The 119,072-nt window shown below is 25.8% G+C and overlaps 1 protein-coding gene across 1 annotated transcript; it reads right to left on the bottom strand.

Moving 5' to 3' along the window:
* Positions 1-6,307: 6,307 nt before the first annotated feature.
* LOC145831356 (uncharacterized) lies at positions 6,308-108,500 on the bottom strand. Its single transcript, XM_082938587.1, has 37 exons — positions 108,289-108,500; positions 107,522-107,665; positions 106,097-106,173; positions 105,649-105,688; positions 105,246-105,375; positions 96,745-96,869; positions 92,139-92,297; positions 75,572-75,869; positions 69,237-70,121; positions 27,074-27,267; positions 24,688-24,957; positions 24,120-24,353; positions 23,218-23,447; positions 22,745-22,964; positions 21,646-22,587; positions 21,168-21,305; positions 20,678-20,857; positions 19,960-20,355; positions 19,673-19,792; positions 19,147-19,394; positions 18,565-18,659; positions 18,228-18,312; positions 17,350-17,464; positions 16,909-17,068; positions 14,050-14,191; positions 13,487-13,618; positions 13,074-13,267; positions 12,064-12,112; positions 11,015-11,181; positions 9,771-9,931; positions 9,223-9,359; positions 8,738-8,924; positions 8,396-8,504; positions 8,205-8,308; positions 7,807-7,929; positions 7,376-7,591; positions 6,308-7,084 (listed from the first exon to the last, which is right to left on the bottom strand). The coding sequence occupies exons 1-37, from the start codon at positions 108,490-108,492 to the stop codon at positions 6,884-6,886; spliced, it is 7,611 nt and encodes a 2,536-aa protein (XP_082794713.1). The 5' UTR covers positions 108,493-108,500; the 3' UTR covers positions 6,308-6,883.
* Between the last annotated feature and the right edge of the window lie 10,572 nt (positions 108,501-119,072).

The following is a 119,072-nucleotide window of genomic DNA, read 5'->3' on the forward strand; positions in this document are numbered from 1 at the left end:
TTGGAAATTTTTCGATAATACACTTTAAATTATAGTTATTTAGAACTCTGTATTATATAAAACACGTGTTTAAAAACTTAATTGAAAAATTTAAAGTAAACAAGCATTAGGTCGTAGAAAATTCAAATTTAACTTACAACTTAGTTTTGGCAATATTAAATAATTTTTAAATTGTAGTACTAAATTTTTTTGACAACGGTGTAAAAGTGTGTATAACGAAGTTTATTAAACAAATATTATCAAAAAGATTAAGCAAACACTAAATACTTGATTTTTTTGTATAATGTAATTAATTTTTTAAATATTTAAATGATCTTAATTTAACTCATAAGAGCATTCACAAAGCGACAAAATTTCTGGTAAGATAGAAAAATACAAACAAAAACACAATATATGTTAAATTAAATAATATTAAGTACAAAAGGTAAACTCACTACTTGCACTTATTTAGTTGATAGATAATGTAAACTATAAAAATTCTAAATATTTAATATTTTATTTACATGAAAAATTAAATCACGATAAAAGGCGTAAAATCCTAATATACAAACAATTGTTATATAAACGTGAGTAGAAAGTAGTTAAAATTTTAAAAAATGTTGTGATATCAGTAAAAAACTATAAATTTATAAAAACAGCTTGTATGTTTTAAATTTAATTAAGTATAGTTTAACTTTTTTAATTAGTTTTATGATGCATATATAAAAATGTTTTTAGAAAAAAAAAACTTGTTGAAATTTTTAATTTTTGTTAAAATTTTACTTATTCTACTGCAATTTTAGATTAAAGTGGTACAAAAATAAGAAAAATATTTTTGATATTATTCAAAACATATATCAAAGCTTTTATAAAACTTTTATGATATCTTATCCTTATAACAAAAATTAACATTTTTAATTAACGAAGTTTTTTACATAAAAAATTATCTAGAATAGCTTAATTTTGTCTTCATACATAAACTAAGGATTTTAATTATAAAAACTACGAAGTTAATTTTGAAAACATATAGTAAATATAACCTATAATTATAAAACAGTTAATTTATCATGAAGCTAATATTTGAGATTAATATTACCTTATAGAAACTAATATGACAAATAAGCAATTTAAAGCAAAAAATCATATGTTGTGTTAAAACAAAATTTTCAAATCGCAAAATTAAAAAGTAAAACAAATATTACAACCGATGCTCACTCCATCAACGTTGTAATTAAAGTATGGTGTTATTTCTGTGGTTACGAACTTGTTTGTGATACTGTGTAATACTTCTCAACTCGAAGTATTATATCTACCAATATTAAACATTTTATTACCCATACTAACTGCAGCATAATTACTAAGTAAGTCCATTTCTTAGTTTTGATGTCATAACACATACCAGAATCTTTAGAAAATTAATATTTCCCAATAATATCGAACAATACCTATAAATAGCATAAATCTTCTGCATGAAAGCAAAACACAAAGCCTAAACCAGGGTGCCCTGATTAGTTAAGAGGCCATGAGGCCATAACTTGAAATTTACACTAGATATTCTAGAGTTGATGATAACAGAAAAAAATCTTGGGTATATTAAATGGTAATTTTGAAACTTGTACAGATATTACAGTAAAATTTCGAATATAAACTAGATATTACTGAAAAATTTTGAAAATTACACTAAATTATCTGGAGTTAATGATGATTAGCAAAAAAAATTGTCTAGTCTTTTTAGAAATTTATTTTAATTGTACATAAAGTAAGCCAAATTATTTATTTATATAGAGTCAGAATATATAAGATTTTAATTTCTTCAAAGAGGACCTTATGAAAACATTCGGGAAACTCTGGCAAAAACGCTTATACAATGTGTGAGGCAAAACTTACATATACTTACTTTCGTGTTGGTCTTGTTTTAACTGGATTCAGAATGCTTTTCAAAAGATATAAGTTTACCTATTTTTGCTTAAAACAAATACATTAGATTGTAAAATACCAAATAGAAAAATATAATTAAAATAAAGTTACATAAAACAAATTTATCAGAAGTATCAAGAGCGTGTTGTTATTTATAATCAAAGTGAACTTAAGGTTTAAAAATGTATAGTTAACCTAACTATAACAAACTATCTATTTTAAATATAATAGTTAAATAATTACTGTCAGTATTTAACCATAGTTAAATAAAAACTTTGTTATTCCACAAGTCATAAAATATACTTACATTCAAATCTACTTGTATAGAATAGTTATTTTTTATATTTAATTAAGTAAAAAAATTTAAACATAATTCACTCATTTAAAAAAGGTTTATTAGTTGATTTCGTTTAGCGCATCCTCAGAATAATCTTGCTAAAAACTGATAAAGTTATAGTGTAAATATAGTTATAAACAATAACTTTGAAATTTTTAGCTAAAAATAGTTACGTTGTAAAGTATAAAAGTCTGTTTAAAAGGTTTTATTTAGAATTGAGTTATACTTGGTCGATTTAAAGTAATTTATAAGATAAAATTTCTAAAACAAAATTATTTAAAATAGTAGAATTTTTTTTTACCTAAAACTAAACTAAATAAAAAGCACATTACAAAATACAACAAAAAACGACAACAATAATACTAAAAACACGCTATTTATAAATTTTTAATATGTAAAAATCTCTTTGTTTGCAAATTTGTGGGTCGCGAGTTCTAATAAACAAAGATTCTAGAACTGAGAGATGGTAAGTGTTTCTCGCTCGAGATAGAATTTTGAACCTACTATCTAGGTAGTTCTAAGCACAAACAGGGTTGTTGAGGAGGTGCTCATGAATAGATGACTGTTCACCTTTAGGCTTCACGTCGTCATTAAAAATAAACCTTTTTAGCTTTTTAGTGACATGCAGCTCTCGCCTGACGTGGAAACGTTGAGATGTTCGACCTTCGTAGTCATTTCCGTAAAGACATTTAAATATGTATACTACATTACTCAAATCATGGGTAGGTTTGGCATCTTTCCCAATTCCGTTAAGCGGGCGGTTGGTGTTGTACACAACACGTACCGAAACGCTACTAAAGGTGGATTTTATAGCTAATGAAGCTTGCTTAGCCAATCTTATTGAGTTTTCACCCATATAAGGAAGGCGGAGGTAGACTGGGCAAGGATGTGGGCCGAAAGAGGGTAAGTGGTTCATTTTGGACTGAGTTGCCTTAGTTGTCTTCTTAATAACTGTTTCGGGGTAACCTAATGAGAGAAAAAATTTGTAACTGTTCTCAAATTCTAGATCCAAACAGCCGGCCGTGCAATCTAGAATTTGACAACATTTACAAAATTTTTCAATTCAATTTTCAAAATATTCAATACTTTAAATCAACATTTAATCATACCTTTAGATGTTTGCTATAGTTTAATTATTTTTAATTACGAAAAAAACTCAACACCCGTCAACCCTATAATGAAGTTATTCCATTATATCCGTCACCATTGTCAATAATTAAGGAAGCAACAGCCGTCACCACTATCATAAGAATACTAAACACTTTTAACCCCTATCATAAATTACTAAACACCCTTCACCTTTATTATAAAAAAAACTAAGCTCCTTTCGCCCTTACATAAACATATTAAACACGCGTCACCCAAATCAAAAAAATTTTACCATTAGCCTTCAACCATATCACAAAATACTCTTCACCCCTATGATAAAAGTGTTAGAAATTCCGTCACAAAAATCGTAAATATACTAAACACTACCCATAATCAAAAAGCACTAAACTTCCACCAACCCTATTAAAAAATACTAAATACTCTTCACCCCAATTTTAAAACTACTTTACACCTACCGTTACATAAAATACTAAGTAAAAATCAATCGTCAATCTTATCACAAAATACTAAATACCACTCACCAGTATCACAGAAAAAGTAATCACTTGTTATTTCTGTCTTATGTATACCTAACACCCGTCACCCCTATAATAAAAATATTAAACATACATCAACGCTATAATAAAAATTTTGAACGTTCATCAACGCTATCAAAGTAATACTAAACATCCGTCAACCTTTTTATAAAAATAGTAGACACCCTATCATAAAAAACTCTACCCTATCATAAAAAACTTAACACATTTTACCCCTATGTAAAAACAAAACACCTTTTAAACCCAATTATAAAAAAATAAACATCCGTCACCTCCATCATAAAAGTACTAATCACCAGCCTCTACTTTCATATATGTATAAAATAATAGTGACTCCTATAAAAAAAATACTAAAAACCCTACGAGTATATCATAAAATTACTAAAAAAACCTCGAACCTACCAAAAAATACTAAAACCCCTCACTCGATCATTAAAATACTAAACACTTTTCAATACTATTATAAAAACTAGTAAACATTCGTCACCCATATCATAAAAACGGTCCGTCACCGCTATGATAAAAATACCAAACAACCTTTACTCTTTTCATAAAAATACTAAGGCACCCTTATCATAAAAATACTAAAAACCCTTCATCCCTATTTAAAAATACTTACCATTCGTTACGCCTTTAATAAAAAGTCTAAACACCAATCAAACCTATCGTAAAAAGTACTAAAACCCTTCACCACTATCATTGAAATACTTAGCACGCGTCACTTCTATCTTAAAATTACTTAACACCCGTCACACCTGTAATAAAAAAAACTATACATCCTTCTGCCTTATCATAAATTAAAAAACACCCTTTACCCCAATCAAAAAAGTACTAAACATCCGTCACTGCTATCACAAAAGTAGTAAACAGCATTAACCCCATGTCATAAAAATACTAAACTTTTGTCACTCCTTTTATAAAAATACTTAATACCCGTCACACCGATCATAAAGTTACTTAACACTCGTCAAACCTAAAAAAATCTATACATCAAAATAGTACAAACTACCTATCACTCCTATCATAGAAATACTTATCCGTAACGCCTAAAATATAAACACAAAACGCCCTTCAACCCGAATCAAAAAGTACTAACATCCCGTCACTCCTACCACAAAGAGACTAAAAATCAGTTACCCCTATCATAAAAGTACTAAACACTTTTCATAAAAATCATGAAAATAAAAAACACCCTTCAATACTGTTATAAAAATACTAAACATCTGTAATCCCTATCAGAAAAATACTAAATATCAGTCACCCTAATCATAAAAACCCTTCAACCTTTATCATAACAATACTAAAAATCCGTCACAATTATCATAAAGTTATTTAATATGCGTCACCTTTATCATTAAAATACTAGCATCCATCACCCTTATCATAAAAGTACTAAGCTCCTTTAACTACTATCATATAAATGCTAAACATTCGTCACTCATATCAGAAAAATACGAAACACCCGTCATCCCCATTATTAAAAATACTAAACACCAATCACCCCTATCATAAAAATACAGAAATCTGTCACCCCTATCAAAAATGTTCTATACATCCATCACATCTAACATAAAAATACTAACCATCCTTTATCGTTATCATAGACACACAAAAAAAACCTTCATAAAAATAGTGAACACCTTTCACCCCCTATAATGAAAACACCCGTTTCCATTATCAATACTAAACTTTACCCGTCATTCCTACATTATACAGTTAATACCACCTTTCTCTTTTTTGTATTAGTATTTAACATTACCTAACATTTCTTACTTGAAAAATATTTCCTATGACCCGTCACTTTTTGGTTTAACATACCCATCAAAAATATAAAAATACAGGCTTCTTTTAGTAATTTTTGTTCAAGCTTTTATGTATTTTTTTCTCAAATTCCAGATATTTATACCTAAATTTTCAAATTCCATGTTTTTTGGCAACCCTTATACTGAACATCACTTTTCCTTAAATTTTTTAAATTACCCTTCACCTGATTATTGATACGCTTTGATTAAGCCTTAAGTTAACTTGAACTTGTCTCACGGCATACGAAAGTCTAGGCTTAAGTTCTGTAGAATTTCAGCGATGTTTTGTTTAAAATAGATTTCAAGTTGTAATAACTTCCGAGCTTGGTTACTTGGTCAGTAAAATCAAATTTGTTATCATATCTACTTTATCAGATATATCAAAAGCGTGTTTCTATTCATAAAAAAAGTTTAAAAAAAAGTTTTTAAGAGAATTAATTAACTTAGTTTTAACAAACCAAGTAGTTTAAAAGTTACTACCAGTTATTGAAATATATAAAATCATACTTGAATTGAAACTTTTTTATTCAAAAAGTCATAAAAAATATTTAACATTAAAGTCTTATTATATAACGTAGTTTGTTTTTATGATTATTTTAAACAAAGTACAAACATTCTTTTTTTTCTTTAATACTGGCGATAAAGAAAAACACAATAAAAAAGTATAACAGCAAAAGTTTTTTTATCAGCAACTTTAAACGAAAATTTAAAAAACAAAAATAACTGTAAGCTTGAAAAGCGTTGGTATCGAAAATTCTTTATAACTTTCAAAAAATATTCGAGGGTAAAACACTCAACAGTTTCAAAAAACTCTATAAATACCGAACAACTTTGAGGGTTATTTTTTTCAATTTTCAAAAAAATTCAAGTGCCTCAAACTCTACTATTCTAAAGTTTTTATTTTGCAAAAACTTTTCAAAGGAACAAAACTTTTTTTTTTCAAATTTCGAGGACCAAAAACTCTCTAAATGTTCAAGGTCAAAAACTTTTACTTAAAAAATCTAATCACAAGTAATTTTATTTTTATATAATATCTGATCGAATTGGGGGCTGTCAAAACTTTTCAAGTTTTCAAAAAAAACTAGCATCAAAAAATTTTAAAAGTCACCTATTTCAATTAACATATAATCACAAATGATAGCGGTTTTTTTTTTCAATTTTAAAATTCAAAACCTTTTAACTTTTCTATTAACTTTATTAATTCACAACTGATGGTGGTTGTGGCAATGCAGCAGATTCTTCACCGTGTGAAACAAGATGTTGTTCAGCTGCAATTTGTCCTGGTGGTTCTGGTGGGTCTTGGGCAGGTGGGAGAACTGCCTCGTCAGCTGCAGACACACGTCCACGTTCTGGGGAGAAACGAAATCGGAAGCAACTTTCACACACCCGTGGATGTTCAGTACCTGTGATTATTCATTTATACAATTTCATTATTATTGATTATTTCTTATTAAACGCACGTTCAACACCAATAATTAATGTTTATATAGATGTTCTGCATCTACATGAATATTAACTTAATTTTTTTTTTAAACTTTCATTTCTATGTATGTTGAACACCTTTATTATGTACGTTTAATGAAGTGTTTCACTTCACATACCTCCATTAAAAAATACTAAACACATTACTTCATTGTAAATAATTTACATCATTTCATTAACTTAATATATTTAATTTTTTAATTTTTACAGACCTGGTGCGCTGCGCCGGCCGGAATGAAGACGGAATCTCCCTCGAACTGCAAAACGGGAAGTCCCCTGACTCCGAACTCTTCGAACAACCTCTTCCTCTTGTCCAGGTCCAAGTAGTATATCTGGTCGTGGATGGGCCACTTCACTTCTTGGGGGGATTTCTTGTCGCTCTGCGGGGGTTTCTTGTCGGCTTTCTTTTTGCCTTCTTCGCGCAAGAGCTGGGGGAAAAAATAAAAATAATTAAACTGTTTAAGTATATATATAAAAAATATTATTATTATTGTTATTTTTAATCTTCAAAAAGGAAAAAAAAGTTTGTTATGTTTTGGAACTTAAAATATAATAAAAAAACATTTTTTTTAAATTAGCTTTGAGAAATATATTTTATTGGAAATATGATTAAACATTTAAAACTTTTTAATTAACAACTAACTTTTGACATGAAAATTCTAATTTTATCGGTGTCTTGGGGCCTGTACACGTGCCACAAAGCTCCCGCTTTTTCTTTTTTGACTCTTTTTATTTGTTCTTCATCAACGCCCCCTTCGACTAAAATCTGAAATAAATTTTTAAAATATAGTTTATTCTAGTTTAAACTGCTTGTTCAAATTTCAAGTATTAAATAAAGCAAAACATTGCTTAAATTGTAAACAACAAAACTTTTTTTTTTTTTAATTATTTATCCTTTTTTAAACCTTGTTCAAATAACTTTATAAATGATAAATCTTTTTTTTTAAATTTTATTGATTTATATTAAAGTTTTTAAACCTTGTTCAATCGTGTTTATTATTTTTTAATTTAGTTTTTCATATACTAAATTAAAATTCAAACCTTGTTCAAATTGTGTTTATACTGTCGAGGATTATCATCAGGAATGGAAACATGCACAAGCGTATTGACTGCATCACTAATGTCAACGTGCAGATTGGTGGTTCCTTTAACAAATAATATTTATTTATTTTATCATCATTTATTTACTTTTTTTTAAATTTTATTATTTATTAATATAATTATATTATTACCTTTGTAGTAATCATCCCCTGCTGTCGACCAACCGTACGCGATGTAAGCCTTCGGACCCAGGTCGGGTCTGACGAAGAACGAGGGCAGGTGACGGGCTATGTTGAGTTCCTGTGAGAATGTATACATGTTAGTAACGTTCCTGTAAAAAAACTTTATTGTTTTTCAGAATTTTGGAAACATATAATCCTGGAAATAAAAATTTCATGAGAAGAAGAAAGGAAGGTGACCCCTGAATGTATCATTTTTCAAATCTTACCTAATCTTTATTCAAATGGATTTCTTATATAACAGGCTTAATTTTTTTAATATATTGTATCAAAACATGTAAATAATAAACAGACCCCGTCTCTGGAAGTGTACTGTTTCATGGGCAGCGCCTTCATGATGTCCCGGAACCTCTCGGGCATCTTGTCCAGAAAGTCCTCCGTGGTGGGCCAGTCCTTCAGTTTCAAAATCATCGGTCTTCCTTCAGCGTCCTTCAATCGCTTGCCAATGCACTCGAACCCCTTCCAGAAATCAGATATTTTCCTGTGAAAAAGTATTTATTAATCAAAATTCTCTTTAGAAATCTGAGATCTTATTGTGATAACTAATTAGTATTTTAAACACACCTCAGTAATTCCTAAAAAATTAAAATAATTATTTGAACATTTTTTTTTAAATTAGTTAAATTTATTTATTTTTATTTATTGAAAACTAGTTAACTTTCAAAAATCTCAATTTAATTGACTATTTAAACTATTACATTCCATTTACGACCGTTTTATCGAAACAATTGATCAGAGCTTCTAAATAAATAAACATAATAAATTTAATATTTTCTTACCTTCCCCTTACAACGGTGTTGTCGAAACAGTTGATCAACGCTTCGCCGGCGTCTTCCGATCCGTGATCTTCATTCATGCGTGAAGGTTTCCAAATTTCGGTGTTCAGCTTGTTCTGCGCTCCGCTCACCAGTATTGGCTGCAATATTACATTTGTTGTGGAATTTGAAAAAAAAAACTGAGTTTATTAGGATTTTGTATTGATGGTTGTACTAAAATACAGTACATTTGTTGTTGAATATATTTGATTTATAAGCTAACTGCTGTTTTATATTGAATGCTTTTGTTGCTTACCTTTATTGTTTTTATATACACATATTCATTAGAGCAATTAAATTTTGATTAATTAGACATAAGCCTTTTAAAAAATGAATAAAAATAGGCAACAAAACAAACTATATATACTTTTTAAAATGTTTCATTAATAGTATAAAAATAAACACTGTTTAACAAAAGTTCAAATTTAATTTTTGAACATAAATTAAACGTATTTTAAACAAATGAACTTAAAACGAGTAATTATATATATGTATAATTAAAACAAACTAACGGAACCGTAGTTCCACGCGTTCTGGAACAAATTGAACGCCCCAGGAACATCCGGGTCGACAATGTTCAACAGGTTGCCATGGCAGAACCACCTGCGCGGACATTTCGTGACGTCATCGTTATTGGGTGACGTTGTGCAATCCGGTGACGTGCAGCTGGATGCTGTTACGTCATAACACGAAATGATTAAAACTAGCAGGTGTTTAAAAAATGATGTATTGTATGTATAATTGTTTAATGATCAAGGAGACTAATTGTTACGTCATAACCGTTATGATTTTAGTGTGATGTACAAATGTTAAAACGAAAAAAGTCAGCAAACTCATCTTTGGCTCATTCTTTCTTAGAATTAAATAAATTATTTTTTTTTTAAATTAAGTATGAGATCTAAATACAAATTACGATTTATATAGGTGTTTGACTATTTTATGAGTTTTTACTGTGAGTTTAATTTTAGGTTCAAATAATTGTTTTTATCATAGCAGTTTCAAGTTTAGTAAACTAAGTTTCAAAAAACTATTTTAACCACATGAAAAACTAAAGTTTTTAAAAGTCAAACTGACTATAACTAAATCGCTCAAAGCAAAATAAAACTGTTTTTATTCAAGATATTTAAATTTTATTCTTGTAAAAATATTTACACTTAAAATAAGTAACCGCATAGAAAATTCAAAAATAACTTGTAGTTTGTTTAAATGATAAACATCAAATAAAATTAAGCATGAAAACTCAAAGCAAATAATTGGTTTTACACCAAGTTAATTTAATTTTTAATTTGTTTTTAAGAAAGCTACCTGTTTTTTTCATTTGCTTTCTTAACTTTTAATATTTGAAATGTTGTCAATTTGTGGTAAAAAATTATAAAAAAAAGTTTTCGAGCAATAAATAACTTTTGTCTATGGTACGGAACATGACGAATGTTTTTGTCTAAATGAGTTTTAAAAGTATTTTTGTTTTATTGGAAAATTTGAAATAGGAATGTATTTTTATCTATCTTATACCAACAGCTTGTTATATTTGACTGAAACATGTAAAAACAAAACTAGGAAAAGTTGCTTATAATTAATTATATTTTTTTCTGTTAAATTTATGCTTTAATTAACTGTTTGATTAGATTTATTAAAGAATGTTTAGCATTCAAGTTTCTTATCAATATATCAATTGAAAAATAAAATAGTATATTTATTCAAAGCTATAATTATTATACATATTTATACATCTTAGTAACAATAAATAATAACAAACATTTGTTGGAACTGGTCGAATCATCATCGTCATCATTGGAATTTTCCTCTGATATTTTATCGGAATCATTATTAGTAGATTGTTCCTGAGCTCTTCTCTCGTGAGAAGCGATCGATGCAAGCCAGTCGAGCGCTGTGTAATCCTCGTGTTGCTTCACTTGCTTCACACTGATGAAATTATTAATCATTAGAAATATTTATTTATATTATGTTTGATCTTGTACTTATTTGACACTTTTAAAAAAAATGTACTACATAAAACACTTACATAAAGATTAATGCTTTCACACTGATAATTACAAATACTTATTTTTGTGCTGTTGTATTTATAAATTTGTTTATTTATTTACAGTATTTTAAAATATAATTTTCATTTGAACTTATACTTGTTTGACACTAATAAAATAGCTACAAATCAGAAACATTCACATTAAATTTAGTTTAGTTATTTGAATTTCATTCTAATTGAGATATATTCACATTTACTAAAATCATGCTTAAACACTTTTTATTTAAACATAGTGAAAAATTTATAAAGATTGTTGTTTTAGAGTTTAACAAAAATTTTAAGTCATACTTGTAAAAACACTTCCATTTGGTTAATTAGAACATAAATTTACAGTCTAAATAAAAACTTCACTTTTTAATTATTTTAATGATCTAATTAATCGAATTAACTTGTTTGCTTACATGTACGTACAAACATGAACATCAAAATAAATTTCAATCTTATTATTAATTAGGCGTGACTGAAGAATATATAAATAGAATGTTTTTATGTAAATTGATATAAATTAATTTTAAATCAACAAAATGTTTGTTATTATAACAAATTTAGCCTATTTTTAGTCACAAGATATTGGAAGTATTAAATACCTAAATTTAATTTGATATACCTTCATTTTTTTAAATCTTTGGTAAATTAAATACATTTAAGATAAAAAACTTATTCATACCATAAAAAGTACTAAAAAGTGACTACAAGTTTTTTAAATAAATAAACAAAATATATGTAAAAATTTTAATAAATTAAAAACAATAATAACTCACACTTCTCTAGTCAGGTTAACTTTGCTGCATTCTTGTGAGTCGAATCCAACTAAAAACAAATTACAAAAATAATTAAGTTTTGTTTTCTAATATTGAAATCTTATACTTACACTTTTATCTAAATTTAATTTGAACATACTAATACTTTGTAAAATTTGTTAATATTTCTTGTAATGCTTAAAGTAAAAAAAAATTGTAAAAAATTGTAAAAAATAAATGTTATAACAAATAATATAGTATGTTATAAAGCTCAATTAAATAAACAACTAATAACATTTGTACAACGCTCCATAACATATTACGTAAAAATTCCGCGTGCAAAAAATCAATTGTTTTGTTTGGATAAATTTCAGTTCAGTTCAACCGAGTATACTTAAATTCTGGTCACATTTCGCCAGTCTGCAGTTTTCGTTACAAAACAACATTTATTTTTGTTCTATTTGTTTAAATGTCAGCATGTTTTTGTCTGTGTTTTTAGTGCAAATAAAAAGTTGAAAAATAAAATGTGTTTGAACTCGGGAAATGTTTTTTGTGTTGTTTTTATTTCTTGTTATGTAAAGTCAGAAAAATAATTTTTAGTCAGTTTGGTCTTAAAAATTTTCATTTTGTGAAAAAAAGGAAACAAATGAACTTTTATTAAATTTCAACTAATATGAATTGTGTGTGTGCGAAACGTCTATTATTGTATTTTAACAAACTTACTGAATGCTGTTATTTATATTAAAATAATTTTACAATTTATAGTACTTAAGTTAAATTAGTTTTTATTAAACACTTCAGTCTAATAGAATAATTTTGAATTTAAATAAACTTACTATTTATTTGTCTTATTACATTTTAAAACTCAACAGCTCATTACTAATTTAAATCATATCTGAAAACGAAAGTTTTTTTTTTAATTTTTCAACTTTTTGTTATTTTATTATTCTAAAACTAACAGTAGTTTTGTAAAATATTACCTAATCTTAAATAAAATTATTGTAAAAAATAAATATTATTCAAAAACTCACATGAATTTTTCAGCAGCGGTGTGGGGTCGTCCTTGCTTGATTGTGACGTCATACTTTCGATGAAGCTCTTCAGGTTGTTGTTGGGGCGCATCGTTGAGGGGTCTTTCGAAAGGTCGTGACAGTGGCACTGGTTGCTTAGCAACCACTTGTTGCTAACCTCGTGCACCATATCGGACATGTCGAATAACACAGTGCTGAAAAATATTTAATTTATATTTGTTTTGTTATTTATTTAAATTATCTGATATAAGATAGTACAGTGCCTATTAAAATGTATTTAATTATTGTCAATTAATTGTTTAAAAAACAGTAAATTAACACAGCCTAGTAATAAAATAGAAAAAAAAACTTTGTGGATAATTAAGTTGATTCATTTTTACTCAAACAAATAATATTAAAACAAATAAAAAAACCTTGGAATCAGTTGAGTTGGCATCAAGTTTTGCGGATCGTGAAATTTATTTTTCTGGCATCTGATCCACCGGTCCTGGTTCCTGGGATTGCTGTCGTACTGGTGCATTTCTTCTAACGTCATCACTGATGTCCTGTTATAATAAAGTAAAGGAAATATAACAAAATTAAAACGTGTATCTCATGTGAAGTTGTACATTTAGTTACAAACATTTATAAATCGAACACGACTGCAATTTTTTTTTAACGTGCTAGTATGTCATAAGTTAATGAAAAACAAATTAATACAAAATTAATGATTTAAAAGTGTCATTAAGATGCTGAGATATGATTAAACATATATCATGTCTCAACATCTAATACTCTGATAACTATGATTCGTTGTAAGTTTATCATCTTAATAAATAAATTTCATACATTTTTAACCATTACAATCTTTATTAATTGGATCCTCTCTGTTAGATTGGTCATAATTTTCAGTCTTAAATTGACTTTTAAGACATGTCTCCTTTTAAAATCTTGAATTGCCACTTAAAACTTAACATTTAAAAAGCACAACACATACCTGGCGAGGTAACATTCGCAACAAACGAGGAATCCGCACAGTGAGCAGGTGAAGTGGAGGTTGAACACGGTTGTCTCGCACGCGTCACACATCTCTCTCACCCCCGTCACCGGCCGTTTCCAGTATATTTGCTTGCATACGTCTGTAATAAGATGTATATGTTTTAAAAAAATGTATATATATAAGTATTTGTAAGATATAAATAAATATTATTTGCATACAACTGTATAAGTTAGGTTTTTTGAACACATTTGTAGAAATATGTTTGAACTAAATAAGTGTGTAAATATAAACATGTATCTTTTTTTATCTGTTAAAAATGTATGTAATCGCTTGAGTACGTCTAACTAAGTATATATTTTTTAAATTAACAGTACCTGTAAAAATAATTATATGTCCTTACTTGCACACGTCTGTTTAATATTAGTGTTTAAATTAAGTATATATTATTAAATCTTATACATTTGCTTGCATATGTCTGTAGATAATGATATGTAATAACTAATATGCATTTGTAGAGCATAAATAAGCATATTTGCTTACAGATGTATTTGTGTTATACGTCTGTAAAAGTATTTACTTCCTTGCATAAGTCTGTAGAAATATATCATTAAATAATATGCATTTGTAAGATATAAATACAAATATTTGCTTGCAAAAAAAGTTATAACTAAAATAAAGCTGAGGTAATTTTATAATTATAAACTTTTATAACTAGTTTGAAATAGTTAATATTCTTCAATTAAGCTTTTTAGAATAATTTTAAAATGTTTTAAATGCTTCAAAGGAATTGTAAGAAATGAATAATATGAGTGGGCGGTAAACTCTTTGTTGTAGATTTAGTTATATCACAAGTCAATTATTAATATGAAATCCTACACAGTTGATTAATACCTTTTTTATTTAACTTTACACAATATAACAAAACTTACGAGTCAAACTTATTTACCTTTTATTCAACTCAAAACGTTTAACACAAATAGAAATAAATTTGACGATCTTTTATAAGAGCTTTTTTATAGTTTAATAAAATAATTAAGAAATGACTTTTTAGTCTATTTATATCAGATAAAAATATAATAAAATATGAATTTAAGTTTTTTTAATACTATGTACTTGCATAAATGAAAAATAATTAAATTAAAAGAATAAAACGCTTTTGACGAACCGATATATTTATTTCCTTGTATAAAATCTAAACAAAAAGGCTAAAAACTAATTTATTTTCATTTAATTTTCTCCTAAAAATCTTATTTTATTTAACTTTAAGTGACTTTGATTTTTACTTTATGTTGGAGATATAAAACCGACATATTTTCAATATATAAAAAGGGAAGTACAACAAAGAAGTTTTTTAACGTAATGCATACCGCCCAAATATAAATGTTTGTTTAAAACAACGTTTAAATTTTTATCCTTGGAAATAATTTGCGCCCCTTTATGCAAATTTGCACAGCAAACAATGGTCTAGTGTTTTGAAAATCAAATAAAATTTTTATTAACATGTAGTTTTTATTGCTTTGTAAAACTCCGCTTTCGTCGAGTGGAAACTTTTCAGTTAGTTTTTTTATTTGTAATTTTAGATTTATTTCAATGCATGGTTGCCACTGATCAAGCTGAGAAAAATTTCCTGACTTTTCCTGACTTTTTCCTGACTTTTTATCAAAATTTTCCTGACTTTTCTAAATCAGTTTTAATTATATAAATTATTCACTAAGTTTAATAAAATACTACCTAAACTATTTAATATAAAATCCTTAAATTAAAAATCACTTAAAAAAGAATATACTTAAGTAACTGTAATAAAAGACATAAAAAAGTAAACTATATACCTGTTGTATAAAATTTTTCCTCTTATCATTTAGTATAAAATTTGTAACAAATAAATATACTCTTATTTACTTTAAAAACTTAAGTAACTCTAAAAAAAATACAAACAATAAGTAAACTTAATCTTGGCGTATACCTCTCTTATAACTTAATTTATAATTTTAAACAACTTTGAAAAAATTATAAAGAGGTGAAGTATACACATTAACCTGTTACATAAAATACTAAACTAACTGCTTAGTTATAAAGAACTCAATTATTTTAACAAAAAACACTTTGATTCTAAAATTATGCTAGATAAACTTTCGTGTATATATCACAGTTTCACCATGGAAGTGTCCTTGCTACAGATCATCAATACTAAAAAGTTTATAAAATCTGCTTGTTCAAGTAGGGTACTTGTTCAATATGCTAATAGAAAATTTTTGCAATTTTATAAAGAATATTTTACTAATGTATACCAGGTAAAGGCATTGGAAATAAAAGTAAATATTTTTGTAAATTTCTTGGAAAATTTTGGAATTTTTTTTTGACTTTAAAGGACTTTTAATTAGTTTAATTTAGTTTTATGAAGGCTTTGGAAAACAAGGAATTTTGTAAATTGAAACTGACAAAATCTGAATTTTTTTTCAAATTTTATCAAATTTCCTGACTTTTCCTGACTTTTTTTCAAAACCCCCCATTTTTTCCTGACTTTTCCTGACTTTTGTCATTTTTTTAATTTTTTCCTGACTTTTCCTGATTTCCTGACTTTTCCTGACCGAGTGGCAACCCTGTCAATGTATTATGTGAACTGAAAAACTAAAACAAGGTTTTTTAAATATGTTTCACTAAAACTCGTTTTAAAACATTATTTTGTTTCTTTTTCTTTTTGTTGTTGTTATTCAGCAAATTTTTATATTCTATTTACAAAAAATAACTTTTTAAATTACTTAACGATTCAAATAAAAGTAAATAAGCAGTCATACAACTTTTTTTTCTATTGAAAAACCTACATGTGTTTATTACAAATATTCAAAACAAACAAACTTTTGTTCAACAGCTTCATGACTTTCCTTTCCTCTTCAACCAGCCTGCAAAAGGTGGGTTTTATGCACTGGAGGACGAACTTGGCCGACTTGAGCGACATCTTGGGCCGGTCCTCAACCGGAACCAGGTCCTTGCGTTGCTCTGATGTTAGACCTTGCGCCTGGTAGTTTAAAATATTAAGTTAAATTAAAATCTGTTAGAATAAATCTGTTAGATCACTTATTTTGAAAAGCTTGCAACTGAAATTTTAGTTGTCCTTAAACTAATTTATGAAATATGTTACACCATCCTATAATTGAATTAAAAAACAGATGTCTACAGAAAGTATGGAATTTTATTCTAATTCTACATTCTTAAAAACTAAGGCTCTTAGATTTAAAAATTTGCGACCAAACAGTCAAACGAATGTGAAACAATAACAAAAACATTTAAATTTTTCACCTTTTTCTTGATGCTGTGGTACATTTTAGGGAGCCACAAGGCCAAGTCCCTGGGAGTGGCGTCTTCAGGTTTCCAGAAACCAGCAGACTGGAGATTGTTGTTCAGTAGGGAGATCCTGCAATTTGATTGGTTTAAAACCAAAATGAACTTATTTGATTGGTTTAGAGTAAAAATGAAGTATTTTGATTGGTATAAAATAAATGTTTCTTTCTTTTTTGTATTCGTCTTTATGAAATATTTATAAGTTTTAAAAACCAATCTAAAACTTTTTATACTGTAAACTTATTGAAATATGAATGACTAAGCTTATTTTAAAATGTTCGGGGAAACTTAACTTTCAAAACAAACTATCAGTTAAAATTTATCAATCTTCCAACAAACAAATTTAAATTTGATATATTTGTTTTGAGAAATAATTTGATAGCTTAGTAGAGAAACATATTAAAATATTAATTTGATTGATCAGCTCTATATAGTTCTTCAAACGAAAGAACATTTTATACAAAATAAGGAATATTTGTAATTTTATATCTAGAAACTTTATATTGTTATATTATTTTATTTCATATTAAGAAAAGAACTTAAACCTTCAAAAATCTCTGGTAGAATAGTATTTGTGGTAATTTAATATTATTCATATAGTATTTATAGAGCAATATTTTTTAATACTATTATAGCATGTACAAAACAACAAAACAGTCTTTCCTTTTATTTTGCAATAACTTTGTGAAAAAACTACGAAGAAGTTAAAAAAAATCATAAAGGTTTTGCTAAACTATTCATTTGAAAGTTTCAAGACAACCAACCTTCTAAACCAGTAGAATGTAATGAAGTATATGAAAAAAATCTAAAAAAAACTTAACAATTAAAATACAAACTTTCTGAACCAGTAGAACCTGCAGAATCCAGTTTCCTCACTTCTCTTGTTGGCCCTGCACTCTCTGCATCTAGGAAGCGAACTTCCTGTTAAATTTATGAATTGTATATCATATTAACTGTTTCACTAACTACTACTACTATTTCATCAACTATTATTTTTTATTCTTTGCAACCTATAAAATACATATATATGTATTACCTGTAAATGATATCATTTCTATACTATTTGATCAGTTTTTAACATGACTATTGTTCCACTACTTAAAATTTGGAAGCGTAATGTAAATTATATCATTGTTACCTACTTATTATATATTCGTTATAAACATTAGTTACCTGAAGTGTTCTTGCCGATGCCTAGTTCGGAGCAGGGTGCGTCCTGAATAAAAGCCTCACCCGATTTACGCAGCTTGATCAGGTCTTTCTTGCATCTGTCAGTGTATGTTACATTGTCAAGTTCAGTTTATTGAAACTAGTTTATTCAGTTCAAACGTTTCCGCGTTCAACAGACGTTTTTGCAAGTTTAAATTAGTATTTAAAATTTTCTTTGTATTCAAAATTAACATCGACACAAGTTTAACTGTTACTGAGCCGACAACGTTTCACCTACAAGGTTCCTCAAAAATAACAATAAACAGCATGAAACACACAAGTGTCAACATTAAAAACATTCAAACAACTATAAAATAAACAATGAATTTATTCTTTCGAAAATTCATTTTACAAACCAACTAACTCCTCCAGCAGTTAAGATCTCTCTGTTTGTTTTCTTAAAACCAAAACATATAATAAAATAAACAATAATAAAAACCTGGGCACTGAGCAAGAAAGACCTTGTATTTTTTAGCACTGAGCAAACACTACTATCCAATATATCATCCTTGATTAATTTAAAAATAGTTAATTTTAATTTCAAACCTCAACACGGAGCAAGGGAGTCCGTTCTGACCGATGGGCCGCTTCTTGGGGTCGACGTCCGGCGGGAACATGCAGTCCACCCTGGCGCGCTTCCTCCCGCCACAGGGGTTTCCCCTTCCTTCGAACGAGGGGCTCTCGCCCTCGTGGTCGCTGAACTCGTCGTCGGTTTCGCTCGAGGGATTTTCCCCCGACTGGGAGTGGAGTTGGTGCTCGTTTTGGGAGAACAAGCCCTGAATGTACATCTGAGACTGCAGGAAGAAAAAAAAATGTTTTATTAATACTTTTTTTAATTTATCAATATTTTTTTTTAAAGTGATTTTCTTATTTACAAGATACTTGTCGATATATACAATAACACTTTAGAATTTATTTAAAAATATATTTACAAATCTTTTAATACATATTATAAGAAAACTTTTGTAGTAAACAAAAAATAAAGTCAATTAAAACTTGAAAAAGTAATTTAAATACAACACAAATTAATTTTACCAGAACTATTTATTATCATTAATAAAACATAATCAACCTTGCTCATCTGTTCCTGGTTGATCTTGTCTTTCGCAGCCCTCCTAAAAGGCTGCCTCGTCGATTTCTTTTCAGGGGATTCACCTAAATCGTTCCTTCTCTGCCGCCTCTTTTTCGCTTGCTGTTAATTAATTATGCTATTGTTAAGATATACTATTTTTTTTAAATTAATTCTAAATCAAATAATTTAACTGAAAACTTATGTAACTGTTAAACACACTAAAAAGAATAAGCACATCATAAACAATAACTCTTTTTATTTTATTTTTATTTGAAACTCCTACCAACCTGCTGTAAACTTTGCTGGGGTTTTCTGCTCCTCTTCTTTCCCTTTTTCTCTGCTTCCCTGGTAACAGCTTCTCCCTCGCAACTGTCGTCGCTCATCATCTCGGTGGTGATGTCATCACCGCACACGTCACCTGACGGCTCGGGTTGCTTGGCAACTTGCTGCTGGTGCATGACCATGGGCGCTACTATGGCAACCGACCTCGACTCGTTGTTGTACTTCTCCAGCATCTTCTTCTTCATGTTGTACTTCATGTTGGTTGCCACTAGCGACTCACCAGATGATGGCTCCCCCTGCTGGTGGCTCGATGGTGTTGTCTTGGCAACCTGCGGAGGGACGTTGGTTGATGAAGTTGTTTCCATGGCAACCGACTCGGTGGTTTTTGTTGTGGGCGCCACCTTAAGTTATGACTTTTTTATTTCAAACAATGAGTACCATTGTTAAAAACCATTATCAGATTTTTCTTAATTGATTAACTTGCAGCTAAATTAATGTTCTAATAAAATAAATCACACATATTGAGTTAAACTTAAAAGTTAATCAAGCTTAGAAATCAAACCTAACTACTTTTTCTTTAATATACAACTGTTTAGTTCAAAATAATATTTTATTTAATCAACATGAAGTTTATTATAATAATAGTTCAAACGAAACAAGTCAGATAACAACTACTTTTTTGCATTACAGAATCAATATTCAAAAAAATCATAAGAAATCAACCGTAGCGACGACGTTTTCCTCGCTTTTGATTGGCTGCCTCAACTTGATCTCGGGCACTTTCTCCTCGTCCAACTCTTCCTTCTTCACTTGGTTCTTGTTGTCTTCTTCCATTTTGCTTTGTTGTTGGAACTGCGCTCCTTGTAGCGGCCTGTCCAACTTGCCGAGCAACGCTTCTTTGACCTTAAAAAACGATTGGATTAATTTTTTAACTAAGTAGAATATCAGACGAATAAAATTAAATCGCAGTAGGGCTAAGAAACAACATGAGGAGTAATCTTCTTTTATTTTACAAATAATGAAACGTTCTATGTATGTACTTATTTTCAATTTTTTTTAGAAAAACCAAAAAAAAAAAGCAACTGAAAAATACTCAAATCTTTATTCTCTTCTCCTTCACCTTGTATAGGGCGTGTAAGGAAATAGAACAGTTTCAAATAATTGCAGGAAACAAGAAACTCAAATGTTTGGAATGAAATTCAAAAACTCTCACCTTTCCCTTGGAAGGGCAGTAGGGATTGGCGGACTTCATCGGGTCGCTCCACCGCGCGTTTCTCAAATGCATTATCCCGTGCGCGGCCATCATCATCGTGCTTGAGTCGCTCGCGGCGCTGCGGAGCTGTTCGGCTACCTTTTGTTACATTATTTTTGATACATATATATATATATATGTTTGTATATTATTTTGCTATCTAGACATGTGTTAACTTAATTGTCTTTTACTTGATTGAGGTATTGTGTTATCGTGGTAATATGTGCCACATAAAATTTCAAGGATTTTATATAGTTTTTTATTGATATTAAACATGTAATTTAGCTTGTGAATCATATGTTCCAACTTAACTTTTTTATCAAGCACGAAATCGGTAATATTGGGACATAATACATGCTTTATTATTGTGCTTATCAACTAAATTATTTAATATTTTTAATTAAGCAAATATTTTATTTATTAACCAAATAAATCAGACCTGCAAGTTTTGTGGTTGTTGTGAGAAATGGCTCAACACTCCTTCCTCGACTCTGCAGTTCTTTTCCTGTTTGGGAGAAACCACCTTTTCTGCAACAACAACGGGGGGTTTCTCCTCCACTCGTTTCTTCTTCACCGTCAGATCGGTAGGGGCCTCATCGTCAATCACCTGGTTGCTAGGCGACGCTTTCGGGGCGCTGTTGTCAGGCACGCCAAAGCTGTACAGCTTGTCCGACTCTGACGGGGTGAGGTACCTGGCGCGAGCCCCGTCAGGGAGAAGTGGGCCTAAGTTGTTGCTAGGCGACGGTTCCTGCTTAGGGGATTTTTTGTTTTGGGATTGCTGGGGAGATGTGTTGGGGGTGTACTTTAAATTGGTGATGTTGTAAACCTCTGAGCTTTTGTTTCCGCCACTTGAGGGGGTTTTAATTTCTTGTTGCTGGGATCTCCCCTTTTGCTGCTTTTCGTAGATTCCCGCCACCGGCGGCTGCCATATCTTGGTGGAGCTCTGCACGTGGGTGCCACCTTGCGGTTGCTGGGTGATACTGCTGCTCGTTGCCACGTAACCGGACGAGTCACCTGACGACGAGGACATCTTGGAACCGCTGGAGCCCATCGACGCGCTCCGCTGCTCACCAAACTTCCCCGACGACGCGGCTGGTTGCGGGGGGTGGTTGCCGTTGTGATGCGGGTGCCGCAAACCCATCATGGGGGTCATGAACATGGACGCCATGGCAGTTGCGGGGTCCAGATGTTTCATGGACAAGTTGCTCTGCTGCATGCCACTGGACGAAATTGGGTCCTTCTTTATTGGCTGGTAGGGCAACTTGTGCTGGTTGCTAGGTGTGAGGTTGCTAGGTTGTGGTTTCTGCGGGGTTTGAGGCTTGCTGCTAGCTGGTTGTTGGGGTTTGTAGGTTGGTGTTTGGCTGGGGTGGCTCCTGTAGCTCTGTGGGTGAAAGTATTAAAATTATTTTCAGTTTTTAAACATCTAATATTAATAAGAAGTACACGGTTTTTTTTTTCATCCACAAACATTTTCTCTTTATTATGATATAAAAACAAAGTCTTATAACTCAATTCGAAAACTTATCAAAATTTCTCACAAGCTCTTGTTTTTGCTTGGAATCTTTCATATTTTGGGGTGAGGGTCTCTGCGGCTGTTGCTGCGGGTTTCCCCTACCCTGAGAAGGCTTCACGTCTTGCTGAGGGGTCCTCACTCCCTGTTGCTGTGCTCTTTGCTGGTGCGGGTTGCCATGAGCAGGGTTGCTATGGTAATCGTGGGGCGAGTACTGGTTCGGGTATTTCCCACGAGCCTGCTGCTTACTGTGAAAAATTAAATTTGTTTAACGTAATATTTGAAACATTTGTGTTCATTTAATCAATGCAAGTATTGTAGTAGGGTGTTAAAAAAACATCATTGACTTCAATATATCTAAAAACTGCTTTTTTAAAATGATATCTGAGAGAGATTGCTAAAAAGAAAAATAATTTTTTGTAATATATTAAATTAACTTCGTCTATTTCCAACATACATACATTCCAACAAAACTAAATTAAATACTCAAATAATTCAAACCTGTGCTGTTGAGGGGTGCCGGAAGCTTCTTGTCTGGAAGGGACCCTCGAACCGCCCTGTTGCTGGGTAGCCACCACCGGTGGCGTTGCAGAGCTGTTGCTAGACGGCCTGAACAGTTGTTGCCTTGACAACTGTTGCTGTTGTTGTTGTAAAGCTTGCTGGTATTCCTGTTGTTGCGTGGCAACCAGCCTCTGTTGGTATGCCATCACGTCTGCTTGTTGCTGGGCAGTCTATTACAAGGAGGTTAATTAAAATGTATACATGTTTGTCTATTTGCTAAAAATACTTATATTTAGTATGCAGTTACTCTATTTGTAAAATGTCTTACTTTCATGATGTCACAACACAGAGTGTGTAAACTAAAAGTTTAAAAAGCATCACTATTAGAAATAAATAAAAAAAACAAGGAAATTTAAAAGTAGATTCATTAAAACTAGTTAAAACTTTTTACATTGTTATAAATAAGTTTAGTTTTAAGCTTGATACTATAACCAGATGATAAACTTTAAAGAAAGCATCAAGGTTGAAGTTTAAATAATATTTTTTATAGAAAACTTTTGTGAACAATAAAACACTATTAAAAGTTTTAATTTGTAATGTTAAAGTAAAATGTTATCACTACTCTGAAAAAAAGCTGGAAGAAAATCTGTTGTACAAATTTAATCTAAGAAACTTTCTAAGATGCGATACATAATAAAATAAATGACAATAACTTTAAAAAATCTAAATTAAAACTACAAAGCTTTGTTAATTTTGAATTGAAATTAGCAGCACTTAAAAAGTAAATCTTCATTAAAAAATTCTGTATAAATTGAAACTATTATGTAAATAACTCTAAACTTTAAAATTTATATTAAATTTAAAAAATCTTCAACCACGAAGTACATTTTAAAAACACCAACCGCTTGCTGGCGCAGTCGAGCGGCCAGATCCTCTCTGGTTTGGGGGAAACCCGTCATGTTGGGCCACGGGGTGCTCACGCTGGGCGGCAGCATTGCGGCGAGTGCGGGGTTCTGCAACAGCTGGTTGGGGTGGAGAATGGATTGATTTGATTGGACGAGGTTCTGCTGGGTCTGCTGCAGGTTTGCCATGACCTGAGCGTACTGCTGTGCGTAATACTGCAGGATTAGGTTGTTCTGTTGAGGAAAAAAAAATCAGTTAGTGCCTTACTTATATTAATTACTGCTGAGAGTTATACTGCAGTATTAAATGGTTCTGTAACAAAAGTTTTTTCTTATAGTATAATAAGCTAAAAACTACAAGCTTATTAATGTATTATAAGCTAAACCAACAATTTACTAAACATTACTAAGATAATTTAACACATACTATATAGGTTAAGCTTAAAATTTTTATCAAAAAAAGCACACAAGCAAACAAAAAAAGTAAAAAGTTAGCTTGTTTCAGACTAAGATAAAAATAATGTGTAAAATAATCAAAAAAATGTATTAAAAAAAAATAAAAACAAACATCAGTAATATTTGGCAAGTTGGGGCTCAAAGCAGCAACAGCAGTGGGGGGAATCCCAGGAAAAATTGGGTTACTGTGGTTACCGCCTTGTTGCTGTGACAACAGGGCCTGCAGCATGGCAGGGCTGGCACCCTGGAAAAAGTTGGGGTTGCCAGCCAGTTGCTGGGGCGTTGGGGTTGCTTGGGCAGGGTTTTGCTGCTGGGGATTACCCGAGTTTGAAGGCGGGTTTCCCCCATTTTGAGAATTGTTCTGCTGCAGCAGGTGGAGGCTCTGAAAAAAAAATGTATTATACATAAACATATTAAGAATAATAATTAAATGATAATAATACTAATAACACTAACTAAAACTGAATTTAATAAATTTAGTTTGAATAACAATATCAACAGGAACAGGTTGCGACTATAATAAAAAAAGATCATGGACCATAAAACAATTTAAACTAAAAAATATGTTTCGCCAGACAATTGCTTCAAGTTGAATTTTAGATATTACTTTTTATGACTCTTTTTATGCTTGGTAAGAAGTTTATTAAAACTAATACTCAATCAGTTTTTGTTTACACCATAATATATTATTTGGACGATAGACTTTTCTAATTTTCTAATTATTAAAAGTATTTATAAGTTTGTTGCTATACTGAAAAAATAAAACTGAACTTTTAGAACATTACTAACAAATTTAGTGTTATTTAGAACAAAAATAATAAGCTTAAGTGTAAACTTAACTGAAAAGTTTTAGCTTTTTGTGTTTTTAGTTGATAAAGTACTTTCGAACTGTTTCAAAAAAATATTCTACAAAATCAACTTAGTTTTTGTGCAGTGGTTTAATAACTTAATAATAATAGGTAAACTTTAATACATACTTCTTTATAGTTTATACACAGGCCTAAATGTTTTATTATCCAATCGTAAAGACACCACTTTATTCTTACCAAAATAAAAAGGACAATTTTTAAGTAAAGCACAAATTAAAGTTGAAACATAAAAAATAAATTCCCCACAGAAATACAATTGTAATAAACAGTTTTGCTAATTTAATAAGGAAACAAAAAATATCGATTTTATTTATTCTCATGTGGTGTTGTGTAGATTAATAAAAACAAGAGATAAATCATTTTGACATTTTGGCTTGAGAGTAATGAATCAATAAATAAATAGATGACTCATAAGATTAATTTTTATTGAAGTCCTATTATTGACTTTTATAGCAGTAGAATACTGATTATTAAGCAATAAATTATGAAGCTAGTTATTGGTACCAATAAAATTTCAGTATTAGCTAAAAAATATTGTATGACAAAAACTGTTTTGTACACTTTTCTTATTCAAACATTTTAACTAAAATACATTTCATTACAAAGTTTTATTTTATAACACTACCATAAATTGTCTGTTTATGTACATATATATTAAAATACCAAGTATTATTTTTTGAATATACTTATACAAAAAAACTAAAAAATAAATAAATTAACTAAATTAATATTTAGAACTTGAAGTTGATAAACAGATAACTACAGTTGCTTAAACCGTATAGTATTAAAAGTATTTTGTTATGATACTTTTAACCATTTTTATTAACTTTAATTACCTATTATGTGAAGTTTGTAACAATCAAATCTGAAATTATACAAAAGACATTAAAGGTAGTTTATTATTACTTTTAATAACTTGATGTTTGAGTACAATGGCAGTTTTATTAATAAACAAACTCATTTTAGTTTTGGTTTAAAACTTTAACAAAGTTATTAAGCTTTTTATTTTCTTAGGATGTAGTTACACTTTTTTTAAAATAAACATTTTTTTAATTTTTGTAATAAATACCTATGGCAATTCAATTATATAATTTAATCTTCAACTATTTATTTACTTATAAGTTGGTTAATTGTTTTTGATAACATTTGCAAAGAAACTGAACTATTTTATTTCAAAATATTTTACCTGCCCTATCAAACTTGAACTCTTTAATTGAGCATGTCGAAAAACAAAATTCTATAACACATTAAACTTTTTCAATAACTTATTTTATCTACTGACTATCATTTGTACCTGAGCTTTCGATTATAAGTAGATAGTTCAAATTCCGGACTCCCTATGGCTTTGAAATTAAAAATAATAACTAACTTTTTTGTTCTGTTGAACACATATGTTTTTCAAACTATACTTTTTACCTGCTGACTTCAATGTTTTATTTTTTGTAAATTTTTATCCCACTTTGTTTTACTGCTGTTTATTAAATTGTATATTTTGTTTAATCACTATATTTATTATAACAGTGCCATAGGATTGAGCTTAGAATAAAAACATCCTTTTTTATTTTTCACTTTGTTATTGAGTGTTTTTTAATAACTACATTATTTTTTTAATATATATTTATTTCTTACCTGCTGACTTAGAGCCATAGCATTTAGCTTGGCGGCTGCATTCTGATGCATGTCTCCTTCCTTGGAAGATTTTTTATCCGAAGAAGATTTCTTGTCTTCTTTGGAAACTTTGTTGTTAGTGCTCGTTGCTGTGACCACGTACAGTGAGGTTGCAGATGACGTATTCAACTTTGTAATTACGTTGCTTAAATCACCTTTAAAATATAAAATAAATTGGTTATTAGTTAATATTGTATTATATAGATTTGTTGTTCAAAAAAAAGTTAATGAAGCTGTTTGTAAGTAACTTTCTGATGTTCAAGGCATTTATAAATTCAAAATAAAAATAAGTTGTGTTTTCTTTTTTTTTATTAAACCTATATATTTTTTTGATGTATATTTAACATTGTAATTGTTTCAAACTTTATAAACAACCAGCAAAACTTTGTTCTAAACTTATTTTTAAGAAGACATTATTTTTGTTTTGCTAACTTTGAAAATACATTACTATAATGCTTTATTTAATTGAAATCTTAAAAACAAGAAGGAAAACTGAATAAAAAAACTAATTCAACTTCAAAATCTGTTGCAGCAATTTATTGTAAACTGAAGAATATTTCTATTATTATTCTTGGTACAAATACTAGTTATACAAAACATATAAAATTTTATTTAACATTGTTTCGTTCAGACTAAAAGCCAAACAAAATATAAACTTCAAATAGTATTAAAAAACAATAATAAAATAAACTTATTTCAACCAAATGCTCAATCCTGATTGTTTAAAAAAATAGTTTTTTATGAAAAAAATCTTAAATAAAACTTATTCAAGTTAGTTTAAAACTAAACATATAACTATATTTTTTAAATACATCTCAAACTCAAACAAACACTTCTTACATGCAAATATAAATTATTTTGGCAAGCAGCAAAGCTCACTGAGGAAATGAAGTTTATGCAAATATTATTAATGCTGCTGGTTTTAGCTGCACTTATTTTGGTATTCAGTGGGTCAAAGTGGAATTCATGATGTGAGAGTAATATCTCAAAATAAGTACATATATAAAGGAAATAAGTGTGATGTTTCACAATATACATTTATATAAAGAAAATTATATTTCAAACAAGCACGATATTTCAAAAAAAAAAATATATATATAAAGAGAGGATGTAGAGTTGTATTTCAAAAGGTAAATAAAAAGGTAACTGTTGAATTTCAAACTTATTGAAAATAAGTAATCCACTGAAAGTATAACTTTAAACAACAGATGTTTAAAAGAGTAAGGAAACTTTGAAATAAATTTTTAGAATAAAACTTCTACTTAAAAAGTCTGTTTAAAATAGTTATTTCAATTCAAGCCAATCTATGGGGGTGGTGTATGGTTTATTGTAATGCTTAAGAACAAATAAACTTTTAAGTACAAAAGAACTGAATAAGTTTCAAAGGAAATATAAACTTTCAAAGCCTTAATGAATATAATCATTTAAGATCAGATTAAAAACTAATTCAAATTAATTTCAAGACAGCAAATCAAAAACAATTATCTAAACCAAAAGCTCTTAAAGTATTTTTTTGACAACTTATTAGTAAGATAATAACTCAGTATTATACAAGTTTAAAAATGAGTACAAAAGCATAACTGAATTTTGAATTATCCAATAAATTCAAATAAATTTCAAAATAAATTTCAAATATTTGAACTAAATATCCACGTTATGTGTTTTATTTACTGATGTTTATTTCAAATGTCTAGATAGTTAATTATAATTGATAGTTTGGCTTTAAGATTTATCATTCATATTCAGTTTTTAAGTCAACCTAAGTTCAAAAAAGATTTATTATTATCAAAACAATAAACATTGGTTGGCTACTTTAATAAATGAACTTGTGTAAAACAATTTATCTATTTTTATCTCAACTTAATAAACTGATAATTATCTAAAACTATTGCAAGATTATGTGCAATAAATTCTTGATCTCAGATAACTTTTATCGGTTTATTACAAGTTTTAAAACATTAATAAATTAATTCAAAGATAAAGATATTTCATCGGCATTGATGCAAAATGTTGAACCAGTTAAACATTAAAATTTTAACTTGTTTGTATAAAACTTATTTTTGTTCTTTTAAACATTGCAATTGTATTTTATCTCATGAGAATACTCAAGTAATTTAAAATTTTACAGACTGTTATTTTACTGTTTCAAACATTTAAATTTGACCTAAAATATGTAAAAAAAATTAAAATATTTGAAAAATTCAATTGTTAGTCATAATTATGTTAAAGTTTAAACTTCTGTTTTATCTAAAATGGATTTTTAAGTTGGGAAATTACCAGAATAAAAACATATTTACAAAGACTACATATAACTCATCATAAACGAATAAGTTTGTAAACAAACTAAAAAGATTTTTTCAAAGTATTGCATTAGTATTCTCTTATTTAGAAATAGAGCAAACTTTTTTTAACTAATGTGGTTAAGTTAGTGACAACAGTGTTTACAGTGCTGGTGTAAGTTGAAAATTTGTAAATAAAATCATTTTTTAGAAGCTTTGAAATTTATATGTTTTTAAATGGCATAATAAAGTTATAATATATTCTGTTACAATAAACTTAAAATTTTCACGTCACGGTAAATCGCTTACGTCACAATCGAACTTTGACGGTTCTGAGAAAGTGACCTCTGAGGTATAAAAACTTAAAGTTACGTCAATAAAAGCTCCGAGCTTAAAAAATATAATTTTTCTGTTTAAACAAAAGTAATTTCTTGAAACTTGTCAAACTTGAGACTACAAAAGATGGAATAAGTTCTGACTCAAAAAATAGTCTATGTTATTTCGAACTGGAACTTATTTTAAAAATAATACAAAAAATCTACTTGTACAGCTTTGAAAGTTTTCAAAAACTGAAAATTTCTCTACTTTTTTTTTAAAAAAGCACAACTTTTACACAACTCCTGCGATTCCACAAAACTTCCAAAAACAAAACAATATTTGCATAACACGTTATTTCAAGTGCGCAAACTGCTTCCAATCAACAGATACTTGCTCCCTAACACCATAAACAAAATCTTAAACAAACAAAGTTACGCAACGTTTTCAACTGGCAAACCCGTCATTATGATGAGCATATGCCGATATTGAATTATTAATAACGGGTAATTCGAAATGCGATAAATCTTGTTACTTAACATTGTGCGGGGGGGGGGGGGGGGGGGGGGGAGTTTTACATGCGGAGGTTTTTATGGGGAGTTAAGTCGAATTGGAAAATAAAGTTTTGCGGAGAAAGTTTTGTGCGTAACGCGTCTGCTATGTCGATATTTTATTCATGTGCTTTTTTTTAATGCTTTGATTCTTAGCTACTAAAGTTGTCTTTTAAAGAAATTTTGGAATATGAGATTCAATGGAAGGTGATTTTGGTGCTTCTAGTTTTTTAAGAATAAGAAACCTTTGAAAAAATATGCAAACTGTAAAAATGAATTGATAGTCTTAAAGTAATTTTACAGTGAGTTTAAACTATAAGCTTAACTAGTTTCATAACTTTATTTTGAATTATAATTTAGTAAGTATCACTTTCTACTACTTGCTACACCAGCACACTTTTTTACAAATTAAAAAAAAAATTAACAGCTAAACAAATTTATTAGGTTTGTCTATTAAAACTAATCTGTTTTTAATTTTTTTTTACTTCAAAAAACTAGTTTTGTGGTTTAGGTTACTAAAAATCTAAAATAGATTAAACTCAATTTTAAAAAAACAACTAGTTTAAATGAAAAAACACTTTTTAGTGATGAACAAAAAAATAACGAAATAAAACTGATTAGCTCCTCTCACACATTCAAGCTAATTTTTTTTGGCAGGAGATAAGAGAAGATCAACTGCAAGTTTGAAAAAATTATCTCTCTTCAAAAAACAGACCTCGAAAAGTGTTATAACGAAAATAAAACGTTCGTTTTTCTCAGTATGTGAGCTCGGGGCGGTTTTGAAACGCAGAAAAAGTCTTACTTTTTTTTATGTTTTCTCTGAACCGCATTAAAAATCAATTAGCCACGCGGTTAACGTGCAACTTTTTTGAAAGTGAAAGTTTGCGCGGATGACCAAAAAAAAAATTACATAAAGTAAAAGAACACTCAGTATAGGGAGTTTATTTTTTTAAACATAAAGTTTGAACGTTGCTTCGTTGTTTAATAAAAACATTTTTTTTTAAGTTTGTTTATTTAAATTTAATGTTAATTTGTTCACTGTTGCATAAAATGTTCGTTTGATAAAAGTTTTCTACAAAAAAAAACTTTTCTTTACTTGTTTAATAAAAAATTATTATTATGAGCAACAAAAGAGTTTATACAGTTTTATTTCAAACAAACTTAATCTGTTTAAGCTCATAACTGCAAGATTGCTGACGTAAAAAAGAGAAAGTAAACTTTTGTTGAATAATTGAAGAGGCTTTGTGTGACTAACAGAAAGCAGGGATCAAATTTAAAGATGACCTCTGACCCTTGCGAGAGGTCAGCAACCGAAACTTTTGTGAAAGTTGTTGAGAAGTTGAAAAAGGAACTTTTGATAAACGTTAAAAAGTTAGTTAAAACTTTTAAAGAAATTGATGCTTTATGTTTTATTAGCTGCTTTCAAAGTATTAGTTTTTTAAAAAAACCTTTATCGCTAAAAACAAAAAAACAAGTTTAAAGTTTTACTTTAATGAACCGTAAAACTTTTAAGTACATAATTTCTGATTTAAAGTAAAAAAAAAGAGAAAAATGTAGATTTAGCTGTTTAACGATTCTCGACATAATTTTTCACAAACTTAAAAAACACGCTTTTTACGGTGAAAAGCAAAGAATTGAAACTTTTAAAAAGGAAAACGTTTAAAAGGCTCTCAAGTGCTTTTCCATTGAAAGCACTTTGAATTATTCACACAAACGCTCGGTAGTTTATCAAAGTTGAACTTTTTTAAAAGTCAGTATTCGGTAGCATAGTGAAAAGAGCTTAAACTGATTATGACCTACAACAATTGCTAGTTAGTTACTTTTCAATACTTGCTGGTATGCAGCTCAATTTGTCTGTTCTACTATGGTTTAAAACAAACAACCATTTTAACGCAAATTTATTTTGAATAAAAATCATAGGTTATTTAACTTTTATTTAAAAAGCTTGTATAAACCTACTGATAAGCTCATTAAGTTTGAAGTACATTTAACTGTTTTTTAACAGACGGTATGTCAACCACCGGTTATTTTTCTAACATTTAGCTAGTTAATAAACTTAACGATTGTTTCCAACATGTAAACTTTCATCATGAAACGTACTACAGAAAAAATCATATTTTAAACAAAAGAACAGTTTCAAACACTTGTGAGTGCTGTTCAAACACCCTTGACTGTTTCAATTGTTGCATTGGTTTTTATATTCAAATCAAAACGAGTTAGTATCATTACAAGTTCTAGTAAGCTATGGGCTCAACTTGTTTGAAAAATATTTAAATTTTGAACGAACTCAATAAAAAGCTTGTAAAGTGGAGAAAAATAAGCTTATTTTTATACTTTTGTTTTCAAAACAGAGAATTCAAGTTAAGCGCTCAAACACTTTTCAATCTCTTACATCTCAAGTGTTTTATACAAGCAACCACTTCAATTTAAAACCGTTTTTTAAATTTTATCTTGAAAAATACCTTAAACTATTCATCATTACAAAGTCAAGTTTACATACTTCTACTTGAACCAGTTTAGAAATTTAGTAGGTTAAAAAATGCTCTTAAAAACATTAGTGTTTTAATAAACCTAACTTATTCAAACACACACACCAGCAGTAAGAACTCAAACATAAGATTTAATTAAAACAATTAAAAACTATTTTGGCACATAAATAAACGCTGGAAAAAAACACTTCTCTAAACCTCACAAGCAAATTGAAATAAGCCACCAAGACTAATTGCTTCTAATCCCACTCGAGCACTCAGCTTATGCAGACAAACCATACTGAACCCACACGCACAAGTTAATTTGCTGTCAGCAATAAATTAATGACATGCTGGCAATTTGAATTTACTTGTTTGAACTCATACGTGTACTTTGTGTGCGATTAGTTTAAAGTTTATTATTATATATGATTTTGTAAAAGCCGTTTAATCGGTTTGTAATTATTTAGTAAACATTCATTTTTTGTTCGACTTTAAAGTATGACATTTTATTTGTTGGTGGATTAATATTAATTGTTTTACTTTTAAAATTAACAAAAAAATTCCTATAATACTAATTCCTATTTAGTAAAAATCTACTAACTAAGTCGTTTGAAAATTCTTTAAACTGAGGTCTATACTGATTTAAAAAACTTTAACTTACATAGTTGCATGACTATGCTTAAAAAGCAAACTCAAACACCAACTAGATTTATTCAAACACAAGTTTAAAAATCACGAGAGCTTAAACCAACAAAAATAAACTCCAACAAAAATAACAACCGTCTACCCTTTATGCAACATTGTTAACATCTAATCTGCAGCTGCCTTGAACAAAAATATTTCAGATGAGAAAAACTCAAACTAATTTCACATCGAAACAAATGCAGCCAACAGCGTATAAGACTGAAAAATTATTCGCTTGAATGAGCGCTCGATGTGAAACCTAAAACGCGCTTTTTTTCCACTTCTCTCGTTTCACTTCTTCCCTTCTCTCACATTTGAAATAAAGTTGAAACGCGACACTCGGCCCACACAAAAGCGTTTAAAGTTTCAAGAGAACTTTTTAAACTGCTAAACTTCTTGACTTTGTTTGTAAACTTTGGCTGAGCTGTTTGGATTTTTAATCTGCTCGGTTTTTGGTTTAATCTTTATATACTCGGTTTTGTGTAATGCCACGGCTTAGTGGTTTTGAGCAGAGCCTTAATTTATTGATTAATTGGGAAAAAAGCGGTTCGACCCGGTTTAACTGAAAGTTTATTTTTGTAAACTAAATTAAGCAGCTTCAATGTTCTGAGTTAACAGGGTTATTTACAAAAATAAACAATTTCAAAGCAATCTTCATGTACTTTCTGAGAGAATATTTTAAGTTCAGCAATTGAAAAAACACAAAGAATAAAAAAAACTTGCTTAATTCAAATCATTCCAGTAAAAAGGCTGCTGTTCAACAGCACAATGGAGACTTTTAAATCGCAAAGTTTACAATGGAAACACCGACCTCTTGAAATATTTACGCGAAAAGCACTCGACAAAAAGTTCAATGCGCCGCTGTTACGTCACAAAGCATCTCCGAATGTTGCGTCATAAAGGTTTAGAGAAGCTGCAATTTTTTTGAACTTTTTCGTGAACTGTTTGCACACTCAATGGTTTGCCTTTTAATTTTTGTGACTAAAAACGAGATTTGATCGCTTTGGTAAATAAAAAGTTTCAAAATGTAAATATTTGCTTGAATAGAGAAGAGTGTAATGGGTTTCGTACCTTAATAACAAGATAATTTATGAAAAAGATTTTAAATAGTTGTAAAAAAAACTTAAAAAATATTTATTTAGTTATAAACATATGTTAAACACTTGTTTTTTACAATCTTATTTTGTAATTAAAATTTAAGACACAGTAACGATTGTGTGTAACAATTACATTAAGCACAAACTGTTTGACATTTAATATCTGAGCTGACAAAATGTTAAATACGTTATTTTTCAATTTTGACATTTACAACAAAACATGTTCTTATTTTAATTACTTTTTAACGAGCTGTTTTTGCTACTTCTTACCTCTTTTTTTAAACATTAAGCTGCTAATAACAAGGTGGTTTTTAACTGCAGTATTCTTAAGTAAAATACTAGTTACATTTTCTCGTAATTCATCAATAAAAAAATACATTTAAACAGTAAGCTAGACTGATTAAAAGTTTAATTACTAAAAACATTACTTGAGTAATTGTTTATTTATTAATTTATAATCAGCCATAAATAAAAAAAATATGATGCAGCCATTTATTTAAAATTTACTATGTACTAAAAAAAGTTAGACTAACTTTGCTTTCTTGACTAAGGTTGAACAGCTAAAAAAGTAAAGCCAAAAAAAAACTAAATAAAAAATTACTAACTTTTAAGTTTTTATAAAGCTTTAAACTTAAAACAACATTGATCAAGCTTAATAAGCTTCCAAGTGCCGCAAATACAATTACACAAGTTTTATAATATTTGATGGAAAACAGTTTATTGAGGGGTTACTCGGTTTATTCCGCTTAATTTCCTCCTTATGAAAGCGAGCGCCTGCCAACTTTCCACTTTAAAATTCCCTAATTCTTGCTGTTATCATTACCCGTTTGGCATGGGAGACCGCCACATGAAAAATTAAACTTGTAATTTGAATTTAGTGAGATTTTAACTGTTTGTCGCAATGTGACTTTGAGATGTTTTTTGTCTCTTTGTAAATTCAAATTAGGTGGTTTGGTTGAGTTTAAATTAGCAGATTGGTTTCTGTTATAAAACTTTGTTTTAATGTATATGGTGTTAGGTGTTTTTTTAATGGTTATATAAAATCCCTTGTAACTTCATTAAATAAAATCAACTTGTTAAGCAAAAAAATCTGCACCACAATTCTTTTTTTATAAATAAGTTTTAAATACAACATGGTTAAAAAATGATATTATTTTTTGTTTCTTTAGATTTCATGTGTAAGCTATTCAAGTGATTAACAGTAAGCTAATCAAAGTGTTTGTTTTAGCAGTTTTCAAAAACTGAACCTATAAAAACAGCACTTAAAAAATGATTTAGTGAACACAGCGTTTGCTTTCTATTTTTAGACAAACATTTTAAACTTTTGCCAATACATTTTTACTACCAACTAAAAATTATTTTTGTAATGGCAAAAAACAAAAGTTAACTTGAATGGATTCTTCTCACTAAAATCTCTGTTACTGACTGCAGTTTCTGAAAAACTTATTTATCAAACTTATTCTGTAAAAAAAAAAAAACTTTTTTATCTGAAAATATTTGTTCTTGACAAATTTTTTTAGTTGAAAACAAAACAAATCTAGTGAAAAACTTTAAATTGTTTCATTTACTTGCTTGAAAAAAAATAAATGATTTTTTTTCAATAAAATAAAGTTCATATCTGACACAAGTTATATAAAGTTGAAATGTAAACATTGTTCAAAAGAATTATTTTATTAAAATAAAATAAATTTCAAGCAGTTTGTAGGCAATCAGTAATGTGCAGTGCAACATATATATATATATAAATGTGGGAAAACATACTTATCAACAAACGTATGCAATATATATTTATATGTTCGCTATATAATCTGGCTATGCAATTCCAGTCAAGCATAAAAATTTCAAGCTTTTGCAAATGAAAAGAACATGTTGTGTTATATAATATTATGTTATAGAATATATTGTGAATAAATTGCAAGGCAGGAAGAAAAGAAATAAAATTAATAAATAAACTGCTATAAATTAATATAATCTTCATATGATAAGATTTAAAACCACATTCACTATCACATATTTTTACCAAAAGCTGTTGTTGACTATTTTCAATAAAAAAACCTAAAAGAATAAAAAAAGTCAAAATACTCAAAGAATCAAAAAAAAAATTGAACAGAATAACTCAATTCTATTTAGCTGTAATATAAACTTTTTGCTGAAAGAAAATAATTGCATGAATAATTTTACGATTCAATTTTTCAACAGCACTGTTTGATCGCGTTATGCAAAAACTATCCGACCGTGAACATTTGGTTTCATGCTGAAAGAAAAGTTTTTACATTACACAACTTTTTTGTGGTTTTTAATTATGCTTCTTGGTATTAAGACAAGTTTGTTGTTTTTTAAATATTTTTCTCATTTAAAAAAGGTTTAGAAATTCAAGCATATCATTATTAAAATAGTTGAGAAAAAACTGCTTTATAAAATACCATTTTTAAGCAGTTGCCATTAAAACTACCGTTTTTAAAGTCAAAAGTCATTTTAAATAACCATTTAATGAACTCTTTTCGCATAAACTTGACACTTAGAGACATTATCTCAAGAGTATTTGATAAAAATTGTAATAAAAAACTACCTTTTTGATAGATTAATGACATATAAACTACCATTTGATAAAGTGCTACCTCATAAATAAAACAGATTAAATAGATTAAGTTCGAGTATCATTCTCACACAAGCGCTAATGCAATTGATTTAATCTCAGGTAATTTGCAACTTGAAAATAAAACAAGTTTAAGTGATTATATGTATGTACAGGTTTTATTTTTAAACTTTTAAACTAATTCAAAATAGCAAATATTCGAGCATGTGGTAAAAAGTTCTGTAAGTTTAAGCAATTTTATCAAAAACTTCAAAAACTTTACATAAACAAACAAGATACTTGCTGTGATAATCTCGGTAATTTTTAAACTACTCTCACGAAATTCGAAGATCAATTTTTTTTTGTAAACAAGATATCCATCAATGTAAATAAAAGTCAATGCAGTTGCAGCTGAAAATATTGTTGGGTTTCGCAAGAAAGTAAAAGTGTTGCTTTTGAATTTACACAGCTAGATTGTTTATAACTTCATAAAGAAATACTGGTTTTAAACCCGAAACCTTTAAAGTAAAAATATCAAAGCAGTTCATGTAAAAACTTTATGAAGATAAATAAAGATAAGTCATAAAAAACACAAAAACGGCTAATTTTTTTATTCTTTTAATGAGAGCCCAATATTAAATAAAACATAATTAGAACAAAGATGTAAACATAGATATTCATCAACTAACTTTATCTAGTAATCAAAATATAATTTACCAACATAAACAACTTCAAACTAGTTTTATTAATTTTGCCCCAGGGTATTGCATTTGATGTTTTTATAATGGTTATTAATTACATTCCAAATAAAACTATTTATTTTGTAAACAAATTAAATGTGTCTAGGTTTGAGAAAAAGAAAATAACTAAAGCAGGTTGATAAAAACATTAGTTGAGCTTGTTTTCATAATAAATACTTTCAAATCAAAGCTAATTAATTAACTCTCAATAAAACAAGGTGTCTATGTGTCTGGTTTGAAATAAAATGCAAGCTAGACTCTGCTGCACGAATAAAAAGGCGAACTAATCAATTCAGTTCTCATTAAAACAAGGATTTTTCATTTTTTGACTGTTTGTTTACATTAAAGGCTCAAGTTTGTGTAAGCTGAACTACAACCATAACAAAGTTAGTTGTTGAAGAAATACACGTACACAGTATAAATAGTCAGATCTTTTAAGTTGACTATTGTTAATCAGTTTAAGAGTTAGCCTAAACAAATCCGAGTAAAACCGAAACGGAACAATTTCAAAGCTATCAATTTGCTAGAAAAAATCAACTTTAAACGCAACTTTTAAAAATAAATCATTCAAACAACATCTAGCTAAACTACGAGCAAAAAAGTATTTTTATTTCTTTGTTATTTACTTTTCAAAAATTTGACATTAGAAAAGTTCAAGAGCACAACAAACATATTTTTGTGACGCTCCAAACCGTCTGGTTCATTATGAGAGAAGCCTCGTTGTTCATAAATAAACAACAAATTCAATTGAATTAGTTGCGTGGCTTGTTAAACTCTACTGGTGCGCCTTTTTTTTCGACTTGCGCTGCATTTTTGGTAGTTTAAAGTTCGAATGTTTCAGTGTGTTTGCGTAAACAAGCAAAGCTGTTTGTTATGACTGGTTTTAATTTGCAATTGATACGCTTTTTAAATTTATTTTTTGAAGCTTTGATATGTACCAGCTTCATTTTTGTAAATTATAAACAGCTTTCTTTTTTTTATAGAAATGTAATACGTTTGATTTGAAATCTTTGAATTGAATACTATGTCAGTAATAATCTGGCTTAATAAAAGCTTTTTAAAACTTTAGCTCAATTCTTTTTAATACTCTAAGCTTTTATTACAACTCTTTTTGTTTTATTTTTTTTTTCCAATTATAAACCTGTGTTTAAGTTTTTGCAGAACTAAAACTCAACTGAAGGTGAATATGCAAATAAAAACTAAACTTTTAACTAACAATAGATCAACACGTAGTTATATACGTGTCAATTTAAAATGCTTTCGTATAAAAAAAAAGCAGCTTCTTATATGAAAATATAAACTGCATAATTATGTTAAGCTGTCTTAATTATTTCCATTAAAATACTTCCTCAAATTTATTCCAATTACACAATGGTTAAGTATGCGATGGAATAGAAATCAGCTAATTGTTTTTTGTTGTAATTAGCTTAAGTGTGCTGATAATTTTGAAACTAATTAAGCGTGTGTGTTTTCAAACAAATTATGCACGCATCATGTAGAAAATTATGCAATTATCGGTTGCGCTTGCCAAAATTAAATAAGCAAAATGATAAAAAAATAAATCCTACTGCCAACTGGGTACCATTGTTTTGTGAAAGTTTTACAACTTGAAAAAAATTATACGCTTCAAAGTTATTAAATTTGTTGTAAATAAGTGTTAATTAAAAGATTTGTATACTTGATAATTTTAAGCTTCCCCTCATTAAATACACTTATAAAAAAAAAACTGTGGAAAAGTGCTTTTATTTTAGGAATATAAAGCTGATTATAACAAAATCTTTTTTTATCTTATATTCATATTGAAACATGAAAAAAAAATATTTTCAGCTTTTATCTTATAAATTTACTTGAGAAAAAATTGTATAAAGTGCTGTTATTTGATGCTGAACTTAATAAAACTTTGTTTTTACCTCATGTTCATGTTGAACCAAGAAATTGAAAATACTTTCACCCTTCTACTCATATTGAACTGTGGAAGTAAATGTTTCTAACAAGAGAAAGTAGAAGTTTTCCCTTGAGACAGATCGATAAACACAACGTTAGAGAATAACTTACAACGCTTGTCTATACAAAACTTATTAACTGCATACTTACTTTCATAACAACATTTTTGTTTTTCGCATAAAAGCTGTTACGATGACTATGTGTTGAAAAACAACATGCTAAAACGTTTTTCTGTTATGAAGGCAATTAAAAGCTGTGTAGAATTTGTTGTTTCGTTTTAATTGTCGCAAAAACATTTTGTTTTTACACAAATGAAGCTGAAAATTTGAACAAATACAACCTCACATTGACCCTGTGTATTTTATTTATAGATATTTTATTGTTGTTTGATCTGAAAGTTTTATTGCATATAGTTCAAAAATAACCCTCATTAAAGCCTAAATTACATTTAATCATTCTTTTGTGTTTTTAATGCTTTTAATTCAATTTGTTTTTCGTGTATATTTATCTTTTTCCTAAAATTATATCATTAGACTTTCTATTTCTACTTTAAAACAATTATTTAAAAATTTTTATGCCTAATCATCAATTACTTTTTATTTCTAATAAAATAAGATTAAGCACTGAATTATTTCAAACTAGTTGATTAAAAAATAAATATGTTATACATCACTTCTTTGACACATTAAATTTCAAAACCTTTTCGAATAAACACAACTTTAACCAAAAAATTATTTATTAGTTACTAACCACAAACAGTTGTATATGAATTAACCACAACAAGTATTTTAAAACTAATAACATTTTGTTTATTTTTGTTTCAAACCACAACAAAGACACGCACATTTATTTTCAAAGCATTTTTGTTTATTCTGCACAACAATTTAAATAAAATGAAAGTTGGCATTTTATGAGTAATAACTGCCAGTCATGCTTCGTTTGACTTATATATAAATTTCTTGAGAGAAAAAAAACTTTAAGCTGCAACAAGATCGCTTTATCATGTATTAGGTGGTTTTTTATCATGTCATATATTTATTTCTAAATTATATATATTAAAATTATACAATGTGTTTTAAGCCTTTACTTTGGTTTAACTCCATGTTGAAATACTTTTTTTTTGTAAAGTAAAGTTTTTTTAACTTGGTTTAATATGAAATTGAAGTAAAAAATACTTTGTAGGACTGTGAAGTTTTTTGTATACTATACCACTTATTTTCAATATTTTTATTTTAATGAATATTTAAGCGGTGTGCAGAGTTTATTAGCTGAATATTCTTTCAGAAGACGGACTTGTTTTTTACATTCTAGAGACTAAAAACATACTCTCATTAAAAAAGGCTTTGATTTAAAATAATATTAAGTTATTTAAAAAAAATACTGGATGAAAAACTAGAATTTTTGTAAAAATAAGATGTGAGAACGTATTTTGGTACCAAGAGGAAAAATGATGGAAATTTAATATTGTTTAAAGAGAGAGAGAGAAAATTACAGGCTACTGTTTAAACTATCAATTTACTGTGTAACGTTTTTCCAGTAAGTTCTTTAAAATTTTAGTTTTTTTGTTCATAGTTTTTTTTTCCTGTTTTATTTAACTTATTTTAGAGGCGAAATAATAAAAAAATGAGTATTTTATGTTTCCGTTAATATCTTTGTAATAATAATAATAATGATAATAATAATAATAATGACAATAATACTAAAATTTTTTCAAATAACTTTACTCATAATCAGAAATAAATTCAATTAAAAATTACGCAATGGCAAACAATGTTGTTTTATGTACCCTTATACAGATACGTAAAATAATGAACTTGAACAGAAAACCTTGTGAGAAGCAACAAAAATAACTTGTGAGAGAATTTGTTACAAAGTTCACATATAAATCGATTTCATCATTTGAGAGAATTGAACTTTTTTGCACAAGTTGACCAAATATTTCTATACTTTTTGTTCTTCAAACTTTTTTGATCTTTATTTAATCAAACTTTATGAAATGCATACAAAAGTTTAATCATAGGAATATAAATTTAATAAAAGAAAATTTGTTTTTCAGTTTCATATAGAAACAAAAAATACTCTGCTGTAATGCAGAATAAAAACAAAAAGTTTCAATCATACTTTTTTAATTTCAATTTTATGCTGTTTCAACAAAACTAAATTTTTTGCAACGCTTGTCATTTTGTTCAAACGTTTGAAAAAAAAAATTGCAACTCAGAAAACTTATCAACCGCAAACTTAGTTAAGCTGATTATAATTACCAAGTGAACTTTTAAAAGCTTGGCTGATTGCTTTTTGCTCGCTTAACTGGTTGAGCATGAATAAAAGTTTGTTTTTATTATTACTTAAAACATGATGAGTTAACCGAAACTCAAAATTTTTTCATGACAAATTTCAAAACTTCAATTGAGTTTAGCAACAATTGCTGTCAGTTGGAAGAATAAATAGATACTTCCGGTTCTATTTTTTAAGTGGAATTTCAAAGTTTAACTTATATTAAAATTAAAACCTCTTTTGTTCTAAAAAGGCTGTAAAAATAATTATCAAGCCACTTTTGTTAAAAATACATTCCAACTTTGTTTTAGAAAACATTTAGTTTGAAATATTTTTAGATTAAAACTATTTTATCTTTTTTAGAAGAAAATCAAAAGTAGTTTTGTTTTATTAAGAATAAATTACAAAATATATTTATTTAAAACATACTCAACAAAATTTTCAAACAATCTACTTCCGCATACCGATGTCAAAAAACATACTTTTAAATACTTGTGATAAGATTTAAAACCTTATCTCAATCTAAAGTCCAAAGTCGCATAAAACAAGTTAATAAAAATATTATTATTAAACATAAATAACAACACTTTAAAAATTTTCCAAAAAATAAACTAATCATACATTTCACTAAATTAACTCAAAATCTTTTATAACCTAAACCTAAACCCAAAAAGAATAATTACATTAACAAGATATTTTTAACCATTTAGTTAAACTCTGACCTCAAATAATTGCTTAAAAACAACAAAACCTAGCTATCTAGTAAACTCAACATTCAAATAAAAAAATTTGCGTGGAGTACCAGCAACTAACGCCCGCACATCCAGGCTCAAATGCTCGGCGAAAAACTGGCGACCGTGAACATATAACGCGAAATTAGCAAGCACATAGAACAGAAAGAAAAAAAAACGAAATGAAAACTGCAAGATACAAAGGCAGAGCGTTTCTAAGCGAGAGAGCAGAAAAAGTTTTGGAAAAACGAGAGATTTAAAACGAGAGAATAGAAAAAGTTTTGAACGCCGACAAAGCAAAAACGAGAGAAGCGATCGTTGAGCAGCTGGTTTTTTGCAAATGAAGTTTTTTTTGTTCTTTTTATTTTCATTATGCGTGCTTTTTGGTGTGTATTGTGCGTTGGGATTTTAGCAGAAAAAGGAAAATTGTTGTTTCAATGCGAAATTCAAAGTTTATCAGGGTTGCTTGTTTTAATGTGGTAAATAAAATCTCGCTTAAAAGGAAATTTTTAACATTATCTGTGTTAAAAAAATTACTTAACTTGGTTTTTATACACACATTTTTGAAGTTCTTAGAAAGTAAGTAAAACAGAAAATTCACAAGTTAAAAAATTATGCATTCTAATAAAAGAATACAATTTTTTTTTTGAAATAACATTCGTACCAGTATACATAAGCAATAAACTACATAATCTATGAGGTGAAATTCAACTAATTAATTACAAAAATTAAAATAAAAGTTATACAACTTTCACACAAAAGCAATTAAACTTTTTTGGTTTGTGAAAACCCAGTCAGCCGAGTACGCTTTAAATGAGTAATAAAAACTAACTATGAGTAAAAAAAAGTGGGGAAAATTCAGCCAGAAAGCTACTAAGGGCTTCAAAACATTTTCGCTTTTAATTAGTCAACCATTGCTGTTACTTAACTCAGCTTAATGTTGCTAAGTGTAAAGACTTTTAAAAATTCTTCATTTTTCTAACTACTACACTTTTCCCATGTTCACATTACTTGGTTAAATAACAGACCACTGAAAACCATAATGAGCAAAACAAATTCCAAACACTCATTTTAGTCCATCTGAACTTTATTCACACTTTGCAAACTTCACCCTTTATTTTTGACAATAAGTTCCGTTAAAAATTGAGAAGCAAAAAGAAAATGATAAAAACAGTATTTCATTCCGCCAATGAAAATGAACGTTCAGCAATATAAAAAGGTGAAAAACCCATTAAACAAATATCGTCATTAAACAAATATTGTCACAAAACAAACATTGTCACTACACGTAGTAGTCAATGTCAGGGAATTGAGTATGACCACTTTAAAAATGAGAAGAAAAAAAAATAACAATCACAACAAAAAAAAAATGAATAAAGTTTCTAAAGAGCTAAAAACACAGAGTTTTAATGTTTCGTTCCAACCAATGAGCGTTCAAACAACGAAAAATTAGACAAATATTGTCGTTAAACACATAAATGTTTGCTCACAAAAGTAATTGATACGGTCAAACGATCGTGATATGTCTTGTGACGTCACACTTTTTTATGACGCAACGATCGACATAATGTTAAATGTCGCGAGTTTAACAGGGTTTGTTGCGAAACATGTTTTGTTGTTTTTGTTGATGTCGTAAAACGTGTATTTTCTCTCAGCAAGGAGGGAGTTGGTTTTTGTTGCGAAAATAGGATTGTTGTTACAAAGCGTTTGAATTTTTTGTTTATACTTTATTTTGATGAAAACACACTAACAGGAAAATTATTACCAAACATGGATAATTAAATGCGAAATGTAGTTTGAAATTTTTCAGAAAAATATAGGTATAATATTAAATATTTATCATCAAAAGTCCGAAATAAAAACGTTTTCGTCCTTAAAACTACAAAAACATTTACTAGAACGCACAGCACAAATATTTTTCTAAAAAAACTGATACTTTTCTGAACTTAAAACCATGTAAATAAAGCACTTAAGCAATTTTTTTTCATAGAAAACCTTTAAATTTGAACTTTGCGTTGAGATCTTCCGATAAAAAACTGCTCAAGTGTTAAATTGAGTGCTTTTTAAGTTCGAAGAAAGTTTGAACAAATTGTGCACTTAAGTTTTTAAGTTTAAGAACCATAATCGGTTGATTTTTTCCAGTTTTACATAAATTAAACATCATATAATCATTGTTAATTCAAAATATTTTTGCGCAAAACTTACAAAGTCAAAAATAATAAAATATTAACTGAATTAAATCTAAGTGCGCCTAAGTGGTTCTCTTAAGTTTAAAATTATTTTAAAGACATAAAAACATCTGAACAAAATTAGGCCAAAATCCAAGTCTAAGTGTGTTTTTTTCGATTTAGGTCTTTATGATGCAATAATGATTTATAGACCTGAAGCGAATTTCCACAAGTTAAATTGGAATGTTTTCAAATTGTAATTTTAAAATTTGCTTAAAACTCAACTTGCGAAGTTTAAATTTGTTGCTTTAAATAAAATATGAAATGTTCTTTAGAACATATTTGAATATCTAATATGTAAAGTTTGTTTTATCTTTTCCTACATTAAAGTACTAAAAACTTTAAAAAGTAAAATCGATGATAAATACCGATTATTGTTAAACTTTTTCATGTAAAATAGTCATAAGATTGTTAAAGGGTACTGAAAGAATTAAAAGGATAAAAAGCTAAAATAAACTCTGTAACAGTTAAGTTTAAAAACTTAAACTTTCATAAACCCGATGTGATATTAAAAACTTTTTTTTTTGTGGCTTTTAAAAAGAATTCTGAGAAGAAAGCCTTTTTTCAAATTTGAACCGTAAATATTTATTGTAAACAGCAATTTTATTTCAAACAAAAAGATTATTCACGACCTCAGCTTTTTTTATTCAAGCTTTTTAATTAATCAATTGAACTTTTGTAGATAAAATAGATTGTTGATAATCTTATTATAAGCAATTAAAAACAAGAAGACAGCTTTTAACTTGCTTAAAATGCTTAAACATAAATAACGTCATAAATCTTTTAAAGTTAGTTGCTATATATATTAAGCATAAAAAAAGCTATTTTTGGTGTTTAAAAACTGAAATTGACGACCTGGGATTTCAAATACTTAAAAAAAAATATAAATACAAAGTCTTTTTTTAAATAAGCTTATACATCTTCAACAAATGTTATCATTTTTGATGCACTGTAAAAAATCTCTCTGGTAGAAAGTTTTTAAACAAATATAAATGAAGAGAATTGAACTTTCACTTTAATGCTTAGAGCTTGTTTAAACCGTCTGAATTTATTAACAAACTGATACATGTGATGTTACATGCGACATTAACAATTCAACTGGGATTTATATATACAATTTTCTCCTAGTGTATTTATTTTAGATTGCAGTTAATAATTTTATAGATGTATATATATATATATATATATTATAAAAACATTAATTTTTCTTTTTTATAGTTCCATCAAGAACTCTTACTTAGAGTTTTATTTTTTCAGCCAATCAGAGTTGTTGCTATCAAACAGAATATAGTTTAACTTTTGGATAATAAATACAATAATATTTAATCATCTAATACATCACTTAAGTAATTAAAATTGTTTTCTACAAAATGCATAAACATTTTTTTATCTAACCAAAAGTATCAACTGTATACTTCTTCTAAATTAGACTTACAATATTAATAGTTTTAACAAACTTGTAATTACAATTTAATTATGGCATTTTGGTAATTCACTTGGGAAAAGTCGTAATAAACACTATATTTTCTCCTAAAATAAATATGTTGTGCTGTTGGCAAAAGATTAATTAAGTCATAGGTTAACACAAGAAGGATTAATACTTTGTTAAATAACTAGTGTTTTTAATTCAGTGTTATATATTTACACTTTTTTTACTACTTAGACACATTATTAGCAAATGTAGCAGTTAGTGACGACGCAATTTAAAACAAACAATCAGTTCGAATTTAATTATCGATAATAAACGGTAGTTTTCATAGTATAGTAACGTTTACTTTTTGAAGTAAGTTTTAACAAGAAATACTTTTAAAACTAACTTTTGCTTCTAGTTTTATTAAAAAATCACTTTTCATTTGTGTTTAAGTAGATTTTTTTAATTTCCAGCTACAATTTTTTTATAAAAATATTATTACTTTATGAAAACTCTAGAGAAGTATTTTATTAAAATTGGTATGTTAAAAAATTATTTTTTTTATTTGCACCAATATTTTACTAGGTCAAAACAACTTTTTTATGATAAAAAGTTAATTTCTAAAGAGTTAATAGAAAAAATCTGGGATTTACATACTAATTTTTATTTAAATTAAAATGGCAAATAAATTTAAACTAACATTAAACAACAGTATTTTATTTCTACTGAGTCATTATAAACTAAATTAAATTGTTTTGTTTACCAAAAGTTTTTGTAATTTTAAACAAAAAGACCTTTTAGTAATACAGTAGCTGTAAATTGAAATTAATCCGTTTAAAATTGGAATTTTATTGCTCAACACAAGAATGCAAAATACTGAATAAAAGCAATTAAATTCCAATTAATCATCGGATGGTATTTAAAGTTTTTAAGGCTTTTTAATCAGTAAATTAATACTTGCTAAAGGTTAAGGTTAAATTCCCACCTAATAGTTTTATTCACTTCTTTTTAAAGAACAATATTTTCGGTTTTTAACTCTTTCAAATGTTTGTGTAAAATTCGCTGTTTTATCAATTTCCCCAAAACTTAATATATTTTTTATAAATTGATTTATCATTATTAAGTAAGACATATTTTTCTACTTCCTGCACAAAAAACAAAGTTTATATCATCTTTTTTTCATACAAATCCTGTTACCATCATTTTGTAGAAATATATGCTTCTACTTTTAAGTTTACAGTAAAAATGTAACATCCATCTTTTGATGGATATTGATATTTCTACTTCTAACTTCCTAGTGAAAGTAAATTTTCTACCATCTAGTCTTATAAAGACTTTATAGTTAAAACATTTTAAATAAGGAAGTTGTCATTAGAGTTCAGTGTAAAAAAAACAGACATCCTGTGATAAAATGAGGAGTTTTGTCATTAATGAATTTAAAATAAATAGAATAATTTTGAAACAAAATGAAAATCTTTCTAACATCACTTTTTGTGCCTGATACAAGTAAAATCAAAAAAGTTCGATCTACAAGACAAAACACAGCTTTCTTTTTTGAAAAACATTAGTCTGCATAAACGTCAAAGTTTCAGATAAATCGATGAAATGACGCGTTCTGCGTAGCAACCGAATCCATGACAACACACGAGTTTGCATGGCAACGTTGCCTAACGAGGCGTGAAATTGAAAGTTTTGTAAACAAATCTCTTTTTGAATATAATCAATTGTGCTTTTCAAAAGAACTCTTTTGTATATGAGGTTTATTTTCTTTTTTTTTAGGCTTCCTGCCATTGGACGCACTTACTTTTTTTTCATACTTTGTTTACTTTTTTTTGATATTACATAAAAAAGTGCATCTATTTTAATGACGCGTTCTGCGTAGCAACCGAAATTGTGGAAGATAAAGAACTTGACCAATTTTCTGGCCAATGAAAGAAAAAAAAATTATAATTTTTCTTCTTAGCAATAAAATATCAAAACCATTATATTAGATTCTCAAATATCTATTGGAAAAAAAAATGTTTTAGTTTGTTTTTTTAATCAGCCCAAAAAAATTTTTATAGAGCTATAAAAAATATAGCATTAGCTTGCAATAAATAAAAACTTGGTTTTTGATATAGATTTTTTTTCTTTCCTGAATCAGCTTGTAAGCAAAGTATTACAAACTCAGAACTAATCTCAAAAACAAATTGCTAAAAAATAATATATATATGTATATATAAATTTATATACATATGTGATTCATATCTACTAATAATTTCTCTTTACAGCTCATATGGAATTTTTATAAATAATTTAACATTTAGCTTCGTCTAAAAAAAAATAATGTTAAATTTGAATATACCTATTCATAATAAACCTTTTCTGTTTACATCTAACATGCTGAATGACATTTTCAAAACAAAGTTTGAATAAAACGACTGCTCAATGTTTTTAATGGCATTTGAATATACTGAAAACAACAACAAACTAAAAAACAACCGAAAAGCAACTGCTGTGGGCAAAATTTAATTTCATAGTTTGAAATAGAAAACATCGCATTAAAAACAAACGCGAAAAAACATGTAAACAATGTGAAGCTCGAAAAACATTGAAAACAAACAATAGTCGTCGACCTTTGAATGCAGAAAAATTTGTTTTGTTGCAGGTAGAGAAATAATTCTCGACGTGAACAAAAATAACACATGGAAGCACGAGTTTAATGCTGATTCTTTTGTGGTGGAGTTTTAATCATTGTTACAAGTATAGACCGACGGTAGGTACCAAGGTTTTCATTTGTCATTGTGTTTATTTTTAAGAAGCCTCAGAGGCTGTTGTTACGAGCTTTAACATTTTGTTGTTGGTTTTTTATTCAAATCTTCAAAGTCTGAATAATCTGGATTTGGTTTTAAGGGCTTGGTATAGTTGTTTATTAAAAATTTCTTAAAAACTTCAGTTGGTAAGCTACAAACAACATAATAGGAATAATGAGTGTTCACATAAGTTTATATGTTACTTTAATTGGTGAAGTTATTTTGTATTAGAACGAATACACTGAACAAACGTATGTTTTATTAACATAAATTTAAAACTTGTTTTTCATTTAAATATTAGCGTAGTTTTAGCATAGTAGTTTTGTTCAACAGGTATGAATTAATTGATTGTTTGCTTTTTATACAAAAAAATATCATTTAAAACTTAATCACTCAACAGAATAAAAACTGAAAAGTTATCTTTATTAACTTACACACTTGATTTATATTTTAACAAATATTTTTTTGTTTCAACCATTTAAAGAACTTGAAACACCAGTAAGTCAGCCTGTCGAAGAATTAATTTAAAAACTGAAAATAGCTTTTATTAATTGCGTTTTATTTTTCAGCCATCAAAAACCGTCACGCTCTGTTGCGCACACAAACAGATTAAAAGTTCGCAATTTGTAATAATCCGTCAGAAAATCTCACCTGCTGTTTACATTATGTACGAGCATTAGCTTTAAATAAATAAACACATCAGCATTTATATTGACTAAATATGTTTTTATTTAAAACCCGACATTAAACTTCAACTTTTATCTAATCTGTGTTGATTAAGATTTAAAGAACATTATGAGTTTAGACCATTTGAACAACTTTAAGATTATCGGGTGATTTTACAAGTTATACAAACAATAAAGTTTGAAAAGTTTTGAAAATGCAAACACCTGTTGACGAACATGAAGTTTAAAAATTGTTGTTTTTCAACTTTAAGCTCCACATTTGTGACAGTTAGTTTTTTTAATTTTAGCTTTGTGTCCAAAAAATAGATTTTCAGAAACTCCTTTTCAGAGATATTAAAAATCGTTTCAAAACTTATTAATTCATTCATTTTAGAAATGAAAAATGAAGTTGTGCCACGGAAGTTTATTTTTGTTTGTTCTATGTTATGTGTGTTTGTGAAGTTTTGTTTTATTTTGCACCGAGTTAATTAAATGATTAAGAACTGATTATATAATATTGATCAACCAAAAAGCTTTTTTTGTCTTATTTGTCTCCAACGTAACATTAAACTTTTATGTCTTTAAAAATAGTCTTATAAAAATATTTGCTTATGCTATTTTTATTAGTACAATTAACTGAAGTATTCTTGTAAAATATATTTATTTGACCTTGAGCAACTTCTATACCACGGTAGGGCATAAAAAGTTTTTGTTGTTTGTTAATGTTTCACAGTTTAAAGTAACATCTCATTGAAGTTTGTAAACTTTTGAAATTAGCTTTTAATTACAAAGTAAACAAATAAACTCTATTTATTGTTTATTTTGTTACAACATATCGTAAAATCAATCAAATGCTCTTATGAGTTTTTTTTTTGCATCTAATATTATGTAATAACATGTAACTCGATAATATAATTTAATTTTTTATAATCAATAAATTTGAAATTTTTGCTAGGAAATTTTAAAAAACTTAATTTTCTTTGAAAGCATCAGATGTTAATGCGTTATAATAATGACATTTCTAGACAAAATTTTCAAATTAATTTTTATAATCGAATTTATGAGAAAATTTTACAATTATTACTACAACGTTAGTATTGAGTTCGAACTAACTTGAAAATTAACTTTGTTGAAATTTCACATTCAACTTAAAATAATTGCATAAACTAATTGCCATTTTATTTTATTTTTATCATCACCACCTAAATCAAAACATTTATATTAAAATGTTTTTCTTTTAGTTTTGTCCATAGGTGACGTATGTGCTGAACCTATGAACTGAAAAAACTTTCAAAATAAATCAAATATGCTCAAACAAAGAATAAATAAACAAAAACTTATCAACTTTTCAACTGACCAATTATTTTTACAAGAAACATAAAATGTTTTGCTAAAGTAAAAAAAAACACCTAAAACATTTAAAAAAACAAGAACAGCCTTTGAACTTACAATTTTGATCTAACTCTAAATAAACCAGTTAAATTTTGTTTTCAAACCAAGCTTCGCGTTACGAAACTTTTTCCAGGTCTTAAAAACCGAAGTGCAACTATTGTTTTAAAAAAAGAGAAATTAGAAAAAATAAAAATGCATTAAGAGCACTTCGAAGTAATATGATACTGCTTCCTTGCAGTTTAAAATATCAACTTTAATTTTGGCTTGGTTTTATGAAAGTTTTGTTTTTTGATAAAACTTTACATTTTTAAATTTATTATTAGTCTGTAACTATTTTCGTTCGCCGCTTAAAGACAACAAAGGCGTATAAAAATTAAAAAAACATTTTTCAAACTGTAAACTGATCATTAAAACTAGCAATGATAAGTTAAAACATTTCCCAGAAACGTTGTTGTTCAATAAAGTGTTTTACAGCTACAAAATTTTGAAAACCAACTAAAAATGTTACTATTTATCTAATGACCAGTGTTTTGTGATAACAGTTTTATCCCATTAAAACTTGTGTTCTGTTTTATCTTGGTTTAAGCTAATTTCATTGATATTATCTGATTAGAGACATTTTGAAATAAAAAATAAAACAAGTCTTCTGTGAGACTAGTCAAACTACTGTTTAACAATTTAACCAAGTATTTAATTATTAACACTTCAAATTTACTTATAAGTAAATACTTATCTTTAATGTTAACTTATTTCTTAAAGTTATTTTTATAAATTACACTTTTGATTAGTTTAACACTAATTATTTACAATTAATTGAAAACTAAATTAAATGTTCCTAAAAACAATTTAAATTCACGTTTAAAAAACTTTTTCTACAATGCATTTTAAAAATTAAAAAATATAAATTACACCACAAAATAACTGCTTAAATGTGATAAATTTCTAAAAACTCTACTTAACAAAGTTACAAACTTCTTAAAAATGTTGTTCCAATGTTTTTAGTGCAAACAAGAAATGATAAACCAGACTAAAAAAATAAATAAAAGTTATATTTTTTATATCAAATAACAAACTACAACTAAGAACGAACAGCTCGAGAAAAAGCTTTTAATATTCCAATAATAAAAAAAACAACAACAAATTAAAAACTTCACTCTCATGCAAACACATATTTTGCTTGTAAAATATCACAACACGTCAACTCAGCAATTTCTAATAATCAATGTTGTTTCGGCGCTTCGTAAACAGTTTTAGCAACTGAACGGCTGAACTGTTGTACAAACAACATTGTGATGTGCTGTTTACATGCAAACAAATCAAGTTTATGCTTTTGTTGTTATCACTACAGTTGATTGTTTGCGACGCTTTTAGTCAATTTTTCCAGATACTATGTTTTGTTTGTGTAGTAGGACAAAGTTTATGCGAACTTTTCAAATTGTCAATTTGTTCTGTTTTCATGCTTAGTTTTGTAAAGAGTTTTGAGAACGAAATTTATAGTTTTCCTACAGTTATAAAGTTTTCTAAATGTAATATAAGCTACTTCTGTTTTTTTATAAAAATATTTTTAATATACTGTCTTTAAATTTTGTATAAACAACATAATAACAAATAAAAATCTGTTTTTTACACGCAAGGACCAAAGTTATTAACTTATCAAAGTTATCAACTAATGTTTAAACTTTTTAGCGACACCTATGCAATTAAATAGTAATTAACTTTTACTTTTAAAAAGTGCTTTCTTTGAAAAATATTGAATTAATAAAAAACTTTTATAAAGTATCACAGATATTTCACTCTAGTTGAATTTTCCAAAAATAGCTTAAAAGTTTAAAAACAATCGATTAAATATGACATGTTCATAACCATTGTATTAAATGTATGCTAATTTAGGTTTTCACTTAAAACTAAAAACTATATGATTTATTGTTGTAATTATGGTTTTTAATAATAGTATACATACTGATAATTTATAACAATTTTTAATAATCTAATATTTAGACAACAATAATTTATAAAACTTTATAAATCCATCAAAATTTGTTTTAAAAATAGCTTTGTATTCAATAAATCATTTATATAGAGTTTAAACCTTTTACGATTTACCTTTCTTATAGCATCAGTTAGTTCATTCTATGAAAATTTAAAACAATTTTTAGATCGATTGATACTATTTAAAAAATAAATAACATTTATGTACAAATATAAAATTATAAAATTAAAAAAAACCTTTAAAGCAAAATAAAAATCTAATGATATTCAAAATGTTGAAAACTACTGCTGTTTAATACATTTAATAAATTATTTATCAACTCAATTGAATAACGACTGCTTAAACATGTTTAAATTCTTAAAAGCACTGCCATTAAACTGCTGTCTTATTTAAAGGATCATGAATATTTTAAAATAGCTTTATTTATTACCTAAGCACATTTATATGTTTAAAATCATGTATTTTTTACTGATTTAATATGATTTTTATTTGAGGTTGTAAAATAAAAAGCTGTGTGTTCTAATTGAACTTTAAAAATACAAAATCTAATAAAACTAAAGATTCATTGAGTTAACTGTGAAAATATAAATAATTTTATTTAGGCAAGATCATATGTTAAAACAGGTGTAAAACGTAATTTAAATCTTAGAACTTCGTTTTAACCAAATAAATACAATTTACGGATGTTTTTTATCCAGAAAACATTGATTTTTCAACAAGAACCGATCAGTAGTAATCTTGATTGTTATCATTTTATTTTTATTGACTTATTGATTTGTTTACTATCCAACTTTAACTTTAAACTTAACTTAAATTTACGTAAAACTTCAGTTGTTAAAAAACATTTGACTTTATTTTCTTAATTCTAGTTTATTGTTTTGAAAATAATCTTAAACGTACTTCCGCATTTCCTACCACGAGAACTTGACATATCATAGTAACTTTTAATGTCTGCAAAAAACAAAAAAAAAACCATCAAATGTTTTAAAAATAGGTTAAAGTAATTTCTCTTTGATGTTTTGAAGTAAAAAATTCAATTCTAAATTATACTCAAACGTAAACATTTACAGTTATTTCGAAACACATTCATCGTAAGCCAGACAGACGTGTGCTTTAATGGGCATACTTGTAAAAACTCTCCTGAAAAACATATGTACTTTTAATTAATTTTATATAAGTAAAAACCATATGCCTATTTACCGAAAGCATATATAAAAACGAAAAAGTTACAATTAATTTATACATTTTTTAATTTACTTATGTTCTATCAAGCCAGACGTACCTACATTTGTTTTTTGTTTGTTTTTTTTTTGTAAAAAAAGTATAAAGTTTAAAAATATATATTTATACTATTGGGAAACATATGGTATTTCATTAAACTTTTTAATTCTAAAATAAAAAATACTGTTTTTTTATTTGTAATTAAAAAAATGATAATTTTGTTTTCACCAGTTTTACTTTCTGTTCAGAACATAAATTAAACTTTTGCTCAAGACAATATAAATTAAATTTATTTTTATCTTCTCCGTGGATTATTAAAAGATTATTGTGTAGTTTTAGGCGATGTTGCGGTGAATTCAAACTAATTAAGCAACATTGAAGATTACATGTCGAGAATAAGAAGTTTTCTCGACGAATTGTTGTTTTTAATTAAAAACCGAACAAAAATACAACGAAAATAAAAAATTCTATGTTTTTAACAAAAACCAACAGTTATACAACTTTAAAATAGCTTAAAAACAATTTGTTCCTTAGCATAATCACAACCACTGAAATAATTTCCACCTAAATCAAAGTTTAACGATTTGAAAGTAAATTAGTTGTTTCATGCTCTTTAAACAACTACGTCAAAACATTTAAGACTGGAGCTTGAATTGAAACACGTAAACTAATCATGTAGTAGCATACTGCCGTTTTTATCTGTTTGTTATAGTTTAATTGTTAGTAAAATGTCAAGTTTCGACTTAAGCAATTGAGCTCCACGCGATTAAAAACCATAATCATGTACTTTTCACGTTTAAAATCAGAAATTAATTACACGAAACTCGAAAACGCGAACGCAAACTGACAATTCAAATTCCAAAAGTTTAATTAACATGATAATAACCAAAAACACAGATTTTTATGGAAAAAGTCAAAATATTCTTTTACACACAGGCCGCAATTGCGCGAAGCTTTGTAAATTATATTCCGCGCAATTATATAAATTTATATAAAAACGCACATGACTTTGCACCGCAAGCTTCATACATGAAAAGTTTGGTAAACACTAAAGCTTAACAAAAAGTTGGGAATTTTCATTGTTCGATGCGGTAACGTTTTTCAAAATACGTCAAAATTGAAACCGCTGATTTTTTCAACTGAAAAATATGAACTCGTTGGAATGCTATTTTCCAAGGGCATTTTGAATATCTGAAAAATTTTAATTGTTCAAAATTACAGCTTGTCTTAATTTAAAAATGAGTTTATTTTTATCATTAACTTTTTAATAAACAAATTTAAGTTTTTTAATTAGTTTTTGGATTTCAAAAAATTAACTGAATACAAAGCGTTATAACTAACTTACCATAAAAGTTTACTATTAAAAGTAAGGTATCATTTAAAATTGTAAAAAAATTTTAACAAATAATATTGTGCTGTTTTTCTAGATCAGTAATGCTTCTTTTGCTATTTTCTCTAAAACATTATTTTGAAACATTTTTTAAATAAAAAAGAAGCGCGTTAGTAAAAAAAAAACTAACTCGTAATTTTAGAGCCTCGCAAGAAGTCATTATGACGTAATAATGTCACGCAAGAAGTTCAAATAATCTCAGCTTCTAGCTCCGGGCAAATTAGCGCGATTTTATTGAAACTTTCTTGAAATCTTCAGTATACTCAGAACGACATTTGATAACGCAACTTAAACTTTACTGTTTTTTAAAGCTCTTTGTAAACGCGTGCAACTATTTTGCCTTTTTTTCAAAATTATAAAAAATACATCTATATGTTGATTAAGAAACTGGAAAGCATCATTGGACGGATTTAAAGAAATATAACTAAACAATTTTTGGTAATGTTCAACGCATTCATATAACTTTATTTGCATTAAACATTCAACTGTAATTCGATCAATCCAATTAAGCTGTCAAATTTATATTTTATATTTGCGTTACAACCGTTGAACAGTTTAAACAACCTTCTTTTGTTGCATGAATTTGTGAAATTAACACATCGGCTTCAATTTTTTGAAATTTTTTACAAGTTTGTTGTTCGATAAGTTTTGCACACAATAAAATAAATCTGTTTTTTTATAATGTTACTCAACGTTGTTTTATCATTTTACCTTAGTCTGTTGTTTTTATTTTATAGGTTTATTTTTTCGTTAAAAAAATATTAACCTCGTGTAAAAAATGTCTAAAATATATTTTTTTTTATAACAAAAAATTGAACGCATATTAGTACTTAACTTAATTAGAATATATTTAAATATTCTATAACTTTTATGAATACAGTATTTCACTCAAACGAGATCTTCATTTATTAACAAAATCTGGAAAAAAAAAACGCAAACATATACTATATTTAAGCAAAATAACACTAATATATCCTAAGCTTGACTTTAAAATATTATGAAACTCATCAATTCTTAAAATAACTTAAGCAGGTGAAAATTTCTAGTCATGTTCTGATATGATCACGAGCATTTTTATTGATAAAAATAGTAAAACGTCTCAAGTGTATTACCCATGACATGAGCACGACAAATAAATTTTCTATATTTATACCATGAACTAGGTCAATTGAAAGTTTAATGAGTTTTCGAATGAACTGTATTTTAATTCAGTGTGGATTGCTGTTTTTTTTTAAATTAAACATGGAACAAAAATTTTTAGGTTTTAAAGTACTCAAAACTTTCAGAAGGACCTTTGCAAAAAGTTAAAACTTTAACATACTTTTCTTCTGAACTAATTTAAGTCTAAAAATATAAATAAGACTAACCATAAGTTTGGTAAACCTTAGATCATAAGTAAAAACTTTTAAAAATATATACTAATTATAAATATATTAAAAATACATTTTAAAAATGTATATACAAACACGAAAGTTGAAACTAAATTAACAACACTTAACACGGAATCTATTTTTATAACATATTGGTAATAACTGAATTTTTTCACAGGTCAAAAATATTCCAAACGTCGTAAAAATTTACTTTTCAAGTGTCGAAATTAGTTTGGTAGATAAAAGTTCACGTAAAAATTTAAAATTTTCAAAGCAGAACTTTTTCACAAGCCGCAAGCTATACTTGATAAAAGTATTTTGGCAAGTTATAAAAATAAATACTTAAAAAAAATAAAACTATATCTGTGCGATGACTGATTAAAAGTTGTAATTTTCTGAATATTTTTACTCCTTGTTTTATTACTTTTTTATCTTTTTTTTGGTGAAATTTATCGGCTAGTTTTTTATAAGTTTAAAATTTATGATTAGTATAACACATTAAAGGTGTTAAATATGAAAAAAAAACAAAAAAACGTTGATTCATCTTTTTTTCCTAAAAAAATTCTTACTCCTGTATCCCACATGCTTTTAAGATGACAATAATTAATCAGATAAGAAATAATTATGTCACAAAAAAATCAAAAATATATTTTCGCAAATAATCTACGTCACTTTATGCCAAACACGCAAAATTTGGCCACAATTATGTTTTTTTGAAGCAATTGTTGTTTTTTTATGTTAAATGCATTAAATGAACTCTAACTTTTATCTGATAAAAACAGAGCTGTGTTTTTAATTAGTCACCTTGAAGTAGGCATTTTTTCAAGATCTAAACAGTTGTGATAGATCTTGAAAAGATGGAAGATAAAGTAAAAAACTGTTTTTGAGATTTGACTTAGTTGCAGACTTAAAAAACAACATAAAACTAATAAAAATTTAAAAAAATACATGTAAGCTAGATGTTCCAGTACTTTTCGACAAAGTTTAACTTTCAACCGAAGATTTTAAAGCCTTTTCAAAAGCTCGAAAATAAATCTGAAAAACAACTAAAAAAAATAGAACTTTGTGCAAAGGACGTCACAGTTTAAAGAAGTTGAAAAAAAACAGTTTTTGAAACCACAGTTTATGTGCAGATTGTAACAAAAACAATTTTGAAAAAATGCAAAGGAAACAATTCTTTTTTCATGAAACTTGTACTTAGTTTATCAATGCCAATTATACTTATTCATATACAAACGCTTGGCCGCGGTACAACTTTGTTTTAAATCAAATTAATATTTTGTTGTTTTCGTTTTAACTTTTGAATTCTGGCCAATGTTTTCGCTTCAAACTTGTTTAACTTTACTTCCAACTTATTTATAAAAAATCAATAACATCACTGTTGTATACTATATGGAGCCTTTATTATTATAAGCTATTTCATTATAAAAAGTATTATTTTCTAATTAAGCAGAGTTAAAATAAATTTTTCATAACTTCTTACAGTATATTTGACTACCTTTGGTTATAAAAACTATTTCTATAAAAAGATTAAAAACTTACACTCGTACAGTTTTTTTTTTAACTTTATTTAAGTAGTACTTTAAACTATATACTCTGCGAATTACGAGAAACTTACAAAAGCTTTTAAAAGTATCAATTTGTACTAAATAACATAAACTAAAAAAAAACCTGTTAATGCATAAAACTAATTGGAACTAATTCAACCTGTATTACCTAAGTCAGACATAAATAACAAATATAAGTTGTTTTGATAAATTTTTCATAAAAACCTTTGTCCTAGTTACATTCATTGGCTTTGATTCAAAAAAAATTCTTTCAATTTTTACAAGATGTTTTACGAATCAGTTGTCACACTTTTAAGAAACTATTTATAGAATTTAATAATACAAGCTAGCTCTTAAACTTTTTGGTACTAAGTACACTCACAAAAACATAAAAGTGCACAGAATTTATTTTCGTATGTGTTAAGTAAAATTTACCAAATAAAAGAAAAAAAAATCAAAATATACTGGAGGAAAACTAGTAAAACGCCAGAAAAAGGTTTTCGTTATGGATCAAATTAAAGCTTATCTATGAGAATTTTACTGTTTTTTTAATGCGTTTTTTTATCATCTCATGTGTCAACAAACTAACATAACTCGTGCTATTTGCGTCACGTGAAAATATCTACTGCACAAATATTTGTGAAAATGCACTAAAAGTTTTGAAAAAACCCAAATATTTCTGAGATATGCCAACATGTGTGCTATTACCCCATTTACATTTGTGCTATTAAAATATATATGAAAATACAAATATAATTGTGAAAATACACAAATATTTGTGAAAATATAACAACATTTATGAAAACACAGCGACATTAGTGCTATCAAAACATTTGTACAAAAATATTAGTGAAAATAGGAGCATTGGTGCTATTACCCCACTTGTTAAACAAACACCACTCGTTGAAGTTGGTAAAACAAACTTTTGCAATTTACGAGCAGTTATTTTACTGTGCATCAAAACAATTAGAAGGATTAAAATAACTTTACGGCTGCGTTTACTGTAATTTAGATTGAGTTCAATGTGTTTCACGATGTACACATTTTGTTTATTTAATAAAATATAAAAATAAACTTTTGGGCTAATGATGGTATAAAAACAACAAAAACACCCTTCTATATAATATTTAAAAATTAGAATTAAAAATTTTTTTTGACGTATTCAGTAGTATAAAACATACTGAAATAAGTATGGCCGTTTTAAAAATGTTTCCCTATTCAGTTTTTTTTCCACTTTATTTTGGCAAAGACACTAGCATAACGATTTGTTTATCTTTTGTGACGTCACTACTCATTGCATGAGCAAACGGTTTCCAAAAAAAAACGATTTTAGGCTTATATGAAGTATTGTTTTTATATCATGATAAAAACATCAGAAATTATGCCAAATATTATTCCAAAAGTAAATATAAAACTCTATAAAATATTAATTGTTTACGTAAATAAGTTTTTGAAGTTTTTACGTTTTAGTTGTTATAAGATCAGCTTTAATTATTTAGTGACGTGCAAATCTCATATTAAGTTAGAATCTATCAGTATTTTTAATCACAACCTGCGTATTTTTTTCATTTGAAATATTTTGCTCCATTTCAAACACTTTAATGCAATTCCAATTAAAAACAAAGCAATTTCAACAAAACACAAAAACATCCATAAAACACCTCCAGCTGCGTATGAAGCGCACATAAATAACTGAGACATCTAATTTTGGTTGGTATTATCTCAAATAAACTTAAATTCCTCGTAACGTCTTATTAGCTCGCATCACGTTTTTGCGAAGCTCGAAGTTTTACGAGGAAACTTACACGCGAGAGCAGCGTTTACTTTCAACAATCGATTAAGTTCTTTGTAATGTTATTTTTATTTTACCAAGACGTTACAAGTGTTTGCAAGATATTGTACGTGTGCTCTAGTTTGTCGCATTACCTAATGGTTTGAAGTTTAAAAAGTTAAAAGCATTTTTTTGTTTATATGGATTTTTACTGAGATTACTTAGCGTGTTGAGCATTTAATATTATTTAATCCTGTAAGCTCATTAAAAAACATGTTTCGGTTTTAAATATAAGTTGTTTAAAACTTTGTTGCTTCTTTAATAGCCGGAGCAAAGTTAAACTGAGTAATTGAAATTTTATACGCACATCTTGTTATAAATCATACATTGGTTTGCCAAATGGTTGTTCAACAACACATTTTAAAATATCGAAATGTCTGTTGTATACATGAGTGTTTTCAAATTTATTTCAATCATTATTGACTTTAAAGTTTTGGTGCTATGGTATAAAAGTAGAATATGTTTTTATTTAAAAGTGTACAGTAAAAACATTATTATTATTTAAAAGTGTAAAAAAAAACGTTATTCTTGCCTCCCCTACCATTTATTATATTTTAAAATATCAATAATAAAATTTTGAACATTTATGTTGTATAAATAAATTTTGAACAACTAAAAAGCAAATTTGTTTGGATTAAAACTTTTAAATTGATCGAAATGTAATTTAAAACCATCAAGCTATAATAAAAATCAGTAAAAACTTATTTCAACATCATTAATTTTCAAACTACAACATTTTAAAAGTATCCTTTACAAGCACAGCTGAAATTAAAAAACATCAACTTGTTTAAACTTTAAGAACGCCATTAATTATTTTACCATCTAAGGAACAAAACAAACCATAAAAAAAACGTTACAAAAAATTCATAAAAAAAGATCAAAATTTGACGTTTGAAAAACCGCGTACAGAGCTCATAAAAGGACCAAAATAGGAATTTATAGAAAAACGTGACAACATTTTACTTATTTAAATATAAGCCTCAAACGTTTCGTACACCTTCTTAAAACGTGACCAGATTTGTCAATAAAAATGAAAAAAATGACTAAAGGGAGAGAAAATAATTGATCAAGGAAAAGATTTTTGAAAGGGTTTGAAAAGAATAAAAAATGATTTCCTTCTCTTTGAATGATCAATCTTTTTTATATGTATATAACGAGGAAGTGATATAATTTTAAAATGCACTTATCTTGCATTCAAGTTTAATATAACTTTATATAATCTTAAAATAGATGAGCTTTTTATATAAAACCTTTTTGTGGTTAACTTTTTTTTAGTCGCAATTTTTTTTTCTGAAGTATAGAAAATTAATTGAGAAAATATTTTTGTATCAACTAATTATTATTTTATTTTCTTAACATCTCGATTTTTTTTTGATACTTTTAAAGCTCAAACACTGATTATTCTTATTTAAGTTCACAATAAAAAGTTATTTCTTTTCAAAACTAACACTAACAACTAACTTGAATAATAACAAAAAGACAGTATTTAAAAACACTTTATAATGCAGCACAATTTAAAAGATATTAAAAAATATTTTTGAAACAAACATAAAACAAAATTCTAAATACTACAAACTCCGGACTAAAAGCTTTTGGAATGCGAACGACTACTTTCTCGAGTTCATTAAAAAGTTCGCGGTAAACAAAAAGGTTGCCAGAAAAACTTTAATTATTCCGAAATCGATTATGCTCTTTCAAGGTGCAAAAACAAAAGTTTATTTTTAACTTTTCTCTTGAACTCATAAAAAGTTTCAAAAAATAAATTAAAGTTATAATTGATTTGTTTTTTATTTTAATAGCTTGTAGTTTATTTTGATAAGATTAACGGATACAGATTAAGTTTTAAAATTGATACTGCTTCTTAAAAACTAATTAATTTATCCGTTTTTAATGGTACTTTATTTTAAATTTATTAGAGATAAAGTTAATATTTATTTAGTTTAAAAACATCAGGAAATTAGCATCGATTAGTTAAGGGTTTAGCTCGGTTTATAAAGTTAATTTTATGATAATGGAATTATTATTAATACTACATTTACTTTTATAAAAAATAAATAAACTTAGACAACCTTTTCTACACTAACTCTAATATGTACAATAAATTAATAAATTTTATTATATCTAAAACAAGTTAGTTTCATTAATCTCATCTTATTTTAAATACTATAACAAAAAAAAATATTCCTTAGCGTTTTTAAAATGTCAGAATTTGCATATTACTTCGAATTAGTCGATTAAACTTTATAATTAGCGTTTCATATTCGTGCAAGAAAATTTTATAATTTATTACGTCTTTTTAAAAGTCAACTGCGAAGGTTAATATTGATTATGCGGTTTGATTAATGAGTTTTCGTTTTTAAAGTATTCTGTAATTTTTTATTCAGTTTTTATTTAACAGTCTCAGCAAAATAACATGTTAGTGGTTTTAGTAAAAACTTTTTCACAACTTAATGTTTTTCTTAATTACTTTATACTTCTTTGAAGCTCCTTCTTTTCTAAAATCTAACACAAACTAACGAAGATTACAACTAGCTGTTTACAAAAAATAAATAAAATATATTAAACACTTTATTCAAAGAACTGTATTTTATTTGAAGCTATACAAGAAAAATAAGTTGACATAGTATGTACAAATAAAAGTATCAAAATTAATGAAGTAATAATAACAGTAAGGTAGAAAAAATATATTTCTTTTTATAAAATTTTAAAATCTCTGATAAAGAAAATAAAATAAAAATATTTTCACATTCAATTAAACGATTTGCAAAACGTCTGCAATGTAACTCAATAAACAACCAATTGTAAAATTAAATTATTCTCACCAATATGAGTCGCTACGCCGCCGATAAAAAGGCCAATTAAATTATGACGTCATAAAAAAGCTTTCGAGCCAACAATGACTCAAATCGGATAAAGTTTTTATCAGAAGAGCTTAAAAATTGAAGTGTTATTTTAAAATAACTTTAATGAATTACTTACAATTAAACGTGTATTTATATCAAAATTATTACATGGAATTACCACAAATTTAAAGGCATGTAGTAAAGTGAAGTTTGTTATCCTGTAGAAATGATTGAAAAAAATGTTTAATAAACAATTTTTACAGACCTCTTCTTTGTCTAAATTTAGCGATAAAAAAGGTTAACTTAAATGACAATAAGTTTTTAGAAAAAACATAAATCATTTAATATTCTTATACAAAATGATATTTCATATTGTAAATGTTTATAGACTAATTTTGTTTAAGAATATTTAAAATAAAAGTTCAACTCAACATTACTTCTATTGTTTAAAACACACTAAATGGGAAGCAAATTTGAACCTTATTGTCAAAGTACTCTAAAGATTAAATGGATTAATTTAAAGCTGTATAATAGCTGAGGTTAAATTAAATAGAAATATAAAAACCTTAAAAATTTTAATGAATTTGACTAATATGTTATAGTAAATATAGGTCAGTTATTCCTTTGTTTTCTTGATATTTTCATGTATTGTTTTTATTTCGTTAATGAACATGTCAAAACTATCTTAAGTAGGATATTAAAATTTAAGTCAATATTCTAATTACATTTCAAATAAATAATATACTTTATTCGATCAAAAGCAAGTCTGTTTGATTAACCAAATAAACCTTTAAAATGAGTTAAATACATTAATTCCTTAAAACTGTATTTGATTTTCAGATAAATTTTCAATTCAGTTAATTACAACATCTTAAAACCGAAATTTTTTGATATTATAAAGTAGTATTTTATCAAACTTTTACAATTTTGTTAAATGATTATGCGGTTTTTATTAAAAGTACTTATTTATAGAAAACTAAATTAACTTTATCAGTTATATATTATATAACAAATGTTAAAGTCTTTTAACAAACTAATCAAAGTAATAAAGTTTGAAACAATCACTACTTTAAATTTTAAGTTTTTTATGGTATACATAAACTTTAACACATAAACTAAAAAGAAATTATTTATTTTTAGAAACTTAAAAAAATGTATGTAAACTAAGACAAGTTACACTTCAAATTAACAGTCATCGCCAACTTTACATTTTCCCACGCAAATAAATAGTTATAAAAACAAACAAAACTAACACGTATGCAAGATAAATATTTCAAAAAAATACTATCTTATAACTGCAAGGTGAAGATTATATTATTTATTTAAAACAATCATTTCAAACATAAATATGCAATACTCTAAGTAAAAAAAAACGAACAACTAATAACATAAAAACAAAGTTATAAATAAAACAAAGTTCTCCTTAAAGCAAAATCACTACTATAAGTATACACAACCTACCACGTATGCAAGTGTTCACATTTTTCACTTGAAATATTTCAACCGCTGAGTGTCGCAAGCGAGCAAACACCGGTCGAATGCCGACAATCGATTGAAAAATTTGCAGAATGCCGACACAAATAACATTCGGTTTTAAGTTCATTTGTTTCTTATTTTTATAAATTATACATTTTGCTCCGCAATTGATAAACAATTCGGTCGTGCACAAAGTTTTAATAAATTTAGTTTAATTTTAAATAAATAATATGCTGATTTATTTTATTACCATTTAAGTTTTTATATATTATGCACTATTGAAGAGCTCATAAATTATTCTGACAAAGCCATAAAAAGTATTTTTTCAGGTCGTTATTTGCATAACTAGTCTAAAGATGGGAAATTTCTAAATGTAAAAAACAAAACTGTCCTGTATTTTACTTTAGAATTTTTTCCTGTATTTATTTAAAATACTTTAGAACAGTATTTACCAAATTAAAAGCTTGAAAAAAAAGTTAGTTAGAGTAATTTGTAGTTTTTTACAAAAAAAAACATTTAACTTCTGATTTATTTAAACTAAAATCAATAAAAGTTATTTTAAAACTTTAAAAAAAATTACTTAGGTCACCCTTCAATATTGAGGTTATTTATTTTCAAAAGCATGTGTATAAAAAAAAATAATAAAAAAATATTTTATTTTTAAACTCGGCTATTTTTGCTTGCATACAAAAAGTGTTGGAAAAACTTCAAACTTTCCAAATATTCAAACAACCTAAGGAAAAATCGATACTTTTTTGGGCACATTATTAGTTAAAAAGTGCACGAAATTTTCAGAGGGCGCATTAACAAATAGAATAATCGATTTTTTTTACAGTTATTTTACAAACGTGCAGTTTTTTATGTTTATAAAAATACATTTTTAGAGATGTTGCTGTTTCATGTGTTATTTGTTTACTTTTTCTTAATGTCAAGAAAAACTTTAAGGTATTTTTATGAAAGTTTTATTTGGTCTCAACTTCACTTTTTTTGCACTATTTATTCATCTTTTATTTAAATTCGCAACTTTTTTTTAAAGAAAAAAAGTAGTTTAAGATTAAAAATAATTAGTTTTAAGTTTCACATAACAAATTAGTTTACTTTACTTTTTTACTAAAAAATCAATTTACTTTTAGTTTTTTTCTTTATGACTAGTAATGTACGTTTGAAATTTATAAAGTTTTGACTTTAAGATATGACACATGATTTGTTATACCAATAAGTCCACAAAACAAAAACAGTTTTTAAATAATAATAGTATTTATTTAAAAAATTTTAATAGAAATTAATAAATTCATTTATACTGAAAAATACTCGATTCGCAGAATTTTAAAAAACATAACTTAATTTATGTTTAACTAAATGGACAATCAATACGAGCAATTTATCTATATGATTCAAACAGCTTTAATTTATGCTAAAACATTAATTTTGTAGATAAATTTACTCAAAAAGTTTAACGAGTACAAGATCTTAAAGTCTTAAAAATAATTGCATTGCAAAAATAAATGATTTAGATTTTATTTAGCAAACAATTTTTTTTAAATCACCACCTTTCTTGCATAAATGAATAAAAACTTTAAAAAACAGTTAAAAATTTATCAAAGACAAATTTCAACACCCCCGTTGCGCGGTGGCGCTACGGAGCGAACCGCAGCAAATTAGTGTTACGTCACAAACAGTATCAGATTGTTGCGTCACAGCGAAGAGAGCGCAAACAATCGCGTCTCGCTTCACCGATCACGTCAGCCGGTGCGTTTTTCTCATTTGTATGAATTTTATTCAAGTTTTCGAACTTTAAATTTTCAAAGTTTTTTTTTTTACTTTTAAGTTGTTCAAATTCTTCACTTTCAATTTTTCACGTCAAAAAATTGCTTTCGTATTATTATTTTTTAATTATTTATTTTTTAAATATTATTTCTTTTGATTTAATTAAAATTTTTGTAATTTTATCAATTTTTCCTTTTTGATCGACTTTTAAATTAGTCCTCAACTATTTTTAACTGGTGAAGTTATTTTCAACCTCGATAAAAGTTAAAAAATTTAAAAACTACATTTTTATTTGCTTGAATAAATTTGAATTTTTAATTGTTTTTTTTTAATTAATTTTTTGTTAGACGACTGTTTTATTTATTCATGTTTACTGTAATTTGATTAACTTATATCAATGTAATTTTAGCTTTAAAAACTATAAAAAACATTTAACTTTATAATCTTTTTAATGTATACTTTCTTGTTAAAATAAAATAAATTAAAACAACAACAAAAAATTAATTTACTTTTTTACATTTCTGTCCACTTATTTACTTGTTATTGTATTGTGATTATTAATTTCAATAAAATATAATAATTTTAACATTTTAAAAATTTAAATGCAGGTAATGCCTTATTAAAAAGGTGCTTTTCTTATAGCAAATATAAAGTATTTAAGTCGCAAAATTTACAACTTACTGTTTTTAACTGAGTATTTCTTCCCCTTATAGTAAAACAAAAATGTTAATAGTTTCTCGTATATAATGTTAACAAACATTAACGAATTTAATTTTCTTAAATAACCTATTGTATTTAACTCATGTGTTTTTTAAATTTATAAATTTATATATTTTCTAATTATAATAAATAACACATGAAAAAACAGTTGTCTCAAACAACATGATTTTGATACTTTTATAATTGTATTATATTTTACTTATTCATTTAAACCAACACAATTTTAATTAAAACCTTACTTTTTAAAACTTTAAAACATAACTATTTTAAACATTTTACGTCAATTTATTATACCATTAATGATTATAATTTTTAACAAAACTGTATTCAATTTAATATTCTTTTATGTTCAATGATTTACTTTTAACTACAAATTAATTAATAACTAAACTAAGTAAATTAGGCTTAATATTTTCAAAGATAAATTTAGTTTATTGATACAAAATGCTTTTACACTTTAAATTTTTTTTCAACATACATACTTGAATTTTTAAGTATTTTCAAAACATTTTCATACATAACAAAAGATGTGTTCGTTTTTATTTCAAATCACAAGCAAAATTTAGTTTTAAACAAATAACAACTGCATTTAACAAATTGTAACTCACTTTTATTTAAAATTATATAAAACTAACCTTCAACAAGGAAAAACAAAACAGTTTCAATAACATCGCAACTAAAAACAATTTTAAACTTTTTTTGTATAACTTTAGCTCAATGTCATTTATTGTACACATAAGTAAAACATTGCTTAAATATAACATTTCAAATTGAATAACCATCAAATCTAGCGGAAAACTCATTAAAATAACAATAACAATCATTTAAAATAGCAACTTGTATATAAGCTCATGCCACTAAAATTAATACAAAATTTTGTTCACTAAATTATTTGTTTTGTTTAATTACAAAGAGCTTCAATAAATTGTCAGGCCGGTCAAAATTAAAATAAAATAAAATCAAACGGTTCTATAAACGTTAAATAGTATTAAAAAATAAAAAGTAATAAACAGCAACTTTTGTTTTTAATTACTAAACAAACTGAATTAAACAGTTTAAAACTTTGTTAAGAAATTTAATTGAATCCATGCAATCAAATATGTTTAAGCAAAGAATCGTAACACCAAAAAAAAACTGCAAAAGTTTTTTATCAAACACCAAAAATTACATTCCATATTTCGACAAGACTCTATAACGAAAGTAAATTTTCCAAAAATCCATCCGTATAATTAAAACTTTAATTGTATTGAAAAAAGGCTTTAATTAAAAAAAATAGTGTAATAATTTATAAAATACATTTGAAAACAATTAACTTATACCCTTTTTTGCTTTTTTGTATATAACTTTCACAGAAAGTACTTTGTTATAAACTTAAACTTGAATTGGGAAACAAATTATTCACAAAACAAAAAAGCAAAACCTAAATTAAAAACGTTTAAAAAGCTTGCTTTATTTATTTCAAAACAACTGAAAATTGGCATTAAAAAATAGACAATTTTAAAAAAAATTATAAAATTCACCTTTTTATTTTGTTCCATAAAAAGTGAAAATAAAAAAGAGTGATGAAAAAATTAGTTTTCAACTTTTTTTGTTATTTTCGACCTTAAAGCTGACTGGCAGCCCGTTTTGGGTGAAAAGAAACGGCGGGAAAATTTGTGTCTGTGGAAATGAGAAAAAGTTGATTGGGGCGCAGAAATTAGCGTAGGGCCCCACAAAAGTTTGGGGTTGTTGGGGAGCAAAGTTCACCCCGGCATGCTGGGCGGTTGCTAAGCGCGCGAATCGGTCGCTATGGTAACGAAAAGCATGCTGCCCAAACCCACCTCGTTCGTTGCTTTGCAGGGGATTCCCCTTCTGAAGGTAGGCCACCGTGTAAGTCTGGTTGCCATGGAAGTTGGTTTGCTGCTTGGCAACTTGGGTGGTGGTGGTAACCGGGGACTTCAAATGCATGAGCATCTCAACGGCGTCCTTTTCCTTCGAGTTGAGCCTCTGAAGTATGACGTCATTATCGTTTGTTTGGTCACGATTCACAGTTTTGTTGTCACGATCGTTCCTGGGGGTGACGTCACAATTGTCTTGTCTGGGCGTGATGGTGATGTCTGTTCTCGACCTTCTGTCAAACCTCGGACCCTGGAACTTTTTGCGGGAATTCCCCAAAGTGGGCGAGGGGCTTCTCGCTTGGAGGCGCTCGTAGCAGTAGAGGTTAGGAGAATTGCAGCTTCTTTTATGAGACGTCACAAAATCAATAGGCTCGTTCTGCTGTGACGTAACAATTCTTCCGTTGCCAGGGATTGCTTGCCCCTTGAGCTTGGTTGCCAATGGAGACGAGGCTTTTGGGGCGGCTTTTGTCAATTCTGGAAACTGACTGGGAATTTTCAACTGTGACGTCATGACTACGGCGGGAGAAAAGTTGGCTTTCTGATGCGCCGCTTTCTGTGACGTCACAGTCACCTGAGCGATCAGCTTCGAATCTTGGATTTTCAGTTTCGTTTTGACGGGATCCCAGATCCCCGCGGTCGTCACGGTGGTTGCCAGCTTGGTCGTGGGTGGGAGGGGAATTTGTTTGGTTTCTACGGCAACCTTGGGTTTGGGGGTTTTGAAGGTGGCTGGTGGGAGGCTTAATGGAAACTGCGGCTGGTTCTTGTTTTGGGGATTTTTTTGGGAACCTTCCTTCGGTTTTGAAAACTTCGATTCCTCTTCTTTGGGTTCTGTTGAAAAAATAATTATTTTATTTTTTTAAGTTTTTGAATTATTCGAAAAAATTAGGTAGTTAACTAATTAAATAAAAAAAACTATTTATTCAAACAAAGTAAAACAAAAAGATTTAAACTTTTTTTAATATATCAGAACCATAAAGCATTGTCAAGGGCTGAGGTGATAGACTATTTAATTTTGAATTGTTTATTAAATTTAAAATATATTATAACATCTTGATATTAATATTGAATTTTTAATTTCAATAGTGATCTTTTACACACATAAAAATTTATACTTTCGTGTCTTTTTTATTGTAAGTTATATTAACAATTTTCTACATTTCCAAACTTTTCTAAATAAATCTAAAAACAATTTTTTAAGTTTTTTATAGTTATAATGTAACATTAAAAAAAGAATTCAATACTTTCTATAATACGCTAGAAATATATTTAATTCTGTTTTTTCTGTTTTGTCTTATTTAAAAAAATAATTGAGCACTTATTATATCATTTAGCTAAAAAACATGCTAAAAATGCTGTAAATTAAAATATTTTAAACATTAAATTCGCAGACACAACTAACTTTAAAGCCTAAACTAGAAACCAAAAGTTGCGAAATGAATTTAAAAATCGTGAGTTTGTAATAGTTTTTATTTACATTTTCAGTAGCTAAACTTTTTTTCCAATGTTAAGGCCTGCAAACACCCTTGTTTTCTTAAAGTACTTGTAAACTTTTTTTTTCTTGAAAATAACAAAGGAAATTTAAACTAGTGTCTAAAATATTAAATAAATATATCAGTACAGTTGGTCATGGTTGCCACTGATCAAGCTGAGAAACATTTCCTGACTTTTCCTGACTTTTTAACAAAATTTTCCTGACTTTTCTAAATCAAACTATTAAATTAAACTTATTCTAAAATACATAATCTAACACTTAAAACTATATAAAGCTTTCAATCTAATTTCAATACAGGTTAAAAACAACAGTTTTTTGCTGAAATCTATCATCAAACTTCCAGTACATCACTTAAATCATCTGTGTATGATTGAAGTTTGTATTAAACAGCTCTATCAGCAAAATACTTGTATTATTACCTCATACACACAGCTTGTCAAAAAAAAGACACAATTGTTTAGCATTTCCTAGCATAAATGTATCTAGACAAACAAACGACATATAAGGAACTTTTACAATTAAAACCTTGAATTAATAACGAACTTTCACAACTAAAATCTTAAAACAATAACAAAATTTTACAGTTAAAACCTTAAAACAATAAAGAACACAATTTTTTAGAATTTCCTAGCATAAATGTATCTAAATAAACGAAACAACATATAAGGAACTTTTACAATTAAAACCTCAAATTAATAAGGAGCTTTCACAACTCAAACCTTAAAACAATAACGAACTTTTACAGATAAAACATTAAAACAATAAAGAACTTAATCAAATACTGTTTTTTTAAATGTATGTACTAAAATTTATTTTCTCCGTTTTTTTTTTATTAGCACTTCAACCTCTTCATCTAATGAAGATATGATTTCCTTCATCTGAACTGCATTCCGATTCATTTTCTTGGCAGTTAAAATCATTTGCCTCATTTTATTTTAATCGCTCTCATCTGCTTCCCCTACACTTGTTGAAGAGAATCTTTTCTCTAAATCAAGCCACAACTTGTGGGCTTCATTTCTTTTGGCACTCATTTATTTTTACTTTAATTTATAAAATATTTCCTCTTATCATTTAGTATAAAATTTGTAACAAATAAATATACTCTTATTTACTTTAAAAACTTAAGTTACTTTACAAAAAATACAAATAATAAGTAAACTTAATCTTGGCATATAACATCTCTTATAACTTATTTTATAAATTTAAACAACTTTGAAAAAATTATAAAGAGGTAAAGTATACACATTAACTTGTTACATAAAATACTAAACTAACTGCTTAGTTATAAAGAACTCAATTGTTTACTTAAACAAAAAAAACTTTGATTCTAAAATTATGCTAGATAAACTTTTGTGTATATATCACAGTTTCACTATGGAAGTGTCCTTGCTACAGATCATCAATACTAAAAAGCTTACAAAATCTGCTCGTTCAACTAGGGTACTTGTTCAATATGTTAATAGAAAATTATTGCAGTTTTGTAAGGGACATTTTACTAATTTATACCAGATGAAGGAATTTGAAATAAAATTTAATATTTTTGTAAATTTCTATAAAAAATTTGGATTTTTTTTTCTGACTTTAATGGACTTTTAATTAATTTTTACCTTTTGAAGGCTTTGGAAAACAAGGAATTTTGTAAATTTAAACTGACAAAATCTGACTTTTTTTAAATTTTATCAAATTTCCTGACTTTTCCTGACTTTTTTTCAAAAGCCCCTATTTTTCCTGACTTTTCCTGACGTTTGTCATTTTTTTAAATTTTTCCTGACTTTTCCTTATTTCCTGACTTTTCCTGACCGAGTGGCAACCATGGTTGGTACAATAATAATTGATCTATTAAAAACACAAACTTAAAACATAAGTAAAATCTCAACCAAAAACTTCAAACAAAAATGATAGTTTTAAGCGATTTAAAAAACTTCAGTGAGATTAAATTATGTAAATACTCAGATGTATAAATAGATATCAAACGCCTAACTCTATTTAAGTTCTGTGGTAAAATAAATATTTTGACAACAACATAAATAGAGAAAAATTGTAAAAACAAATTTTAAAGCTAATTGCTAGTTTATTTAACATAATAAACAGACTACCATTAAACTACATAAAAATGTTTGAAATTTTTTAACAGTATTAAAACTAATTCTTTGTTTACCTAACAAAAACAGCAAACAAACTTCAGCATAGAACAAACAAGTTAAAAGTTTTTACTAGATAAATTTTACAACTGAAACCATTCTTTTATTTTAGTTTACTTCCTAGAATTTTGAAAAGTAAGTTGTTCAAACAAAATTTCAACAAATACAACAAGTTTCCCGTCCGGGCAGGCAAAATTTCACCTGTAACTTCAAGTGTAACAGATAATTTTTAAAATAAACAGCAGAAATTAAAAAAGGTCAATTAGTATTTTACAACAACAAATCAAAACCTTTAAACTATTTAAAACAGTTTTAGATTTTATGTTTGGTATTAAAACATTTTAGCTAAAAAAATTTTAATAAAAACAAAAACAACAAATTTCCCGTCCGGGCCAGAAAAATAAGCTGCACCTGCGTTTTGAAGAGTAAGAGAGAACAAAATGATAAAAATTTAAGTACAACAAAATCTAAATTGCTTGATCTGTTGATAGAAGCATACAAAGTTTTGTTTGCAAAAGAAATTGTTTAAAAGTTCAAACAAAAAGCATCCACTTGAAGTTAAATTTATTTCAATTTTTCAAAAACTAGAACTTACTAAACTTTAAAACCTAATGTTATAAACGTAATTTATCAAATATAACAGTTTTTGTGAAGATAATAGTTTGGAATTGTTAAATTTAAAAAGTTAATTTAATAAAAATCATGAATTTATTCTTTCCAGACTTTATTTTACAAACTAAGTTTCGGTCCTCGTCAGTGCTTAATATTAATAAAAATCATATTAAAAACCTTTAATTTTTTATATTTAATACCACTCTTCAGCAGTATTTGAACAAAAAGTCGATAACAAATAAATAATGTCTAAATAGTATATAAACTCTTTTAAAAAGTTATAGATTATTTTCGTTGTTTGTAAAAATCATGCTGCTGCATAAATTTTTTTATTTGTTTAAACATTTTGTCAATTATACATAAACTGTTAAAAATTAAAAAAAAAAATTTGATAAAAAACAAAATTGTTAAACACTCTCTAACTTAGCCTACTTTTTGGGTATACGAATAACTTTAACAAATTGTCAACCTAAACATAGCTCAATGCAATTTTTCCCTTTCTAACTTTCAAGATTACTACCCGTATTTTATATTTTGAAAACACAATACAGTTTTATAAACTCTCAATTTAGTTTGTTAATTTCTAAGATTAGAAATTTACGATTTTGGTAAATTAAAAAGTTATTTAAGTTACATGTTTTCGAACATGTGTTATTTAATTACTTTCATTAAAATTTGAACTTTTGACATACAAACTTTTAAATTACTTTTTACATGTTATTCCAATTTTGATAGTTCTTTGTGGGTTTGCGTAAAAAAAATTCAAAATGAACTTTTTTAAGTTAGTTTACTTTACATAAAGTAAAAAAATATAAACTTTTTTTCTTTTTCAGGCTAGTATTTTTTTAATTTCAAAAAGGTCAACATTTAGATTTGAAAAACTTTTTAAAGATTTACTTTTAAAACTATTTGAAAATTAGTTGGGAATTTTTTTTTGTAACGTATAAAATACTTTTTATTGATTTAAACTTAATAGATTGCATTAAAGGTTTTATAACCTAAATGTAAGTGTTGAAACTATTTAAGTATAAAAAGTATGACAAGTTTGCAAATTATTGAAAAAAATAGCAATGGCTCTTAAAAAAAAAATTAAATTATGACAAAAAAGCAAATTTAATTTGTTTTGAGTTTGAACTTGGTTTTCAATAAATTAAAAGTTCTAACTCAAATAAAACATAAACATGTAAATACTTAAAATTAAAAAAATAATTGTACCAACAAGAAAAGACACACATGTTAGTTAAAACTGTCTCAAACAATCTCCTTCTACCAATTGAGCTTTAAAATCAGTTAATTAATTTTAATTATTACTTTGTACTGTATTTACCTCAAGTTTATGTTTAACTGGATTCACAATACACTTATATTAAACTTGTCTATTGCAATGTCAAATGAACAAAAACGTAAAATATATACTTTGTCTTATGTAAAAACCTTAAATAATTTAACGAATATTTATGTAAAATAAACAAATGTATTAATACTAAGTAACGTAAAATTTTAACTAGTTGATATTTTGTAACATGTTTGAGTATGTTCATTAAAACAGTTAATAACATACTAAGCTTTGAATTTAAAATATAAATCTAGAAAAACTTATCAGTATCCTATATGAGCTAAAAGTAGTTAACAGTTCTTATCTTCTTTTTGAATATACTGACATAACTTATTACTACAAATCATTTTTAAATAATAAGTTCACCAGAGTAAACTTAAAAATATAAATTAACCAAAAAAAATACCAATAACTATACTAGTACAAACATATTAGTATGTTTTAATTTTAAATACCAGTAAATAAAATACAACTATACAACTAAATTTATAACTTAAATTAGATCACTTACATTTATATTAACACCATTGTCAGATACATACATGCACCTTATTCATATAAAACAAATTTAATGATACCATAAAAAAGTTGTTCATTACCATATAAAATAAACCTTTCCCTTTACAAAAAAGGTTTAAAACATATAAAAAAAACTTTAAACCATGAAATTAAAAAATATTGATAAAAACAAACTGACCTTTTTCATCTGCAACAATTTCCTTATGGTCTCCACTTTCCGTTATTTTCTCTTCGACTTTTTTCTCTTCACTGATTGGCTCATTTCTATTCTCCACTTCCGCCGACTGCTTCCGGCTTTTCCCGCCAAAATTCCTCCGCGTGTACTTGCGCTTCACTCTCGGCGCTTCCCCGATCTTGACACCGGAATCTTGCTGGTTTTTCCCGCGCTTTTTACTTGTCGCTTGTTGGGGGTTTTTGGGGGAATTTTTGCTGCTTCGGGATTTTCGCACCTTTTTGTCCGGCAACTCGGTGGTGTCCTGGGTAAAAATAAAACTGAATTTACTGTAAATAAAACAAGTTACAGTAAAAAGAACTTATTAGAATATTACCTAAACTTTTGTAAAGATTTTTTTAGAGCATTCAAGACAAAGGAGGTAGAATACGGGACAAACGATATAGGAAGGATGAAAAATTTTCAACATCTCAAAGTGCAAGTTAAAAAAAAATCAAATAAACAGATTTTTCTAATAATAGATAACTAAAAGTCTTAACTTAGCTTTAAAGTTATGATTATGAGAAATTTTTTTATCATATTAAGTTTACTTAAAGAGATATCTTTCCGGCCCGAGCATGAAACTTTCGTCTAACTTTTGCACTTTTATTTATCTGCTTATCTGAAAGACTGGTTTTATAGTATGTTATGTTAAATGCAACTTTTCAATATTAGTTATCTTAGAGTCTAGGAAGTTAAAATACTCGAAAATTTTTCAAAGTCATACTTAAAGTATTGTATGGAATATGTTACTTTTGATAACACTAAACTTTTGATGAAAAGAAAAACTTTAGCACAAGTAAGCTTATTTGGTTGAAGAAAAGATACAATTTGAACAAATTGAATCACTGCTCCAAAGCTGTTTTTAAAAACCTACGGTTTTTTGTAAATAGACAAACATAAAAGTCGATAAAATACCTAAACTTTTAAACCATTCAAACAAGCACACACAAATGCACTTGGTATAAAATTTGAACTCAAGTTATTTAGACTTAAAAGGGTTGCTTTTTGAAGCTGAATTATATTGATTTGGTTTTAATGTAAGATTATTTTACTGTACTTGCAATAAATGCCAGGATAATTCAATATCTTCAGCTTTCAAGTTTCTTTTTGCATAAAATTTATAACACATTCTCAAAAAAAACTTTACTATATTTTTCATTTATACAAAAAGTTTTCTATATTTATGCTATTTTTCAAAACTATTTATGTTTTAATTTTTTACGTTATTAAAAAACAAAACAAACCTAACAATTTTAATTTAACAGAATTTCGTATTTTAATTATATCTTACTTTTAAAGTTTTATAATTTAAGGCATTAAGATAGCTTAAAGAAATTTATAGACAAATATATTCCAGGATTGACTTATTCAATTACTTTCTATAACAATTATTGGTTTTTTGTTGTATTTTACACTAGTATGAAGAGCTTGTCATTTTTAAACTTAATATATTATAAGTTAATTTTTTGTTAACAATTTTACGAATTTAAATTCTGACCAGTGGCGAATTAACAGCCGCTGGAATCAACTTGGTTACGTCACACTGGTGTGACTATTACGTCACAATGTATAAATAAATATGGTAATTGTTAGAAGTGCATGCGAGTTTGCAACTATCAAGTTTGAGTTTTCAGCTTGGTTTGCTTGTGCTAATTTAACTACAGCTTTGAGTACATTTTATACTAAAAAGTATGTTGTTAATTTAATATTTGATAACATTTAGTGGTATATATTTTGGGTAAAACTATAATTTATAGCTTTAAAACAATGATTTATTTCTTAGTTTTTAAATTTATTTTTTCAAGCAAGGTGAGAATTAAATTTCTAATTTATTGTTGGAAAATTAAAGTCTTAAATATTTTAATAAACAAAATTAAACCTGTTTCTGTAAAAAAATATACAAAATTCGTAGATAAAAACTGAAGTACAACTTGGAAAGCATAGTAAAAAGAGTTATAAAAAAAATTCTAGCATAAAGCTTTCTTTTAAATGTTTACAAGCAACCAAGATAAAACTCTTTCAGTGAAATTAGTTTATTTTTAACAAACCGACATGCTAAAATGGAGAAAATAAAGATTATCTCCCGAAAACCGACCCATATTTAAAACAAGCGCTCAAGAAACACAGGCACGGTTTATTTACATCACAGGAATAAATGGGATTAAAGAAAATTGTTAAACAAAAAAGAATGTTTGCAACACAACCAAGGTATTAGCAATTAAATTCGAAGAAAAATATAAAATCTTTTTTCATAAGCGCATTCATGTTATTATGTATGAGGTTGAAAACAAACAAGAGCTTTTAAATTCTGATAAATTAGTTGTTTGTATGTATTACTTTAAATATGGCATTATTTTTGTGTTGTGTACACAAAAAGACCTGAGATTATTTTATTAATCGGATCACTGTCTTGTATGTGAATTAAATATTTATGATATTGGCAATAGATCATTCAGTTTAAATTTATTTTAGTTTGTTACAAAACTTCTTTTTTAAAAACACACGTTTTAAGTGTAAATTTAATTATATTTCAAGTTTTCAAACTTATTTACTTTGCTACAAGCATATTTAATGTACAAACTTTCATAATTTTATGCACTTGAAAACAAATAATTACATTTTATAGTATTTATAGTATCAAATACAACTTATAATGTGAAAATTAATTTAAAATAGACCTTGCATTTAGTAACTTTGGTATTTTGTCCTCACTTAAATTAACATTAAAAATTAAAGGTATTTTTAATTACTTTGAAAAACATATTAAAAAAATATTTAACTAATTTATAAAATATGCTTCAAACGACAGAAAATAAATTGAGCATGTTTTAATTTTGTTTAAACTTTCAAAGCTGATATAATTGATAACAACTTCCTGAGAAAAGATTAAAATTGTCAATTCTTCGAGTGCCTGAACAAAAAGTCTATTTCTACAGTCACATATGCGTCTTACTTGACTTTTAATAATCGTTTTTACTGAAGCTTCAGAAAATTTAAAAACATCAAGAATTTAAAAAAACATTTTTCTGTATAATTCTATTAAGATCTAGATTTCAAAACAAGAAAAATTTTAACAATTTTAAAGTTTTTAACTACCTTCAACTAATGTATAGTTAAACTACTAGGAAAATTTTAAAACAAAATACCAGTTTTTTAGACCTTAAAATTCTAATTCAAAACAACAAGACAAAATCATATGATTGAGCATTTTTAAATTTAGAAAAGCTTTAGAAGTTTCAAATAACACTTAAAGCAAGAGCTAAATATACTTTACAGTTTCAACTTGTAATCTTGTGATACCAAAACTTAAATAAAATCAAGCTAATAAATCACATGATTTTAAATCTGAAAAAAAAACTTGTAATGTAAATGTAATAAATATTTATTTATAAGAAAATAAATATATAGTATATTATTCAAAGAAAAAACATTGTCGAAAACATACTAAAAATAATTCTTTTTACACTACCACTAAAAAAACCTACACGTTAATAATAAATTTATAAAGAAAAATACTTATAACTTCTTTTTGAAAGCTAGACCATATAACTTTTAAAATTTTCAGTTAAAACTTGTTTTCTTATCAAAATTTATGCAGACTATTTACAGGGTTGCCAAATGTTTTTGGCAAATTTTCTCCAGGTTTTCAAAATTTCCTAAAAGTTTTCAAAAATGCAGATTTTTAGTTTAAAGTTAAGTTTAAGGTAAGAATCTGTGTTAAGTAGTATAAAAACATTGAAAAGATACTATAAAGCTACTTAAAATGTGGTTTTAATAAATAAAAGTTTTGATGATGACAAAAATTTTTATCTATATGATACATTTTTTGAGTCAAATCGAAATTTTACTGCGTAACATTTTAAAACTTTTAAAAACTCCAGATTTTTTCAGTGATTTTTGTTCAAAACTCTAGGTTTCTTAGCCTAAATTTTCAAACTCCAGGTTTCAAGGTTTTTTGGCAATCCTGTATTTATAATATACTTCTTTTCAGACATTTTTTCAACGTGAACAACAGAACAGTTTTGTAATTTAGCATTTATTCTTCAACGATTAAAAAAAAATTGTCTGGCTTTTTTTTAAATAACATTAGTCGCGTAAGCTATATTTCAAAATCAATCTCGAATAGATAAACACAAAACAAAAACTGAATTTGAAATAAACTTTTTTCCACAAATAACATAAACAAAAGTCTGACTTTACCTGATACTTGTCACTGAAAGCTCAACTGTTATCATTATATTTCTTTTTAGTAAGCTTTTGATCATTTCATGTTGATTAATTATAAAAAATATATAAAAAACAAGTAAAAAAAACCACCGAGTTTTTTAATCTACCATTACTAAATAAATTTGTACACAGACAAGTTGATGAGTATGAGTCAATATTTTTCGAAAAGCGCGAAAATTACTCATACAAAGTTCAAGGATAAAACAACATATGTTAAACGTTTTTTTAACGATTTTTTGTTTATTTTAAATATTCTTATTTGATTTTATTCCGAGTTTACAACTTAGTTTGATTTAGCGAACTGACATAACAACTTGCTATAAATTTATAATGTTTAGGCTTTTTTTAATTAATTTCACAGATGTTGTACATTTGAGTGTGTGGACTTAATTAAATTCAGCTTACTTGAGATAAGATTAAATAGGTTAATGTCTATAAGTGATTTTAAACGTGCGTTATTTTTTTAAATTTGTTTTTGATAATTCTTACAAAATCTTGCTTATAAACTGCAAAAGAAGTCTTGGATCATTTTTAAAATTCAAAGTAAACAAATTTAAGAATAGATTTAAATTAATATAAAAACAGATCTTAAGTATTAAAAGATAAAACTGCTTGTTGATTATTTAGTAAATGAACTAAAACGAACTTCGATTTTTTTATATCATTAATAATCTATTAAGTCTTTAAAAGTAATACTAATAAAAAAATAATATTGTCACAAAAAAAAAAAAAATTTTTACTTTATTGTAATTCGATAAAGTAATTATATATCAAAGTAGTTCTTGAAAATATTATGTAGTTATTAAAACCACTTTTAAATGCGTAATGATAAATATAAAACCTATTTTTAACATATAAAGACTGAAACAACTCTAAAAATAACATTTGAAAACTAATATAAAAGCTGTGTAATTTAATCGAATAACAGTTTACTTTAAATCTACAATTACTGAAAGTGTACAATTTAACAGTATAAAGTTTTCTTTGATAAACTTTCATTAACTTTTGTTAATTCAAACTAAAATAATAACATAATGAATATTTTTACAAATAAAATGATTGAACAGATGAGATAAAACTAGATTTAGCAAAGTATGTAGATCACATAATGATTAACTTAGATAAAAAATTAGTTAAAAATTTTAAACTATTAAAACTTCAAAACATTTCTAAAAATTTAGCAAAGTACTTTCGTTTGGTGGAAATTGAATTTAATTACTGACATTTTTGGAAAAAGTTCAAAAACTACGGCTGAAATATTTCATAGTAACAATCATTAAACAGAAAAAATATTCCAAAAAAAAGCAGAAAAAAAGCCAATTTAAATTTATATTGAAAACAAGCTGTATGACCCGAAGCAATGTTACAGAATTAAAAACGAATTTATTTTTGTGAACTTTCTCTGAAGGGTTTATATAGTTTTAGTTACACAACTCGTTTGAAAGTTTAAAACCCTCATATTACATCATTAAGACTTTAATTGAACGATAAATATTTACATTTCGTATTTTAAGAGGTAAGCTGAATTTTTAAAACTTTTGTTTAGAAGAACTGTAAAATTTATTTTAAAATATTGCAAATTTAACTTAACCTTTTTTTTACACATTAAAAAATTAGAAAACATTATATTTTATAACTAACTTGAAAGTTTTGCTTACGTTATTTACATCTTTGCAAATAAGAATTATCACTATTTGTGTATAATCAACCATGAAATAAATTAAAACGAACTTAAACTTTTTTTAGAAAACAAGTTTCGTAGTAATGTCAAATAAATAAAAATTGAGACCGCAAATTCAATTCCAATAAATTTGTTGTTAATTTCACACAATTATAATAAGAAATTAAATTAAATTTTAAATTAAGGCTTTATATTAAGTTTTTAATAAAAATTCTGATGTCAAAACTACAACGAAAGAATATTTATTTATTTAGATAAACAAAAATAATTTTTGAACTAAATAAATTTCAAAAATAAATTTTTACACTTTGTTTAAACATATTTATATTGAACAAAAGCAAATAAAAAACAGGTTTTACATTTACTGAAAAAAAAACTTACATTTATTTATTTTACATTCTAAAGAAAACATTACTTTTATTTGTTATCAAAGTATAATTTGTTGAGCTGACAATAATCAAAATTGTTTTTTTTTTCTTAGTAGATAGTATCATTTTAATAATATTTTCTATCATAACTACTGCAAAAATTCTTTTACTGTAGTTTTATACATGAGACATGTAAAACAAACATAAAAGAACCCTACAAGTACATATATGCAACAACATTAGTAGAAAAAACATATATATCGTATCAAAAAAAATTAGAAAGGAAAATATTACGAATAACCAATTTCAACAAACTCAAAATACTTTTTTATAACTTTGAAATAATGTTTATATAAATAATCCGATCAGCAAAAAGTTGTTCTAAACATCAAAACAAAAATAAACAAATTCAATTAAAACTTTTGCCAAGTAAACAGTTTAAATACGCTTGTTTGTAAGAAAAACAACTTTGATATCATGATGTAACCAAAATTAACATTTTATTATAAATAAAAAGTTATAATCCTATAAACAAGTCTAAATTATTTAGCTAATTTACGAAAAATAAATTGAGACTTTTTTATTAACTTCAAAATAATATTAATTATTAATACATTTAATTGCTGAACACAGGCTAAAATTATTTAATTTTTTTACCTTTGCTTAAAGTTATAAATAAAAAAGTTATGTTTGTTTTAAAAAAATAAAAAAGAACTACTTTAAATAAACATCAAGCTTTGTACGAAACATTTTTATAAATTTAATGTATTAATGTATCTAAAACTAAGCTAGATATGTATAAAGTTAAAACAAAACATGGTCTTTAATTTATATTATAATAATAACAATAATTAAACTAAATTCAAACTTCTTTATAAAATAAAACATACCAAAATAAGACTCATCATTAATATTCATTGAAAACAAACAAATTGATTTATAATCATTTCACTAAGTTACTTTAGTGTAACATCAAAAATTTGAACATTAATAATACAACTAAAAGCAAAATCTTTAAAAATGTATATAAATTAAAACTCACCGAAACAAAACTCATCAAACAAAATATTCGGTTGAAAACAAACGAGTGGCGAATTCGTGCGCAAAACAGAAAATTCGGTTGAAATGTTTGCGGTGCGAAAATCACCCACGCGTGAAATCGTGTTAGCCAATCGGGTGATAGCGCGCGCAGCTCACTTGCGGTTGCGACTTTCAATATAAATTGTGCAAATTAGCTTTTGATTTGGTGATTTTTGTCGTTTAAATGATTTTTTTTCGCAATTATTTTCTTAACTTTTTAACTTGCGGTTGCGACTTTCAATAATAAACAGTGACTTTTATTCGGTATATTTTGTCAAGTAAATGATTTTTCATCAAGATTTTATTTAATTTATAAAACCTTTTTTTTTAATTAGCTTTTAATTGAAAAATTTTAGTGACCTTTTAAAGCTTTAAGCATGACTATATTATGATGAAACTTGGCTCGCTTTAAACTTAATAAATGTTTTTAGTTTGTTTAAAAAAAGTTGTTTAGTAACTTTAGTTGTGTTTTTCTAAGCTATTGAAAGTTTTTTTAACCTGAATATTAACTAAAACTATCATTTTTACGATGTCAGTTTTATGTGGCAACTACTTTTATAAGATCTTGTTCTTTTAATGTTCTTTCACTTTTATTATTTTACAAAAATCTTAAAAAGGTTATTTAATAGCATTTTTTAATATTCGTTTTAATTTTTTTTTTTGAGGCCAGAAATTTACAATCACCTATACAAGCTTGTTTGTTGCCAACAAATTTTTTATGATATTTTTAATTTACATGTTTAAAACTGATTTTTTAAACGTTAATTGAAGACCTTTTTTATTCCACATATTAATTTTAAGCAACAATACATTTTTATTAAATCTGCAGATTCCTTTTATAGCCTAAAAATAATACTAAATTTAAATTTAGTTTTTAATGTGTTTCAAAAGGTTTTATTAATGAAATTTAATTAAGTTGTTAAATTAAAAATAAAATTTTTAGTGTTTTCTGTTCAATAAACTTTTTTTTTTGATAATTTATAAATAAACCATTATGGTCGTTTCAATTTGTTTTAAGACATTTAATCAACTTTGAATTTCTTTTGTTACAAATAAAAACAGATATTTAAATACGTTTACACAACCTGTAACTGATAACAACTTTGTAAATTATTTTCTTATAGTCATTTGCTATTCTGAAATTAAACTTTGAACGTTTACAATGTTTTCTTGCTTTTTAAATACTTTTTTCGCAAAATAAAACATTTTGCTTTATTATCAATTTGTTCATTATTGGTAATTACAATAAATATTTGGTATACTTTGTTAATATTATTTATTACAAATGCATTAATTTTTATCTACCACTGTTATGTCAATACTGATTAATGATAGATAAACAATATGGCAAAACTTACACTTCATGACTAGTATTTAATTTAAACTAAATATGTTTGTATAACTCTATTAAATTTGACGTTTTTTTATGTGATTAATTTATTGTATATGTTTTCTGAGTTTAAAGACAGACCGGAATTAAAAGTATATAAATTATATAAATTTATTTTTTACTAATATACAACTTTGACCATTTTCTTAGAAAAATAAAAAAGTTTTCAAATTTTTTGAATTAATGTAAATAATTTTTCTAATAAAAAGCGCCTTGTCTTTTTTTCACACTTCTTATTCTGAGAAACTTAATTATTATTTCCAAAGTTGTATAAAGATAAAAGAATTCTTTTTTTTGTTGTGTGAATAGCTAGGTTTTTCATTGATTTTTTTTAGTAAGATTTTGTTTTTATTATATATTTTTCTTTGCTTTGGTACTTTAATTTAAACCAGCAAACATTTTTTTTTTAATTCATGTTGTTTCCAAAATATAATTTGTACAGGTTTGCTACACCTAAACTAAATCAAATTACTATTTTTTATACTGCTAAATCGACGTTGGTCTTAATAAAGTGACCGAAAAGTGTTTAAATTAATCAAAATAAATTATTAGGAGGGAATTAAAGTTTGACTTAAGTTGTCAATTTGTGATGTTTATTAATCCAAACTGATAATTAATTATATCATTTTTATTAAGCAAGTGAACCATGTTTTTTATAAGATTTTTAAAAAGAAGGGCATCTACTAAAAATAGTGTGCATATTAAAATTACATACCTGATTGATAAAGTTAAAAGCTACAAGATAAAATTAAGAGTTAGAATAAAAAAACACAACAAAATATTTAATCTTTATTGCAAGATTTTAAAACTAAATATTCAAACTAAAAATAAGTATTGAAATAGAAAAATCTTCATTTAAAACAAAAAATACGACAAAATGTGCATAAAAATAAACATAAGTTATTTTTAAGACACCATTTTATTTTTTATTACCGTTTTTGTAAAAATTACTTAAGTTAATGATAATCCCACATATAAATAACTAACAAAATATTTATTTCTAAATCTAAAGTAAATAAAACTAAACACTCTAAAGTAAATTCAACTTTCAAACTATTATTATAACAGTATTCTATTTTAAGTTTTAGTTAAGTAACCCTGATTAAGTTTTATAAGCTGATCGCAGAATATATTAAAATTTATTAAAAAGTAACATTTTAAATCACGCAGAGAACATTCAGTTCACCATGATCGATAAATCAATTAAACACTTCATACGAGATTGCATAAAATTAAACACTGATCAGCAAAATATTTTTTATAATAATATATAACAAATTACGGCTTTATGAGGATAACACTTAATTTTAAAATAGGTATCAATTTCAAATTCAAACATACTTATACAGCTAACTACTTTATTTTAATAACAGTTAACTTTATTTAGTGTAAAAAGATTGCATGAAAATTAAACCTAGATTTACCCATGATAAGTTTTTCTTTTTTATAACTTAGCGAGCTAGTGTTTTACGAAGATTTACTACTCTTGGTTTCATAAAACATAAAATCATAACAAGAACTTTAATAAGATATTAAAAAAACATATGTAACAAACGTTCACAGTTCAATACAAGATACTTTAAATTATTATGCCCAGTTATATAAAATAAAACAAACAATATATTTTCAAATAATTGAAAGAATGTTGTTGTGTGAGCAAATATTTTGTTGGAAACCGACACGCGTTAGAAATTCATTAATTATTAACAAATTAAAATTTTACAGGCAAACTTTTACACTTTCCTCACCAAAACATATTACTTTTTTAATTTGTTTTAGAAAAAAATGCAATAAAAACTCGATGCATCATTCTTTGATTAAAACATTAAAAACAAGAGCATATGTTTCAAGTGTAGAAGTTACTATGTGTAAAAACACAACTAAATCTTTGATCTGTGTGTACCCAGTTAAAAATATGTGTTCATAAGTTACAGTGCTACTTTTTTGTCAATAAGTCGTTCTAATCACTAAGTTAATCAATTTAAGTTAGTTCAAGAACAAATAAAAAGTTAGTAAGTAATTTCTTTATTAATTTAACGTTAAAAAACCTATTGTTTTTCAAGTATATATAAATTTAAATTGGCGTTTGTTTAAATACAATTAAAAATTAGAACTTAAATAAATAGCTAATCATTTTTCGTAAACTTTTTTATGCATACATAGGCATAAAACAAGTTATTTAGCAAGTCAAAGATGAGTATTTTCTATAAAAATCTAAGTTGGGTCTAAACTGTTGTATAATCTAATTTCTATTGCTAAGGTTTTTTTTTATTTGTATAACACTTAATCATTGTTTTAAAAACATTTCACTATTATCCAATGATTTACTGGAGTATCTATAAGCGAAAAACTAGTTTAAAAAATCAATGTAAATCAATATCAGTGTTTGGCATTTATTATGCAAACTTGCATAAAAAACAAACTGAAATATTTTATTTTTAGACAGTACATAAATGGTATGCTGTAGTCTGCATACTATGTTTTCAAACTAAATTAGAATTAACAACTTATGTAGTCAAGTAGGGAAATTTTATTTAGTTCATGTAACGTTTTGTACAAAATTTTTAGTTTTAAACAAAACATAAGACTGGTTATAATAACTTTAATCTTGTCTGTAGTAAAAATGTTACCTGGAAATAGTCTTGTTGAAAAAAAATGTTTTCAAATAATCAAGATTAAAACACATAAACTTAATTTTATAGATAAAAAAACTCATGAACTCGAGAACACAAAATTTTAAACCTTGAACTCGTTTCAGCGTAAAATTTGGCATATGCTATAAGGTCACTGACTCATGTGGATATCGATTTTATTAGAACTGAGCTCTGTTATAAATAACTGCAGGTATGGTTTGTACGAAATAAATAACTTCCCTTAATTAATGTATGTCCCTTTTAATATTTTATAATTTTAATTAACAGGCCAACCGCCTTTTATGAGGTACAAGCCTAATTTACTGAAAAAAGTTATTCGCAGGACTTTTTGTTTTAAAAAAATGTTTGAGATAATAAAACATACATAAGAAAAAATGCGTAATGAAATAGACATAAAACAGGCAGAAAGTCTTGTAACAAAAAAAAGTTGCATATCTTCATTTATTTAACATAAGAATTTTAGTTTAAAAGTAAATTTCACCCTGAGCTAAACGGGCCGCAGTTTACTGACAAATCCTGGCTTTAAAGCCTCCAATTTACAAATGCTGTCATTTTCCGGGCTTTTAAAACTACAAATAAAAAACAAGTGCACCCATCAATAAGAAACATGGAGCCTTACTACGAACAACTAGTATTAAGCTTCATATTTGAACCACCTTACTTGAAACTGTTTTCATGTAAACGTATGCCAATCAGTAAGTTTATTTTGACAGCGCAAACATTTAGCACATGATTTTTCTTGAATTTATTTTATTTAACACTTAAAAACATTATCAGTAAAAACAATAAACGGTCATACTTTTTCAAACTCAATAAAATAGAAACTGTTCTAATCTAATCGTATATTTAATACAAATCTTATTGAAATGGTTACTAAAGCTAAATGGTTGTATATTTACTACTATATACTACTAATACTATTTATATAATTAATAATTATTTGAGTGTACTAAATAAAATGTAGTTATTCAATGATTTTAAAACTAAAATGATATAAAAAAAAAATAAGACATCTAAGCTGTCTTATTGCATACTTTATTAAAAAAAAGTTAAATAAGTGAACAAACATTTAGAATTTAAATGTTTAAGTTCAAAGGTTCAAACTAATTTCAATAGTTTGATCACTATTTAATACTAATGAACACTTAACAGCCAAACTAAAGTAAACAATTGATCAATATTATATTTTAAATGTGTTTAAGAGAAAGGAAAAAATAAGTAGATATCAAACGGCAAACAATTGTACTTTTTGTGAAAAGAAAACATTTTAGTTGGAAATTTCACATCCTACTTATAATAGTATTGGTGTTTTTTCAAAAAATATTGACTTGCACAGACAGTTTCTTTGTATCTAAAACTTTACAGACTTGTTATTTTTGGCTGTACAGATATAAAATAAACTGAAACTTAACATCAGACAAACTTTTACTTTTGTGTTTAAAAAACTTTAAATAGAGTGGTAATTTGTTTATATTTATTTTATATATGAAAAGATGTTTATTTTTTAGTTTCTATAACTGTATTTGTGTCCTATAACTCGTATATGAGGTTTAAACAATACATGCTAACTTAATATTTTTAGACAGTAGTTGTAAACACGAAGATAAAACTTTTAAATTATATTACAAAAAAGATTTGTTATACAATTACTAAATGAAGCATCTATTTATTTATAATTAGAAATATTTTAATAGTCTCTAAAAGTTAAATAAAACATTTTTTGTTTTTTAATATTTAACTTTATAACCATTAAAAAATATTAAGTTATGTTTTTTGTATTTAATCATGAAAGTTACCAATGGTTTTATTTTTAATTTATCATTCATTACAAAATAGAAACATTTTTTTTAAACAAAACATTAATTCTGATTAAAATAACAAATCTTTAAACATTCCGGCATTGAACGTTAAAATGAATGTGGGTATTGTGACGAAATCTATTGTATTGTGACGTCATACAAAACATTCTGCCCCATAACAGCACTGGTATTTTTTCAAAAAACAGCACAACAAAGAAACTATATAGACAATTTATTTGTATCTGAAACTTTACAGACTTAATTTATCTATTAGCTAAACTTTTTTGAACCAAAATCAAAATATAAAACTAAAAACTTGCATCGGGCACATTTTACTTTTAGGTTAAATAAAAATTATGAATCATGTAGTAACTTATTTTAATCTATGTGTGAAAACATATGTTTTTTATAGCTATGTTTGTTTTTTATAACATCTATTTGTTTTTTGAACAATACATGCTAACTTTAATATCAAAATAATACAACATTTGTAAACATTAAGGTAAAAAGTTATAATAATATACTAAAAAACCTTTACTACTAATATAATTATCATTTCAAGTTATGTGTAAGCTTCTTCTGACAAATTTAATATTTTAAACCCTTAAATGATCTTTAAAAGTTCTATAAAATAATTTCTACTATCAAGTATACTTTATTTATATAAAAAAAAATACTTTTTTTACATGCAACATTAAAGTGACCAATAGTTTTTTAACCCTATCATTTATTACAAAACCAAAATGATTTCTTAAGTCATGGTAAAAAATTAAATATGATTAAAATAACAAATCTTTAACATTCCGGTATTCAACGTTCAAATCAATGTGGGTATTGTGACGAAATATATTGTATTGTGACGTCATTAAAACATTGTGCCCCTTTTGAAAGGTTGTCGGGGAAACGGAAAGTTTTGTTACGTCACGAAACAATAAATATACGCCGGCTTAATTACAATTCAATTTTTTTTAAAGTTTATATTTAGTACTTAGAAGTTCTAGCTATTTTTTTAATTATACCATTATAAGCACATTACTTTTTGTCGAGTCTAACAATATAAATTTCATTTCAAATAATAGTTATTAGAGCTCTCTGCAATATATTGTAACTGGATATTATCAATTAAATATATTGCTTAATTTTCAAGAATAAGTATTTTAAAGTAAACAGTCCAAACAGGGCAGACTTAGATTAATTTTTTTATAAAGTAACAAAACTTGCAAAATGATTGAAACAGGCTTGTATTTAAAATAATAGTCTACAGCTGTGAACAATTTCGCGCGTCGCACCAAACACTTTTCGCACGAAACGAGCAACCGAAATCGTTCATGCGCGACGCGAAATCATCCAAGCGAAACGAATTGGCCTGGGGTTAAATCACTTAAGCGTAACGAATCAGCTTTGCACTTGAATGTGTCGGTAATTTTTTTGCACAATTATTTTGTGAACTTAATGCTTTTCGGTTTTAAATTCTTTTTGGTTTAATTTGAAATATTCTATAATTATTTTAGGTATGGAGTTTTTTAACTATTTACCTAAACTAACTTTTTTTTGTGTTTCTGTAAAAAAATTAGTTGTTTATATATTGATCATTGCTGCTGTTTTAAAAGTCTGTAAACATTTTGCTCTATTTATACATTGAAGTCAATTCTATTATATCTCTATAAAACTTTATAAAATATTTTCAATCTTTTTCTCACGTTTTAATTGGACTATATGTTCCATTATAAAATTCAATGGTGCAATAAAAACTAATCATAGTTTTCGTAACTTTTTTGTAAATATTTCTAAACCATAAACTGTTTTTTAGTTTTATTTATGTTTAATTTTGTGTGTTTTATATCAAATATATAGTTTATTATGCTTTTTTTTTCACTTCAAAATAAAATATTTCTTAACAGCAATTTAATGATAAGAATAAATGACAGATTATTTTACCGCAATATTTTTATATCAGAAAACTATTTAATTTCTGGCATTTTACAACCAAACAAGAACTTGATAAACAAAAAAAAATTAAATTTAAATCTCTTTCTTTTTCGTAAATGACTTTTGTTTGGTTATGGACTAATAAAAAGAGCTTAAAATTCTATTAACAAAAAAAATAAAAATAAAGTTATTTGTTTTGTTTGAAGTAGCATCAACTACACAAACTCGCTGGATAATAATCAAATACGTAAATTCTAAAAATAAATAAATAACAATAAAGTTACATAGCTGTATGATATTTAGTTTCAGTAAAAAATATTATGTTTTACATTAAAAAGTTTACTAGCAAATAATTAAAATACTCAAGTATTACGTTACAACCCTCGTTGTAATTAGATACATGCATAAAAATAACCTCTTATTACCAGGAATGTTATTGATTTAAAACAAAATAAAAGAAACCGACAGCTCATGAAAGTAGTAAAAATGCCAGAAGTTAATAGTTTTTCTGATATACAAAATATTTGCGGTAATATAGTCTGTCAATTTTCATTTCATAGTATCTTTTTATCTTAGTTTTGGACTTGTATAAATTATAATCGATGTTTATTAAATTTATAAATATCAGTTCCACTATAACAAGCTGAAGCCCAAAGCAGGTCTTTATATTTTCCAACAACTTCAAAAATTTAACTTCAAAATGTAACAAGACACAAACCAAAAATCTTATCAGCAACTTGTTTTAACTCAACAAAGGTCTTTTTTTTTTGCATTTTGTAAGTTGAAACGAAAACTTAAAGAAATATTAAGACAAAAATAAAACAATTTTTTCTGGAAAATTTGAAAAAAATTCTCAAACTATTTTTAAATAACAAAACTTAAAAACATATTTTTGATTTTTTTTTAATAAACTACATCAAGTAAACTCAAAGGAAGTTTAACGGTCAAAAGTAACATTTCATAATAAAAACAACACCTTATAATAAGTAACAAGGTTCCAGGTCAATACCAATAATACAAATTGTAATAAAACACTGACCAGGGTTACAAGTTATGCTCTTTTTTATTTTCAACTCGTTTTTAAATTTTTTCCTGAGTAGATGGGAAAAATTAAATAGTTACCAAGACAACACCAACCTAAGTATATCGATCTCAAATTAGATGTTCCAGAATAAACTTTTAAAATAAGAAAAATAAATGACAGCTTTCAAAGTTGCTATGAAGTCACATGACACCACTTATCAACGATGTAATTTTCAGACTATAAAAAGGTCTATTATGACGTCACAAACCTTGTAAATAGATGAAATTATTATTATTATTTATCATGACGTCACACAGACCTTGTACTTAAGTACTATGACATCACAAACATTTTACAAATCTATTATGACGTCACAAACCTTGTAGTTATGGAAATGGTCCGTCTTCCTCCTCGTCCGCCCTCCCCTCTCGCTTATCTGACTGGGGGACTTCCCGTTCATGAGAGGGATTATTATCTGCGGGTTCTCGAATGTCACCATGGTTACGCTGGGGTCAGCCTCAACCTTCTCGTTCACCGCCTTTATCATGTTTTATTTGTACATTATTTAAACTTTATATTTATTTATTATTTTAGTATCTTAATTTTATTTTTAATAATTTCATGCTTTCCGCTTTTAAGTAGGTCCACGCCATAATGTTATTTTTGTAAGTTAACTTTTGGATAGTTTTATTTTTGTTTTAATATTTTACTTTATTATTTTATAGTTTTAGTTTATTTTTAGATACTTAGTATATTTTAAATCAATTTAATATTATTTTGAGTAGTCTGAAATCGTTTTAAATAGCCTTTTATATTGATTTTTTATTATTAACATATATATGATAAAACAAAATAAAACATTTTTACAGTCTTGTAAGCAATAACATTATCTTAGTTTATTTTGTTTAATTTATTGTAGGTTTTTTGTCATGTTTAATAAATCTGCACCTCATTTTTAAAGTTACTAAAGTGCAAACTAATTTAATTTCATTTACCACTAGTATAAAAACTTTTTTTAGAAACATTAAAAACAAAAAAATAACTTTGGAACTATTAATTTTTATAGAAAAATGTAAAGTTGTTAAATCAAATAATGTCATAATAGTTTAAAAATGAACTATAATTAAAATATATATCCATTTTTTTTAATTTTAATTGATTTTATCAATTTGATCAAAGGTAGATATATAACAAAAAGTTAGTATTAAATTTTTTGGAATATTACTACAATTTTAAAAGAAAATGAAAACTCAGGTTTTAGATTATTTATACTTTAAGATTTTATATAAGAACTGAATTAAATTATAGTTTTAAATAACTTTTTTTAACTTAATTAACTTTCTAGGTAAACTAAAACAAATAAATCAAAAAGTCCAAATATCAAAACCGAATGACATATTTCAATATTTTTAAGTCGTGCAAAGCCAAATATTAAATAACTAGAAACTTAAACTTTAATGGAAATATATTTATAAATAAATAAGAAGTTAATGAGAAAGAAATTTAACATCGCAAAAATATTCCAAGAATTCAAGCTGAAATTACTTTTGGCAAAAACATAATTTTAACTTGAATTAAGTTTAAACAACAAGAACTTGTGTTGAGGTCAAAATAACGTATTTCAAATTTATAGTTTTAAATAAAATTTTAATGTTTATCCACATTTTTGTATGAATCTGAATTATTTTATCAAATATTTCGAGCTCAGCTAAATTATTTTTTGTTATAAACGTGTTAAAAAATGTTTAAAGCTACTAACTACACTTACCATTGTGTTATTTTCTTTAAGTAGACATTTTTAAAAGGTTCTGTTTATTTTTGGTTTTAAAATAAACAATTACTAACAAAGTTACAATTCAGTTTGTAAACACAAGCGATACATGATTATGAAAACGTTTTAACTGAAATTAGTATCATTTACATTTGTTAAAAATATTAATAAATACAAGTTTCAGTTTCATTGTAAAATAATAAAATATAAAGTTTAACTTTAACAAAAGTATGTGTATTTATTGACTAGTTATCAAACATTATTTATCCATGACTACTTTATTTTTAAGCAGTTCTAATTTAAAAAAGAGTCATTTAACTTTTTAATATATGCTAAATACTTAAAACTTTATTAAATTCTATCAACTTAATGAACGTTCATTGTTTAATGGAAAACAAATAAGAAAAAATGAGTTTATTTCTATATAACTTGTATCAAAAGTTTTTTAACAACTTTTTTAAAAGACCGGAAAACTCTGTTTTTGTTTTACATTATAGTTATTATAGCATAGAAAAAAATAAATTTGTTAAAGCATTATCTTTCGTCTAGTATTTTAGATAAATAATGGAAATGAGAAAATTAGTATTTTTTTAAATCAGCAACTAATTTTAAACTTCTCTTATTCAAAATACTAGCAAACTTGATGGAAATTTAACTAACTAGCATAAAGTTATAACTATTTTAAAAATTTGTTTTATACTAACAAACAAAAACAAGTGTAAAACAAAAAGCTTGCAAAAAGTAAGTCAACCTACAAAACAAGTTTTGTTTTGAAACAATCGGCCACTGTGAGCAGTAGAGAGAATGAGCACTTTAACTTTTGCACAAAAAAATTTTATGACGAATTGAAAACAACAAAAGTTTGAACTATGTGCAAGTTGTAACATTTTTTCAACACTTTTGCTCGGGATTAAAACATCCATACTGTCACAAGCTCATACTTAAACTTAATTTGAAAAAGTTAAACAAAACTAGTATTATATTGTTATATGAATAGTAGTATGAATTGTAGCGCTCAGTACTTATTAAAATGAATGATTAAACCTACTTATAATAATTTCAATCAGTGTTATTTATTAAATGTGCGAAGTTTCACTGTGGTTGACAAACCCTCAGGACATAAAACTAATTTAATTTCGACTAACGCTTTTCATTTATGCCTTGGGGATTACCTAAATGAAACAATGTAGGCAGAATGAGAGAAAAAAACTGGTTGAAATTTTGATAAATAAGCAAAACTACCAAGAATTATGGGTTAAGTTGTTTGTAAAAAATACAAGTAATTTTGAATGAATACTTTTGACTCAGTTTACATTTTTACAAACTGAATAAACATTTAGTTCATTAATTTATCAAGTCAAGGTCTCTAATACTTTAAATGATTTACAGATGTAAGCATGTTGTTGTGCAAAGCTTATATGAGTGAACTTAGTCGAATATGTTTTGAATTTGTATATAGGTTAAAGCAACAAATAAATGTGTACGGAGGAGTTGGCATGGTGAAAAAACAAACATAACTTAAAACGTATGGCCATACAAAGTTGGAATTTAGAGTTTGATCACTAGTATTGTTAATAATTCTATAATTTTTCATGAAACATTCGGATAATTTTTTAATAAGTGGTCTAATAATTTAATTCAATATCAATTTTCTGGTGTGAAAAAAAAATTACAATTATTAGTTTTAATAAAAAAAATATATTCATTGAGAACAAATTGACAGCTTTCGTTCAACAACGTACTTCCTTACATTTTTATTAACTAAATAAATTTGTTTGATTAACTTGTAAAAGGCTGACTAACTGCCAAGAAAAAGTAGTTTAGTAAATAAATAAATCAGAACTTGTGAATTTTTCTATTGGTAAAACTTAAATAGGCTAGTTTGGTAAGAAACTAATTAATAATTTTCATTCTGAGAAAAACTAATTTATGAAAATGGGTGTGCTCTTAAAACTACATATATACAAAAGCTAGATTTTTGAGGTCAAATAAAATTATAACTTTTAACTGCGATTGACTTTTATTGAAAATATTTCAATTAATAGTATTTTTGTGGTTTTTGAATACTATTTTTTAAAATAAAAAGCAACAAACTTCTTTTGTAATCAATCATTTGAAGACATTTATGTAAATTAAGATAGCTTTTAAAAGTCAACTATTGTTATATACATCAATAAGTATATAAATAATCTCACTAATATTATAAATTTAATAAATTTTAAAAATTTGTTAGTAAACATTTTTTATTATAACCACCAATCTTACAATGAAAATATAAAAAATAAAGCAAAATACATTTCATTTTGTAATATTTTTATATTTAAAACCAACTTTAACCACAAACAAAAATTAAAACCATTAAATTTTTTCTAAAACATTTTAGAAACTTTTAACTCATGATATCTCTATTTTTAAACAGTATGTTATGTTGTAAGCTTTAAAAAAATTTCTCTACATCAAAAAAGAACCAAACTTATTACAAACTTCAAAAAGTTTTATTATAACGTTATTCTTCTATAAAATGATAACACCCATTTAACACTAATTAATAGGTTTGCAACAAATATTTTTTTTTAAATACGAATATAATTTTTTATGATAAAGTAAAAACAAGAATTTTAAACAGAAAGTCGTTGGCTCAAAAGTTCTTAGCTGGAATATTATACTCACATTTAATATGACTAAGGGACAATGATGTAATTTTGAACTTTAAGCCTTAAAACCCCTTTGGCACTATTGCAAAGAGACGGTTTTGTTTTTGTAGACCAAAAACAGGAATTTTTTTCAAACCAGAACTTTCAGAATAAGTAGATTGTTTTCTTTTTCCTAAATTATCTTTATATTTATTACTATCATATTTTGAAACAGCAGTATTTTTCGCTGTACAAATTTTTCAAACAAACACCATAGTTAAATAACAGAACCGTGCTCACAATACTATACAAGAAACATAATTAATTACTCCTGTCAATCAACACTAAACTAATAAACATTAACACGTCACACAACTAAACGAACGCTATTGAAGTCACAAAAAGAAATCGTTTTACAATAGTTTAAAAACATTTTAAAACATAACACCACAAATCAAACTTTTATCATGACACAAACCAACGGTTTTACCAACAGTATAAATAAATTCATTTAAGTTTTTGTTTTCAACCCCTTTATCAATCAAAATATAATAAACTATTTAAACTATGACGTCACTAACAGTTTCGCCGACGAGCATGTTTCTCCCGTCCTGCTTGATCCTTCCCTTTATGATGTAATAGATGTGGTATTTGGAAGATTCCGGCATGCAGATTCTGACACTCGCTGTTGTTAGGTCACAGTCCGCTGATAAAAAATTTAAAAAAATTATTAATTCCATTTAGTTAACTGATGCTGGCTATTCAAGAAAATTTATTGTGTTATATATGAATTTTATATATCTAAATTCGAACATTTGCAGTTGTAGAGACAAAGTACAAGTATATAATTTAGAGACAAGAGATATATAAATAATCTAGTTTTCAAAACCTTGTTATCGTGTATTGAAATTTAACTCATTATAATTTGTTTTGTACAATGAAAAACCAAACAGCGTGAAAAAAAGTTTAAGTATTGTAAAATTATAATGGTTAAAAGTTTAGTTTCGTGTTGAAATTACATAATGAAAAAAAAAAATTAACGAATCATAATAGAAAACGAACTACATTTTACTTCTAGTTAATTATTTATAAGTTTAGTAAGAAAGATATTTAATAAATAGTAGATACAAGTACGTTAAGTTAAACTGTTTTGTTTTTTCTGACTAGCATCAAAACACCCAGTTATTTTTTATAAAAGACAGAGTTTAGTAAATAAGTGTACAACATATTTCAAGATTTTTTAATTTTCAACTACACTTTAAGAAAGAGGTTCAATTAAATAACAAAACTAATAAACTATAAGCTTTTAAATTCTATACATACAACATATAAGACTAAAAAAAACTTCTACAGCTATCTATTTGACCACTGTGCAATATAAAACTAATAATTAATCATATTTTAATTGCAAGACAGATAAATATTAAAATAATTGTAGTAAAAATTCAACTGATGAGTCTACTTCCTTTACAAAACAATATTGTTAAAATTGCTTTATCGATTACAGTCTCATTAGTATTAAATTAAGACCCTTGAAATTATTTTGCTTAAATAACCAAAACACAAAAATTTATCACAACATGAACACATAAATTATTCTCCTATGCACAGAAAATTTCACAAGGTGAAAAGGTATTTTCAAACTACTTCTGTTCAGTATTTTCGTACAATAAAAAGCCAATATTAATATTATTTAACAGTCCTTAGCACGTTATTTGCACTGTAACCATGACACATAACAGAAAATAAGGTTAGCAGGTCAAATAAATTTTGACTCGTTGAAATAAAACACTTAAAACTGTTTGAATTTTAATTTGTTTGAATTTCAAGTGATTTCAATTCAAAAAGCTTCATTTTATTTGGTTAGTCGTACATGTGTGTTTGTTGCTGATTAAAAAGTTTCTCTTGTGTGTAAAAACTAAAAGTAATTGAAGTAATTCATATGGCATATCTTTTATTAAAAATTTATTTGCAATGTACTTGATTAATTTGGTATATATTCTTATTTTGAATTTATATGTACTATAGTTAATTAAAAAATAACCATCATAAATTGATTTTAAAATGCTCATTAAGTATTAACAAAAACTTTAAATTTCCCATAGAACCCAAAAAAAACATTTAAAACTTATAATAAAAGTTTTTTATTTAAAGAAGTCACAAAAGGTTTAATAAACTCTGTTAATAAATACTAATCGGAAAAATATTAGTAAGTTTTATCAAAAGAATTTCAAAAAGCTTTTTTTTAATTCAAAAAACAAGTAAATTTTATAAAAGTTTGTTATATCAGTAACACAATACTAACGACTTTGCTTAACCCACTTTTGAACGCAATGTTAAGTAAGCAAATAAAATGTTGTTTGTTTATTTTGACGTATTTTAGTCACAACTAGCTTGGACGTTTTTGTATAAAGCTTAGTTTTTTTATTCTTTTATATGATTATTGTAATTAAAAAGTTAAACACAACTAGATTGCAAATCGTTTTAAATAAATCAATCAATGTATTTTTTTAAGTTACTGGTAACATTTGAAATAAATCAATTTTTATATATGAAAACTATGAAGAGTTTATTTAGAAAGAGTTCAAGTTTCTGTTTATTTTCTTAAACAATGCAATATTTTTAGAAATATTTATTTATATATACATGTATTATGCTACTCGAAATTTAATAAAATTGAAACAAAAATTTATCAAAAACTTAATCATACGAATAGAGTTATAAAGCGAAAATAATTCTAACAACAAGTTCAAATTGAAAAACCGCCCAAAGTCTGCAGCAGCGCGAGAGTTTAGAGGTCACCGGAACGCGCTGAAGCGTGAAAAGATGCGTGTGCAGCCGTGCGTGAAATTTATTGGTGGGAGCGAAAAGGAGGAGATTTTTGGCGCAGAAAAATAATAGCTGTGCTTGAAATTATTTGAAAAACTAACAAACACATAGATCCAAAGTTGCATAAATACACGATATATCGAACTTTATGGAAGTGAAAACAGAAAAACTTTTAATAAAGAAGTAAATTGTTTAGTTAAATAAAAAACCAAACTTGACTGTATGAATATAAAGTGCTACTTCACTGCATGATTCTATTTTAAGCTATTAACTTTTTTTTCATTTTTGTAGAAACTTTAACATATATAAGTTTAACTTTTTCTATTTTGAAGTTATAATAGGATATAGACAAAATAATAAACTATAGTTTTTTTTAAATGATTTATAAATGCAAAGATAAAAAACATGTTTATTAAAATATATTACTAACATAAAAAAAATTAATCTAAAAATAATGCAGACTACCTTAAAAGTAATAAAAGCATTAGTTCAATACAAATATTATTTAAATCATGAACTCTATATAAAGTTAGAAGATTCTGATAACTCAACTAAAAGTCTTTTTTAATTAAAAATTATTTAGCTTAAACCAAATTTGGTTAGTTCTGCAAAGTAGTTAAGTAACTTTTGTAGTCATAAATTAATTTATTAAATTTATTAATAAGTTTTCTCAGCTTGATACTTCTTTTAGGTACAAATAGCACCTATGGAAAGTAGGTTTAAAATCCAACTTAAAAACTTTAAAATCAAAATATATATGTGTTTATATAATAACGTACTTATGTTTATATAAATAACTTATACTTAACATGGTTTAACAGAAAGATAACTATTATTTAAATAGGTACATATTGCGTTACAATAAATATATAAATATTTGAATTCAAAATACAAAAATGAGCAGTAACAAATTGTAAGTTGAAAACCCAACTTGAAATGTTTAAAAAACTTTCAGTTTCTACATTCAACATTTCAACTATTAGAAAAACATATAATATTTAAATGTGTACAGGCAAGGGAAAGTAATCAGGCACAGTTGACAAACTCACAAGGATAAAGAGAAACTAGGAGAAAAAGTAGGAAAATAATAAAATGAGCAAAAATGAGCAAACTCGTTTCAACTCTCTGCCCGCTACGTTGCACTTTTTATGAATATATTTATGTTTTCAATATGTTTTAACTTTTATTCAAATATTTTTTAAAAAATTTAAATATTATTTTTTTGTTCATTTTGATCTTAATTTAATCTTATTATCTTTTTTTTTTATGATTTATAACTTTGAACCAATGTAGAGTAATTTTAATAAAATAAATTTAGTGTTTGTAAACCATAATTTTGATTTTTGTAAACTCCAGTTTTAGAATTAAACTTTAATAATTATTACTATAACACTAACAAATATAGTAGTTTTTAATGATAATACTTATGTTTTACTGTGAAATATAGGGAAAAAACTAATATTAAGCATTTCCCATTTAGAACTTACACAACTAGAATTAAAACTAATAAATTAACTATTTAATCACTTTCATAAAAAATTTACAGATTATTTGTCTAATTTTGAATTAATAAACATATATCTTGTAAGCTTTTATTCAAACTGCTATATATAACTTATTATAATAAATGTTCTCATAAGTTCTCATAATGTTCTTATAATTGCTCGTGTATACTCATATTCTATTTAGTAGAATTAATTACAAGTGTAAATTAAAGTAAACGAACGTCATAAATCAAAATTTTAAAACTTTATTATGCGTTTAAGTTACATTTGGCGGAAAAACAAGTATTTAAACATTGCTGAAATATTTTGCACTTAATTTTTGTGGTACAAAATTTTATTAAATTTACCTTAAAAAATTTAAATGGCTTTAAAGTTAATAAAACAACACAACGTTATTGACTAAATAATATTCTTATTAAAAGCATTTATTTAAGATTTAACTTTTTCAAAATAGACATAAAATCAAGACAAAGTAAAAATAATTGACAACTACACTGATTAAAACTTGTGTAAAATTGACTAACTAATTAAACCACAATTTCATATAACATTAATACAAGTGTTAAATTGTGTTGTATTTTTTGCTATTTAATAAATTTTCAACTTAAATCTACAAGAAAAAATAAATATAAATAGTGTTTAACTAAATTTAATGAGTAAAAAAATCTTAGAATATTCAAGTTAACTAAACATTATAATTAATTTGTTTAAAACAAATACACAAAAATAGGCTATTTGAGATTTTCACTTTTGTTTGGAGAAATTTTAACAGATAATTTTAAAACATTTGTAATTTTTTCTACGATTAAATACTACAAAAAATTGTTCAAATAAATATGTTCCAGCAAAATTATTTTCTAAATTCACCAAATTCTATTCGAATCATTTAGTTTAACAATTGGACGGGAATATTGGTCGACTTAAAGCTTAACATATTAAAAAAACAGCTTAAACTTTTTTCATATTTTTAAAAAACTAATTTCAAAAGCAACTATCAAAGAAGCAAGAAACCCTATCGCACAAAAACGCGTTAAATTTGATTGTAATGTTAAAAACTTTTTTTTTAAACGCGAAATTAAAAGCGCAATGTTTAAATCATCGTGACGTCATAAAACATAAACAAGTATGACGTCACACCGGCAAAATATCTTTTAACACTAAAAACAAAATTTGTGTGATAAATAATAAATCTAGGCAAGTTGAAAAGCAATAGTCAAATGGTTAAATCTTTTTTAAACTAAAATGAAAAGTTAAAGTAAGTTTTTGACCAACTTAAACTGATTTTAATTTACAATTATGAAACATTTTGAGAGTTTGAAACTGCAAAATTGAGGACTTAAATTTATTGAAATTAAACTCAGCGGCGGTTTCAGAATAATTTAATTAATGTCAAAATCAATATCATGCTGATTAAATCAGCATATATATTACCAAGCAGCTGTTTACAAGCTATATATAGAATCAACTGTAAAATAAACATTTTATTATATTGGCACACCTGCTAACAATTTGTCATTTTGTTTATTTTTAATTTGAAATAAGTATCACAAGGTCATTGTGATTAGTTAATTTTAATTTTTTTTTTTTTGTGACTTTATATACTTCTGTTTGTTTGTAAAAACAGTTTGTATATTTAACTTAATACGCATCGTATATTGAATTGAAAATTATCAACAACTCTCTTTCAAAGTTATCCCTGAAAGAGAGAGCTACAAAACTTAAGTTTCTTAATAGTTTTAACAAAATATAGTTTAAATAATAATCCATTTGTGTTATAAAATAAGCTAAAAAGTAACAAAAAGCAACAAAATGCCTTTTTTAACTTAAATATTTTATACATGTAGTAAGTGCCAACGATTTATATTTATGCAGAACACAATAAAGACTTTTTAAATTTGAATATCACATGCTTCAAATTTTAGCCAGACTAAAAACTTATTTTGCTTTCACACGTTTTTTATGAAAAATATTTACAAAAGTTTTTAAGAAATATTAATTAAAAAAAACCTAAAAATATGTAATCTTTATTCTGATCACCAAACTTTTTGATTCAGCTCTTGTAATTTATCTTTAATACATATACTCTTTAAACTTTTAATTCAAAAATATTGGTAAAACTACAAGGCCTGCTTAACTAAATTTATTCTATTACTTTACTAATAAAATATTTTTTTAACTTTAATAAAAAATATTGTTAATATAATCTTTGGTACGATGGATAGGATTTAAATTTTGAACATAAAGTTTTTGTTTTTTATCTCAAAATAACTAATCAACAATAGAAAGTTACTAATTAAAATTGTATACAAAATACTAAATCGTGATTTTACTTGATGCTTTCTCAATAATTATCATAAACTAAACTTAAACTCTTAGCGTTTTTTATAATTTTTTGCTTCAGTTTTACTTTAACTAGAATGTTCATAATTATCTTTTTAAAAGTAAACACAAGCGTAATTCAAATAAAAAAACTAAAATCTTTTTTTTTTCTTTGGTAAGTTGTAAAAATTTTTATATCAAAACTTTGCAAATCTGCCTGTAAAATTAAAACAAACCAGCAACAACAATAATCGGTAATAATCTTTACTTATTATTAATTTTTATTGATTTAAACATAAAACAAAAACAGTTTAACTACTTAATACTTTTAAATAATAGAAAACTTTAAAGTAGTAATTATATGTAATTAATAAAATTGACTTAACATCAATGTTAGCTACTAAAAAATAAAAAAGTTTAAAGCTTTAGAATAATTTGTTTTAATTTAAACTATTTTTATTTTGAATCTTTTTTTAGCTAAAATTAAATATAAACATACTACTTTTTACTTTTAAGAGCTTTTAATTTAAAAAACAATTTTGTGATGTATATCAGAAATTAATGTTTTTTGAATATATGAATAGATGTATTAAAATGGAAAATAATGATTATTAGATAAACTAAATCACCTTCCACAGAGCCCACTTGAAGGGCTTTTAAATAGTTTATTGCGAGTATTTGAATTTAAAAGAACAGTACATGTGTTTCATCAAAACAATAAAATTGTTTCTAATCCTCAGATGTAGTTCGAATTCAATTGCACTGTCAGTAACTACAGCTAAGTATTAGAAACAATTTATTGTTTTTATAAAACATATGTACTGTTGTTTTAAATTCAAATATTCAAAGCTAACTTACGTATATCAAAAATTTTGATGGATGCTAAGCAAATTTTACTGCAAACTTATCGAACAATTTCGCGAAGTTTTTATTTTTATTTTTACTAATTATTGTTTTTAGTATACATACATAGTCATATGATAAAAGCACAAATTTTTTAAATGTTATTTTTTATGTGGTTTCAAATTGTTTTTAAATAATAATAGCTCAAAGTAAGTCGCAACATAAGTGAATGAACATGTAAAAATAATTTTGAGTACAAAAATTCATTAAATACTTGAACAACATAGTCAATGCAAAACAAAAACAATGTTTTTAAATTGGTTGAAGTGTTTAACCTAATTTGTTCAATAACTAAAGATAAAAAATTTTTTATTACTTAAGGTTGATAGACGGTTTAAATAAAAACATTACTGAATCATATAAGATTAGATGATCATAAACTATCAAGTCAACATAAACTAAAAAAGTGATAAACAATAAATTGGTAAAAAAAGGACTCATTTCAAATATTTTTTGAAATGAGTAAAACACAACATGGAAAACAAACATCAAATTGAAATTGTGGTTTAAAATTTAACCACAATTTATAGCCAAGAATTTATAGTATAAAAGTTTTATCATTTTATTTTCAAATTAATCAAATTCAATTTAATTTCAAAACAGGTAGTAATAACCCAATAGGAGACAGATTTTTTTAAAGTTGAACAATTTATTTTTATTAGTAAACAAACATAAACTTCAAATCCACTCTAAAAAAAATTTATTCTATTTGTAAAATCATTAAAAAACATTCAAAAAAACCACAACCAATAACAGAAAAACAAAAAATACAATTTTAAACTTATGTTATTTTTAATCCACACAAAAAAACATAACCACGGAAATTAATATTTTATCCAGGTTAACCTTTTTAAATGCTTTAAATTCCTCAGTGCGAAATTTTTAAGGAGAAAAACAAAACTTGCACAGCGCAGAGCCGTAGAGCCAATGAGAAAGCTCCGTTCTCAGACACTAACCAATCAATAGCGCGGAAACAAAACCGTTAAAATTCGTGCCACACAAGTTTTTTAATCTCAATATTTGTAGCTTTGACTTATTTTTTATAATAAATTACTTTTATTTTTTTCATATTTGTTATCGTATATAAAACTTAATGTTAGTGAACAAAACTTCAAATGAACTTTTAAAATTAATAACTTTTATCTCAAAATCTGAGGCAGACTTTGACTTGTTTTTTTTTTAATTTATTTCCTTAATTAAAACTTTATGTAAACGGCATCAAATTTTCAAACTAACATACAGAAATAAACAAAACTTAGTTTTTAAATTTTTTTTAATTCCAAGCTTTCAAGTTGAGAAATGCAATTTAAAAGCAAAACTATTCGCCATTAATTGTATCAAACAAAACTAACATAACTTTTAGGACCATTTTTTATGATAATCTTGAAAAGTTCCTTTATACCAAAAATATTCATTTCAAATGGTTTCAACCAAAACTAACAAAAATTTATTTTTCAGAATTTTTTCTTTACACGTTCATTTATACCCAAAAAATATTCAATATTAATAACTTCAAACAAACTAACATCTGAGAAGTATTCTCTGGGTGCGGTCCGTTTCCAGCCATCCTTTTATTTTCTCATCAATTTCCATTCTCTTCTTCTTGTTTTCAATTTTTTCCAGGTTGCAGGCGGTCCACTCTTCTATTTGACTTTCCTTTTGCAAAATGTTTGTGTTTGTAAAACTTTGATTGGTAAAATAAGAATTAAAAACATATTTCTTGTTATGAAAGAAAAAAACTTGAGCTGGCAAGCGACTAAACCAAAATAATTAGTTTACAAGTCAAACATGCTTAACCTATTTTTATTTGCTTTTAATACCTTTTTAATTTTAATTTTTACCAGAGGCAGTTTTTACAAGTTATTACTATTAATAGATTCTAAACTTTCTAAGTATAAGTTGACAAAAAGTAATAAATTAACAAAAAACCTCTGTGACTTTCTCTACAGCTTGTTCTGCTTGAATAGATCTGCAAAAAATATATATATCAAAAATTTGCAGTAAAAAATTTTTAATATTACAGCTGTCATAAGAAAAATGTTTGTATATATTTAAGAGAGCTTATGGTCAATATCGTAAATTCTTATCAGATTTTGTTTTGCTTTTTCTTTTACTTGAAATAAAATAGGTAATGCAAGTTATTTATTTAAAAACTTTGTATTTATGACTTTATTGCTTTAAATAATCATTTAATCATAACCTAAGTTTTTTTCAAACTTAATTTTTTCTGAACACTATATCCTACATAAAATAATTAAAACTCACATTAAACTGTCCATAAAAACAAAGTTTATTTAACAAACCTATACTTATAATTTTATTGTATTTATTGTACAGTTTTATTATAACAGAAAATAATTTAGTAAATAAAACTCACATTAAATTGTCCATGAAAAACTGGCAGAGCAGCTTGTTACCAAAAACTTTCCTGTTTCCTTTCGCAATTTTCAGTTCCTTCAGTATAAAACTTTGTTACAAAATTGTATTTGTGAAAAAAAAAGTTTAAAACGGGTTAAAATAAAAATAAAACTAATTGCACTGCTTTGGTTAGAAGAAACTAGAGTGTAAATTTTCAAACAGAAATATAAATTCAAAAACCAAAATTGTTTTTAAGTCTTATTTTTGTACGTATTTGTAATAAGATAAATTATACCTATTGAAAATTTAAACTTAAACTAAATTTTTTGTGTTTAAGTTGTTTTTTAGACTTAAAATAAGTTATTGATTTTCATAATACAACAATAAAAATAAAAACTTATGCATTTTCATATTATTAAGTTTTTTTAATTTTATAACACTTGAATTTAATTCAACAAGGTTTAAAATTTTTACTTGTAACTTATATATTTCATGCAATAAAAACACTGTAATAAGTTCAGCAGTACATACCAAAAGTGGGTAGGTGTAAGAAAAGCACAGCGTCACTTTAGCACGGTGTGACACTTTAGCACGACGTCACTTTAGCACAACGTCACTTCAGCACAGAGTGACACTTTAACACGGGGTGACACTTTAGCACAGAGTGACACTTTAGCACAGAGTGTCACTTTAGCATGGAGCGACATTTTAGCATTGAGTGACACTTTGGCACGGCGTCACTAAAGCACGGAGTGACATTTTTGCACGTAATAAATTTAAATCTTTTAAAGTTAACATTTAAATAAGTTTAATTATCTAAAATAATTAACTTCAAAAACAAATAACTGTGAAAATTAGTTCTAACACTTTTGAAAATATAGTCTTTAAAAATTATAAACAAAGTTCTTACTATAAGCTTAAAAAAAAGCAAGTTTTTAATCTTTATATACCTCACTTTTTTTTTAAACTTACGCTTAAAGTTTAGCCTTACAAAAATTAGTTAAAGCATTTAAAAAAAGTTTTAATAATCCTAGAGCTAGTATTTATTGCTAGGTTTATTAATATAGTTTTATGTCAAAAAATTAAAAGTATAAGTATCAAAATATTTTAATCTAAAATTAAATAACAAAAACAGTTAATAAAGCTTCTAAATTTATCTTTGTTTTAGTTAGAACTAAGGCTTAAACTTTAAATTCATTTAAAGCTTGTTAACTTTTAGTTTACATGTTGCATAGTTTGTTTTTATATTTTAAAACAATACAGTACCTAATGTGATTTAAGCAAGAAAAAAAAATTCAAAATAAATTCTGTGCTAAAATGTCATTTGTGCTAAAGTGTCACTCTGTGCTAAATTGTCATACCGTGCTAAATAACACTTTATACTAATGTTTTTGAAAACATATATTTATGGATGAGAAAAAAACAATAACAAATTTAAACTAACAACGGCGGGTTGTGAGAATGAGGGCATTTGGGGATGGGTGGCAAAAACAAGCAACGTCTCAACAAACAGCCAGCTGAAGTTTGCCAAATCAATCCACTCTTTTGATCCCTGCTTCTTTGTGCTCCACTTGACAAAAATTGAAGTCTGAAAATCAATTCATTATTCAATTAAACTCGTGGATAAAAGAGACTTAACAAAGGAATCAATTCAAGATGAAGATTCATGTACTAAAAAAATTTTTGAACTTTTCAATATTATAATTTAATTTAAAATCCATGCTTATATATTTCAACCAACTGGTCTGTTTTTTTTTTCAAAAAACTACAACCATTGGGTAAATGAGGTATTTAATTATTAGCATTATGTTTAATTTTTTTTAAAGGTAAAATTAAACGTTTTAGTAGTTAAAATTTCAATTATTGATTTTTTTATTATTTCAAGCATTTCATAAATAGGTGCATTTTTTGCCAATGCGTTAAAAAAAGCACAATAAAAAGTATGTGGCTTAGTTTTCATTTTTTAATAAATATCTTTCAAATTAAAACTATATAAAAATACAAATTAATATACCAAATTAGAGTAAAGACACACTTAAGTAATTAAATGTTACTCATTTATTTGCTACTTTTAAGATACAAAAGATAAGGATAAAGTTTATTAAAAAACAAGCATGCAGACATATGTCCATGAAAGGCTATAACATTAGTATATTAACATAACTAAATAATAAAAAATAAACAAACAAAAACTATAAAATAATAAATTACCGGATCAGAGCTGGTTTCACTCTCAATGCAAGACTCAACAACTCCGCTGAGGCAAGCTTCATTTAAAAAGTCCACAAATTTGTCTTCAGTATCCTCATTGGCTGAAAATTTGTCTTCAGTGATGTGATTTGCTGCATCAGTTAGCACGGCAACAATCTTCTTTCCCACCCACTCGCTTCTCTCGCGTATCTGCCTTGACACCATTTCTCATAATAAATTATAAATACTAAATAGTTTATATAAATAATAGTTATATACTGATAGACAATAAAAAATGGCAATAAAATTTATCATAAAAAATAAATCTGTTGAAAAAAAAATTTCAGTAAACTAAGCAATGATTAAGTAAACTGAATTTTAAATGTTTTGTTTTAATTTTTGGTGCATTTTTAAGTGCCTTAAGTTCTTTTTATGTTAATTTATAAATGGATATTTTTTATTTCCAAATAACTTAAATATCTTTTTTTATATTGTTATTTTTAAGAATTATAAAACTTCAAGTGTCAAACAGTATTTTTTGCTATAATATTATCATTTAATTAATAATCTAAATAAAAATTAAAAAACTTTTTATTTTTTAAAACATTTTTATGTAAATAACCTTTTCTACTTACCTTTATGTAATTAATCTTTTCAACCTTTACGACTTAAAAAAAAAGAGGTGAAAACAAACAAAAAGACTTTTTTTAATTATGAATTTTTATAACATATTAATATTTTACCAGCTTAGTTTAAGTTAACAGTATTAATATACTAAATTTTTATACTTATAAGTCTGCATATTATTTTAAGTAGCTTCTTTCTGATATTTATTTTTGATTTCCAAAATCATTTTTTAAATAATACTTATTTTTTTCATATTAGCTTAAAATTAAATATAATCTTAAAAGAAAATATATTATATTGATATGATAGATAAAATATATTGATGACATTTGGATCAAAATTAAAATAAAAATAAAATATTTTAAGTCACAGAAAAGACAGGAGAGAAAAATCTTACTTTTTTAATGACAATTTTCTTAATGCTAAATTAAAGACTATTTTCACAATTTTAAAAAACAATGGATTCCTATTATTTGTAACTTTGATATCAGTTTACTGTAATAAAAAAAATAATTTTTACTAGTTTTATAACAAACACTTAAAAATAAACAAGCTTTTTAAAAATTTGAGTTTACAACAAAGAAAACTAATATGATTTACCAATATTAAGCACAATAACCTGAAAATAAAATAAAAAATCATTGAACACCTGCTAAATCTATTTCATTCAAAAAAAAATACTTATTTTAAATTTATTTAATCAGTAAAGAATAAAATCTTACTTAAGTTTATATTATTAACGAATTTAGTTTATAACACCTGCTAAACACAACAAAAAAGTTGATAAATATATATAAATGTAACCTTAAATTGTTTTTAATAAAAACAACAAATTTATCACTTAGCTGTTTTTATAATTCCACATTTAAACTTTAAAGAAATCGGCTAATGACAACAAAAAACATTTTTGATGAAGACTTTCTCATAAATATTTAGTTTATACTTTAAACTATACAGATTCTTTAAAAACTAAATTATTCTGTAAATACTAAAAGAAGATTTACTACTTCAGTTCTTGTCATTCATTGCATGTAAATGAACTATATCAACAAAAACAACTTGTCAACTAATTTTTGGCGCCAGCTAGCAGTTAGTGTTATTTTTATAAATAAAGTAAACTCTTGGTTCAAAACCAAAAAAGGTTTTAAAAGTGAGAGTTAAGAAACTTTTATTTTGCTAATGTTTCTTTTCTTCTAAATCAGTTTCTAGTTTTTAAACACAATAAAAAATTTATTTTAACATTTAAGATTGGTTTATTAAAAAGTATTTTTGGCAGAAACAAATTATAATAAAACTTTTGACAAAGTGTTTGCTTATAATTTAATCCAGTTTAATAAAAAATTATTATGGTACAAATATAACAAAGATTATCTTATAAATCTAAGATAAGTTATATTATAGTTACATAAGTTATTATTTCTTTAATGTGTTTTAGAATGTCCTGGACAAGACATTAAAAGGTATCCAAGTGGTGTGCGACTGCGAACCGATAACCGAAAAGTTCTTCATGTCTTAAGACCAAATATTTTAATCGCTTTTTTGTCGTTCAATAAACAATACTATAATGTCTTCAAAACTTTTACTCGTTACTTGGTTTTTTTTTGCAATATAACAATTATTTAAAAAGTTGCATAGATAAAAATAGATAGTTTATTGTATTGTAAAATAATACGAAACTAAAAAAACCAAAAGTCTTAAACTTGTATAAAAAAAAAAAAAAAATAACGACATCACAAACTAGAGATGTTGGGTAGCTTTTCTAATCAAAGAGCCTAAAAAAATTCAAGGGCAAAAACCTTTTTTTAAATCGTCTGGTAAAGCATTACTTAGATTTATTTTTTTTAGAATAAAAAATTTCACGAGCAAAACTAAAATTAAATACTTACTTTACAATAATTACAGCGTGTAAGAAAAAAAAACTATAAATATATGTTTTCGATTAAAAGTTATGTTTTAGATTTAAGGTTTTTTATTAAAGGGCAGTACGTTGTTATTCTTAAAAAAAGGACAATTCTAATACCGATAATTAAGCTTCTTACAAAATTTTCGATGGGCCACATCTCAAAAGTAATACATATTTAAGAAAAATTTAAAATAATGATGTAGGTTTATAAATAATAAGGTTATAATTGTAGAAAGATCTTTAAAGAAACAGAAATTTTAATATTACTTAAAATCACCATAGAAAATTTTAAAACTTATTGTAGTCATACCTCAAAAAATATTACATTATTAGAAAATAAAAAATGCCCAAGTAGGTGAGAAGGTCTAAATTTTAGATTGTATCGATTTTAATTGTTTCTAATTTATAATTGTCAAAGTGCTTTTAATAAGTTACTAAGTTCTATCTAGTTATATTATTGATTTTTTTTTTTTTGTGATAATAACTACAGTCTCAATTTGTTTTAGTAAAACTTGTTAGACTAAAGTTTATCTGAGTCACTAACAAATAAACTCAAGATATAGTGTTTTATTGTAGTTACAAAGTAAACGTAATTAAAAACAGTTATTATGGTTTAATGGTATTATAATTTAAAAAATCCAATTGCTATAATTCAATTGAACATTTCTTAAAAAAATTACTGGTTTAAAGCAATTTTTATCGTTTAAAAAAAACACATATGTTAGATAAGAAGGGAATATTTTGAGATCCAAAATCTATGATTTGGTTGTTAAATTAAAAAATAGGTTTTAGATAATATTAGTATGTTTTGAAAAATAAAACTTTCTTCTATCATTTATTTAAGTACAGAAACAATAAATTCAATTTAACTTTTGTTGTTTTGAATAGGAAGGATGCTTTGTTGCTGTTAAGATTAAGACTAATTATATATCATGAAATGTTTTATTTTCGAAAGTATTAATTTTTATTTATTAACTTAAAATATATTAGAAAAGGCTTCAAAAGAAAAATTAAGATAAAATAGTTTAGGAGTGTAAGTTAATATAGTTGCAAGTGTTCTATTCAATTTGTGTAATAAAAACCTACAAAAAAAAATAAAGCTTTTAAAACTAAATTTCTTAAAACCTTTTATCTTTACTTAAACTATTTTAATCTAAATTGTAAAATTCTTTAAGATAAACCTCTTAAGTAAAAAATGATTGTTTCTAAAAATCTTTTTAAACTTAATGTATTACTTAATGTTTTTGTGTTTTAATACTTTTAAGTAACATCTAGACTTAGATATTAAATTATTCTCATTCAAACATTTTTCAATTCAAGCTACCTTTAGAACATTTAATAGCTTCTGTTAGTTTATGTATAAAAAAGAAATACTGTTTTCTTGTAATAAAAATTTTATGCAAAACAAGCATTAAGTTTGATCAGCTTTTATAACTGATTTTTTAGCATTAGAAATTTTTACATGGATAGTATACTATTAACTAGTTCTCAAGGTGCCAATGAAAATGGATTGACAAAATCGGTTAGTTAATTTAAAGCTTCGTATAGTTTTTTCTTTCAAATTTTTTTACGACAAATATTTATAATCAATGAATTTGTAATGTTTTTGTTTAAATCTAACTAAAACAATATACAAATTTTGTTATTCTTTTGATTAAAAAAATGTTTTTACTGTTTTGTTAAAGTCAATATCTTATATATAAACAAATTATATTTTCAAAAGTGAAATTTTATTATCAAACTTTATTAGAAAATAATTAAACTGTGAAAGCTCTAAAACTTTGTTTAAATTTATTCAAAAAATTAATCGTGGCAAAAGGTCTTTGATATGACCTTGAAGAAAAAACATGCATTTGTTAATCTTTTAATTTTTAGTTCAATATGCAAATTCTTTGCAAAACTTTTCTGAAATTTTAAACTCTAATTAGTTATTTTTTTCTATTATATTACAATAAACGGTTTATTATTGTTACTTAAGGGATCTCAATAAATAAGTAAAACTAAGTAAAACTAATTCCAAAGTTAATAATTAAAATTCTTTGCAAACTTGTTTTGTCCTAGTGGAAAATGCTTACTACAACAAAAAATATTCAGTTTTTTCTCACATAAAATAAGTAAAAATTAAATTAAAGTTCATGTCTATTTTTTTAATATTTTACTATATATGATCAATTTTAAGTTTTTTAATTAAGTTTCTAAAAAACAAGTTTTTTTTTTCATTTTACAGTTTAAACAAGAAAAGATAAAAGAGCGTTTTCTTGATACTTTTGATTCATGGCAAAGTTTACTTCAACAAGCTGCTGGAGGTTACGATTTACTAGATGTTGAAACTAGAGTGCAAGAAGACTCAGAGCTTCTTTCAAATGCAGCAACAAACCTCATAGACGAAAACACTGAGACTATTCAAAAAATCGACAAGTATGAAAAATCAGCAAAGGAAGATATTCAGAAAATGACAACGTCTGTCGAAAAGAAGCGAAGACAAGTAAAAAGATTTAAAGTAAACATATTCGTTAGGCTGAGTAAACGAAGGCTGAAAAAACGTATCGTCGTTTTACAAGAAAAACTTTTAGAAAATGAAAGTTTAAAACGTGATGCTAATAAAGAAATCGAGTTTTGTAAGTGCCTTTTAAGGGAGCTTCGACAAGAAAATGAAATGGTCCAATTGCAAGTTGAAGAGAAGAAAAAGCAACTGAAAAATGCACCTTGCAAAATTAGCTAGTTTCATCAATTTGAAGCAAATGAAACACTAGCTGGTTAAAGACGTTAATAGTGGCATCCAAGTTACACATATGTTTTCAAGTAAATCGCTGTGAATTTTTATATTAAATCTACTTACATTTAAATCTAATAATAATATGAGGGTTTTTATATGAAAAGTCACTGCTTAGTTTTTTACCACAGTTATTATATGTATTAATAGGTTAGGGAGAAAACCAAACTATTTAGGTAAAAAAAAATTATTTAAAGATCAAGATTTTTTTAAGAAATTAAATTTTCAAAGAGTCTGCAAAGGCTACTTGTCAAATAAATAGGTATGTGAATTTAAGATTTGTATTTACTGCCTCTTTTGTGTATTGGTATAACATATGAGATTTTCTATTGGTTTTTTACAAAAGATATAGCTTAAGAGTCGTTAAGATTAATGAAATTGGAATAATTAGAGAATAAATAGTACGTTTACTAATTGTTTCATTAAGGTTACAAATAAACTTTGGATGTTTATGTTAAAAAGTCTAAAGATTTTGTCTTCATCATCTTTTTTAAATACTTTTTATGAGCACTTGTTAAAAAAGAATATTTATAAAATTCAGATTCTACTGGAAAATTGCTTTTATCAAGTGATAAAGGGAAAGAAAGTGCTAATTAAAGCGTTTAATTTACAAAGCAGTTACTTTTTTTTTTGCATTTGTGTTTATCAAAAAACTTTTTTAATGTTCTATGTTTAACACTTTTACTGCTCTTTATTGTTTATTGAACAATAGAAAAAGCGCTTAAAAAGTTTGATCTAAGGACCTGGTGTACAAAAAAACTTTTCGTATATCGAGTCGTACACCTCATACTTAAAACGTTTCTTACGAGCTACTAAATTTAATTTTTTTATAACATAAATATCTAAATCTTTAGTAATAAAACAATCAGTTAAACGAAATGAACGAAGTACTAAACGAGAATTAACTGGATTTTGTTTATAAAAATGTACTTAAAAACTTGTTTAGTAACAAAAGAACTAAAAAATGGATATAACTTTCAATCAACTCATAAAAGGAGATAAACAATACATCTAGCAAACATCTGAATACTTGAATGATAGGTTACAACCTCTTTTAAGAAAGCAAAAATATAATAAGCTGAAATATTTTTACGTTTAATTTTATCTGTATTTTGAGCTAAAAGTGTTATTTTTATTTTATTTTATTATTTTTATTGAACAGTTAAAACAAATTTACGTTCGAGTAGATAAATAAACTATTGCATAATTTTCTAATAACTTTAAAGAAGTGAACTCTACCATAAACGTATTTAAATTTTATAAATTAAAATAAAAAGTTAAGTACTGTTAAATTTTTGCTTCTAACAAGAAAAAAAAACAATAGTAATATTGGCATCTTTATTACTTTTTTGTCATCTTGTTATCTGATTTACATTATTAGTAATGTCTTAGTTTTTCTTTAACATCTTTTATATATAGAAGTATATAGTTTTATTTTTCTGCGTAGTTTAACTATAGGTACAAATCTTTTGATTGGAATGTTTGTAATATTTACAAATTCATCATAAAACTTTTGTAAATTTTTTTAACTGCTTTAGAGAACTTGGGAACGGGTCTAAATTGCACGAAGACAAAATTGCACGAGGTTACTAAATTGCACGAAGGGACTAAACTGCACGGGAACAAAATTGCACGAGGGAACAAAATTGCACGAAGACGATTTTGCACCAAGGGTCAATTTTGCACGAGTTACATTATTGCACAAAAGTAAAAAAAACATAAAAAATATAAAATAAAATGAAAATGAAGAAAAAAAAAAGTTTAAAAGAAAAAAAAAGTTACTGAACGAGGGTAAGGGTTAGGGGTAAGAATGATAGTAAAAATTAAAATAAAAAACAATAACTAAATAAACTAAAAAACTAAAATAACTAAATAAAAGTAAACTAATAAAAATTATTAAACAAATATATATATATTAAAGAAATATATATAACAATGTTAAAAATTAAAATAAAAGCTACCGACCGAGGTTAAGGGTTAGGGGTAACAGTGATACTAAAAAAAATAATTATATAATAATAAAATATAATTTAAATTTAAAAACATATTAATAAAAAAAAAACAGTAAAAAAATTAATTCACCCAAAGGTTTAGGGGGTAACTGTGATAATACAAAACAAACTAAATTGAAAAAAAAATTAGAATTTATAAAAATAATTTTAAAAAAGTTTAATCCGTGCATAAATGTCTCCGTGCAAAATTGTCTGTTCGTTCAAACGTGACCCTTCGTGCAAAAGTGTCTTCGTGCAAAAGTATCTTCGTGCAATTTTGTACGCTCGTGCAATTTTGACAGCTACCCAGAGAACTTAGCTTGATCAGCGTTAAATTGTAACTAGTTATTAATTAAGTAAAATTAGAATATATTTTAAAACAATTACTCAATTATTTATTTAGTATTGTTTATAAGTTTTGGTAATATTTTGATTTCTTTTTACGTGTTCGCTTTTTTCTCTAAATAAAGTTTTTTACTGACAAAAAAGAAGTTTTGATGTATTATTTTTTTAGATTAATGCAAGTGATAAGTAAATACTACCTTCTAGCCTCTACTTTTTTATTTATTTTTATATTTTTGAAACATTAACCAAAATTTGATTTTTTTTAACTGCTAAAATACTTTAAAATAATCTGTTTTTATTTATGAGAGAAAAATACAAAATATTTGAAGATATTTTAAGGCGTCCTAAAAAATAAACCATTATATGTTATATGATTGCTTTTGCTGAATAACCGAAATGTTTTTTTTTTTCGTTTACTTTGTTCTGCAACTAGAACCAATTATTTTAAGCAGATTTTTATTGTAATTTAAAAAATTATATTCTCTTTACTTTAACATTTTTTTTATGAAAACTTAATTTTCATTGTAAATTTTCATAAACATATTTTGTATATTTTTACTTTTGATTTCATTTAAAATTAAGAACACTTTTATTTAAAGCAAAATTTAAATCGGAAAGTAGTCAATTAACTTTTTCATAGATATATTAGTTGAAAGAAAACGCATGCAACACAGTAAATATAATGAGATATTTTATATAAATTAAAACTAACTTTCTATACGCCAATGTATATACAAATATAACTTTTATAAAACAAAACATAAGTTAATTTGTACAATAGTTGTTTCTGAGATTAGCTAAGTAAAATTTTCTTTTTTTTTTTTAGATACGTCATTATGTGTATTTTTGTGACTCTTTAAAAAAATTGCTGTTAACTTTATTATTGTTCTGGTGAAACGCTTAATTCAAAGAACCTATAATATACAAATCAAACATTAGTTGTTTTTTTTTTATCAAAATAATTTTTTTTAAGATAACAATTAAGTTAGAAGTTTTAATTCACATTTTGAAAGTTATAAATAAAGTATTTTTATTACTAATACTAACTTTTTGGTAAGTTTAGCTTCTTTAGTTATGATCAAAGTTAAACATTAATGACAAGTTCTTATTGAAATGTTTTATTTTATCTAGATAAAACTTTTAAAAGGCTAGATAAAGCTTTTAATTTGCTATAACTCTAAAACTTCGAAAACTAATTCGTTATTTTTGGTGTATTCATATAAAATATTCAAATAGATTAAGCTATTAATAAGAAATTAGTTCTATAAACAACCTAAACATTTTAAAATCTAAGATTTCTTGATAGTTAAAAAATAAACATATTTCTTATTACACCATACTGTAACTTAATTAAAATAGCCAGGCTAAGTTACAAAATAAAATTATTTTGCAAAAATATTTTTAGAGTTTTTTCAAAACCTACCTACTTTTAAAATTTTCACTAAATTTAAAAAAAAATCATTTATTTTTTTATTCACAATATAGACACACAACCTTTTTTAAAACTATTACTTTTAGTTTATTTTGTTTGCATTCTATTAAAAGGGAGTTTTTGATAAAGACAAGCTTAAAAAAAATATAAAATAGCTATCTAAAAATTTAACCTCAAGTCTCAACTCAACATGTCCAAATGATGTAAAAAAATAATATTTTAATTCTAATTATAATTGCAGGCTATGAATATTAAAAGTTAGTTTTCACCTTATAAAGTATCTTAACTAATTTGCAAGGGATTGTTTTTACAAAACGTTCGTAAGTTTTTTTTTTTACTGAAAAGTTCAAAAAAAGCACTAGCTTTCTAAATGGTTCTTTTGTTATTATTCTAGTTTTTCTAATTTGATAAATTTTCTATTGACAATCTGTAGTTTTAAGCTTTTGTCAATTTAAATATATAAGCTAGCAGATTTTAGATGTTCATTTGTGGAAATAAAAGCAGATTTCGTGTTTTACAAAACAGTACAGAAGCAATAAGCAGGCTTACCTTTTGTATATTCATCAGTTTTAGAACTTTTATTTGAAAATAAACAAATGTATAATAAGTATTTTACTTAGTGTTCAGTTAGTATAGAATAGAAACGTTAGAATTCTGACAATCCTGATATTTTGTATCAATATTTTATAGTAAAAAAAAAAGAATTTAGTGTTTAATAAATCATCGTTAGCTGCTGAATTAAATCTTTTCGTGAGTTTTAAAAGTGTTGGAAAACTAAAACTTAAACAAAACATTATTTTATACATGTTTTGCAAATTAAATACACATTAAAGTCCGACGTACATAGATATTTAATTTAGTTGACAAACTGTGTCTTTTCAAAACTAGGTAAAAATTATTCTAACCGATAAACATATCAAAAATAAACCAAAAAATACAACGTTCTTTTTTTTTAGTTTTTAGCAGGTGTTTAGATAGTTCCTGAATACTCTCATAAGTTCAGGGTAGATTCAAAACTCGGTTTTTTTTCGTTAAGCTAATCAGAACAAAGCTGGTTTTACCTTTTCAAACTAAGAAATTTTTGCTTTTGTTTTAATGTTCAATTGATATAAATACAACAACCAAGATTATCTATAGTTCAAATAATAACAAATAAAATAAGTATACAGTTAAAGAAGAAATGTTATGAGTATATCAAATGAGTACATTTTGAGTTGTGGTATTTAAAAAAAATAATTTGAATAGCTCGAATTTTAGTAGTCGTTCACCCTATTTTGTATATATTTGGACCTGGTGTTAAATTTATAATGAATATTATATTCAAAAACGTTAGTTTAAATTTTGTTTGAAATGATCACAAAAACGAGTTTTGAATCTACCCTAGGTTCGTAGTGTAAGTCACAGTTGTTTATACTATTAAAAGCTTGAATTAAAATAAATTCTATGTTGAAAGAAGTATAATTTGTAGAACTCAATTTATAAAGTTAAAGATCTACCTTCAACATTAAAACTTTAACTTATTATAAAAAAGTTAATCTGTTTATCTAGATATTTATAACAAATAACGTCCTAATAACACGTCTTGCTTATTTAAGTTGGCAAAAAAACTAGTTGTTTATCTCAATTAGGTGCTTTTATTTCCACAGAGTTTTGAAGTAAACATGCTGACTTGAACATAATTGACGTTTCTATAGTTAGCCTCATATTTGCATCCTTATATTCATATTTATATCC

Source organism: Thalia democratica, chromosome 3 (assembly GCF_965202585.1).
Source record: "Thalia democratica chromosome 3, ktThaDemo2.hap1.1, whole genome shotgun sequence".
Taxonomy (NCBI): Eukaryota; Metazoa; Chordata; class Thaliacea; order Salpida; family Salpidae; genus Thalia; species Thalia democratica.

Coding starts and splice junctions, on each gene's coding strand:
- LOC145831356 (XM_082938587.1), bottom strand. CDS start 108,492: ATGGTGTCAAGGCAGATACGCGAGAGAAGCGAGTGGGTGGGAAAGAAG. Junction 22,588..22,744: donor CCAAGCAAAAACAAGAGCTT/GTGAGAAATTTT, acceptor TTTCACCCACAG/AGCTACAGGAGCCACCCCAG. Junction 13,619..14,049: donor TGCGAATGTTACCTCGCCAG/GTATGTGTTGTG, acceptor TTATTATAACAG/GACATCAGTGATGACGTTAG.